Consider the following 135,222-nt stretch of genomic DNA (forward strand, 5'->3'; position numbering starts at 1 on the left):
ATGTATGTATGTATGTGTGTGTGATGGTGTGTGTGTGTGTATGTATGTATGTATGTATTTGGTTAAAATGGGTAGGGTTTAAAAAAAGGCAAAAGCTTGCTCTGGTGCACTGGCCTAAAAGTGGGTCCTTAAAAACTGCTTCAACTTCTAAAATGTATATTATACCTTCATATATTTAAAAATAAGTCCAAAATAGGGTTACCAGTGAAGGGCAAACTGCCTATTCACTGGGGACTATGCAAGGCAGAGGCGTCCACCCCCCTGAGTCCAAGTTAAGCTAGACGTATGTATGTATTTGGTTAAAATGGGTAGGGTTTAAAAAAAGGCAAGAGTTTGCTCTGGTGCACTGGCCTAAAAGTGGGTCCTTAAAAACTGCTAAAACTTCTGAAATGTATGTATGTAAGTATGTATGTGTGTATGTATTTTAAAAGGGGAGGCTTTTTTGTAAAAATCCCTGCCCGCAATACCTTCATATAATTAAAATGAGTCCAAAATAGGGTTACCAGTGAAGGGCCAACTGCCTATTCACTGGGGACTATGCAAGGCAGAGGCGTCCACCCCCCTGAGTCCAAGTTTAAGCTAGACCGCATACCTAACCATACTCTAAAACCCAATGGTAAAATGGATATAAAAAGGACATTAATAATATGTATGTACAATGCATAATACAATGTATAATATGCATGCATGTACCTGCTGGACGCTCGCTCGCCCGCCCGCCCCACACACTGACTGACCTTTGACCCGTGGAAGCTCTTGCTCTTCTTGGCGTCGGAGAGGGCAGAGGTCAGAGAGCTGTTGGGCAGCTTGAGGTGCATGACCGAACAGAGAGGTGGTGGAGCCCTACTGCATTACCATCACCTGCCACCATGCACACACACACACACACACACACACACACACACACACACACACACACACACACACACACGCAAAAGTTGAATCCCGCGGCGGTGGGAATGGGATCATAATCTGCATTGGACTCAACAATTTACTTTGACTGTTCTTAGTGCTGGATTGGAACAGTTGAAGGAAATAAGGAGGAATATATCCATTTGAAACGTGATATGGGCTCCGCCATGACACTAGTCACACAGTAAACAAACTTGCGCGTCACCACGTGTAGTACTACACACACACACACACACACACGCGCCAGATTTCGAGAGAGAAACCAGCAATCAGCTATGGAAAAACAAGCCCAAGCGACGTTACAGACAACACAAGCCCAGAATGACGAAGTCGCTTACAAATTACAAAAAGCAAATTTGCCTGCTTTTTTTATCACATTTGCAGATCGATTTTTTTCTTCTTTTTTTTTCCAATATGCCCCCCCCTTGCCACATGCCCCTGTGCAGCTGCACATAGCGGCGGATGGTAAATCCGGCCCTGCCTATGTCCAGCTTTTAGTGTGTGTACACAAACGTTGTCCTACACAGAACATTAAATCCCCTTTGACAATGAATTGACAATTTTACATCATAGTGTAAACACACATTGCGTAACACAAACATTGATATGTTGTAATGTATAGGAGGATTTTAACTGTCGGTAAGAAGTCGGCGATGATGATGTACGATGATAAGAGCGCCCCTCACTTCACACGGGTGTGATTTTTTTAATTAACGTTTGATTGACATCTTATCTGTCATGTCCGGCACAGTTGGGCCGATCATCGTGCAACTTTGCTCCCTCCCTGACCAAGGAAGAGCCTCTGTCCTGCCCTAATTCGCACGCACGCACGCACACACACACACACACACACACACACACACACACACACACACACACACACACACACACACACACACTGACACACACACACACACACACACACACACACACACACACACACACACACACACACACACACACACACACACACACACACACACACACGTGTATAATGGATTAATTGGCTACACATATGTATTTCTTCGTTAATTAATGGACGGCGACATTTCTTCTCTTTTAGTTCAACCACACACACAGCAGCCCCTCCTCCCTAGCTAGCTGCCTTTCACTCAATGTAGTGTAATGTGAGCGCGAGGCATCTTGGAGCGAGACGCGCAGAGCGCGCGGACACGCTGCTATATTCCTTTCCGAGGCGATTATAATATAGACAACACGCGAGAACACGTTTTTAGACCATTTCTTCTTCCATCTCAAGTCGTGCCACTGCAAAGCCAGGGACTGCAAGGAGAAGAGGGAGATTTCCGAAGATATAGGTATACCTTGAATGAATATGGCGTGTATTGGGGACTTCGACCCGTTCACCGCTGCCATACCTGCCACCAAAGTTGAACTCTCTGTATCTTGTAGGTGAGTACCACCACCACCAACAACAACAACAACAATGTGCCTGCCTGCTATCTTCTGTTTATAACAATAGTCTGACTCTGGGAATATTCATGCATTCGTATTGTGAATAATATGTAGCATGCGGCTTCATGTGAATGGAATGTCAACATCTTTGGTCTGGTTTCGGCTGTTGATTCCGTCCGTGCGCTAAGGGTAGCCTCTTTCGGGATGGACCCTGTATTTTGGACGGCGGTACCGCCGGCTAGGTGAAAGGGTAGAGATTGTACTGAGCGAGTTAACGCTGTCCCAGGGCGGCGCCACTAAAGGAATGTTATGTTATGTGCATAGACTGTGGTTATGTGCCCCTTTTTGTTTGTGCGATAGCTTTGGAGCTTCCACCACTCACTCGTCCTTCCTTCGTGAAATAAAAAATAATAGTAACTGAAAACTGTCAAGGAAGAGAAAGTGAAGAGGGAGGCTGTAGTCAGATAATGTAGTTAGTTAGTTAGTTTCATTTATTGTCCACGTGTGGAAATTTGTCTTCTTTATACTTCTAAGTGCATTTCCCCAGACAGTGTGGTTAGTGCCTGCAGGTACCTAACCTAACCTCGCGTGTGGTACCCTGCAGCAGCAGCAGCAGCAGCGGTATACGTCAAGGGAGACTTATGGGAGTGCTTATATAGCACTTTTACCCAAAGCTAGATTGTGCATTGCATTCACAGTGTGAATGCAATGCACAATCTGTGATTCACACACCGAACCATGCAAGGCACCAACACCAACTGCACATCGGGAGGGGAGCAATTAGAGGTTCAGACAGAGTCTTGATCAAGGACACTTCGACACTAATCTGAGTTCCCAGAAGTTTTATTTTTCGCCGTTCTACCAGCTACTCTACCCCTGCCATCATGCAGCACTTCATTCTCGGCAAGGGGTGAAATTATCTTGTATACAGATTTATTTGATTGTATTGTAGTCGATCTGTATACTCTGTAAAATTAAGAAAGAATAACATGACACAGAGACGGTGACTGCTTAATTAAGTTAATTTAGGACCTTCTAGCAGTTAATTTTGTTTTATTAAACACATTTCTTCCATGTAGACCATGTTTTGTAATGGCATCATCATGCTATTATGCCTATGTATATACAGAGTGAATTTAACAATGATAAATTAATATGATAATACCTTTTATATAATCACCAACATGAATTATGTTTGTTATTTACAGCTAGGTAGAGTAGTGGGGCGAGATGGAAAAGGGGCGACCGTACCTGTTACCGAGAGAGTGTGACTGTAATATTCAACCATATAGGCTACAGGCATTTTCTTTGCTATACTCATGCAATGCAACCCCTCTCAGCCCCCCTCTCAGCTTATAGTCATCAGTCCCTATAGCTCTGGTCCATAGCTCTAATGCGTTGCATTTAGAGCTATGTTACTCTCGCGTCTCGACTTCCGCCGCTCGCATGAATGCAGACCAGCCTGTCGTCTTTAGCGTAAATAAAGAACGTTTTTGCTACTCACCAAAACAAAGGCGGGTTGTGTCATTAGAAAGCTTACTTTCCTTAGTGGGAGCACTCTGAGCCCCCCACCACACGTATAAATGGTACTTTTTGGCCAAAAAAGGATTTTGTTTCCAACAGGAAAAAAATCCTTTAGTTACTCCACTGCGCCTTCTACCGATATTGCCCAGAGAATTGCCTCATAAAGAATATTTTTCCTCCGGTGAAAAAAAATCTCTTTCTGGCCAAAAAGTACCGTTTATAAGTGTGGTGGGGGGCTCAGAGTGCTCCCACTAAGGAAAGTAGACTTTCTAATGAGACAACCCGCCTTTATTTTGGTGAGTAGCAAAAACGTTCAAGACGAGAGGCTGGTCTGCATTCATGCGAGTGGCGGAAGTTGAGAGTAACATAGCTCTAAATGCAATGCATTAGAGCTATGGACCAGAGCTAATCAGTCCCCAAAATCTATTTTTGGCAATAAAATACACAAATAAAAACAGCTCTTGCCTTCTTTTTTTTCACCCCCCTTTTTCCTACCCAATTTTGTGTTATGCCAACTGATCCCGCCCCCACACACACACACACACACACACACAAAACTCACCTGCTACTAGTGAGGAGCCCTAGCACCAGGAGGATGTACTCATTCCGCCCCCCAACGCAACACTCCCGGCTGACAGCCAGGTGCTGCCTGGCCCGCCCCAGCCCATAGGAATATACAGCCAGGTGCTGCCTGGCCCGCCCCAGCCCATAGGAATACGCTTTTGATCCATCTCCCAAACACTGGCCTATTGTGGTTGTAGCCAGATGGATGCATCACAGTGGATCCAATGTTCCAAACCCACAATGGGTGGGAAGGCAGTAAGGCCTGCGCCGCTGCCACCCAAGTGCCTGTCAGAGGTTCATTATTGAGGACATCAGCCTGAATATATGGATATCCAGGTGGATAAATATTTAGCGGGTATATCTATGTGAACACAAATATTCACTGATGTTTTTTTTACCTCCGATATAGACCCTCCTCATTTAGTCAGTAAATCCAGGCTTATTGCCAGACATGTCACCTGAGGTTATTCATGAGGAAGCGAACTGACAGATTGATTAGCTCCAGCCTAAATATAGTGTACATCAATGAGAGGAGATAACCCCAATCAGCTGCTGCCTGGAGCCCTCCCCCTGCGCGCACACACACACACACACACACACACACACACACACACACACACACACACACACACACACACACACACACACACACCGCTATGGGAATGGACTGAGTGAAAGGGTGTGAACATGGCCATCAATATTGCTCCATGTCCCGATCTTAGCAATACATATTACTCTTCATGGCATCAGTCTTGGATTGTGTGTTGCATAGAATATTTGAGGATATGATGGTCTATGGGTGCTTTACTGTATTGGTCTATCATTCTGTATCGGGTGGCTACCTACGTACTAATACAGAAATAGCCTCACATTGCCAAACAATTGAAGATCTCTTCCTATGTTGATATGGGGATTACTACAGCTTCTATGGCCACGGCTTTGGAAAGCAATCATGTGAAGGACTTTGAGTTGTTTCTATAATGCATTTTATATATCAGTGGTTTTCAACCCTTTTCACATCAACGCCCATTATTTATTCTGCATTTGAGCCACCATTTGATGACATTTATCCTCAGACCCAAAACAAAAATATTTAGTTGTCCACAATTCCATGCTGTATTGATGTGGCAGTGGTACCATAGGAGAGACAACAGGCAAACGATCATAAATAACTGAGCGTATTTAACTGGGGGGACCACCTGGAACCCCCTCAAGGACCACTGGTGATCCCTGGACCACTGGTTGAGAACCACTGACATTTACAAATATAATTGGTTGAGCAAAGCATTTAGAGAAGACCGACTTGTGAGTCTAGACCATAGAGTAATGAAAGAATAGAGACTGAAACGGATCGATAGCCCCGCCCCCCGTTATTCAAGTCAGTGGAAGTTGCTCAGTGGCGTTTTGAAGCACCCGGAAGAACCGTCTACTTCCACATTTGACCACCACATTTTGGTGGTCAAATGCGGAAGTGCAAACGAGCGCTCAATGTTAAAGCCCAGCTGCACGGGGTTTCCCGGTCATGAATCCACGGGTCCGCCTGCAATTCACGCTCTAACCACAACGCTGGAGAGCCTCCTTGGGGGCTTGGTCTAGACCGGAAAGAGAGGATTAGATTTGACATTTTTGAGGGGCACTAGCCCCTCAAATGCCCAGCTGTCCGGGTTTGTGTGAACACAAACATTGAAGACAAAAGTGAAGATGGAAAAGTGAGGACGCAATTTTTCTCTTCTTTTTTTGAGGGGCCTCCTATATTATATATATATTTAGCTATTACTGTAAATTTTTGTCTTACACAAACATTAAATTCCCATTGACAATGAATGGAGAATTCTGTCATATGTACATGAGCAAATCGGCTTAGTGTCTATTTTTGTCCTACACAAAGATGAAATTCCCATTGACATTGAATGGGCAATTTTACGTCACGGTAAATACTTTCTTACAAGTACAAGTCCGGAATTCAAAATATACAAAAGTATTGGTATCAAAATGTACTCAAAGTAGAAAGTACTCATTGTGCAGAATGTCCCATTTCACAACTTTTCAAATGTATTTTTCTTTTTTTTAATAGATCTACAGGCCCACGAGCTTACAGTAGATCAGCCGAAAATGGACAAAATCTATAGGGCTAAAGTTTAAAATAATTGCATTGGATTTTAATATTTGCCTCTGAGATGTAGTAGTAGTAGTGTAGTAGAGGTAGTATTAAAAGTACTGAAAATATTGACTCTTGCTATTTCCGTCATGGATTTGTCACAGCAGATAGCTCAACTTCCTTGAGGAAGAGAACAGTTTCACAGGAAGGTATGCTGCTACCTCTATGTCTCTGCGTTATTGTCAGGGAGGTGTCTCTGTGTCGTTTGCGACAGTCAGTTACTCATATTTGATACAGTCTGTTTCTAGTGAAAATGTAACTAATTCAGTAGCAGTAACAATAGTGTTGTTGATTCTTCATATCCATATGAGTGAAGCGGCCTGGATGACATGTTTATTTTTCAAACACAGTTATTATATGAGCCGATCTAAAATCCCCCTATGGGGATTACAATGCAAATAAAAAGTACATGAACCCGTATATTTGCGCCCTCTACCGATATTGACATCAAACTTCGGTGCTCTTGATTGGTCCTCTAATAGTGAAGATTGTCTGCCTTCCCACATAGACGCTTGATGGACAAACGGGTTTAATTCACTTCCTAAGAGGCACTGTCTCAGGTGGTGGAACTATCCAGCAGTGTTGTTTTTTACAGCAAATTTAGATTTTAGTTTTAGTCATAGTCTTTAATTGCGCAAGCACTGTAATTGGCTGTTTATGTCGGTGGCGTCACTCGGCCAATCAGGGACCAAGTATGTATGCCCAGGTAGTTTTCATCACACTGCTATCCATTTTGATCCTCCCATAATAATATCAACGTTTGTATGTCCTTGAGCAAGATATTGAAACTTGCTTGGCTGCCTCTGCTGTCAGTGACAGTGTATGAATGGGTGTGACTGTGAGGAAGGGTGAATGTGACTAGATACTATTAGTAGGAGGGGAAAACCAGCACTAAGGGATACAGATACAGTACATAGTAATTTAGCAGTTAATCAGATAATTTGCCTTTGGGTTACTGCCTTTTTGGAACATGCATGTGTTGGAATTATCTTTTAGTGTCAGAGATTTGTCTGTTCTGTTTGTTGCATCTTGTGATGTTTGAGTTCATTGCCTGAAGGGCTGTCAGATTCTCACGTTACTTCAGGGGCCAATGATGCTATAATCTAAACGCAATGTAAACTAAAATATCTTTGCTTTAGGCAAACTCTGACAGACGTTTCTTCTGTCTATAGACATTTATTTCAAATAATTTGAATATACATTTGAAATAAAAAAGGGTCTTATGTATGTAGGACTTTAAATTGGATTAGACAATGTTTAGCATTTAAAGAGCAAGTACTGTATGGACGTGCTCTAAACTGGAGTCCCAAATGTCAGAAATTTGTAATTCTTAATTAGAATTTGTTCGAGTCATACTTGGCTGACACAATCTGACATAATACATAAAGATCACCAATATTTCCTAGACCTAATTATTTCCAGGCGTTAAAGAAGCCATCCATGTTTGAGGGAGAAAATGACAGATTGGATGCAATGGGTAATAATAAACCTCACACCCGTGTGAAGTGAGGGGCGCTCTTATCATCATCTCATTCCGGCCAATCAGAATTTGCGTCCTCACCTTTGTCTTCAATGTTTGTGTTATGCATTGTTCGTGTGTGTTTACAAGTTTACAAGTATGTTACTGCTGCCAAATTAACATTTTCGCTAGAAACAGACTGTATCAAATATGAGTGACTGACTGTTGTAACGATACTGACAATATCGCTGAGACAGTTTTTTTTATTTTTGGACCACAATGCTTATATGAGACTATTTCAAATGAAACTTCTGTGACCCTGGACCAGGGGATGAGCGAGTGACGTCAGGACTTTGGTACAGATTTCACCGTTTGTCCAGCATCCGCTTAATGCTGACATAATGAAGTGACATTATTCCTATAAAACAAACGTGTGTTGCACTATTGTTTTCTCTCTTTTCTGTCCTCTCGCTTGTTTTCTTTCTTTTGGTCTCGTTTGGTTGGTCTCTTGTTTGTTTACTTAAATGAAAATACTCGCGCTCTGTAATGACGTCACGTCAGTAGCGCTCGGGTCGCGCTGCAAGTGACGTTTGGACAGTTTGACTTGTGACTTGGGTCATTCATTCATGTGGTCGTTGCATTCAGACTGAGACAGATCTCCTCCGATCGGATTTAAATCAGATTTGAAACCACCTCTGGTAGAGCCATATGAAATCTGTTTGATTCTTTTCCCAATTCCATTTTATTTTTTCCCAAATTCAGTTTTTTTAATTTTAATATTTCTGAATTCTGTATTTTGCTTTTTATGCATTTCTTTTTACCGGAAATGGAAATAAACCGGGGGCCCTAGATCACCGATTGCCAATGTTTTGTTTGACAAATATAGTGTCGAACATTTTAAAGTTTCCAAACCAATTTGAAAAACTTAGTGGATAACATTTAAACAAACAGCAAGGGAAAAAAACATGTTTTGATGGATAAATGCAAAAGATTTATTCATATATTGTAACTGCCAAAAACTGTTTGTTTGTTTTAAAGCCACGTCACACACAGCATTTCCTGCCATATCACCATGGTACGATATGATACTATTATCAGCAAGGCATACGATACTATTATTGCCATTATCGATTAATTGAAAACACACACACACACACACACACACACACACACACACACACACACACACACACACACACACACACACACACACACACACACACACACACACACACACAGCACACACACACAGGTACACACACACACAGGCACACACACACACACACACACACACACACACACACACACACACACACACACACACACACACACACACACACACACACACACACACACACACACACACACACACACACACAGGTACACACACAAGCACTAAGCACACCTGCGCGTCACATTAGCTCAGGGCAGGATTGCCGTTTAGCAACAATGCAGCACACTTCGGCCGCCAGGATCACACACCACGGCCCACGGCCAGCCTTCCGGGACCTCACGAAAACACACCCTCCGATCCGCACCAATGTGCACGCCAGACATACCCACATTTAATACATTTACCCCAAAACACACAACTAGCCCTGCCAACATGTTGGGAAGGACACAGCTTAATGTAGGGGTCACCGATTGCTGTGCAACATCCCCCTCATGTTCTCACCACCCATTGCGGCTACACCACACACACCCTACACAATTCTCCACCCGCAACACAGAGACCTTATGGCTTATTGGCTAGCCCGCTCACATGCCGCACAACACAGCAACGCACAGCAACTGACAACGTAAACAACAACGACATGCTTACTGCGTATGTGCACGTTCGCACGTGTGGCTAAAAAGCTCGCTCCTCCGTCTTCACTTGATTTCTGAACAAACCTGACCACTGAATGTTCCATTTTCTCCCGAAAACTGAATTTCAGCCCAGATTAGGGCCAATTCCGCAATATTCCGCGTTTTATTCCAATTCCATTTTTATTGGTCATTTCCGCGATTCCGTTAACACGGATTTCATATGGCTCTAACCTCTGGATGTGACTCAAGTCACATTTGAAAGAATCGGATTCCATGTGACCTGTCTACATTTAGACTTATTTAAGCAAATCGGATTTCTATCTTGAAGTGACACAGATCTGATTCAGGCTACATTCAGGCTGGATTTGGCTGTAAATCAGGCCTTAGAGCATCAATCAAGTGTTTATTTGTTTAATGAAATGTGCCTTTAAGCGAATCGGAGCAGAGAGCATTAAACCAACAGCATCAGGTGGCAGGTACAAATTGGACAGGCTGCATTGAGAGATAACTGGGAGGTCCGCACTGGGGGTTATGGTTAAGTGCCTGCACTAATGAGTTTGGCCTAGTTAAAGCACCAGAAGGCATAGCTTTGACTAGTTACTCCAGAGATAAGAGCTGGTCCATCACTTTCACACAAAAGCCACAGCCAATCTTACCATACCGGCTTCTATGCTTTGGGACTGCTTGTTGACTGATGTAACACATTTTTTCTTATATTAAGCTTTCAAGGGACAGATCTAATTGGTGATTTTTATCATGGTATGGTAAAGGTGATGACTGTTATAATTCCATCAAAACCGTAGAAAGAGGGTTATGTTCAGCATCATTTTCAGTTCACAGAGACAATTATTAGTACTTTATTTTTGCAAATAAATACTTTCAGCTTTTTAATTTAGTCGAACAGGACAGCATAAAGGAAAGGGAAATTGGAAGCTCCTTGCTTGGTGCAGTATTCACTCCAACATGAATGGGGGTGGTATGATGTCGTGACTTGTTCTCAGCTTTGCTAAGCCTCCCCTCTTGCTCTGAGAAAAATATAGCTAATGTAGAGAGAAATGGATTTAGCTGCCTTCTTATTTATTGAAAACCTTCTTTTATTAACAACCACTTTTAACACACCTTGTCGGAAAGGAGTGGCTGGGCTTCAGAAAGGGAAGGTGGGTAGTTGGGTAGGTGTCTCACACTAACATCTCTCACTTATAACATCCATCAAAGGACTTTGTATTGATCACTTTCAGTCAGTCCCAGCCGACTGACCCATTCAATTTGTAAGGAGATTGGGTGGTCTGTGCTGGGCTGTAGACAGTTTGGGCTCCATTAAGCAGTTCAAATAATATTTCTAATCATATTACAGTTTTATGAGCTGGGGGCGTGTGGTATGTCATATTGCAATTTTGGGCATGTTAAGAAGCGCTTTCGACACCCCGTGGATTGCGCAAAACGGCCTTGAATTAGTCATGGGTGTGTTTAAGGAGTGTTTGAGACGTACCCAATCAACATGTCCGTACTATTCTCTTTACCAGTCAGCTGATGTCACATACGGAATGCGCACTTTGGGGATCGTGGTATTACATTTCTTCAGGCTGGCACCATAGAAGACATGACATGACTTAGTCACATTTGGGTTAATTATTCCTATTGCACTGCATGCTGTCACCTTTATGCCTCAAAATAATTTGTTTCTATTGAAAAACACCAGTAAAATAACGTTTATTATATTTTATTTCATTCAAGTCATGATGAAGGAATGAGTTGAATGCTGCTGCTTAATGCTGTGCCTGTGGCCCCGATGGTATATGGTCTTCGCTCTTAGCATTTTATTGAAGAAGACTTGAATCGGGTGTGATACAGCATATGAAAGCAAACTTCCCACGGATTATGGAGATGTTTTTATTTATGTTTTATTTATTATTTTTAAGGTTGAGAAATGAAAGAATTATGGCCGTTTCTAATCTCAACATTTTACAAAAAAAGACGCAAAAAGAGGCTGTTGCCATGTCTCATAGAAACAAGTAAATAGGTCTATAAAAATAAGCGCATATAACAGGGGTCTGTAACCTATTTTAAATTAAGTGCCATGTTTTTTTTTCTAGATAGTAAGTCTGCCATATCCAGATTAATTTTAATGACACCACATTACAATAAAAAAACATTTTGATTGTCCACAAATATAAAGTTCTTCCTTCTTTTTAAATATGTTCTTGCACATTGTTATAATGATCATTATATATCCCCCTGCAGTCAGAGTTCATAGTTTTAATGAATGAATGTGATGCATTGTGAGCTGGTATAGATCTGCTATTTTCAAAAGTAATCTTGGAAAAAATTAATTAAATTTTTGGATTAGCGTCCTTAGTTGGGCAAATGCATTCATCTGGGGATCCTTGACATGGGAATGTGCTGTGTGAGGATCACTGGTTTAAACAACATTAGGAGAAAAGCCCAAATAACCACTTTAGAAACAAGAAAAGCAACCACAACTAGTACAACTAGTCAAATACCAATATTTACAAGCAACTTTACAGAAAAAGAAGCCGCTTATAATAAACAGACATGGCAACACTCCAGCAGCCTCCCAGAGCGGCTCAAGTGTAAAATCAAACAGTGCTTTTTGCGTTTATGAGGTGGTCAGACCCGTGTCTAATCGTTATGCGCTGAGTGTTTTTAGGTCAAGGGACTTAATAGCAAATTGCGCAAAGCGAAAAATAATTAACATATGGACACAACCACAATGCTAAAATATTCAGGAACGCCGTATGCCATATGTGTGTGCGTTCAACACGGGCCGATATGCCTTTCATTATACGATTGTGCGCAGAGCGAGGGCAATTTATGTATTACCCCATTGTAAAACGGATCTTCAAAATGGCACCCCATGTGTCTATCTGGTATATTGAGGCTCTTCATTTGGGCCTTGATTATAACCACATGAACCCTAGTAGATGCTTCCCTATTCTTGAGGCGAACATTCACAGAAAATAGCACATTTACAAGCTCACAACGCATGTATATTGTCACTACAGTACTTCTCTTATTACAGTATACTGTATGTTTTAAGTAAAAAACAAGTTTCCACAGTGAATATATTTACATCATATTGACACCTAAAATGGCACACACACACACGCACGCGCACACACACACACACACACACACACACACACACACACACACACTGTGTGTGAGTGTGTGTATATATATAATTGAGGGGCGCTACCCCCTACAATCTCTGGCTTTCGGAATTATGGCAATTATTTAGACAATTATTAATTACAAGCTACACAACAATCATCGTTATTTGTATGTTGGCTGTATAGTAGGTGTGGAAACAGCAGGGGCTCGGGCTGCTATATCAAGTGCTGCTGTGACTGCAGCTGACCCGGGATCAGATCAGATCAGATCACTGCAGCGCAAATTATGGGGGAACAAAGTTATTCCCCATCAGTTAGCGTGAAAGCTGAGAGAGCACGCACGTACAAAACGCATCAAACCTCCATGGACTCGGTCATGGATTACTTTATTCATCGATGTGAAAACATACAATTTAATGTCATTCCAGTGTGCGGGTGCCTCTTTCTTTTTTATTTAAAATATATATATTTCTTTTATGTCAGCTACACTCAGATCTCAGAACCAATTTCAGGGGTCCATTAAGGTTTGGGTCCATCATTTTGAACCTGTGAAGAGCTCTATGCATGCGTATACTATAATTTATTATCTATAATATGTTACAATATGTGACTTCCTTATTACTAAAGTGATGTTTATGCAATCCAATGTTTCATGTAGGTTAGTTCTTCTAACTTTCACGAGTAGGCCTATGAGCGTGAATGTCCCTTATTAAATAGACAGTCCGGAAATTACTTTAATATTTACAATCTAGTCTTTAAACAGCTAGTCCTTATGTAAGGGATAATGTATGGCTGAGTGGTCATTGTTGATAGATAAATCACTGACATGGTGATTAACCACTGACGCAAAGTGGAGGTGGTTCATATCATATCATATGATTTGATATATGATTTATATGATCACCTAGCCATGCATTATCCCGCTTATTACACGGCTACTTAATACATAAATTGAGCCACAACAAAACAAGGTATTTCCTTGCTTACAAAATTAATGAAAGTATTAAATACGATTCTTTGTTTCTGCAGCAGCAGTTGGAAAACAAGGAAGTGAGTTGATCCAATATAATCCACTTTAGAATCTATTTGTTGCTCAAAGTTTTTCAAAAACATTTTTGAGAGCAATGTTTAGCTGTAAATGACATTGTGTGCGTATTCAGCAGTAAATCAAGCCGGGCGCAGCAGGTGCTCTGAGGCTTTGATTAAAGACAGCGGTCTGTTATAGAGCGGAGCGGTCATTATCCAGAAATAAAACACAGCTGAATTCAACGATTGACCAATCAGAATCAAGTTTTCAACCAAGCTGTGTAATAAAGTTAGTTGATAATTAAAGTTAGTTAATTAAATTCCGAAGACTGTAGGGCTCATCCATTGGTTACAGTCTTCGTAGCTACACGAAAACAAACAGCGAACGACCCCCCCTGGTCGGATCTGTGGCTCTGGACAACCAGATCCATATATGCCGATATGAGCATATCGGGTTTGTTCATGGTTCATGTGACAGCCTGAGTAATAGTGTCATTCCTATACTGTATATGGGCGTATTGGGTTTGTGTAGTGCAGAGTATAGACAATAGAGTATATGTCACATATCCATCACTCTATTACAATGGCCAATGTAAATGTGTCAGTGATGTCTATAGTATAAGGTAGGTTTCAGCCATTGAGCACAAGTAACATTTAATTACTGTTTATAAAGTAAATGTGGAGCATTGACATTGTCAGTTGGATATAGATTGATTGATTGATAATGTTTTTAGACAATAAGTTGCTAACAGTGCAGGGTACATTAAAGCACATTTGGTCCAAAAGGACAGCACCGAAGAAAGACCTTGCGGTCTTGATTCCATTCGAGTCCCATGCATTCATTCACAATAACAATAATAACAATTTAAATATCTCAAAAAACATTAAATCTATGCACAGATTGGAATAGAAATTAATTGGAGGGGGGAGAGTTGTGGGGCAATTAGCCTGGGGTCCACCTATGCTTTCTATGGCATAGGCAGCTCCCGCAATTAGAGTGACATAGAGAGAGAGGAGTGTGTGTGTGTGTGTACGGGTGTGCGTGTGTGCGTCAATTTAACAAAGGTGCAGACGATCAGAAATCAGCAGAGTGATCGACGTTTGCGCTACTCTATGCCGGATTGAAGTGGACTCGGACCCAGACTTTTTTTCTTCTCCCTGGAAATAAAAACTTCTGGGTTTCCGAGGCTATGGGGCAATCATCTTCTCTTCTATTGACCGGATGATAGTGACGAATTCTCAGTCCTTTCTTAAAGGAAACCAGTGATTTGCTAGTTTTGAGGGAAGGGGGCAAGGAATTCCAAACCTGAGTGGCAGTGTTGTGGAAGGTGAATTTACCCAATACCCATATTTGTTCTAAAAGTGGGTGGCACCAGCCGCACCAGATCATTATTCACGCTCCCTCTAGTGTTGTGGCTGTGGGAGTTCTCACCTTTTTTTTAGGTAATCAGTTAAGTAAATGGCATGGAGGGCAGATCTGCCTTTACAATTGGAATTGCTGGAATTGCTTTGGGTTCTCCGTTGGTTAAACCACCCTCGATATGTGAATGCATTTTGGGGTGGATTGGACATTCCGCTGGTGATTTGTGTCATTTGTTGTAAAACAGGCCCCTCCCACTAACTTTGGACGCCGATTACAGTCGAATGATACGGACTATGAAAATTCTGCCTGTGGTGTTTTAATCGGATAGGGCCAGAGAATTTGTGGAGCATTGACATTGTCAGATGGATACCTTAATAAGTGATAAATAAGTGGTGGCATATCTTATTTACATTAATGCCCTATTAGAGAATATTGATTTAATGAAGAGCACTATTGTAATGTTTATTATGCTGATTCTGTCCTAAATGCAAAGCAGTCACATTCATGCAGCTTTCTTTCTTTGCTTCTGAGAATGTCCAGACAAGCCTCATCTCCTCTACTGGCTTTGCAGATCCCTGACCTATTTTACCACTTTCAACCCGGCGTCCCTATTTTACACATCTACAAGCTCACAATGTGCCTGATCACGATGCATTGTGAGCTCGTAGACGGACTATTTTCGGATTATTTGTCATACAATGTAACGTAGGGCTTATGGGGTTAACGTACCGAATCCGAGAGCTGCCGTGTTTAGGTTGGCTGTAATGTAACTGCTGAGATGATTTTAAATTGATTGGGTTGGGTGGGATGGAAGAATATTGTGTTGTGTTTTTATGATGCTGCATGTGATCAGCATAGGGCAGGTGAGACGGCCCTCACCTACTATGAGAATTAGCTTAGCCAGACATTTTATGGGGTTGCAGTAGTTCAGGCAAGGCTCATTCTGTGTCCTTGAGTAAGACACTGTACACCCGCGTAACTGAGAATGTATACGTGTGTGACCTCACTGACCTGTGACCTGAGGAGCAGTCAATTTGCAGATATCCGTGTAGAACGTGCATTGATTTACAATGAGAAACACTCATTTAGGACCAAACATAGTAACTGTGCTTTCCTGCCAAGATCGTTTTACACCATCTGCCCATCATTGCATCCTTTGGTCATGATGAATCCATCTGTAAATAATACATGCACTGATAATATGTTCCGCGTATCTATCAACACATCTCGTCCCGTTTGACGTGGGTACCTCACCATTCTCTAGATTGGAATATAACCAAACAGCTGTTGCCTGTGCTTCAAATTAATCATTTCTCTCACTTTGTCTGACATTCAGCAGTCTCTTTTAATTGCACAATATAATGTATTGATTCTCTCTCTCTCTCTCTCTCTCTCTCTCTCTCTCTCTCTCTCTCCTTTATGGCCTTTTTCCTCCCCCCATTCCTTGTTGGAACGTAACTCTCTCGCCATTTGGTGCTGTGTTTTGTGTTTGTCTTTAGTTCAATGTTTGTTTTGTAAAATTTCATAATGTGTCATTTACGTCATATTGTCTCTTTATTGTTAATGGCGTTTAATGTTTGTGTTTGCACGCTTTGTTTGACATCACCATTACATCACCTAATCAACATGAGTTAGACTTCAATATATTAGTGCCCCTCACTCATTCTTTTGTCCATTCAAATGCTAGACACCTTCTACAATTTCACTCTCCTCCAGTTTGTGTGTGCATGTGCATGTGCGTGTGCATGTGTGTGTGTGTGTGTGTGTGTGTGTGTGTGTGTGTGCGTGTGCGCTGAAGAAAAAGGCTGCACACTCATAGCCACGATGCTGGAAGTTTATTAACAGAAACCAACGTTTTGACCTGTAAGGTCTTCTTCAGGCACCCTTATTGTGGGCCAGAGCCATAGAGTAAGACACAGTTACGACATTTCCGTTCACTTCATTGGGCCAGTCCAATAGTGGCTCTTTTACATAGACTTATTGGCGAAGAGCATTGCGAAGAGTGAATGTCCTGGACTTGAATGATCTTAAATCTCTTTTTTTTAGATTGTTTTTTAGTAATAGTACAACAGGAATATTACAGAGACTTTAGTTGTCACTGTACAATACTTAACAGCTTGTCACTCTCCAGGCTGCATGAACAGCGCTCGAGCGCTCAGTTTTCTGCCCCCTGAATGTTGTAACTCTGTCTTACTCTATGGCTCTGGGGATGGCTAAGGCGATCACACTAATGTTATCTTCAAGCCCGTTTTAGTCCTTCATACTTTATTACTTTTAGCTAGAAGAAACCCACTAACAAACAGCACTACAACGTCCGGCCTACTTAGGACATATCGGCAAAATGATTTTTATTATTTTATTTTTTAGTGGTGCAACCACTGCTACAACCAGCAATGTCCAACAAACATCTATAGTGCAAGAAAGGACAAAAAACAGGAAAAGAAAAGTGCAAGTGAAGTGAAGTGCAATACAGTTCAAGGTCAGCTGTTCAGCAGCCTGACTGCCTGGGGGTAAAAACTGTTACTGAGACGGGTGGTACGAGATTTGATGCTCTGGTAGTGTTTTTTGGAAGGGAGTAGTTTGAACAGGGTATTTGCGGGGTGGCTGGTGTCTTCCATGATGTTATGGGCTTTTTTCTTACAGCGAGTGGTGTAGATGTTATGGAGACTGGGTAATTCTGTAGTGCAGATGATTTTAGCTGCTGTTTTAATGGTCCTCTGCAACCTATTGCAATCCTGAGCGGTCGTGTTACCCTACCACACTGTGATACAGCCAGTTAAGACACTTTCAATTCATACAAGTTCACTAGTCCTTTTGTACTTAAGCCAAAATTTTAAGGCGCCTCGAAGCGGGCAAAAAAGTTATTCAGCTCGTCCGGTAAAGACGCGGAGGTGTCAGTGATATTTCCTGACTTGGGTTTATAGCCCGTAACCGCCTGCAGTTCGCTCCACATTCGCCGCGAGTCACAGCCGCTGTAGTTGAGTTCTAATTGTCTCCACCAGGCCGAAGGCATGTGGGGAGAGTATGTTTTGCACTCCGTCCGTCCGTTTGTGTGTCCGTCCGTCCGTCCGTCCGTGAACAGCTAATCTCGGCCACCGTTAACCCGGTCGATGCCAAATTTTTCACACACACTCCCTGGATGCCAACCATGAACCTCTGCCCCAAACTTTCCAGAACGGCCTGTTATAGCGCCACCAGGAGGCCGCTTTGTGCAAAACAACCCGGTCGATGCCAAATTTTGCACACACACTTCCTGGATGCCAACGATGAACCTCTGCCCCTAACTTTCCAGAACGGCCTGTTATAGCGCCACCAGGAGGCCGCTTTGTGCAAAACAAGTTTTTGCACAGTACACCTACAGATTTTGTCCAAACATCACGCAAATTGGTACACAGTCTCTCTAGAGCCATTCAACGAAACCGGTCTTTCAGATTTCTCACACTCCATCCTGATTGGTTAAGATTGGCTTCCAAAGTTCACAGGAGTGCTGTACAAATCGCCACAACTCCTCAACGCAGCGTCCGATTGCAATGAAACTGTGCACGCATATTCCCACTAGGCTGAGGAAGAAATCCTGGTGGAGACCTGTGCCCAGAAGGGCACTTTTTCTAGTTTACTTTGTACTCTCCTTAGAGGGGGAAAAAAAGTCTCTGCGTGGGAGCTTGGTTGGAGGACATTTTTGCAGCCACTGGTTATTGTCTCCACCAGGCCGAAGGCATGTGGGGAGAGTATGTTTTGCACTCCGTCCGTCCGTGTGTCCGTCCGTCCGTCCGTCCGTGTGTCCGTGAACAGCTAATCTCGGCCACCGTTAACCCGGTCGATGCCATATTTTGCGCACACACTCCCTGGATGCCAACGATGAACCTCTGCCCCAAACTTTCCAGAACGGCCTGTTATAGCGCCACCAGGAGGCCGCTTTGTGCAAAACAAGTTTTTGCACAGTACACCTACAGATGTTGTCCAAACATCACGCAAATTGGTACACAGTCTCTCTAGAGCCATTCAACGAAACGGGTCTTTCAGATTTATCAGACTCCATCCTGATTGGTTAAGATTGGCTTCCAAAGTTCACAGGAGTGCTCAGTTTCAAACAAAATGCTGCAAATCATGAACACATCGCGTGATTTCCGTGAAATTGTGCACCCACATTCCCACTAGGCCGAGGACGAAATGCCACATGAACAATTTCAACTCAGCCTCAAGGTGGCGCTATAACTGGCCGAAAAGTGTTTTTACCTCTAACTGCACGGATCTGTGGATAACCTGGTGGAGACCTGTGCCCGGAAGGGCACTTTTTCTAGTTTGACTCTGTACTGTCTCTTTGCGGCTTTGATAGCCCTTCTCAGTTCATACCTGGATCGCTTGTAGAGTTCGACATCCCCGGATTTGAAAGCGATGGTGCGCTCCCTCAGTTTGATGCGTATGTCATTGTAAATCCATGGCTTCTGGTTGGGATAGGAGCGAACGGAACGTACTGGAATGCAGATATCCACACAGAACTTGACGTAGTCGGCGACAGAATCCGCATATTCATCCAGACTCGTGGCAGAGTCCTTGAAAATGGTCTAATCTGTCGCATCAAGACAGCCCTGGAGTTTGGTAACGTGATCTGTGGACCAGCACTGTACCGATCTCACTGTGGGCTGCTCACACTTCACCTTCTGCTTAAAGGGAGGGAGTAGAAGCACGGCCAGGTGGTCGGATTTCCCAAAGTGAGGGCGCGGTAGCGCTCTATAAGCAGCCTTGATGGTGGAGTAACAGTGATCGAGAGTTTTATTCCCTCTGGTTGGGCATTTGACATGTTGGTAGTACTTTGGTAACACAGTTTTCATGTTACAGTGGTTAAAGTCCCCCGCCACAATTGATACGGCCTCCGGGTGTATAGTCTCCTGTTTGCTAATGACGCCATACAGCTCATCCAACGCCTCGGCTGCCTTGACTTCTGGCGGAATGTAAACAGCCGTTAGCAATACACAGGGGAACTCCCTGGGGAGATAGAATGGTCTGCACCTTACTGTGAGATGTTCTGGTACTGGCGAGCAGTACTGTGAGGCAATAACCACGTCGGTGCACCAAGTGTCATTGATGAGGAAACAAACACCACCTCCCTTTGACTTGCCCGTGACCGTCCTAGAACGGTCAGTGCGGAACACAGAGCGTCCAGGATTACTTTAGATAATTGACACTGTATACATGCTTTAACCTCTTTAAAACCTTTAACACTACTAATACTTTTACATACAAACTATCAATACTATCATACTATCAACGTTCTTAGCGATCCAACACTGTTTCTTCAGGAACAGTACTTTCTATGGTTCTTATTTAAATCTGTGAGCTAAAGAGTGAGTTTTGAATGCATGACTTTGCACTACGTAGGCTCTTTGTGTTTGCATTCGGGTGCTGTGTGAGATTGCACATCTCCATTAGTCACTATCACGTCTGAGGTCTGTATAGCCAGGGAAGGGTTGGTGGGTGTACAAGCATGGCACTATCTCTCTGCGTGGAATACAGTAGTACCATCTGGGGCATGCTGGGATCGGCTCCACATGGGAGCCTGATCCAGACACATCACACTAGCCATCAGCCACCTAAAGACCCTGGCTGCTTGTCAAACAGCACCCTCCACCGTCTCTCTAGCCCATCACACACCGTCTGCGACCGCCGCGCGTCAAAACATCCGCCTCCATTATTTTCAATGAACCTATCGCACACCGGCGGCGTCCGACACGCGCTGACGCCTTGCCTGACGCGCCGATAGAACCAGTTCGGAGCCGGTGTGTGTTGGGCTTCAGTCTCCCTCCAGCTAGCATGAGAATGCAAACCGTCCTCTCTTTCCATAGACCAATTATTTGTTTACAAACATTGAGACTGGTCGCACGACTGTTTCATGTAATAAATTCCCAACAGATCTCCAAACCTATTGTTTTGGGGAGCGCTGGTTTCAGTTCATTCAACCTCCTCTTGTGTGTTGCCTAGTGAGGTGCACCCTAGGAGAAATGTATACTTCATTGCGCAACAGTATTGCACGCAGAGAACACCTGATATACAAGCTCACATCGCAATGCAGATGCGACTGTTGTGAGCATAGAGGTCTGCGTGCGCGACACCATCGTGGGGCAAAGCATAAATTATACTTGATGGGACGCAGGCCGCAGGCGTGCATGCAGCCGTGCACAAAAAGGCTCTGCTGCCGACCGCACGATCGGGCCTAGCCGAACCGGACTCCCAAAACGTATATTCCAAAGTGTGTACACATTGTTTAAGTCAAAGATGCGCAGCATCATGGCTTTCATATGGTAATATGAAAGCAATCCACCACTACCATCACTTCTAATCAATGTTTACAGTCCCTCCCTCCCGGCAATATTATGATCTGGAAAAACAACTGTCTGTCATGGAAGTAGGCAGGAACAGACTTCCTCTTCAAAATAAGAGCTATACTTGTAATGATTAGTCAACCTAGTTTTATTTCTTAAGTGAACTTGCAGGATGTGTAGATATATTTGTAGCGCCCTGAGAGATAACGCTTTGAATGGGTATCTGTCATGAGTGACTGTGTAACGCTGTGTGGTCGTCGATCAATTATCTGACAGCCTCGGGCCCCCTGGAGTCACGGGCTGGGGGGGAAACTACACCCCCTTCCCCCCCGGTACTTCCGGGCCTGACTGGACCATTTATGGATTACCTACTATCCTGATTCATCCACTATCCACAGCTGATCTGTAACCAGTGAATATACAGTCAATAGGCTGTATATCAGTCAATACAGAGCCGAAGAGTTTTCATAATCCTCATGGGGGCCCTCTGAATGCATTTCATGTTAAATGTAAAATATTATAAGATGTTTGTACTCCACAGTCTGACTAGCTCTCTGCTGTGACGTCAATATCAGCGGAGGAGCTAAACCACATATGTTCTGTGTCTTGAACCACTCATTTGCAGAGCTACCAGTAAAGAGAACCACAACATCCAACCCTGTGTGTGTGTGTGTGTTACATGACGGGACGGGTACACAACCGTTACATATAGGCCAATGTCCAAGGTTATTATTATAATTATTATTGAGAGAGAGAGAGAGAGAGAGAGAGAGAGATATAGATACGGAGGGAGGGGGAGAGAGAGAGAGGGAAAGTGAGAGGGGTTGTTTAATATGGGATCGGTGCGGAGTGATTGATTGATTGATTGCGCGGTGGCGGCAGCCGGTCACTCAGGGGAGAGAGAGACGCTGAATCACTTTTTTGTGCACGCAAATCTGCGAGAAATGCCACGATTGCACTGTAGTGTAGTTGGAAACAATTGCTCTCAAAGAAGGGGCATTTTCATCCTGGTGCTCCTTGAACCAGGCGAGTCTCTTTGGTGAATTCTTGATCAGTGTTATTATGTCACGACTCAAGAACAACTACCATGAAATTCTGACACGCTTTGATGTTGTGGACATCTGGCTAGGTGAAAACAAAAGAAACCCGATTAGCATTTGAGTACTTGGGTGGCCGCACCCAACACTTTGGCCCCGTGGCCCCCACAGACTCTACGTGGTTGAGTCAATAGGTTGTTCTTCAGGTTATAAAATAACAAGTGTATATAGTATATTATAGATCAGTCGGTAGAGCTCTCGTCTTTGGACCACAAGTTCATGGGTTCGATCCCGGGCAACACCAACTCAGCATATGAGTAGCACGGTTTGGGTACGGCAAGTTGTGTGGGAAGTACTGGGAGCTGATGGTAAGTCTGGCGCTCCACCTCAGCAATCCATCTCCCAGGGGTCTAGCGCATTGTAATGGGGACAGACTAAATCGTGTTACTGGCTGACACTGACAATAAGCTGCTCCCGACTTACTTGTACTAGTGTTGGTTTTCTATTCTACCACAAAGTTAATTGTTATCCAATTTAGATAGGATGCCTAATAAATAATTCATTCGCTAGTAGGTCCACCAAGTACCACGGGTCCTGGACCTCGAGGACCACCTACTGCATTAGCCCCTGGCTGGTCTCCAACAATCTCAACCTCATCCAAATTCCGGTCCCCATAGAGAATATTCAGTTTTCTGTCCAACCACTAGCTTACATAACATTAGATATACTTTCACACATGATAATATATCTAGCCTGCAGCTAAGCGATTACAGCTGAACTAGCACATTGTAGATTTGGTTAACAGATGCATCCTTGCCTCCGTATACTGGGCAAGTCATACTATAGGCGAATATTCTGCGAAAATAGAACATCTATAAGCTCAGCGCGTGATTTTCAGGGAAGAGATTTGGTGTAGGGGTGAAGAGAGGGTGAACTCCTTGGGGACCCTTGAATGAATGACCCTGAATGTTTGACATAATGTGCATAAAGACAGTAATTTAATGGTCTGTGATGAGTGTCAGGCTCATATACTGCAATTCAATTTACATTTGTTTCTTTATATGAAGTAGTGCAACCACTTGCCTGGCTGGCTGGGTGCCTGGGTATGAGCACGAAAATGGCATTTGGTTGGTTTTAAATTAAGATTCTCAGATAAATAAATAAAAATTCTACTAACCGGTTAATCAACCGTTAAGGTTATCAAAATGTGTAAATTTTTTAAAGATTTGTTTTTAGCTTTTGTGCCTTTTTTGATAGTTACAGACTTGCAGTGAAGACGGACAGGAAAGAGGGAGAACGGGACGGGACTCGAACACTCAACACGCAGTCAGGCCAGAGCCTGTATGTGGCATGAGCCTGGACCGTTAGGCCAGCGGGCGCCCCATCAATTAATAATTAATGACTTAATCGACAATTCCCATCCCTAGTTGGTGGGTGGGGGCATACATTCCCTCCATTTAACTGGATGTGGTACTATGGCATTGAAAACCCCCAACTCCTCCCAGCAGCTTGATTCCTTGATTCTCATGCAGCCCCCTGGCTCTCGAAACACTGTCACATCCGTGTGAATATTTAATGTCATCTCCTCCGATGCTCGTTAACAGCACAAATGTCTCATTGGCGTGGGGCATCTGCTCGACGATGGCACTCCTTCAACGCGCATTTCTGCCTTGTTCTTGCTGAAGCCGCGGGAGAAGTCATGTAAATTTGATGGCGTTCTCTTCAGCACACGGCTGCTGCTGGTGCCCGGGGAGTATGAAAAGTGAAAAATAGGTCCCAACCCATCTGTTTTCTCTGTAATGCTTGAAATATGAATGTGGGCCCTCATTTGGATTTTCACAGGCCGCTTGATGTTAACATACAAATGACTCGCAACAAAAGTGGGTAAATAGTCAGAGTGAATAGGGAATGAAGATAAAGTAAGTGACGTAACCTGACGTTTAATGGAGACTCAGAATAGCACTTCACTGACTTCATACATTCTCTGTGATATGTTAAAGTGCGACTAAACCACTTTTTATATAATTGGTCCTCACTATAATGTTCGTGATAAAATAGCACAATTCATATGAGGGCTGTTTTTTTTTTTACTGCGATACTGATACTGGCTTCCTTATCACATTTCACATCAGGAATAGAAAGCCTGCATTTTCTATTAGCTTGGATTCCCCATCAATGATGTCACTGGTGGCTTATGAACTGCCCATGGCCCTCCTATGAGACACAGACCGAGTAGAAATTAGTCAATATAGGCCGTGTTGGGACCCATGAAAAAGTGCTTAGAAAATGAGTTTCGTTCCCATGTCAAGCGAACTACGCATTCAATGCATTTTTTCATAGATAATACCCTTCTAGACTTTGGGTTAAAAGTTCTACTCATAAAAACCTGCTGTTTTTTTGTATGTATAAATAAGTATGTATATATAAATGTATAAACAGTGTATAACCAAAAAACGAAAATCGTGTGCTGCTGTTTTTGCTTGTAAAATGTGTTTTTGGCAACACAATTTTTTTCTCAAATGTCAAATGCATATACATAACATCTGACATAAGTATTGGTGCCTTTAGTTTACTCATATGTGAATTTATATCATGAAATGTAGCATATTTGTTAAAGAATATGCTTCAACTTAAGTGTTTGCCACACAGTACAATGAAACCTACACAGTAAATTGTGCCAAGAGCTTATGTTTCATACATAGAAAATGTCTCAACCTAATGTGTAATGAAAGGTAGAAAAGAAAATCAGGGCACCTTGGACCAACATGGCAGAAAATCTATCAAAATGTTACCACGCCCCCTAAATTGGAATAATGCAAAGAAATGGACAAGACTAAAAATTAAAGTACTAGAGGTCACAGCATCTGTCATTTGTACATCCAACCCCCCCCCCCCAAGGAAATATATGAAAATACAAAATAGCATACAAATGCATCACAATAAAAACCTTCTGTTGGCTGTGTAAGTAGTCTGTGCTGTTTGCATTTATGCATTGCATTTAAATGGATGTAGGCAGTGTGGCAATTCTTTAACACCTTAATAATTCTTGAACAAAACAAGTAGTAGGCCTACATGGTAACATGTTGGGTTACTCATCCCTATCACTTTCATCAGTCATCATCCCATGTACCTCTTTCTTCTGTTTCCTTTGACACATTTTCACAGTCCTGGCAGTGACATAAATCAGTGCAAGACAGTTTTGCAGACATACATGAACATCTTTCAGTCTCACATTTGCTTTTTTACAATTACAGTGGACTACCTGCAACACACTATCAGGGGCAGGATTTCTAGTCAGCCATGTTACTTTTAACTCCCCATCCTCCATGCCCCATCCACTGCCAATGGGTGAAGGAGCACACATCCTACTAGTCAGAGAACGTCTCATCACTGCTGCTTGGTAGTTTGCCCTTTTGCAATGTTGGTGGAGAGCATCACTTGTTGGGGGAATGGACAGTTCTGGCAAAGCTGATGATGCCGTACAGAATGATTTGTACCTTGCATCCTGAAACAAGTTCTGTGGCCCTTGTCTTTTAGACTGTGGATTGTGTTGAAGGTAGGAGGTGCTTTCAATGTGTAAACTGACTTCGGCAGTGGCTGTCTGTCTGGTCTAGACATTGTTTCAACAACAGAACTTTGTAGCATAATGCCATTTGTATGGTGAGTAGTTCCACAACCTGACAGTGTCTCCTCCCCAAAATCAATGTTATCCCACACCAGTATGGTAGGTGCCTTCTTTGAGAACCCCTTAGGAATTTTGTCTCTGCCCTCTAGAAGTTGTAGTTGAGCTAGGCTAGTGTCTAGACTGACAACTGTGTTCCATGAAGCACAGTGTCCTAATCTATTCAGTAGTGACAGAACATTGGATGAACCTGTTAAATGGCGAACAGTTAGACCAAGACACAGTGACTTAGGCGTCTGCTTCCGACCTTTAGATGCACAATGTATTGACAAACAGATAAAACGTTTAGGTTCACATCTTCAGGAATATCAACATAACAGTCTAGTGTTGGTTCCTCTGTTGCACCTATAATCCAGGAAATTACATTGAATAGTTCAACTGGCACAACAGATTTTGCTTCAGAAACATTCAAATCCTCTGCTGTGGGAGGCCAAGGGCATTTCATACCGGGAGTTTCATTTACAAGTTCAATATCAGTCCTGCACTATACAGTGTCCTTGTGTGCTCTGTAGTTTGTCCAGATGTGTGTTCATTGTCACTTTCAGCTTGGCTTACCTCGGTTGACTCAGTTGTGGTCGTGTCTGATGGATAGCCTGTCTAACAGTGTATCTACTGATAATGTTTCAACAAAAACTAGTTCAGAGATGTTGCGTGTTGCAGCTGGGGGAAATCACGGGCCAACCGCCTTTTCAGTTTATCCTGCCTGCAAAATGAAAATATAGAAAAAGACGGGCACAAATGTATAAATAAAGGGATTTTTTCACAATGAGAAACAAATTAATTTAAACATAGTGTCATAGCCTTTCTTGTGAGCGAATAAATCAATAAAATTGAAACTTTTCAGTATGAAAGAGGTTCTTTTTTGTTACTGAACTGTCAAGGACACAGTTACCAGTAGTCTGAAGCATCAATATCCTCATTCTTCTTAACAATGTCTATGAACTTCTTCCTTAGTTGGTTCATTTTCAGGATGACTCGTTCGCAGAATATGTTGTAGCTGGCAGCAAAGGGTTGTTAATTTCTGAAAACACACACACACACACACACACACACACACACACACACACACACACACACACACACACAGACAAAAAAATACTTAACATGTGCAAAGGTGTCTGCTGTCAACATTGTATCTAAAGACAGCCAAAATACAGAGTATATATATAGTATCACACATTTACAATTCAAAATGTAGGTGAAATTTGTTTTTGTATCTTCTATCCATTATATGGTTATTACAAGAAAGAAATAGGTGAAGGGGGGGGGGGGGGGCAAGGAGATCAAGGCAATAAAAGAAAATGCTCCCTCTCTCTCTGTACGTGTGTGTGTGTGTGTGTGTGTGTGTGTGTGTGTGTGTGTGTTGGGTGGGGGGCTGTAAATAACAGTGACCTGCCCCCTTGACCTCCATGCATTCCTAATAATGTAGTAATTCAATCAGCAGTGTTTCAGTCTCTGTTCTGTAGATAAACACTTTTATCAATGATAAGTATAATATAATATAATAATATATAAATGCACTACATCACAAGACCACCGCCTTTCTATCTGCAAACTTCCTTACCCAAAAAGACATGATATTCAACATATTCAACAGAGTGATCCCACAAAGCCTTGGCCTCAAACACAGCACATCAAAGACCTCTGATCTAATGGGAAAATGATAGGTCTGTATGTAAATACCGGTAGCACAGTTATCGTCATAATCAATATTTCACAGTCCAAAACTGGCATGCATTTTCCAGTCCAATGTTAACGTGTGTGTGTGTGTGTGTGTGTGTGTGTGTGTGTGTGTGTGTGTGTGTGTGTGTGTGTGTGTGTGTGTGTGAGAGAGAGAGAGAGAGAGAGGGAGGGTGGTCGCTTACCTGACAGACACTGTTTCTGCTTGTGAAAGCTTCTTCCGTTTTCCACCAACAGTAATATATTTGTCCACAAATGATGCAGATGGCTGGAAGGACATGGCCAGCAGAAGGGACGTGACTGTCCGAGGCAGCGTTCTCCTTCTTTCCCCTGCACCGTCTGTGTGCAGCGTTTCTCGGCCAAACACAATCGTCTTTTACAAATAAAGCGACAGTAACACGTGGCGTGAAACACAGCGTCCTCGTTAGAGTCCTTTGATTCCCTTTTACGCACTTTTCCCCGCTGTTTTGGTTTATTTTCCCCATCTTGGCTGGTTGAACTGGTGGCCGCCATTGCTCTAATATTATTATGGGAAGGGAATAAAGCTGCTACGCGATTGGTCCACGTGACCAAAACAACACCACTCCCCTTGCACATATTATTACGCCTTGTAAGAAATAGTCCCGTTTTAATTCGCGGATTATAAAATAACTGCAGGGCGGGACGAGTAGAACTTTTTTATTAGTACTTTCTACCTATAAATCTCTTTTATGGAGAAAAAATTGTGTAGTCCCCCTTCCGTGGGAACGGACCTGAACGAAAAGGGACCTCACAATACGACCTAATAGTGAGGACCAATTACATAAAGATAGGTTGAAAAGTGTTGAAGTCGTCCTCTAATGTGAAAGCTGCAATACTGTAGGCAATGGAAATTTGTTATTACATTTATTTTTCTTTGTTTTTCAGAAACCTCCTGGATAGAGACACATTTTCCAAGTCGGACCCGAGTAAGTATGTTTCCTGTCACAGGGTGGCACGTTTTCACACACCATGCCGACATAAATATGCTTGTGGAGTCACGCATGCAACAGTTCTATATGCCCACACACACACGCTACACGATACGCACACGCTGACTCAGACATGAATAATCCCACACCCACTATGCATTTTACACCAGTGGTTCCCAAACTGGGGGTTTTGACAGACACTTCGAACCGTGCAACTGAGAGGAAAATATTAGGGGTGTGGCATGTGCCAATATATCGATATCGCGGTATCACGTGATACTTCCTCCTGCGATATATACTGTATTATTGTATTGTCCTCTCAATATTGTGATATTGGTTAGTTAGTACTAGTAGTAGTAACTAGGGATGCACCGAAAGGGAAATTCTTGGCCCGAAACCGAATATAGGAAATAGTTGGGCAAATTTTTAGCCATTTTCTGCCGATTATTTTCTGCGGACGAATATTCGGTGCATCACTAGTAGTAACCCATTGTTGTGGACAGACACGTTGCAAAGTTGCAGTCAGTGTTTTACTGTTTGAAGGAGGAGATTCATGTACTGGCCAGTTTGTGACAAAAAATCTTGTAAGATTTTGGAAAAAGTACGTCATTCCAGATCTTTGCCTTTTATGGTTACATATTTCTTTCATTTTCAGTTACAGATATCGTGAGATATCGTTGACGAAATATCTTGCAATATATTGAATACCGTGATATTATCGTTATCGAGGGCCTAATATCGCCACAAATATCGTATTGTGAGGTACCCATATCGTCCCACCCCTAGAAAATATACACACCTCTTCACATATCACATGTCACTGGTTTATCTGGGTTTGGTGTATAATACATCTTTGTATCTGTCACTAAGCTTTCGTGTGTCAGAGCCTCAGCCATATTGGGGCGGATCAATTTATTGCCCCTGCTTTGTAAACGGCTGTGTCTAAACTTTGAGTTTCTCACTTGCGGGTCGAAGTCGACAATACTTGTGGGGTGCTAGGTGTGTGATTTTTTGTATCTTTGGATCTTAGTATCTGGGTGCTAGGTGTGTGATATTTTGTATCTTTGGATCTTAGTATCTTACTAACAGCATAGATCAGCAACAGATACATCCACCCACAGTTTCCTTACATAGATTCACTTCTTGCAGTTCTGGTTAAGCCAGAAGTGCAAAAAGTGGTGCATGGAAGAAGAAGACGAGTAAATAGAAAAACAATAAGGGACCATAGAAGCCCTTCAGGCTTGACCCCTTAACCCTGCAATACCCACCGTTGCAACATTACAACCATTTATATTTTAATTAATTAAAGGTATATTCAGTGATTTCACTTAATTCAAATATCACTTCTTTTTTTGTTTTGTTGTGAAACTTTAGAGTGTGCTGACCATATAAAGGAGTTCCTCCCTGTCCCCAGTTAATCCCTGGGGTAAAAAAAACCCTGTAGGTTTCGTTTTTGGCTAGGTGGCCCAGCTGTCATCCAATCAGGATAGAGTGGGGCCTTCCGCCAATCATGATCGAGCGGGGGCGGGCCTTGGTGTGTGCTGTTGGCTGTTGGCCTTTTTCCAAATCACCCAAATCACTCCTTTAATTATTCATTATTATTTTTCTGTTCTTTTTTCACCTAAACATCATCATTCATGTTCATTGTTGTCTCCACCAGGCCGAAGGCATGGGGGGAGAGTATGTTTTGCACTCCGTCCGTTCGTGTGTGCCAAATTTTGCACACACACTCCCTGGATGCCAACGATGAACCTTTGCCCCAAACTTTCCAGAACGGCCTGTTATAGCGCCACCAGGAGGCCGCTTTGTGCAAAACAAGTTTTTGCACAGTACACCTACAGATTTTGTCCAAACATCACGCAAATTGGTACACAGTCTCTCTAGAGCCATTCAACGAAACCGGTCTTTCAGATTTCTCAGACTCCATCCTGATTGGTTAAGATTGGCTTCCAAAGTTCACAGGAGTGCTCAGTTTCAAACAAAATGCTGCAAATCATCAACACATCGCGTGATTTCCGTGAAATTGTGCACCCACATTCCCACTAGGCCGAGGACGAAATGCCACATGAACAATTTCAACTCAGCCTCAAGGTGGCGCTATAACTGGCCGAAAAGTGTTTTTACCTCTAACTGCACGGATCTGTGGATAACTTTGTATGCCAACTCCCTAGAGGCCAAGGAAAAACCTTTGCCTGGAATTTTTCACATCTGCTCATCCTGGTGGAGACCTGTGCCCAGAAGGGCACTTTTTCTAGTTTAGTCTTGCAATGCCATTGGTCATGATATTTGCATATAAATACCCCCCCACAAAAGCAGAAATTCACACCTGTAATGCCTGTAATATATATTTGTTGTGATCATTAGAATGTCTAGATTAGAACATGTACATTCATTATTGTGAAAGATATCCCCCAAATGTACATTATTAATTTATTATTATTTTAATAATTGTTATAAATGTGCATACAATTTGCATACGACTTTTTTTAAAACATAATTTCCTCTGCAAAGTCTAGTAGTACAAAGTAGTAGTAAGGTTGAAAATTTGAAATCTTTTATATATTCTGTCTCATATATAATCTCATCTATTGTGTACACTGAGCTGAAGCCACGCTTGTTTTCCCATATTCGAGGAATATTCAAGTTATGAACATACTTAACCAACAATAAACACTTTCTCTCTCGCACACAAACACACTCTCTGTCTCTCTCTCTCTCTCTCTCTCACACTCTCTCTCAATCACTCTCAAACACACACACACACACACACACACACACACACACACACACACACACACACACACACACACACACACACACACACACACACACACACACACACACACACACACACACACACACACACACACACACACACACACACACACTGTCCATGTGTGAATCATCAGGGTACATTTGCATATGCCAGAGGTTGTATTCGTCACATCATGAATGAGGGAAACCAGGTGATCTGGACTCTGGAGAGAGAGAGAGAGAGAGAGAGAATAAAATGACACTTAAAGTTAGCTAATTCTATTCTAAAAACATTCATCTAATGTATTATAGATTTAGGCCAACTCTCATTCATCCTGGATCACCAGGCCACCCCCTTTACGAGCAGGCTTAGAAAAAAAATCTGACCTTTCAGTTCAGGAAGGGCTTTTCCCCCTCATTCCAGCAGATAAATGACTATGGACACTTTTTTATATTACCGGTGGGTTGTAGGTATACAGTATTCATAGTTCATATTTTTTGAGGGCCGCTAGGCCCCCCTACATCCAGCAGAATTTTACATCATAGTGTCTGAGCAAATAGGCATAGTGTGTATTTTACGTCATGATGATGTACGATGATCTGAGCGCCCTTCACACGGGTTTTTCTAGCTTCATATAGTCTGTTACAATATGTATTATATACAGTACAACACAGGAGTATGTAATTAGGACATCGCTTTAGAGGTTGGCCCAGGCCAGCTGTACGTTGATCCAAGCAGGCACTTGAGCTGCAACCATGTCTGGGCTCTGCTGACAGCACTGGACTCACCGAGTCACACAGCATTAGACTGCCTCAGGAGACACACCACACACACACACACACACACACACACACACACACACACACACACACACACACACCACTTGCGGCCTGATCCAAAAAAAAATATGTAGCATTGCAGCCCCAGATCATGTCCTCACAATTCTGTTTATTTTCTTTTTTAAATAAAGGATACCGGTAATAATAATCAGCCTGTTCAAGGAACAAACATCACAGGATGATCAAAGAACTTAGCTGTAAATGATGGCCGGCTGCTATAGCATAATGCAATGTATTGTCAGTGAAGTAGAGATGAATAAAAATGTGCTTCAGGCAATGTGCATGTCTATCTTTAAATGCACCATGTCTCTGTACGTATAGGGCCCCTGCCCAGGGTCCATATATGGAGCTGGCCTGTTCTCACATCACAATCTGACTCTGGAAAACCTTTACCGCTGTACCATCCAAAGTACACTGACCTACTGTATTACAGCTTGGTATGGAAACTGTACTGTCGCAGAGTGTAAATCACTGCAGAGGGTGGTGAAAACTGCACCGCGTATTATACGCTCTTCATTGCCATCAATTGAGTCCATCTACAAACAGTGCTGCCAGTCTAAGGCCCTTAGCGTCATCAAGGATACCTCCCACCCCAACAACACTGTTCCACCCCTCCCATTCACAGAGGCAAAAGGGCTACAGATGCCTCAAGACCTCAACCACCAGATCCAGAAACAGCTTCTTCCTCTCAGTCATTGTTCTCTTGAACTCTTTAACCAAGAGATAGTCCCCCCCCCCCCCTCAATAATATGAACTCTTCACTGACTGTACATAAACTGTATTTTTCTTACAGCTTTTTATTATTGGCACCTTACGGGTGCTACATTATTATGAATGCTTTTTGTACTGCATTGGATTGATGCCAACAGTGTTAATTTCTTTGTACATCCGATATCCATCCATGCATCCATCCATCCATCCATATTTGGGCATGCCTGACACAGAACTCCATATATAGGAAAATTAGGAATAAAGGGACAGAGAGACACAGATATAGAAATCTACATATATGGGCATAAAAGGGACACAGACAGATGGGTGTAGCGGGTACTCTGACACGGGTACAACGGGTATTGCATAGCCGGGTGTGTTCGAGGCTTACAGAACCCACAGATCTTTAAATAAATACTGTACTTTTTTAAATGTATATGGGAAAAATGCATGGGGAATTATTTCCTGGGCCTGTCATCGTCATGAAAGGGGGCGGGACTGTGGCGCTCTATGTTTACCGTTAGCATTAGCAACCACAAGCTAATCGGGTTGTCATAATTGACAACAGGGGTTCTGTTTTACAACCAACCACTTGGCAGCTGTTTTATGTTTTATGGAAAATGGGTGTTCTTTTTGCTAATTAATTCATAAGCCTTCTGAGAAGAGGAGGCTATGCACATGGTAAATGGTAAATGGTGCATTTATATAGCGCCTTTATCCAAGGCGCTTTACAGAGATTGTGCATTGCATTCACCCATTCACACACACATTCATACACCAATGGTAGCGGAAACCATGCAAGGCACCAACTAGCACATCGGGAGCAATTAGGGGTTCAGTGTCTTGCTCAAGGACACTTCGACAGTAACTCTGGGGGAGCCCGGGTTCGAACTGGCAACCTTACGGTTACCATCCAGGCACTCTACCCCTGAGCCACCGCCGCCCCGCCCACATGGACACTGTAGTGCGGCTGCTTAGCTCCTGAATACACAAGAATCGTTCAGTTTGTGATAAAAGCATGAAATTTGGTACACTTATAGCCAAAGGCATTACCAAAAGATTTGAATGTGGAGGCATCTTGAATTTTCATCACGGCGCTCATGGCAGCCATTTTTCAAAATGGCCGCCAGGCGCCAGCAACAACTGTTTTCTAATGAATGATGGATATAAAATGATATTGCTGACACAATTTGTTGAATTTATTTGCCATACGTACTTGGTAATGTGTTTTTGGGATAATTGAACATTCTCTTATATACTTATAAGTATACCGTTCAGGATTGACGGTACAGCCGGTCGGTGTGGGCTAGCTTTTAGCCTGACGTTGACACCTCCGCGCTTACCGCGCTTCTGGGCTCTCTCACACCGCTTACGGCGCCTCCTCGCCCTGACAATAGAGACTTGCGATGCCGTTGTAGCTGTTCGGCGTAGCAACCCGAGTCGTGTTAATGCTTCCACTGGGACGCTCATATGGGCTTGAATGAGCAATCTACCTATATGCAACAGAGACTGTCTATCATACACATATTTGCAAGCGTTGTCTCTGTATAAAGGACGCATACTGACAAAAGTTACAATAAGCACAATACAATAAGCAACATGAGCTGGAGTAGCCGCTGCAACTCGTGTGCGCCGTCGGTCTGGGCTCAGTGTCCTTTCTCTTATGAGTCTAAAATATCATATTATATCCATCATTCATAAGAAAACAGTTGTTGCTGGTGGCCATCTTGAAAAATGGCGGCCATCTTGAATATGCAAAGACACTTACCTAGTACTATATATGGTAAATTAGTCTAAAATATCATATTATATCCATCATTCATAAGAAAACAGTTGTTGCTGGCGGCCATTTTGAAAAATGGCTGCCATGGGTGCCATGTTGAAAATTCAGGATGCCTCCACATCCAATTATGTTTGGGATGCCTTTGGCTATATGTGTACCAAATTTCATGCTTTTATCACAAACTGAACGATTGTTATGGCTATATGCTGCACTACTGTAAAAAGGCACTCATTACAGATGAGTTTTGTCTTACCTTAAATCTAAAGAGTAAAGAGATAGTTAGAATTTCAACAATTATTATTATAGAAACATACTACAACTAGGGTGACCATCATAGTCCCGCATTTTGCAAAAGTCCTAAAAAGTACTGAAGAACGCAGTTATAAAAGCAACTTCAACATCCAGCAATGTAAGCATATCGTGATTGTAAGCTTTCAGTTGTAAATGTCTTTGTCTGTAGCTGCCCTTGATGTGAAAGAATAAGAGTGGATTGGTCTCAATGGGTGTTTTTATTTTCCTTTGGAATCATGGATTGTACACCGTGAAAACTATGGAAAGAGTGAGAATAAATACATTAAAGGTATATTCAGTGATTTCACTCAAAAAACCTTAGGTTTCGTTTTTGGCTGTGGGACCCAGCCTTTCGTCCAATCAGGATAGAGCAGGGGTACCCAACTGGCGGACCGCGGTCCGCGACCGGACCGCGGACCACCTCTTTGCGGACCACCCAAAAAAAAAAAAAAAAAAAAAAAAAAAAACGTTTTTTTTTTTTTTTTTTTTTTAAGTTAATAATATAAATAACATCAGATGGTACATTTCTCATGTGAAATTGCTGCAAAGGCCCCCAAAATGTCCCCCAAGGGCCCCCAAAATTCTGGCGCGTGCTGTGCGCGCGCAGTGTGGCCTGCCAGGGCTTGGCTTGACCATACTAAACGGGCATAGAGCCCCGCTCTCCGATGGACGCCGTGCATGGGACCGGACCTCGGTCTTATTCAAAAAAAAAATTGTGGACCTTCATCATTTCTAGTTGAGGACCCCTGGGATAGAGAGTCAAAAACGAAACCTAAGGTTTTTTGACCCCCAGGGGCTAACTGGGGACAGGGAGACACTCCTTATATGGTCAGCACACTCTATAGTAGAGAGGATTATCACAACAAAACAAAAAAATAAGTGATATTTGAATTAAGTGAAATCACTGAATATACCTTTAACATTTCAAACATTTCGTAGTTTCATTCAACAATAAAAGCAGTGCATTTGAATAATCACGTTAGTACAATTCAACAATAAAATACTTTATAGTCGATTATAATTCAGTGATTCAGTAAGTAGTACAGGCATTAACATAGAGACCCAGACAGGCACAAAGCAAAGTGAACCAAATCAAAACATCGTAGACCCAAACAAAACAAACAAAGGCAATTAGGCCCAACGTAAATAATAAATGAAAACCCAAAACAAACAATCCTATACCTTGCTCCGGCTATCGAGGGGCTAACAAGTTGTTTGAACGCCACCTGGAACCTTCATACACCGTCACCCATCATTGTATGTCAACACGGCAGGCGGGCACTGTGGAAAGTACAAACTGCTCAGTCAACTGAAGGTACAAATGTACCTTCAGTACCAAATTTACCGCATTAAAGTGTGAGAAGCGTTTCCAAACAAACATACCGTAGTGTTGCTAGTGCTACGTATACGCACACCAGTTAAAAAATTTGATATATTATAGGCTTATAATACAGGTCCAATATGAAATCAAGCTTTTTTATTGCAAATTCATATATTATTATTGTCCCAATGTGGCTTACTGTAAATCGCTCTAAGAGCGTCTGCTAAACGCCTAAATGGTAATTGTAATGTCCAGGCAATGGACACATTGTCCCACAATAGATTTCCTGCTGTCCTGCAAATGAACTGTTTTTATCTGGTCACCCTATACATTATGTGTGTACTGTTAACTGCCATGGCGTCGCTACGTATACGCCGTTGCTACGTGTAGGGCAACACGCCGAGGGGGGCAACGAAATGTACCAAAAAGTGCCAAGCCGACCCTCATAATGAGAATTTTCTCCATGGCCCCGACCGAGTATAATAACAACCAGCAGGTGTGTGTGTCCTCGCAAACAGTGAAAATAGCCGATCTGAATGAGGAAACACAGCACTCTCGTCGGGAGGGGGGCAGCACAAATATCCTATAGGGCAACCAAATGGTCAGCTACGTCCCAGACATGGGGAGAGAGTAGGCTATGTTTTGCACTTTTGTGTGTGTGTGTGTGTGTGTGTGTGTGTGTGTGTGTGTGAGACTGTGTGTGTGACTGTGTGTGTGTGTGTGTGTGCACACGTGCGCTTGCGTCCGTCACCGTTAATGGTGCCAGAGATTAGAGACACACGGACGGAGTGTAAAACATAAAACAAAAGGTACATGAACGCGTGGATCTGCGCCCTCTACCGATATTGACGTCAGACTTCGGTGCTCTATAGTCAAAACGGGTTGAGAGTCACTGCTAGAGCCATAAAAATCTTCTTTTATGGGGGGTCCCTGGCATATCTCTTCAAATGGGGGGTCCGCGGGCTAATGAGTGTCAATTTGGGGGTCCTTTACATGAAAAGCTTTGAGAACCACTGGAATAAAAGGAGTTTGTTTGTGCAAATGTGCAGGTAGGGACAGACGAGCGTCCTCCTGAGCGAAGGGAATACATTCTGCAGCTATTTGTAGGACTCTCATTGATGTGGTGCTTTCTTCCGCACAACACGTCGCAGACACCATGTGTCATCCAGCGACTCATCACAAGATAAAAACCCATACTTGTACATCCACAGCTGAGCTCAGGCAAGTTGCATACACACATTGGAGGCCTTTGCTATGTTTCACCAGTTTCAATTGAAACGGGCCTCCACCCTCAGGGGGACATCTGAGCTCCGACCGACCGCCAGGCGTCAGTCAACCGGACCCAGGGGCGTTACTAGCGCAACGCAGACAACGCGACTGCGTGGGGGCCCAGAGGCAAGGGGGGCACACGGCCGACCACCCATGCCGTCTGTAAAATAAAAGTATAAATACATACAGAGATGCAATGACATTTGAGTTGAACAAAGTTTGGCGGAGCCTGGTGGTGGCTGCTGCTAGCACACACACACATCATAGGCATTAGGCACACACTAGCCTCGGTACCAGGCTTTCATTTTTGTTGGTGCAAAAATTGAAAGCCTGGAGGAACGCATTGGCCACTCTGGTCTAAAAGTGGGAGTCAACCCTTCCGGGTGGGCGTCGCTCCAAATTATGTGACGTAGCGCTGCACTAGGGGGGAGAGGAGGGGCCGGGGGTGACGGACAGATCGATGAGATCCAATCAGGGCGTGCGCAAATCTCAGCCGCGACCCGCCCCTCTAGACCAGAAACCTAACACATGCCCCGCAGCTCTGGTGGAGTGTGTAGGGCTGTAGGCTAATAACGTGAAGGAATTCAGAAGTGTCTGTGGCTAGTGTGCAGTGGGCTTTCCCAGTCTCAAGGCCAGACACAAATCACAACTACAGCTGTACAGTGCCCCACTGTATATAAACCAACACGCAGTTTGGGCTTGTTTTTACAGGCTGCAGCTGTTGCTCTGATTACAATCACGACAGCTACCGTCACAACTGCTGTACAGTGCCCCGCTGCGCTGCCTGTTTATAAGCCAAGTAAAGTCCGTTTGGGCTATGTTTACCGGTGATCGCACGCGATATTGAACAGTCAATACGTGTCAATACGCCTGTATCAACAGAATAATGATGTCATATAGTATATATGGGACCTCATACTTGGTCTGAGATTGTGTCAGACGCCTGCAGATACAGCGAAGGCTGCATGAATAATAATAATAATAATAATAATGGATTGCATTTTTATGGCGCTTTTCTATGAATGCAAATAAAGTCAACAAAATGCCATTTCAGTGCCAACTGATTGCCTTGCCAGTGTCCCCTAGCAAAGAAAATAAAAAATAAAACATCTCTTCCTCAGTGGCACTTGAATGTCAATAGGAAAGACTCCTCAGCATGTCCTCACTCACACACACACAAACACACACACACACACACACACACACACACACACACACACACACACACACACACACACACACACACACACACACACACACACACACACACACACACACACACACTGAAATCCATTTCCGCTTTCCCACCCCCTTTCTTCCTCCCGATAGCTCAGTGCTTCGTCGTCCCTTCCAGCTCCTTGTCAAATATCATGGCAGTGGCAGAGTTGTATAGTGACATTTAATTAGGGGAGTTTCTCCTCTGCTCTTGGACCTCTGAGAGAGAGTACACGGCCTCAGGCCACGTCTCTGGCTTCACTATTAAATACATCTTAATGTCTTCTCTCTCCTTGTCTCTCTGTCTCTGTCCCCCTTTATTTGTCAGCCTGTTTCTCTTTCTCCCTCCGTTTTGCTCTCTCTCTTCCCTCTCCATGATATTCTCAGACTCCCCTTCCTCTGTATTGCTTTGTCCAACGTCTAATTATCTGCTTTATTTCTGTCTCTTCTCTCGGGTCTTTTTCCCACTCTGTCCATCTCTTGCTCACCAACTCCCTCTCTTGTTATTTTTTTCCAACAGTCTGTGTGCTGTACACTCAAGGAATAGCCAACCGGGAGTGGAGAGAGGTGAGTACAGCAGAGAAGCTATGAACGGGGGGTGAGGGGGTGCTGTGGGTGGTGGTGGAGCATTTTAACCACAGCCGTCTGTAAAGAAAACACACATACTGTGTTTTGCCGTACAATCGAATGTCATTTCCTGAAGGTGGTTTATCTTCTATGATGTCACTGAGCATCATGAAGGTACTGAAAGACCCACCCACCTCAGACATCAGCAACATTATGAGAATTACAAAAATATAATTGTCCGGGTGAAAATCACCCGTGTTTAGTGTTCTAGGGTTAAGAATAATTGAACATTTTATCCCAAAATATCAGTAATGAACTCAAATGTGTACATGTAAAATATATATGACTTGTAGAAACTATGTGTTAATGTCTAAACTGCTGGCAACAATAGTGATTATACCCCGGGCCCTAACTGAAAATGTCAAAATTGGGCCCAAGTGTCAATATTTTGTGTGGCACCCTCCTGGGCATGGAGTTCACCAGAGCTTCACAGGTTGCCACTGGACTCATCTTCTGAAATACTCTCTCCTCCACTCTTAGCCATCCCAGGCTACTAAAGTGGGCGGAGGTAAGATGAGACCTGGCGTTTAATTTTAGTAGTAACCACAAGCTTGTTTTGGGAGGTCTGCAGCTTTGTTTTCAATGGCTTCGAGATAGCTCTCTACCATGATACAGTATATGATATATGGTATATGGAATGCATGCTGAATTGGAGCCATTGTTTAATAGTTTCTCCTCTGTCTTGTGCTCTTATGCTCTAGTTTGGCAGAACAGAGGTCATAGACAACACTCTGAACCCAGACTTCGTCCGCAAATTCATTCTCGACTACTTTTTTGAAGAGAGACAGAATCTACGCTTTGATCTGTAAGTAAACAGATGGCCTATGAATGTATGTCTGCTTATGTTCATGTGTGCGTACACTTGTAATTTATCCATTTATCCGTTCGCCTCCTCACAACACGCTAGTAGCGCTATCGTCTACAAACTTTGTACAAACATACCGTAGGTCATGGGTTGGGACATTTAATAGGTCAGCTTTCATGCTTTTAAGTGTAATGTCTTTTAATGTCTCTTCAAACTGAAATTCTGCCTCTGCTTTTGACCAGTAGGAGGGCAGCCTATTATGTACACCAATGAAACCTATACACAGTACAAAATCACATTGGTGACTTGGTGTTTTATTATTATTTGTATTTATTGTTTATTATATTTATATTATATTTATTGTTTTAATCTGTAATATTGATAAGCAAACATTGAACATCACATTTAAACACACCCCACACCTGACAATTGATTACTTAACCAGTCCACTTGTCAGTCAGTTTGCCCTCTTCAGACACAGGCAGATAAAACAGATCTCCATGTGGGACACAGACAGACAGTTAAAACAGGTGCTATGACAAGTTGACAACAGGTATTATTAGGTTCCAAAGTTGCATCGTTCTCTATTAGGCCGGTGGTCGAGGGGCCCGTACTAGAGTTCTCATTTTCTGCCCGAACCCGACCCGGCCCGGCCCGGCCCTACATTTTAGGGCCGGGCCGGGCCCAAAAAATATGCTAATTAGACGGGCCGGGCCGGGCCTCGGGCTCTGTGATTTTCTGTGATTTTTTATTTTTCTTCTTTTTTCAAAAATGTTATTATAATAAAAATAGCAATTCTGTTATTTGTGTAATGTGTAGGCTATATAGCCTACAAGTATGTATTTATTATGAAGAGGGCTGCGCTATGGCGATTCACTTGTGACAGGAGGAAGACGGAGGAGTGGAGGCAGGGGGCTTGGAATGGATTACTGAGAAGTGAACGGTGGGGTGGTTGTTTAATGTTTATACCGCTGGCTGGCCTCTGTTTTGCGGCGCACCAAATGAGCTTCTGCTTCAGTTCATAATGCCTAAATGTTTTATAAATCAATCGGATTATCAAACGATAGACTGCAACATGACAAAAACAGTTGCACTGAGCCATCTCGTTAAACCCAGCTGGCTGCGATGAATAACCTAATCATTAGACCTAATCAACGTCATATAGTCACCAACCGATCCATATAATTCTGTAGTGTATGATCTGACCACGCAATGTTACAGTCCACTGCAGGCTACAGGCTATTTGATTTACAAAATGATTAGTATTATAACCGCCGTCCCTCAGTGCGGCAGCGGCGCACCTCGTTATATGTGCCCGATTTAAAATAACAGAGCTCAGCTGTCTCTAAGCTCTAAGCTCGAGACACGCCATGAGCGGGTGCATGGATATATATGTACAGTAGGCTATGTTTGTTCTTTTGGACACCGAACGGGGACGATACTTGGGGTCTTGGACATAGCTTCACTTCAGAGGAAACGGGGAGCTACTCACCAGTCACCACCACTGGATATGGAATCCATTAGAATGATATGGAAATGGTAGGCTACATTAACAGTCTAACGTGAGCTACATAAATCCTTTATTTCGCCGATAAGTCCATTGAACTCCGTTCTCACTCTCACACAGACACACACTGAAAGAAAAAAAAGAACGCCACTTTATTGCATGGCCAGCGCAGCGTGTGTCTGTGTGTCAGTGGTTCACTGACGGCGCATGCTGCTGCGCTGGCCATGCATTAAAGTGGCGTTCTTTTTTTTCTTTGTCGGGCTTTATAGGGCTTCGGGCCTAACATTATGGTATTTTTTAGGGCCGGGCCGGGCTTCGGGCTGACCCAGTTAGGGCCGGGCCGGGCCGGGCTTCAAATTTCGGGCCCGATGAGAACTCTAGCCCGTACAGGTCTATTTTTTTCACATTGTTGTACTTCGCCCAGCAGATATGGGAGTTTTTTGTCATTGGTCATGTTTTCCAAACCTCCATGTGTGGTTGTAATCTGTGGGAAGTATGTGTCTCTGATGTCTTGGTACAATGGGCAGATGGTTAGGAAGTGTAGCTCGGTTTCCACTTCATTTTGTGTGCAGTGGGTGCATAGTCTGTCTTCTCTCGGGATACAGGTCTGCCTTTGTGTTTTTGCCCGGAGTGCTGAGGGGGCATCTCTCTAGAGTTTCACTGTGTGTGAGTGCCTTGTTATCGAGTGCATCTAGGTCACTTTCTTTTAGGTGGTTGTAGAACTTAAGTGCTCTCTTTTTTATTTTGATTATGAGTGGGTATCGTCCTAATTCTGCCCTGCATGCATTATTTGGTGTTTTTCGCTGGGTACGGAGGATGGATTTGCAGAGTTCTGTGTGTAGGGTCTCGGTTTGGTGTTTATCCCATTTTTCAAGGTCATGGTTTGCTAATGGTCCCCAGATCTCGCAACCATAGAGGGAAATTGGTTCTATCACAGAGTCCAGTATTTTAACCCAGGTTTTAATTGGGATGTCTATTTTGATGTTTCTTTTGATGGCATAGAATGCCATTACATTGCCTTTACAGCTTGGTTGTAGTTCCCTGTGCTGCTGATGTTTAGGCCAAGGTAGGTATAGTTTTTTTTGTTTGTTCCAGTGGGATTGTATTTAGGAAAAATTGGTGGTTTTGGCGGCTGGGCCTTTTTTGAAATATCATGATTTTAGTCTTAGTTAGGTTCACTCAGGGCCCATGTCTGGGAACACACACACCACAGACTCCGCACACGTCAATGAACATGCACGGGCAACAGAGAAGAATATAAATTAATGAAATGAAAATAACACGACGCTCGTGTTTAGAAAACCATCACCATTTAGTAATTATGCACAGAGTGCATTTGTGCATGTTGTGCTGTAACATTGGGTGGATATAGACTCTAATATTAGCTACACAGTACATTTCCATCTATCTTTGAAGGAAGAAAAAAAACAACAACAGATATTGCTATTTTAATGGAATTAGGTGCATGTAGCCTATGGGTAGGGGGCGTGTAGACTCTAATATTCGCTACACAGTATATTTCTATCTATCTTTGAAAAAATAGAGACAGATATTTCCCGTTGCACTAGTTGCATTGTTTTCATAAACATTTTCGTAATCTGCGTATGGCTCTGTCGCGTGGAAGTGTGTCTGTGACCCCGTGCTTAGCAGGTTTCAGGGAGCGCGTTAGTTTCTCCCGAGATGACTGTAGTGAATGTCGGAGATGAGCATAAATGACTGCCGGAGATAATAAAACGTGTTGTGGCCACCGGAGTTTGTTTGACTGTTCTGTGACAGACACAGAACAGCTGCATGCCTGCAGCAGCCTCTTCTACACTACACTTCACTGATATCCAACATGCCACTACTGTGAATAAAGCAATGCCCATTCACTGCACACTGTACAGTACAGCCATATACAATATATATGGAGCTGTCTATGGTGCTGGGTAGGGCTGGACAGGTCAGCTCTGTCAATGGTTCTAAACCACATGAACTGAGAGCTGTCCATGGTGCTGATGGATGGATGGATGGATGGATGGATACTTTATTAAACCCAACGGAAATTGCGTTTTGTCCAACAGCTCCAGTGCAATAGATACAATAGATTACATCTGTGAAAATTTGAATGCAGTAAAAAAAAACGCAACTGAAACAATATAAATACACACACAGATTAGCATTAGTACAGTGGAAAGGTGAGCTGTGGTTCTGAACAACATGGACTGTGAGCTGTCCATGGTGCTGAGTACAGCTAAATTGACTCCACATGAGTATTTTCTTTTCAATCCTCATTTAAAGATTTAATGTTGTATTATATAATCTACAGTAGTAAATACAGGGTGAAATGTTTGTGCTGTTACACAGACAGTTGTGACCATGCAGACCACATTTCGAGATAGAGATGCGTGACAGATAACCCTGCATTTAATCATGTCTGCTAACAAGAATGATGCAGATGAGTTATTCACACATCTGTGTATAATGGTTACACATTATACACTGTGTGTGTGTGTGTGTGTGTGTGTGTGTGTGTGTGTGTGTGTGTGTGTGTGTGTGTGTGTGTGTGTGTGTGTGTGTGTGTGTGTGTGTGTGTGTGTGTCAGTCAGGCGTGGGTGATAGTGCTGCCATCTGCAGTGCAAAGTTGAGTTGAGACTGAAATATTCATGGCCTGTGTTGATGTATATTCTTCTCCCTTCTAAATAAAAGACTAGTTTTTATAGCATGCATTCCGCCAACATTTCCCTTTGAATTCAAATGTTGTAGCTAAATACTGTATGTCTCACTTTGGCTGTGTGTGGGTGCGTGTGTGTGTGCGTGCGTGTGTGTGTTTGTGTTAGACACTTTGACAAACCTTCTACTAAAGTGCATAAAAAGTCTATATTATTTTGTATTAAAAAAAAAAAAGTGGACACCTGTAAAATAATTTGTGCATGTTACTAATTAAGGCTCTGTTCCATTTAGTGTGCAGTGGTTCTCAAACCTTTTAATTTCAAGGACCCCCATAACTCTTGAGAGTGTACACATAAAACCAAATGGACCCGCTATTTGTATACACTCTCAGAGTTACACACCCGTATGGGGCCATTTGGAACCCACTCAAGGACACTTTGAGACCCACTGGACCTGAATTGAACAGAGCCTAACATCGGTAACACCTGTGAAGGATAGGGAAGGGCCATGAGGCCCAAGTTCTTTCCAAAAGCAATGTAGCAATGTCATCAATCCCGCCTCTCATCAAACCCAAGTGGGTTTCTAGTACTCAAGTACCGAAGAAATTAGGTCCCATTTTGGGCCTACATGAGAGTCTGCGAGTGTGAAGGTAAAACATGTGCCACCCTGCTTGAGATGGTGTATCCAGGAGTTTATTTCTGGTTTCGGGGAAGAGAATACAAGTACGTTCTACCTGACTCAGTCCTCGGGTGTTTGTAAAGTCCACCGAGGCTGGCTCAGCGAGGGATTTTCATCGCCAATTACACAGACGACTGGCTCCTGTTGACAAGCAGGGTCGAGGGAGCAGCCAGCTGTAATGTCATGTAACATTCTGTTACATTTGCCATTTTTATGTCTACTTACAAAACACTGTCCACTCTTTTCTGTTATGATGGTTTGTGGAAAAATTCAGTCTTCAAGAAAATGAAAAACACCAGCAAAAAGTAAAAGTACACACACACACACACACACACACACACACACACACACACACACACTGCATAATAATATATATATACGTATGTATGTATGTATGTATGTATGTGTCCCTGTGTCCGTGTCCCTGTGTCCCTGTGTCTGTCCGAGCACGGGAAGCTGCAACATGGTAACTCTGTATTTTCACGACCGTTTCGGACGTGGGAAGGCTCGCCTTCCGTAGCAATTTTCAGTAGCACCTTTCCAGACCGAGACCGTCAGCAGCATAAAACAATAACTGATCTCCTGATCTATGCATCTGATAGCTGAGATCATTAAGATACATAGATAAAAAAACTGAGGTGTGATGATTAAATGATTAAAAGGTGACTGGTTTAAGAGGAGCTGCTGTCAAACGCTGCCGAACGCTCACGCATGCGCCGGCTCACATGTTGTGCCCCCCTCCCCCGCATCAAACAAAAATGTTTGGTCAAACCATGTGACTTCCATTGAAAATGCATTGGGGCGGCCATTAAACACGGACAAGACAGAAGACACGGACAAGACAAATGTTTTTAGGTGTGAGTGAGGCCTAAATAATCTCCACTGAGCCGAGCACATGAATAAACTCCTGAAATATGGATTAGGTTTGTTTTAGCGGTTAGCCTGTCAGTGTCAGCAGGGACACTGCTCGACCCAGGGGGAGGGAGGGGGGCAGACATTAGGTCAAGGAGAGATGGCTTGCTGTTTGTGTTTTATTTTTTTGTGATCCTGAACCCATTCCACTCCTTGGGTTAAATTCGGCCATAGCCACTTGCCCAAATGTGCCAAAATGTCATCACATTTGTGATGACGGCTATGGCCTTTTAAAGCCCAAGGAGGGTTTTTGTGCAAAACTAATGCTTGGAATGGATTCAGAATCATGAAAACCCCCTAGTTTGATCCCTAGTTTGGCCATAGACCCCAGATGGCCTAGTTGGCCTAGATGGCCTAGTTTGGCCATAGCCACTTGCCCAAATATGCCCAAATGTGCTGACCTCATCACATTTGTGATAGCGGATATGGCCATTTTTAGCCCAAGGATTGTTTTTCGTGGCCGGGGGGGGTGAGAGAAAGGAATGGGGAGAGAGAGAGAGAGAAAGAGAGAGTATTATTTGTCTTTTGGGATGGGGATAGTGTGTGCTGTGTTTGCAGTTTGGCTTCACGGGTCCACCTGAATCGAAATCCCCAAATAATACCCAAGACCTGTGTGCATGATTCGGTTTCATGTTGTATTATGAGAAACACTTGAAGTGCTTTGTAACTTGCGTGATGATGATTAGGTTAAACCTATGGGAACAGATTACACTGTACCTGCACAAAGAAATGGGCCCTTTTCAAATCAAGTGCACATAAATGCAAGACAAAAGCTTTTCTTTGTAAATGATTTACATTCCATTTGAAGAGCCATACACCTGTGTCCTGCGTGATATCTCAAAAACTGAGTAAGATGAAATTATTGTTTTAGTTCTGGTCTGTCATTTTGGACCCGTACAAAAAAACCCCTGCTAGTTCATTGTGAGTGGGCGAGCATCAGCGCCTATTACTATCTCCTGGGCTGATGTCCCTAAACCAGTCCATGCTGCCACCATGTCTCCACACACGCACGCATGCACACATGCACACACACGCACACACACACACACACACACACACACACACACACACACACACACACACACACACACACACACACACAGCTTTGTGTTAGTATACTTGTGAAGACACTGGACACGGACACACACACACACACAGCTTTAAGTTGGGTATTATTAGGTTCCAAAGTTGCGTCGTTCTCAAGTAGGGCCGGTGTCCGACGGGCACGACCAGGTCTAGTTTATAGCAATACGAGCACACACACACGCACGCACACACGCAGGCACGCACACACGCACGCATGCATGCACGCACACACGCACGCACACACGCACGCACACAGAATGTATTACAAATGACATCCGTATATTCCGTATATTATACAGCCTATACGTTAAATCCTTCAACTAAACAGGAACCAGCAGGATGTGGTTTTAGGGAACCAGAAGAGCTTCTACAGAGATGACATCATGGCAGCGTTTATAGATCACAGTACTCCAGATAACGCTACGTGATATGACATGATACTTTGATGAATTGAACAATGTGGACCCTGTTGTAAACAAGTGTAATGCTTAATTGGGTCGTCCACTCACAGTTGACAGTCTTTTTTATTGAGTTTGTGCTTAAAATGTACTGTAAATTCTACAAACTGTTAATAAATATTTCAATCAATCAATCAATCAATCAATCAATATGACATGCATGCATTTTCATGTATATTTATTATCTAACCCATTTTAACCTGAGGGACGATTCTACAAATTCTTTCTAATTCTTTTCTGTGTCAGTTGCAAAAAAAACAAATCTTGTCAACTAGTCAAAGACTATATTTACTAGTCCACTAGTTGAATAGTCGACTAGTTGCTCAAAGTCCTATAGTCTGTAAACCCTCTTTTTCAAACATTTTACCATTTTACTCGTCATTATCCTGCAGAAGTCCCTTGACGGGTGCTACACCAGAATCCTGCGTGCAGTACTTAACATCAGCATGACTGTACATGTCACTAACAAGACTCTGTATGAGGGATTACCAAGGGTGAGCCAGAAAATAGCAGCCAGGAGAATGAGACTAGCAGGACACTGCCAAAGGCATCAAGAACTGCCAGCCAGCAAACTGGTGCTGTGTGAACCAACACACGGGCATCGATCACGAGGACGCCCCACGCTAACATACGTGGATGTACTCAAGAGCGATGCAGGAGTGCAAAGTACCAATTAACGAACTGGCCAGATGGAGAACCGAGATGACTGAACATCAACCAGGACGAGCACATCACCAACAAGCGTCTGTACCATAGACTGTAAAGAATATTATGGACAAAGCGTTCCCCGGGTCTAACATGGACGTAAAATGAAGCCTGTTATTCCTGCACTGTAAGTCGCCATCTTTCTAGATCCGTTTTGGCCCAGCTGGCCATTGGCTGGCTCCGTTTGGGCCCAGCTGGCCCATTGGCTGGCCCAGACAACGAGGCGGGACTTCCCCCCTTCTTCTCCGTTGGTTTTTATTTTGACTCGAGTGGGAGGGGAATCCCGATCATAGACTGTAACGGTAGCCACGCCCCTCAGAACATACGCGACTTTATGGTCATTTTTTTAATTAAATGGGACCATAATTTTCCAAAAAGAATATTATGACATTAGAAATGAGACTTTAAACTAGTGACTGGAAGCAGAAAGTATTCATGACCATGTTTATTAAGGTAATACAGTCTAGGTGAAGTTGGGCCCAAATACATGGACTTCTATGGGGCTATGGGTTTTTCTGGGTCCAAAGACAGCGCCACAACAGGCTACGAACTACGATTTCCTTAGTGGCTTCACAAAATATCTGTCTGACTGCCCCCTGGTTAAATATCTGTCTGACTGCCCCCCTGGTCTGTACGGGGCATTACCAAATACCAAGTGTACCAGAAAAGAGACTAGCTGGCCACTAGCTGCCACCGACAACAAGAGGTCCTGGCCCAAAACAAAGCTTGTACTGAGGACGACGTACAGTAGAAGAGAGATGACGTCACTCTGAACAGTTTTCCATATTAGGGACTGCAACAGCCGCCGGCTCCTCTGATTGGCCCACGATGTCTGTGACGTTGCCACATCTGAACCCAATATAAGTGCCAGTGAACACAACAGGATGCCATTCATTCACGAGAAGGATTTGAGGAAATCGTCTTTGATCCCCGGAGGAGCTGTTTGTGAGAAATGTTCTACTGGAAGCTGCGTCTGGACAGAGGACCTAATGGAGACAGACAGGCTGCTGTTGCCGTGGGAGACAAAGTCTACTCATTTGGAGGGTGCCGTGACGTCAGCAAGGATCAGATTGGTGTTCACGTCTTCAACTCAGTGGCTTTATGCTGGACGGAGTTGACCCCAGAGACTACTGGAAGAGGAGAATGTCACCTTGAGGTTCCATCCAAACGCTGGGGACACACTGCTGTGATGATAGATTATATCATCTATATCTGGGGGGGTTATAGTTATGACACATGGGAGTACTACAACATGCTTTATGCATGTGATGTGGACACCCACAGATGGTTCAAACCCAAGGTTTCTGGAACTGCTCCAGAGGCGAGGCGGGACCACTCAGCCTGTGTTTTGGGGAAGGTCATGTACGTCCATGGAGGATTCAACCAGCTGAATAGACACTTTAATGACATCTACAAGCTGGACACAAACACAATGTTCTGGTCTTTAATTAACACCAGAGGAACTCCAGCTCCTGCTTCATCACTCCACTCTGCCACCATCATGGGGACAAAGATGTTTGTATTTGGGGGAGGAGACTCTTCCGGAAACAACATCCTCAGAGTGTTTGACACAGAGACCAACCTCTGGACGAGAACACCTTCTGCACAGCTTGTTCCTGAAGAACGCTGGGGTCATTCAGCCTTCACCTACAATGGAGAGCTGTACATATTTGGTGGTCAAAATTCGAACCAGACTGTCACCGATCTGTGGAAATTTAGTCCAGAGACCCGCTGGAAGAAAGTTGAGCCCAGAGGTAAAGGCCCATGTTCAACATGTAGGATGTGCTGTTGCATGGTGGGAGATCGCATCATCCTCTTTGGATCATCGGACAGACCTGATGAACTGCACGTCTTGGACTTAAATCCTAGTCTTAAGACGTTGTGCAAACTAGCGGTTATTCAGCACAGTCTGAAGCAGTCTGGACTCACACACAACATCAGGTGGGAACTGGCAGCCATGACTAACGGCAACAACAGAAAGTAAGAACATACTGTTCCTGAAGAAACATGGTGGGCTCGAGCATAGAGTATATATGAATAGAGAAGGCACCCAGAGGAAACCCTGAGGCGAAATGGACATAGTGGCCGAATGAAGGTATTGCAGCGCTGGCCCCAAACACATGAACGCGCTGGTCCGTTGACTATCATTGTGCACGTTCACGACGGCAGCACGCTCGTTCGCGTTCGTGCGCGTTCGTGCACGTTCAACGGCAGCGCGTTCATGTGTTTGGGGCCAATCCATCCCAGAATGCTCTCTGTTCCTACCCGGAAAGAGGAGTGAAATCGCCTCATGCGCTTTTGAGCAACTTAATGCAAGTGGATGGAAGGAGAACTCGGATGCCATCTCTATTCATTTATACTAAATGGTAAATGGTAAATGGTGCATTTATATAGCGCCTTTATCCAAGGCGCTTTACAGAGATTGTGCATTACATTCACCCATTCACACACACATTCATACACCGATGGCAGCGGACACCATGCAAGGCACCAACTAGCACATCGGGAGCAATTAGGGGTTCAGTGTCTTGCTCAAGGACACTTCGACAGTAACTCTGGGGGAGCCCGGGTTCGAACTGGCAACCTTACGATTACCATCCAGGCACTCTACCCCTGAGCCACCGCCGCCCCGTCAGGGGATCGAGGAGCTATAAGAACAGCAGACAATGGATATCCAAGCTAATGCATGCCTCTCCTGCCACGCAGGGGAGAGGACAGAACCAGCCAACTCCACCACCACTGGTGGACTTAGCTGCTGTAGCAGACAGTTTGAGGGTCCGACGGAATTAGCTGGTTTCGTCAGAAGCGTGAAGTGAGGGGCGTGCTCATCATCATATCATACATAGCCAATCGAATCATCACATTCCGTGCTACAAACACAGCTACACACAAAGCCGTGCATGGGAGGGGCTAGCGCCCCTCAAAAATATGAATGACGAGTGTCGGGTAAACACAGTAATAGTGTAATTTAATGCTGTAAAAAGAGGACTCTGTTAAATCAGTGCAGAAAGCTCCATTTGAGAGAAGAACACGGTCACTGCCAGAGGACCTGCAGCTCAACCTGATCAACATCACACACAAATACAAAGGAAGACAATGTGAGGTCATTCTTAGAGATGTCCCCATACCAGCCCCATATGCCCTTATTTGGTCATATCGGAACCGGCGGAGCACGGCCAGTCTTTGCACCGATCAGAACCCTGTAATGGTATAGATAGACTGACCGTGGCGGGGAAAGAAAACCAACAAAAAAAAGAGTGTGAGGACGCAACGGTATTTAGTTCAATATAAACGCAACACAAGATATCTGTCTAAACAGCAGAGCGCTCCATCTCCCCCTCCCTCTCTCACTCGCCCTCTTGTAGCATGTGCTGTGGTTCCTACTAGTGTTGTTTTCGTCGACTAAAACTAAGACGAAATTTTTTCGTCGACTACCTTTTTCCACTGAAGAAAACTAAATGTAAACTAAATTAAAACTGTGCTATGGCGACTAAAACTAAGACTAAATATACTGACAATTTCGTCGACAAATAAAAACTAGACTAAAATGTTAGGAAGGGACTAGTGGACAACAGATCCAGTATAAGTCATTTTACACTTGGTTGCATGCTGAAAATAGCCGATCTACAAGCTCACAACGCGTCGCAGCGCGACGTGTTTTCAGCAAGTGTAAAATAAGTCATTATGACGGCAACAAGGCCCGCAAAAATACATTTTAGTCGACTAAATCACCTGTAGATTTAGTCGACTAAAATCGTATGACATTTAGTCGACTAAAACTAGACTAGCACTATTACATTCCAGGTGACTAAAATGTGACTAAGACTAAGTGAAAACTATTCAGGAGACCATGACTAAAACTAAAATAGAAATTTGCTGCCAAAAACAACACTTGTTCCTACTAGTCGCTGGACATGTGCTGTGGTTCCCTACTAGTCCCTGGAAGACATGTGCAAATACAAGAAGGCAGCTCCAAACAGCCGTGCAGTAGCCTACCTACTGACGTTGTGAAAGCTCAAAGCTTAGCCTCCACATGTTGTACTTCTCTGTTGTAGGGCAGAAACCACAAATACATATTTCTCAGATACTTGCATGCATGCACGAGTCATTATATTATCACCACTTTAGCCATATCCAGCCCAAGTGGAGTTAGGAGGTTTTTGGCCTTCTGATGACGTCACTCTGAACAGTTTTCCATATTAGGGACTGCAACAGCCGCCGGCTCCTTTGATTGGCCCACGATGTCTGTGACGTTGCCACCACTGAACCCAATATAAGTGCCAGTGAACACAACAGGATGCCATTCATTCACCGAGAAGGATTTGAGGAAATGGTCTTTGATCCCCGGAGGAGCTGTTTGTGAGAAATGTTCTGCTGGAAGCTGCATCCCAACAGAGGACCTAATGGAGACAGACAGGCTGCTGTTGCCGTGGGAGAGTCTACTCATTTGGAGGGTGCCGTGACGTCAGCAAGGATCAGATTGGTGTTCACGTCTTCAACTCAGTGGCTTTATGCTGGACGGAGTTGACCCCAGAGACTACTGGAAGAGGAGAATGTCACCTTGAGGTTCCATCCAATCGCTGGGGACACACTGCTGTGATGATAGATTATATCATCTATATCTGGGGGGTTCTAGTTATGACACATGGGAGTACTGCAACATGCTTTATGCATTTGATGTGGACACCCAAAGATGGTTCAAGACCAAGGTTTCTGGAACTGCTCCAGAGGCGAGGCGGAACCACTCAGCCTGTGTTTTGGGGAAGGTCATGTTTATCCATGGAGGATACAGCTATGGGACTGGATCCTATAATGACATGTACAAGCTGGACACCACCACAATGGTCTGGGCTTTGATCAACACCAGAGGAACTCCACCTCCTGCTTCATCACTCCACTCTGCCACTATCATCGGGACAAAGATGTTTGTATTTGGGGGAGGAGACTCTTCCGGCAACAACATCCTCAGAGTGTTTGACACAGAGACCAACCTCTGGACGAGAACACCTTCTGCACAGCTTGTTCCTGAAGAACGCTGGGGTCATTCAGCCTTCACCTACAATGGAGAGCTGTACATATTTGGTGGTTACAATCTGACTTTCACCGATCTGTGGAAATTCAGTCCAGAGACTCGCTGGAAGAAAGTTGAGCCCAGAGGTAAAGGCCCATGTTCAACATGTAGGATGTGCTGTTGCATGGTGGGAGATCGCATCATCCTCTTTGGATCATCGGACAGATCTGATGAACTGCACGTCTTGGACTTAAATCCTAGTCTTAAGACGTTGTGCAAACTAGCGGTTATTCAGCACAGTCTGAAGCAGTCTGGACTCCCACACAACATCAGGTGGGAACTGGCAGCCATGAGTAACGGCAGCAACAGAAAGTAAGAACATACTGTTCCTGAAGAAACAGGGTGGGCTCGAGGAGCTATAAGAACAGCAGACAATGGATATCCAAGCTAATACATGCCTCTGTTGCCTGCTCCTCTGCCCCTCTCACACACCAGGCCCACACACACAGTTAATGATGGCTCGTTAAGTGTGTGTGCGTGCACGCGCGCATGCGTGTCCAACTGAACATCTTCAGTTCATAAAAAGTACTTCCCAGTGGCCCCTGATGAAACTACTCCCCAAATCCAAAAGGACATTTTTTTTTCTCCATCCTGAATGGCATAAATATTGTCACTCAAAGTAACTGAAGATCTCCACAAAACCTGGTTATAAAACTGTAACCATCAAAGCACTCAACGTGTAATGTTATATGTGACCATGTGCGTATAACATTGAATATAATACTAACTTAATCAGACCAGTGTGTGTCCAGTGGAAACCTCGTATGAATCTGATCTCAGGTCAGAATGGGTTAAAAATGTACATGATATATATTTACTTATTTATTTATTTTCATTTTCATTGGCAGGGGGGCTGTCGAATAATGGATAAATAATAGACAGAGCCGTCTTATAATGGTCATATCGTGGCGTCCCTAGTAAACACAGTCATGGTGTAATTCATGATGTAAAAAGACGACTCTGTTAAATCAGTGCAGAAACCTCCATTTGGGAGAAGAACATGGTCCCTGCCAGAGAGAGAGAGAGAGAGAGAGAGAGAGAGAGAGAGAGAGAGAACTCAGTGTTCTGGCCTGCAGGGATCTAGGATTTCGGGTTGTGGACCCTTTGATGTCAAAACACGCATGTGCACACGTGCACGTGCACGCGCAAGCGCGCACACATACACACACACACACACACACACACACACACACACACACACACACACACTCCCCAGACAGACACAGCTCTCTCCATAACTCCCTCATTTCCAGTCAGCTCTTCAACTCCCCGGAGCAATCCACAGACAGTACCAGAGAGCACCAACCTCCCTGGAGCACCACAGACCTCCTGGACAAACTACTGAGCCATAAAGTGGCCTCCTCTTCTCTCTTCGTCGGTCTGCAGTCACTCTGCAGCCCACCCTGAAGCCACTCTAGTCCTCACATCTGGCTATTAGAAGCCTTCCCTGGAAGCTGCTCATGCCTGGAATTCCCTTTAAATCTCATCCCCTATAACTGGCAGCTTTCCAGGTCGCCTCTCTGAATATTGAAATGATAACTCTGAATGCTCAGTGAAGCCAGTGGAAAGCCCTGGGTGAAAGTGGCTTCCTAACCACGAATAATTGGATAATATTCACCGAATTCAGTCTTTAAAGGCCCTTTCGGAATCCACTGTATTATACTATAGTATTCAGTCTGTATACTATTCATGGATTTGTTAATTTTCATCAACCTGAATGAACCTCAATTTTCTTCACACTCTTCCCGCTGTGGTTGTGGTTGTGTGTTGTGTTTAACTCTTTTTCTGCCTCCATCTTGTGGTGGCTATTGGTATTCCATGCCACGTGGCACGTGCAGTTAGTCAGCGCGGCCCCTTAACAAGCCGGAACCATCGAAATTGACGCACTTGCACACACACGGAAGCATATCAGCGTTGCACCCAGGGGGGCAGTCAGCCAGATATTTCGTGAAGCCTCATTTGAAATCGGTAGTTCATATAATGGCCTGTTGTGGCGCTGGACTGGACCCAAAAAGCCCCATAGCTCCATAGAGGCCCATGTATTTTGGCCCAACTTCACCTAGACTGTATTACCTTAATAAACATGGTCATGAATACTTTCTTCTTCCAGTCACTAGTTTAAAGTCTCATTTCTAATGTCATAATATTCTTTTTGGAAAATTATGGTCCCATTAATTAAAAAAATGACCATAAAGTCGCGTATGTTCTGAGGGGCGTGGCTACCGTTACAGTCTATGATCGGGATTCCCCTCCCACTCAAGAGTCTTCTCCTCCCACTCGAGTCAAAATAAAAACCAACGGAGAAGAAGGGGGGAAGTCCCACCTCGTTGTCTGGGCAGCCAATGACCAGCTGGTACAAAACGGAGCCAGCCAATGGCCAGCTGGTACCAAAAGATGGCGACTTACATCAGGAATTAGCATATCATTACAGGCTTCATTTTACGTTCATGTTAGACCCGGGGAACGCTTTGTCCATATTTTTTACAGTCTATGGTTGCACCCTTGATCTGTGCAGACATTCAAAAGTGTAGCTTTCCAGCGAAAATCGCCGTTTTTATTCCAAATATGGCACATGTGATTTATGCAAATCCGTAAAAATAATAATTGGGGGGTGAGGGGGTCTGTGGTGAGCCAGGGGTGTGGGTGGAATCCGCTGCTTTTTTTCTGACGGACACACAAACCATTGTACGGATATAACTAAACTTTGCCGTTTCATAGCTTAATTACTGATTCAACCCTCCGTAAGGGAGTGTAACAGACAGTATGGTAACTTGTGATTAAAACACACACCGTTATACTACTCAAACACACACTTCCTCAAAGTTGCAATAATGCTTGCAAACAATCACTTGATTTTGGTCATTTTTTTAACTATTATCTAATAACACACTCATACACGACATACAGTGCAGCCTGTCCCTAATCAGTAACACATTCACAGAAAAAAAAACACAGCTGAGGAGTTAGCGCGTCTTCTTCAGACCAATTCCATAGAGGCTTGATTTGCTGTTCATCATCCTAGCATCAGTCTAACAGTTTCCACAAGGTGTTAGTCACACAACTAGTGGGAACAAAATGATCTTGTCTGCATTTTACAAGTTTTAATGTGAAAGGATATGCTGAGGTTTTGTATGAGCTGAATCGCACATCATACCCCCAATCAATGCTTAGTCAAAGGTTTCATGATTGTAATTTGTATGTGTTGGAGAATTCAGTGTCAGCCTCCTCTGCAAGTCAAATGTAGTTATTTCTATACATTGCAGTACTTTATAGTAAAATTATACATAGTTGCAAACAAACTATGTTATCATTGTTTTACTGCCACTACAGTAATTGGAAGTAAATGTAATTTGCAATGTTTTGGAAGTTATGGTCCCACAACCCATAGAAATGCAATAGTACAGGGCTACTGTAGTAAGTGGCTGTGAAACATGTGTTGTTAGCTTTTTGCTTAATTTGTAATCAGTGATACGGGACATAAAATAAAGTAGAAAGTAAAGTAATGATTATAATAAACAAATAATAAACTGCATTTGTTTGTATAAAAACTTTCATATACAGTACAGTAGCTCATGATAGGAGAGATGTGTGCAAACGGAGTGGTTTGGTAGGAGAAAGCGAACAAAGGCAAAATGTATAAACGGGCGCATGGCTTTCAATTAGTGTGGCAAGATTGTATAGTGAATAATTAGTGTTAATCCATTGTTTAATGAGTTCTGGCATTAATAATAACTCAAAGAAATTTGAACCCCCCCCCCCCCCCCCGTGAATACCGTAATTACTCTTAGTTTTACTCATAGCTGCTTTGCTTTTCATCAGGTTGTCTTTATTGTCTACTTATTGATTATTGCTTATCTTCCCAAATACATGCAGTAAGGATATAATGCAAGACAATACAACAGACCATACAGTAGCAGGACTATGCACACATGGAGAAAAACAGGGAACATTAAGCACACTAATCAATGCTGTGCCTTGTCTGTCTACTATGTCTCCCCAGGTATGATTTGGACTCCAAGAGCGACAATCTTTCTAAACATGTGAGTATCCTCTCTCCTTCCCTTAACGGCCGAGGCGCTACACCAGGCGCGTCAATTTTATATATGTGTGTATTCCCCATTATATATTGAATCATTTTTTATATCCACTTATTTTCAGAATAATGTCGGCAAAAACATTACTGACAAATATCAAAGTAAAAATCTGCTTTGTCAGTCAGGGCTCATTGTCAGAAAACTATTTTGTTTGTACTCAAAACATTTGGAAGATTCAAACACTGCAGAACTATCAATTTGTTCATCGAACCTGGCAAAATGTTAACTGTGCAAGCTGGAATGGTGTCGGAGTAATCAATTTGAAATTCATATATTGCATCTTGCTCCCCCAAACTATTGCTGTTGCTTTTTTCCCATTCTCCTCTCTGCCTGGCAGCTTGAGAACTGCACACTGGGGAAGCTCCCAAGTTCACCCCAGCCATAGACTTGGAGTCTATGGTTGGGGTGATCAAATCACATGAGCATTCTCCACAGGAGTAATTTAATGGCCTACTCATCCTGTCTACCAGCCAGGCCGAGAATGAGTGCATTCCATAAAGTGTAATTGACATTCTCCCCTCCCCCAATAAGCAATAATAAGCAACATGCAGTTCCAAACCAATTGCTTGATTGTGAATGTGATTAAACGGCACGAGGGATGTTTATAAAAGATTCTCTGACTGAATAAAAGTTACATTTATTAGAACAAATTATTTTATTATCATAACTAGCCTACAGGTACATATTAACAAGTGACTATTGCCTACAAAGATCCAGACATATGCATGAATTAAGCAATATCACACGAGGGTGTGGTTTAACGTGATTATTGCCACGACAGTGATGCGGTCAGGAACGAGACGTAGTTGAGTTCCGCAAGCATCACTGATGCTTCCACAACTGGTGGGAACAAAATAATCTTGTCTGCATTTTACAAGTTTTAATGTGAAAGGATATGCTGAGGTTTTCTATGAGCTGATTTAGCTGAATCGCACATCATACGGACATAGATGTCAAGACAAATGTGATGAGGTCAGCACAAATGTGATGAGGTTAGCACATTTTGGGCAAGCTGGCTATGGCTGTTTTTAGCGTAGTGTATGTGTGTGCAAAACTAATGCTTGGAATGGATTCAGACTCATGAATCATGCCTGTTAATGGTAGGGTCACAAGAAACCCCTAAAGAATTGCCCAATACCGACAGCCGGTCAGCAAGTGGATTCATGAATATATAGTAAGGCTGTCAAAAATAACGTGTTAATGGCGTTAATTAATTGCGTTAATTAATTGCGTTAAAATATTTAACGCAATTAACGCATGCGCAGTCTTGACCCGCTTAAATCCCATAATTCCATTCAATGACTCAACCCACCGCGTCGCTCTAGTTCTGCATTGGAAGGCGGGTGGTCTAAACAGTAAACACAACAACATGGAGCAAGAAGAAAAGGTTGGGCCTATGGATGGTTTTGTGTTTGCAAAGAACAAAGATGGAACAATAAATAAGCAAGCAGTCATTTGCACGCATTGCTCTAAGCAGTTGATTTTTCACCGAAGCTGTTCAAGCTTAAAGTACCATATCAACGCTAAACATGCATTTGTTGGGGCAGCTTCGGATGGCTTGCGTCAGACCAACCTGAATGAACACAGGGCACTAAGCAAGTCCACCTCCGATAAATTAACCAACACAATTGCAAAATGGGTTGCAATGGACTGTAGACCGATTAGCATTGTTGAAGACAAGGGCCTCGCTAATGTTTTGAAAGTTGCGACCCTCGACACATCCTACACACCACCAGCAAGAGCCACAATAATGACTAGAGTCCACGAGCTGTATGCAACCGAAAAAAAGAAAAAAGAAGAGGCTACAGCTCAAGCGGAATCTGTCGCCCTGACAGGAGACCACTGGACGTCAGTGAGTAATACAAATTACCTGGGAGTAACTGCACATCAAATCACTGAAGCATGGGAATGGGAGTAACTGCACATCAAATCACTGAAGCATGGGAATGGGAGTAACTGCACATCAAATCACTGAAGCATGGGAATGGGAGTAACTGCACATCAAATCACTGAAGCATCGCTGACAGCGGATTTGTCGGCACGTTAGCCAAGTGTCGCAAAATTGTTGGCCACTTCAAGCACAGCCCAGCAAACGCAGCAGAGCTAACTGAAGAGCAACTGTCACTCGGATCGAAGGAGGAGGCCCTTGTCCAGGACGTATCGACGCGTTGGAATTCCACGTTGGAAATGGTCAAGCGACTCGTCCGCAACAAAGCACCTGTAATCGCAACCCTGGATCAACAGAACCATAAACTCGCTATGCTGACGGACGCAGAATGGGACAAATTCAAGAAACTGGAGACCCTTCTGGAGCCCTGCCGGTAAGCCTGTCTTCACTCATCATAATGTGACCTTTCATTGTAGTCTGAAATTAATTTTATCAAATGAATATTAAACGTTAATCTACTTTTCGGATATGCTTAGATTTCTTTCTTTTTTTAATTTTCCTTTTATTTCTTCTTGCTATTTTTTAACTATTTATTTTAATTGTTTTTCCTTGTGAAATGCAAGGAATTGTTTCTGTTTTATTGGCATATTCGAAATAAACATGACAAACAAACAAACTATTAAATGCAACAACTTGTGTTCAAGTAATTAACGTGTCTTTCCTTTCCTCTCTCCCTCTGTGTGTGTGTGTGTGTGTGTGTGTGTGTGTGTGTGTGTGTGTGTGTGTGTGTGTGTGTGTGTGTGTGTGTGTGTGTGTGTGTGTGTGTGTGTGTGTGTGCGTGCGTGCGTGTGCGTGTGCGTGTGTGTGTTCTGCAGGTATGTCACTGAGCTTCTGGGTGGGGAGACCTACGTTTCCTGCTCTGTGGTACTACCAGCACTCTGCCACTTGCATCGCAAGATGGAAGTCTCTGATGAGGACCCTGCATATATGGTGAAATTTAAAGAGAAGATCAAGGAAGACCTATCCTCCCGCCAAAGAAACATGAACAATGAATGGCTCAAGATTCCAACAGCACTGGATCCACGTTTTAAAGGCTTAAAGAGTGTGCCCAATACGGAGAGAGAAGCGGTGTGGACCACACTTGGAGGCATGCTGCGTGAAGAACCACCCAGAGCATCTCCACACACTGATGAAGATGGGCCACCCAAGAAGAAAATTAGCCTTCTTCTGGAGATGGACTCAGATTCTGATTCAGACGAAGGGATGCAGCCTGACAGAGACATGCACAGGTACAGTGCAGAGCCCCCCATTAGCACGGAGAAATGCCCCTTGCAGTGGTGGGCATCTCATGCAGGAGCTCATGCCAAGCTGGCCCCGCTGGCCCGCAAATATCTAGCCACTCCTGCAACCTCAGTCCCATGTGAGAGGCTCTTCTCGGTTGCAGGTCACATTGTGAACAAGAAAAGGGCAGCCTTACTCTCAGAAAATGTGGACAAGTTGGTGTGCCTGAGCAACTGGCTGAAGCATGAGTAGATAAGAGGGCCACATGCATGTGTAGGCCATGTTGTGATGGCCATGTTCTTTTGGTTTGATAAAAAAAAAAGTTAAAATACTGTACTGTTACAGAAAGAATGTTCCAATGTTTGCCTTAATCTTATTTCTTATTTATATTGATGCTCATGCGTCAAAGTAACGGAGCTCCTCTTTTTTTGTCTGCCTGAGAGCATATAGTTATTTAAGTTAAACTGAAAATGTTATATGGATGAACTACAGTGCCTAGTGTAGGCTAGATTCAGAGACAGTTGATTGAGTACTGTTACAAACCCCCATGCAAACAGTTCAAATTCTGTTCCTCTCTGTGTTAATAAGAAGAATAACATTGTTATTTGTTGATTTGTTAAATAAACAGAATACTAGATAGGTATGTTAACAAATGTATATCGGCTTTCTGTCATTTATCTTTCCATTTCCACAACAATATACAGGAAAACATGGCATATTTTGGACATAGTTCGAATGGTGATTAATCATGATTAAATTAATTTTGAAGCTGTGATTAATCTGATTCGAATTTTTAATCATTTGACAGCCCTAATATATAGACAATATTTTAGGCCAATAAAAAAGACTATATACCAAATTTCCCACCCGTCCACCTCGACTGCCGGACTATACTGTATTTCAGACCATAATAAGCTTCTGATTCAGATTCTGAGTTTTACCTGATCCCCTCGTGGGCCTAACCATTGGATTTCAAGCCCCTGGAACACGTGCGTCCTGGGCCCTTTTTAACACATCCTGGTCTGCGTGTGCGTGCACGCGTGCACACCCACGCTTTCAGTCGCTTCTATCTCCAAATCCCCGTCCCAGGCGGCATTTCTCAACAAAACAAGGCTTATTGCTCGGAGCATAGCGGTCGCCCTAATGGCGCCGGCCTGTGCTTCTCATCGTCCAGTGAGGGATCAACATCCGGTCGAGACAACACATATTGTCTAAGACTATATACCGTACCAAATTTACCACCGGCAAGGTGTTGATGCTCCATAATTACAAGAATCACACCCGTGTGAAGTGTTATATATATATAACATATAAGTGTTAATATATCAGTCTTGTCTGGGTTCAGCTTGAGGTGGTTAGAAGACATCCACTGTGAGATGTCAGCCAGGCATGCAGTGATGCGCTCTTCCACCTGGGTAGCAGAGGGGGGAAGGATTGAAACAGTTGAGTGGCATCGGCATAGTGGCCTTGTGGTTAGAGTGTCCGCCCTGAAACTGTAAAAATGGGACCCAATGCCTCCCTGCTTGGCACTCAGCATCAAAGGGTTGGATTGGGGGTTCAAATCAACTAATCAAATTATTCCTGAGCACGGCGGGGCTGCAGCTCACCGCTCCAAGAGATGGGTCAAATGTGGAGTACAGAGTCAAACGATATACGATATTTGCTACGATATTCTTCGATATTTTAAAATCAATATTTCGATGCAGTTACTATATCGTTACACCCCTACTGCTTTCCCTCCGTCAAAGACCCCCAACCCCATCCTGCCCTTGGGGGGCTCTAACACTGAGCACAACCAACACTGCCAGGGCAGCGATTTACTCTCAGAAGGACTGCATGGGCTGCTTGGCTGCTTCCTGTCATCACTGCGGATGTGGGGGATCTGAGATATGGAATAACAGATCTTTCTCTCTCTCTCTCTCTCTCTCTCTCTCTCTCTCTCTCTCTCTCTCTCTCTCTCTCATCCCGGCTATAAATAACATGAAGCGAATGAATGCATTCGTATACAGTATCTCGACTTGACAGCTACAGCATATAAGTTCCAAGGCATCGTCCTCCCACTCCTCCCACAACAGCAGATGTTTCTCCCTGGCATGCGGTTCCTAATACCCTGTGCCGATACTATACACACGCATGCCTGCAGGGGATCAGAAAGATGATGGGATGAGAGATTGCAGTGGTGAGGTCTAATTAACGTCTGTGTATCCTCATGGGTTCTATGAGGTTAACTGCATGTCCCTTCATGTTTGTTCATGTCTATTGTCGTTTTTTTTCTTATTTTATTCTCATGGATTATTTAAACGCATTTTTGCTCTCCTAGTGTAGTGGAAAGAGATGGAGAAAGATAGCAAACTAGAAAAAGTGCCCTTCTGGGCACAGGTCTCCCTCCACCAGGTTATCCACAGATCCGTGCAGTTAGAGGTAAAAACACTTTTCGGCCAGTTATAGCTGAGGCTGAGTTGAAATTGTTCATGTGGCATTTTGTCCTGGGCCTAGTGGGAATGTGGGTGCACAATTTGACGGAAATCACGCGATGTGTTCATGATTTGCAGCATTTTGTTTGAAACTGAGCACCCCTGTGAACTTTGGAAGCCAATCTTAACCAATCAGGATGGAGTCTGAGAAATCTGAAAGACCGGTTTGGTTGGCTCTAGAGAGACTGTGTACCAATTTGCGTGATGTTTGGACAAAATCTGTAGGTGTACTGTGCAAAAACTTGTTTTGCACAAAGCGGCCTCCTGGTGGCGCTATAACAGGCCGTTCTGGAAAGTTTGGGGCAGAGGTTCATCGTTGGCATCCAGGGAGTGTGTGTACCAATTTGCGTGATGTTTGGACAAAATCTGTAGGTGTACTGTGCAAAAACTTGTTTTGCACAAAGCGGCCTCCTGGTGGCGCTATAACAGGCCGTTCTGGAAAGTTTGGGGCAGAGGTTCATCGTTGGCATCCAGGGAGTGTGTGTGCAAAATATGGCATCGACCGGGTTAACGGTGGCCGAGATTAGCTGTTCACGGACACACGGACGGACACACAAACGGACGGACGGAGTGCAAAACATACTCTCCCCACATGCCTTCGGCCTGGTGGAGACAATAAATAGCCCAATTTTATCCCACAATATATATAGCTTTTTATTTTTTCTTCTTCGTACATCACAAAACATTAAAAAAAAGAAAGGGAAAAAAAGAACACAGCAACGTACAGGCATTAAAGTATTCTATAAAAGGTCTCCATGCCTTAGAGAATCCTTTGGTGGTTCCTCTGACAGATAATTCTATTTTTTTCTAAGCTTAAGATGTACGTCACATCATTAAGCCAGATTGAATGAGAGGATGTTTTTGGAGATTTCCGAGATAGTAATATTCCTCTTCTAGCTAAGAGTGTTGCAAAAGCAATAATCTCTAACTGCTGACTTGTGTACTGTAAGTGTAAAGGCTTTTATGGTGTACCATACTGTAGCTATAGCAGTGGACAGGGTTGTAACTGGGGACAAGACCAATACATATAGGTGTGCTTACATTGAGGTGTGCTTGTGTCTGCTTGTCTGGGGCACAGCGATCGCACTTTGAGTCTGCCTCATGGATACATTTCATTCTTTGATATTCACTGATGCATTTTCCCAGTATGTCCTGCAGAGACTTGTCTTTGTCTGGTTAAAATCACTGCCAGTTTCATCCAACTATTAATGGTTGACATGTGCTATACTGTAACATAGCCTTGATGCTTTAGGGCAGTGGTTTTCAACCAGTGGTCCGGGGACCAACAGTGGTCCTTGAGGGGGTTCCAGGTGGTCCCCAGCTAAATGATGGAGAGTTGGTAACCAAATGGACCCTTATAGATCTTTAACAATTGAGAGTGTGAAATTTAATTCATTTTACGCTCTCAAGAGTTAAATTATTGTTAAACATCTGCATTTGTTTCTTAGTGTTAGTTTTATACGTCATTTCAACTGAGAGATGGAACTAGCGTCACTCAACAGCTCCAATCAGATCAACGTTACCTTATCTGCGCCCCTTTAAAAAGGCGTCCTCTCCTTCCTGTCACTCATCTGTGCTTCGACAGCACCACTCCTCGCCGCAGCTCCAGGCTAGCTGCCGCCGAGTATCACCTCTGGTCAGTAGCCTATGCATGTCAAACTGGGCATCCTTTTCAAAGGTCGAGGTCTTGCCCTGAAAATTCATTTTCAGGGCAAGACCTCGACCTCGCGCGTGCAGACTCGGCCCCCAGCCTGGTACGCTAGTCAAAATATGGCCCTTGAGGAAAATTAATTGAGGAACCCTGGACTAGGTAGTTACTGTAAGTATTTAAGTTTTACAACTAGAAAATTAACTATGAAATATGTATTAATTTGTTTACATGATTCTCCTGCATGTGAGCGACCAGCTCAGTGGCCTTGTATTTAGAGATTCTGGGCTCCATTTTTGTCTCAGACTTTACCCGCAGCGCGGCCCGCAATTCAGCCGCTGCCCGAAAATTACGAATATAGGAGCTTTCTCTGTCCCTTAATGGTATTTTCATCCCGCGTCACCTGCTATCTCTTTTGCCGACACCGGTATTTGCGCCTAGAGGAGTGGTCATGGGCGTGTTGGCACGCTTTCCCCTAAATTGCTATTTTGGTCACATACATTTGGGAAGTCGATAGTGGAGTTTAAAAGCCCCCGTAAGCCGTGCTAAATTAGTTTGGTAGAGCGGCACGCCGCGCACGCCTCAATGGAGATGTCTGCAGGCACAGAGTAGGCTGCCTCATCTCTCCTTATTCTCCTATCTCTTTGTAATTTTCCCATAATCAGCAGAAGTCGAGTGCCTGCCACTTCCTTGTGTCCATTGTGTTTATATAATTGTATAGTCAAAGAAGTTATTTGTGCGCGATTCCATTTCCATTTGCTCTTTCAGTTCATGATCACCCCATAGCAGCAAATGCGGTTTATTGACCAAACTTTCCTTTTCGCTTCATACCGTTCCGTAGAGAGGGCCTACACGCACGATCTATATACCAAATGAAAGCCCTCATTTCGTAGTTTACATAGAACTTTAAAAAAATTAGCAAGATTTGAGCGAGTTGTGACTCAATGAAAAGACGAGTGTTCTTGGCTCTGTGCGTGTGGAGAAAAAAAAAAGGCACGATGGGGACTTCAGGGCAACGGCTATGAAGCAATATAGCACTAACGGGCAACGGATAAGGGATCTATTAAAGGCAATGGCACGTGGACTGGTGATTGGTTAAATTTGGTTTAATTATTGCAACACCTAAACCACACCTATGCATAATATAACGGGTAACGGAGGTGTTTAAGGGATTTAGACAGGTAACCAAAATACCAACTTTAGTGGAGTTAAGTATGCCTGGTTTGCCTGGTGGGTGGTGATGGGTGGTATTCCACCTGAGCTGAAGCCACACCCACAGCTGTTGTTGTATGATAAAGGGGGAGGGGTTAGGGGAGGGTATTGTGATGTCACTATATCATTGTTTATTTCATTGGCACGTTTGACTGTCAAGGTTTCAGCCTCCAGGAAGAAACCCTAAATACAAATACAATCTTTAAGTGGAGCGGTACATTGTAAAGTTGGGAGCTCTTGTTTGGATGGCTTAAACAATAGAGCTAATTAACTTAACGCTAAACCATTCCACATGCATGATTGGATTTGGAGTATAAAATTATTTTAATTAATATTCATATTAATTTAATTATTACTTTCACTTTCCCACTTTGAATTCATGTGGCACAACATCAATGAAGCATCCTCTGTGGAGGTACATCACAAACCTTCGAAAAGTAATTGCATCAACATTCGGTTTTCAATAAGCATACACAATTTAGGCCGTGGCAATTAACCGACAATATCAAAACCAATGTTTATGACCAATAATAGACTTCATAGTGCTCATGTAGGTTAATCAAATAACCAAGAAGCAAATTTGTCTCAACACAAATAAATAAAAATAGATTAACTCATAATTGACTAAAACGATTTAGTCTGATTAGACTTGACCCTTTATTATACTTTGTTGTCTGATGGAGGCATATAAAAAATTACGGAAATTGTTCTACAAGCGAGACATCCCAACGTGTTGTGAGCTTGTAGATCATCTACTTTCACTATTTATTATTTTATTATAATTCATTAATTCATTAATCATAATCGAGGCAAACGTTTGAAATAATTGTGTTATTGAATTTAAGTCATATCGCCCCGTGTCCTAAAACATTCTAATACGTGGTACTCTTGTAACGGCTCACCGAGCCTAGGGTGGTTATGATGGTTATTTCATGGGCCAACACCTGCTGGCGGAATACTGTCGCACAACAATTTGGAAAACGGCACTCCATTCTAACCCTGCGTTAGCCAGCGGAGTCCATTTGCGCATCAGCATGCCATTATCAAGATAATATCCAACCTGATCAATCTTAATGGCATCTGACGTCATCAGCTCTTTGAAACATTTACTTAGGCTCGGATCCCCCTTTTGAGCAACTGACAATGACTGTCGGGTAATGGGCACAATTGTACACGGTATCGGTCCTAGAATAGAATCTGACAGATCAACAGCATCGCCTAATTTGGCAGCTTGTGCACGCGTAATTACGCATGCCGGATACACATTGAGCGTGGGAGAAGACTCACTCACGTCATCAGGCACCCCAGTTAGAGGAATAGAATCCAATACCTCAAGAGGAGGCGTCACCTTCCCACCCGTAAGAATGTAATCCCTTGAATGGGCAACTCAGGACAGACAGCAACAGGGAAAAATCCCGTGACTAATTTAGAGCTGACATGCACTCGGTGCAGTGCCCTTGGAACATATCCCATTTCTATGCCACGTAACACAGTGCTATAGCCACACAAAGTTTGTTCATTAAGTGGCAAAACCCCAGCTAGAATGATAGACTGTGAACCACCTGTGTCGCGCAAAATGCGCACTGGCTGCTGATCATTAGGATCCCCTGTCAGCGACACAAATCCATCAAAAGTGAACGGGGCAAAACATGAGTCAGTAGTGTCACATCATGGAAACGGGTTCCGTTTTAATTAGCCCTATACCCTGTGCGTGACCTGCACCTGACTGCTGCTGTGGTTTACCAATGCGTTTGTAACCATCAGCAATTACATGCCCAAATTTATGGCAAAAATAGCACTCCCTGTCATCCTTACGTGGAGACGATGACTTGGACGTGTTATTATGTGCCGCAGAACCACTTCGAGAATTAGATTTCTCCCCATGTGGACTTGGAAATCCAGTTTTGTGCGTGAGCACGAACTCATCTGCTAGAACTGATGCCCTTGAAAGTGACTCCACCTTCTGTTCATTTAGGTACATTACAATGCGATCAGACACCAAACATCTCTTGAACTCTTCAAGCAAAACCAACTCCCGTATCGCATTGAAATCAGTAGCCTTACATGATTCGCACCATTTATCAAAGAGAGAGCCTTTCTCTCTGGCAAACTCAACAAATGTTTGATTACCTTTTTTGAGATTTCTAAATTTCTGGCGATACGTTTCCGGAACGAGAGCGTACCCGGTCAGAATAGCCGTCTTAACCAAATCATATTGCAGAGAGTCAGGTAGAGAAAGAGCAGCAACAATCTCTTGGGCACTGCCCTGAATTTTGCACTGTAGTAGCAGCGCCCATACATCTTTTGGCCACTTTGCGCAGATGCAATTCTCTCAAATGCAGCAAAATAGCAGTCCACCTCAGACTCCCTGAAGGTTGGCACTAAAGCAATATGCTTAGACACATCAAAAGTGGCAGGATTAGTAATTTGAACACCCGCAGGTGGCATACCTGAGTACGGTGCGGTGCGAGCCCCTCGTTGTGCGTCGATTTCCATCTGCTTTATTCTCACAGTAGTGTTTGCCTCAATCTCCAGTTTCTTTACCTGGAGCTGGTGCTCAAGCTCAGCTTGTCGCATCTGCAAATCCACTCTCATTTGTGCAATACGGACTTCAGCGTCCCCCTTGGATCCATCTGGATCGGGTAGTGGCTCATGACCACACCCATGTTCATGTACCTCATGTGGCTGGATAGGCGCCTCAGCACCGTCCTTCTCACTCTCAGCGTCTGATCGAGTGCCACCATCATCCTGAACATCACCATGTTCTTTGTCTCGAGCGCCATCAGGCTCACTCACGGACATACTCACCGCTCCCTCGCCAGGCAACACCAGCAGGACATTATTAATGACCAAACCAGCCAAAACGTGCGTCTTTAGCTCTTCCTTACTTGCAACCTTCGGTACGGGAATCGAATAGAAAATAGAATAGAATAGAAAGCTATTTTATACAAGTCCTCTTTGCGACAAGCATCCACCTGAATCAACGTTGGGCTGTTTACAAATGCATCAATGTCAAATGGAGGTGCCATCACTCTCTACCTGAGTCTTAAACAAACTTTCCACAACCGTATGCCACTAAAAATAAAATAAATATATATTCACATAACCAGGTTCCGTTACGCTCCACAAGCCCCCATTCTGTAACGGCTCACCGAGCCTAGGGTGGTTATGATGGAAAAAGGCAAGGTGGTAGATGCCAAAAGTTGTTTATTCAATTACTTTTCTGTGGCATACAGAGTGTAACAATAACTGTGCAATAGTGAACAAGGTGAGCAGGCTGACCAGGACCAAAAGCAAAGAAAGCAACAAAATATCCTAACACTGCACCCTATACTGAACCCCTCCCAATACTTTTGATTGATTGATTGATTGAAATATTTATTAACAGTTTGTAGAATTTACAGTACATTTTAAGCACAAACTGACTATCTGACTGGTAAACAAAAGAAAACGCTAACTGACTGACTACTCTGACTAATCTTATGCCTACCATCAAACAAAAGTACAAGTGAAGGTGCCTGCCTAACTAGCTAAGGTGATAACAGTGAGAATACTAATATGGAAAATACTTACTATACTACCTGCTCGTTATTCACAGTTCAATTAAAGCACTTATGACTTTATGTGATAACTCTCTCTTAGGAGGTTTCTTAGTAAATAGATTTGTACTGTACAGGTAGAACACTTTCCCTGCACGGAGGGCGCGCTGTCACTACTCTACTCTAGAGACACAATGACAGACTGACAGCGGCCCGGAACACAGTCTTCAGTGGGACTTTATGTCATCAGGTGGGACGGTGGAAGCGCTGGTTGGACGCGCAGGATTGGGAGTAGGCGGCCAATGGTGGAGCGTAGGGAACGCTCCCCACCAATGGCTGCACAGGACGGATCTGCAGAGAAGAGACAAAAACAGGGCGCGCGCACAGACAAACATAGACATAATAGCGGACCCGCGCCCCGACATCCGTAACACTCTCCACAGGCACATCCGCATGCGGGCACATACTTACACAACATTTAGACAATGTCGCCTGCACATGTGCCCGGGTCCGACGCATGCACACACGCTGCATGCATGAAGTTCTCATGCATGCTCATGCAGCGTGTGTGCATAGGCAACACAAGGAAGAGTGAAAATAAAATCTCCCTTGAGAGATCCCACATGTTAGTGGTTGTCTCACTCTGACTTTGATATCACATGAACACATGGGTCAACTGTCCTACATGTATAGACAAGAAAAAGTGCTCCTCGGAGCACAGGTCTCCGCCAGGTCAGGTAGGTCGGAATCTGTAGAAGTTGAGGGATTAATGTTGAGGAAGTTATTGCACAAAATATGTTGATTTGTGGGAGTGGAGAATATAGTTTTGTGTTTGAGTTCGTTAATTGTATTAACTAGCCCTTGATTCTTGATCTGCTTCTGCCTTTCACTACAATCGGGCAAAGCATTAATCAGAATTCTCTTTTATTTTTTTATTTTTTTCACGATTTTGCAACCCAGTTTTTTTTCACCCAGTGCCAATTATCGAATGTAATCCTGGGCGCTACACTTCCTCTGCCAGCCTGGGGGGGCAGTGGACTGACCTCATGCCTCCTTCTATGCATGAGGAGTCCAAGCTGCTTCTTTTCACCTGACGGGAGAATTTCGTTATTCCGACCAGTTCCTTTCCCCTCCATCAGGCGCCCCAGGGGGAGGTAGTTTTAGAGACCAGGATTACTGCATGTTTTTTTAATCAGAATTCTCAATTTAGAATGTCTTTCTTGTACCTGTGTTGTTAATGATTAATGATTTGAGGCTTTTTGTTCAAAGCGAAACACTCCTGCAAACTTTAGATGCCAATCTTACGCAATCAGGATATTGTGTTTATTTTCAGGATTTGTCACGACTCGAGTTGGCTTTGTACGATGCTTAAAAGGTCTTTAAATAAATACTTTTTGAAATGTCTATGGGAAAAATGCATTGAGAATTATTTCCTGGGCCAGGCGTCGTCATGAAAGGGGCGGGACTGCGACGCACAGTTTTTCAGTGATCACCAATGGTGCTAGAGATTAGCTGTTCACAGACGGACGGACGCACACACCGATGGACGGACAGGGGGCAAAACCTATAGTCTCAGCCATGCATTCAGCCTGGCGGAGACAATAATGACTGTTTCTCTTCTGATATTAATCTTTTTCTCTGTGTCTGTGTGCATGTGTGTGTGCGTATGCGTGCGTGCGTGCGTGCATACGTGTGTGTGTGCATACGTGTGTGTGTGCATACGTGTGTGCGTGTAGGACTTTCTGGGCCAGGCATTCTGCACGCTTGGCGAGATAGTAGGCTCCATGGGCAGCCGCATGGACAAAACCTTACTGTAAGTACCACTCATTTACACGTGCACGCACACACACACACACACACACACACACACACACCAGACAATACACATACTGTACAGTACATGCATCCACACACATACACTAACATTCACATGTGTAACGTCCCTTGTTGTAGTGATGCACTAGCCTGGATCCAGCCCAAAGACCCCGCCCACTCTCTGAGTGGACTGCATCTCTTGGTCTGGTGTTGCACTGTGAACCTATAATTTCTTCGGTACAAAAATGTATTATCCAATGAGAATCGGTGGTGGGGGTGGGTCTAACGAACAACCAATCAGCGCCGAGGCCCGTTTTCAGCGTCATCACACAGCGCAACACACATGAGGAAGGAGGGAAAAATAACAACAATGGCTATTGGTTGAGGGAAATTCTAATCCCCTCCCTCTTGAAATCGCTCAGACAGGAGACAATGTCAGACTGAAGCTTCAAGAAAGCTACAGTCAAGGGCCAAGGGTGGTGGGGGGTTGAATGACGTCTGGCAGTCAGTCGTAGCTCGGAGGCCCCCTTGAGGGTGGAGGCCCGTTTCAATTAGCCCTTCACTAAATCCCACCCCAAAAAGCGATTGTCCAATGCCAATCCAAATAGTTTAACAACGGTTGCTACAGTATGCAGGTCAAGCTTTCTTTGCTGCTAATAACTTGCCTATTGGACAAGGATGGGTTGGGGAGGGACTTAGTGAAGGGCTAATTGAAACTGGTGAAACATACGTAGCAAAGGCCTCCTATGGGCCAAATCTTGTATGGGCGTCCTCCTTGGCACAAAATATTTTCAGATGGATGTCCGTGGACAATTGCATATTTACCTGGGGTTCCTTGAAATGTGAAACATTAAGAATCAAGCCCAAATAAGCAATACGCACGAAATATTACAGCAGAAGAAGAGATCCTGGGCAACCAGGAAGTGGTTTTCGACGAGTCCTTGCTTTTTTCGACGAGTCCTTGTAGCATCAGTGTTTTCCTTCCAGCCCAGGTGTTTTGACACATGAAGGCCAAGGAACTTGAAGCTGTCTGCCTGCTCCACCTCTATCCCTTGATGGTGAGGGGTTCCAGTGTGTGAGATGATATCTATTCTGCTGTCGGACAAGCATTCTCTAACACCATCATGATGTTTAGTGATCGAAACCACTGCTCTTGGCCTTCTGGCAAGCATCAGACGGAGTGTCAGGTGGACATTTCAAAACCTTTTGCCGCGTGAGCTCACAGAGCTCGGTTCTATTCTGGAGCGTTGGCGCTAAGCACAGACCAGAAAGAGAGAAGAAGAAGAGATGGAGAATGATGGAGCACAGTGCAGACTGTGTGTGTGTGTGTGTGTGTGTGTGTGTGTGTGGGGGGGGGGGGGGGGGTATGGGTGTGTGTGTGCTCAGGCTCAGGCATCCTTACTAGATGTCCTAACCACCTAAACTGGCTCCTTTCCAAGCGACGAAGCAGCGACTCTACTCCGAGTCTCTCTCGCGTGACTGAACCTCTCATCCTATCTCTAAGGTGCCAGCCACCCGTCTAAGAAAACTCATTTCGGGCCCACACCTCATAGGTGAGAGTAGGAAGATTGCTCAGTAGACAGAGAGCTTTGCCTTCTGGCTCAGCTCTCTTTATGCCACAACAGTGCGGTACAGCGACTGCAATAATACCGCCCCTGCTGCTCCGATTATCCGGCTGATCTCCTACTCCCCTCACTCATGAACAAGACTTAGCGGGGGGTAGCATACGAATATTTATGTAGTTGGGAAAAAAAGAGTTCATGTAAAACACTTTAAGGGCTGTATTTTGCGTGTCTTAAGTACCAGGTCTTATTACTTAACTTAAGACCTGGAGGCGTGATCAATGACATTTGGCTATTCTGAGTGGCCAAAGAGCATTGACCACAGACCTTTGAGTTTTATATGCTTTGTATTACATTTCATTACCATGGTCAGCATCACATAATCATCATCCTCTGCCATGAATACCAAATGGCTCAGCACTAGATTTGGAATTCTGGTTCATTTGACAGTGATTAATTGAAATTCAGCATGAGCCCTTTTTTTCAGATGGCATGCATGGCGGTCTTTGAAGTGAAACAGAGCGCGACATGAATATGAGCCAAGAGATGTTGTGAGAGTGTACCTGTTTTGTCCGTTTGTCTGTGGCTGTCTCTGACAGAGATGAATTTGACAAACCATCTATCTCATCACCATGGTGTCCAATGATGGGGGAGGATATGTTGGATCTCACATGGTGATAACCGGTATACATACACCATCAGTATGTATGCTATTGATCCTCATACTTCAGCTGGGTAGGAGGGTGATTATATGTGCAGCAGCACAGACCCTAAGGCTATGAAGCAATATAGAACTGGGCATAACGGGCAACGGACATGGGATCTCTTAAAGGCAATGGCACGTGGACCCGTGATTGGTTTAATTATTGTAACGCCCAAACCACACCTATGCATAATTATAACGGGTAGGCATGTAACGATACACTCAACTCACACAGTCACAGACACACACAGCTCACACAGCTCCCCTCTACAGTGCTCTACTACTGAAAGTGACTCTCATTTCTCTCCAAAAGCACTTGAATATGGAATATGACTAAAGCTCACATTTCACATCACACACCATAATGCATCGATTTTTTTTATTTCAATAAATCGATTCATATCGTCGGGATTAATATCGATATATATCGATATACAATATATCTATACATGCCTAATAACGGGTAACTGAGGTGTTTTAGGGATTTAGACAGGTAACCAAAATCCCAACTTTAGACTGCTAACAGTGTAGGCTATTTAGAAAGATCGAACGAAAATGGAGCCCATATAGTCTCTTGAATAGTTTTTATTTAGTTTTAGTCACATTTTAGTCACCTGGAATGTTTTTAGTCTTAGTCTAGTTTTAGTCGACTATTATCATAAGATTTTATGCCGTCGTAATGATTTTACACTTGATGAAAAATAGCCGATCTGCTATTTTCAGCATGCAACCAAGTGTAAAATGACTTATACTGGATCTCTTGTCCAGCTAGTCCCTTCCTAATGTTTTAGTCTAGTTTTTATTTGTTGACGAAATTGTCAATATTAGTCTTAGTTTTAGTCATCTTACCTTAGTTTTCAAAAAAGGTAGTCGCCGAACATTTTTCATCATAGTGTTAGTCGTCGAAATCAACACTGCCTGGCAGAGCCCCCCCCCCCCACACACACACAAGGAGAATGACATACTGTACAATGTACTGTACAGTATGTACATATCTATTGTCTCTGTACCACATACGGGACAGTATCACATGGGTGTGTGTGTGGCTTGAAGCTGGGTTGAATCTGAATGGACCTGATGATGAATGACTCACACACAGGGAAGATGATGTAAGAATCCACTGCCACTTTGTAGTTACATAATCACGTCAGACCCAGACTTATTCACTGTGTGTGTGTGTGTGTGTGTGTGTGTGTGTGTGTGTGTGTGTGTGTGTGTGTGTGTGTGTGTGTGTGTGTGTGTGTGTGTGTGTGTGTGTGTGTGTGTGTGTGTGTGTGTGCGTGCGTGCGTGCGTGCGTGCGTGCGTGCGTGCGTGCGTGCGTGTGCGTGCGTGTGCGTGCGTGCGCAGATGGTTTGTTGCTTTCAAACCAAGCCTAGATAGTCTACATTTATTTACATGAAAAAAGGCAAGGCAATAGTTTTGCAGTTGTATTCAGCAAGTTGGATGCAGATCGCACTAATAAAGACCAAAAGGAGAGAGAGAGAGAGAGAGAGAGAGAGAGAGGATATGAGAAAGAGATGGATGAATAATTGTGTGCATGAAGACGGGAATCGAAAGAGGGGAAAAAAAGGGATAAATTACGGTTGGTTAGATAAAGATGCATCACATTCCACGTATGTGATTAAAACAATTCCTCTGTCATCTCTAGCATGTGATGTCAAACGGGCACTGAAGCATTCACTGTACAGTTCAGTATGTACAGTATGTAGCAGTGCAATCTTCTAGCAGAGTGGTTTTCAACCCTTTTCATATCAAGGCCCATTATTTATTCTGCATTTGAGCCAGGGACCACCGTTTGATGACATTTAGCCTCTCAGACCCCAAACTTTGAATATTTTGTTGTCATTGGATAAGATTTTGTGCTGTATTTCCATGCTGTATTGATGTTGGTACCATAAATAACAGGCAAACGTTGATCAAAATAACAATTCTTCTACATTGAAATGTATTTAAAGGAAGGGCCCCTGGAGATGCTTCATCTCAAGCATCAAGCTTGTGTGAACTACTTTGACTGTGCAATAAAGGCTATTACAATACAATTTAAAAACTCGCTCTCTATCACTGTACTATTTCATTAGTGCTCTCTTTTTGCGTCTCTCTGCCTCTTTTTCTTTCTTTCTTTCTTTCTTTCTTTCTTTCTTTCTTTCCCCTGTTCCTCTGCTCACTATGTGACTTAATTTAAGTGAGTGCTCCCCCAAGCATCAGAGACCCCCCCCCCCCTCCATGTCTGTGGTGGGGGAGTGCTCCCCCAAGCATCAGAGACCCCACTCGGTTCCATGTCTGTGGTCAGAGAGGCTCACTTCAATCTACTATCGATTTTTCCCTGCTATGTTATTGCAGACCCCCCACCCACCCATTGCTGCATACTATTTATAAAAATTGAATTACGCCCTCTCCCACCCTCTCCCTCATTCCCAGCGGTTGTGGCCTTTGGCAGGGTCTATTTTTAGTTGTTCGGCCACACTTGGCGGTCTTTGGCTGAATGATACCCTTTGCCAAACTGAGATGTGAAGAAACGCTGCAGTAGATATTATGTCACGGGAGAAGTAACAGTGTTTTAAGCGCTGCTTGTTCTAGTTTGTTAAGTGTAAGACATTGAGGTGGGAGCGGCAATATGTGACCGGATACAGTGGTTTGTTTGAGACACAAGGGGGCCATGTGATTTTTCAGTTATTTACATATTATGAAACTACAGAATGTAAGCTTGCATGATGTATTTATTGTTCATTGAAATTGGAAATTATTTGAAGAATTTGAACGAAAAAAGTGGAGTACAAGTACAAAATTGCAACACTACAAGTAGGCTGCAATTTATTCCATGAAGTTACTTGTGGTTATATAATACTACGGTTACCCACCCCTGCAAACCCCCACGAGGCCCTCGTGGGGGTTAATCCGGACCGTCCCTGATTGTATCTGTAATTCTGCATGTCGCAGCTGGACATTAAACCAGGACAAAATTACCAAAGGGAAGTATAAAGTAATCTAGAACTCTTAACATTTTAAGGCAGTACATCATCTGAAAAAAGGAAAACCACAATAAAAAAGGTTAGGGAAATGTTGCCTGCATATATGACTTAAGAGCCCTTCACCTGACACAGAACCCATATTCTCCCAAATGGAGATATTCCTTCTAGCAACCTCTCGCATCGCATCACATTACAGGTACTCTCGGGTCACATCCCATCACATCCCATCGTAATTAGAAATATACCGTATGAGTTCTGAATTGAATTGTATGGATGTACTGTAACAACATGGTGATGGTAAAAGCTGTGCACTGTGAGACCTGTACTTGAATTGGACATTTGGAAAATGTTTGAAAACTCTGAAAGTATATCCCTTTTCTTTGTGTTTTCCTAGTGGAATGCCAGGAAAGAAGTGTGGCACCATCGTAGTGAGAGCAGAAGAGCTGAACAACTGCAGGGTAAGGATATGACAAAGTTTAAAGGCAAATTGACAAATAAAGTGACAAATAAATAGTTTATTCCTACACGCCTGGACTCTCACTTATACTTTGCCTACACACTACCACACTTTTAGCACTAAGCACTGAATGTGTGAAAGCAAAGACGAAAGGGAGACAGTTTGGGGGAGACAGATGGAAGGAAAGCTGGGAGGCAGACAGCTTTGAGGGGGACAGATTGTAGGAAAGCTGGGAGGGAGACAGTTTGGGAGAGACGGACAGTAGGAAAGCTGGGAGGGAGACAGTCAGTAGGAAAGCTGGGAGGGGAGACAGCTTGGGGCCAGAAAGGGAGACATTACTGATGGAGACAAATAGTGGATATGCTGAAACGGACACAGTAGTGATAGTGATAGACATCAAGAAATCTGAGGGAGCCAGTTTGGGAGAAACAGACAATAGGAAAGCTGAAAGAGAGACAGTGTAGGGGAGAAAGACTGTAGATAAGATGATGGGTCCTTGACCAGATAAAAAGCTCCAGATGTCGTTCCGGATGAGATAATTGGTACCTTATCTGTCATCTCCAGATGAGAGGGTTGTAATAAACCTTACTGTGTCTCTTGGGAAGAACGCTGCTGTTACTCCTTTTGATACAATATATACGCTGTAATAATGTGTGTGTTTTGGCTGTCATGCAGGAGTCTGTAATGTTGCAGTTTTGTGGCAATAAGCTGGACAAGAAAGACTTCTTTGGAAAATCAGACCCATTCCTTGTCTTTTACCGAAGCAACGAAGATGGCTCGTAAGTTGACAAGAACCCCCCCGACCCTCCTGTGCTTTGTGTAGACAATCTAGACATCACTCCTTAAAGATGGAGTGCAGTTTTGTATTTTTTCCAGTTTTACATGTGTGTTTATAAGTTGATAGTACTTCACTAGACCAATTGGCAGTCAAAGGCCCCAAGGAAAAGAACAGTGATATAGTGACAGTGATATATCAGTGATGTATCACAATATAATCCCTTTATCCCTCATACAACAACAGCTGTGGGTGTGGCTTCAGTTCAGGTGGATCACCACCCATCACCACCCACCAGGCAAACCAGGCATACTTAATGAACTGGTGGGCATGTACACATAAAAATTACATTTTATCAAATACTGTACACTATTTTGAAAAACTTCTTCCTCCTTATATAATAATAATACCTGATGATCATGTTTTAGGGTCGAAAAATCTTTAATACTGTCCAATACTGCATTTTTTATGACAGTCTTCTGCTGTCAAAATATGACTACCCAGTCAAAAAACACGTGTTTAAAATAGACACTCATGCTTTCTTAGGTGTGATTTGGGGTCCTAAAGATGAATGCAAAATCAATATCAACATCTTAATACTGTCCAATACTTAGATAGGGAGGGACGTGAAATTATGACAGGCAGTTTCTGCTGTTAAAATATGACTTCCCAGTTCCCAGTCAAAAAACACTTTGTGTTTGAAATAGACACTCATGCTTTCTAAGGTGTGATTTGGGGTCCTAAAGATGAATGCAAAATCAATATAAACATCTTAATACTGTCCAATACTTAGATAGGGAGGGACGTGAAATTATGACAGGCAGTTTCTGCTGTTAAAATATGACTTCCCAGTTCCCAGTCAAAAAACACTTTGTGTTTGAAATAGACACTCATGCTTTCTAACGTGTGATTTGGGGCCCTAATACAAAATTAATATCAACAATACATCAACATAAATTCAAACGATTAATTCAGGATTTGTATTCCCTCCACACTGCTGCTGGAAAAAAAAGTAAATGCATTTACAGACACTTGAACAAGATCATATTCACTTCACGCTCCAGAAACTGACCATACCCACAGATATACAAGAATAGTGCCTTGGAAGTTACATAACACACTTTCAGCATTACAACATATCATAGTGTGCAGCCATCAACGAAACAAACAGAGGAGCTGGCCGCCAGTCAAAGGGCTGGACGCTGATGAAAGGAGGAAGCAGCTGAAACATGTTAACAAAAGGGTGGAGGAGATGGAGTACACATTGTGTGGTCAGAGAGGTTGGAGTGGGCCTGGTTGGTTGCACTTTACACTTTGTGCGGCGGGAGATGTATTGAACCAGTAAATGTTAGCTACTGTACTGTACGCCACGGGGTACAGCAGCGATAGAGCCTCTGGCACGCACGCACGCGCGCGCGCGCGCACACACACACACACACACACACACACACACACACACACACACACACCATGGTGGTAGCTTCAGCATGAAAAGAAACACAAATGAGTGGTTGTTTTTAGGTCAGAGCTTCAGTTATCTTGCATTATTCTAAATAATAATAGTAAACGGTCCAAACGGTCCTTGTAAATAAACAAATTGAGGCGTTTTGCATGTTGTTATTGTCGGGTAGAAACCTTGTAACTCAATGTTTCTAATAATTATTCTTATTATTCTTTCCATGATTTTTTGTTGTTGTTGTTTGTGGGTCATTTTATATTTAACCAATGAAAAGTATAAACAAGAGCTTATGACTATAGTCGGGGATCCACAGGCCCAAAAGCTCTTGAAAATGGGTTGAACCTGTGATGTCATGCTATACTTTTTTTTTGTGTTTTTTCTATTAATTTGGTCATTAAGGTCCACAGAATGAGAGGCCTGCTCTGCCGGAAACATCGCGAAAAAAAGTTATGGCCATTTTAGTATAATGAAGCCTTTATTTTTTTGCCCATTTTCGCCTATTGTAAAAAACTAGGTTTCTTTTCTTAAAGTGCTCAGTAGGTTGTGTAGGCTGTCAATAAATGATTCCCAGATACACAGAACACATATGTGAACAACACCAAGTCCAGAAATACACTCACAAAGCCTTTCCGAATGATTTATAGACATTTTTGGTATTAAAATTGCACCCGTTTTTTGCATTTTCCCCAATACTTTCATCTTTACTTCAATAGTAATCAACTTTGCCATGGGTTATTATCAGCCAATGTCTCATTCTTTTCATCAATCTTTATAGTCATTCCACAAATATTTTTTTTAAATCAACCCTAAATTAAAGGAACTGTGGTGACTTTATTACCCTTATGCTCAAAATTCCCAGAGCCTTCTTTTCTTCTTGAAAACACCTGTACCCCCACAAAAAAAACGTGTGCCATGGGTCATGACATCAGTCAATGACTTATTCTTTTCAAATATATATCAGCTAATATTTTGATAACTTTAGGCAATACACACATACACATACACATTTTAAGCTGTTTCTGGCCTCTAGCTGTCTCCTCTTCTCTCCTTGTTCTGCACTGAAATTGATTGCACCTGTGCTAATAATCACACCTGCACAGCATGTAAATAAATGAGGGCATTTTGTCACTATATGAAGAGCGGGTTTTCTGGACTCCTTTTCTGGACTGCTGTTTAACACATGGACACAGAAGATACTTTGGGTGGATATAGCACATCCCAGGTAAAGTACCACCTTTTCTCCTTATTGTGTAATTGTTTCTTGACTTTCATGGCAGTAGCTTGAATTCTATGAAAGGGCATGGCAACTATGTTGCATTACCTAGCTAGCTTGGTATGTACTGTGTCTGTCTGTATGTATGTATGTATGTATGTATGTATGTATGTATGTATGTATGTATGCTAGCTGTGTTGACCTTTGCTAGCTGCAGTGTTGCTAGCTGCAATGTTGCTAGCTGCAGTGTTGAATTGCTAGTTTTATAACTGATATATTTAAAACGTTTAAAGTTTAATTGTATGTGTGATGTCTATTATTTGTATACTCTATGGACGCCCTGATTGTCTGAAATAAAGTTTGAATTTAATTTCACCGGCACCCCACACCTGACCCACGACCCCTCTCCTGTGTTTTTCAGCACAACATAGAGAGAGAGAGACGCTGTCCATGGTTCTGAAAGTCACAATAAATCCAACCTATTCTGACACAAGGTTTGCACCACCTGTATGCCAGCTAGCTAGCTAGCATGTGTCCAAGACAAACTTTCAAATGTAATCAGAACACATGCTTAATTGCTATTGTTTTCTTCACAATGCAGTAAAATAAGTGTTATCCTCCCTCCACGCACCCATTATTTATTTTTTTGACTGAAACATGATTTCTTTACTTTCATTTTCTGCTGCAGGACCCGCAGCCTTAAACATGGAGCCCGAGTTCTCAACAAAGCAGCTGAAGGTAAAGCGGCCTGATACCAACTACACTGAGTGCCTAATATGTCAGAAGACAGACAGTAATGCTGGTCCTCTTCAGAAACTGACAGATAAAGGCTATCCTGCACTTCTATATGCTGTAGCCAACAGAAATGATGACGTCTCATTCAGACTTGAAAATGAGTTGGATCCTCAGTGTGCCTTTCTGGAAAGGAATCCTGTATGCCACACAAAGTGTCGCAACAAATACACAAATCGCAAAACAGTTGATCAGAGAAAAAATCAAGATGGCACTTCATCTGAAGCAGGACCCTCCACTGAGCCAGACAGCAGTTCTAAAAAAACACGGTCTTCAGTGCCCCAGCCTTTCAAATACAAGGAAGAATGCTTCATTTGTGGAAGAGCTCGCAGTACCAAGGGGGATAGATCCCTCCTTTTGATTGCGACTTATGATAGACAAAACTCTATCTGGAAAAAAGCAAACCAACTTGAAGATGAGGATATGCTATGCAAGATATGTGGTCCTGATGTAAACACGTGCACCGATATGATTGCTAATGACTTCCGGTATCACAGGGTTTGCATGAGCGTCTACCTGACAAGACGTGTTCATGCACAGGGAAAAACAAGTACTGTCACACTTCCTTATGATGCTGCACTGACCCAACTAATATCTCGCATTGATGAGCCACTTTTCAAAGATGGTGCCATATTCTTTGTTACAGCTTTGAGGGATGAATTTCGTAAATACCTGGCAAACCATGGAGTTGACAATGTTAAATCATACCAATCTTTCTCCTTGGTAGCCCGCCTTAAAGGGCACTATGAAGTAAATGGCAACTGTAAGATAATGGTTGTACCACAGAAAGGATGCTCTAGCCTGGTTTGCTCTGCAGAACTGAGTATTGGCTGCATGCTCACCAAGTTGAAGGTACTAAAGGAGACAGCTCAAGAGGCAGATTATGAAGAAGAAAGTGATGATGAGGTAACACCCGATGATACCATAGTCTCCTCCTACAATACTGCAAAGAGAATACGGATGGAGCTCCAGGCCCAATGTAAGGCAGAAAAGCAGGCAATGAAGGCTGCAAGAGAAGCCAGTGGAAGTCAGCAGATGCCTGGAAGTGAGACTGATTACACGTCAATGCAAATGGAGATATCATACTTGGAGGCATCTCGGAGAGTGAGCAGCAACCTCTACAACCACCTTGCATGGTTGATAACGGATGCATCCCCAGAAGTGGGTGAGGACGGCCGGGTGAAAGTCAGTCCCAAGCAGCATGAACAAGTTCTTAACCTTGCCCAGGATGTCTGCCAAACAGTTGCAGGCATCCCAACACCAAAGCACATTGGGACAGCATTGCACATCCTCAAGGAAACCAGAAGCAAGGCAACTGTCACACTTCTAAACAGATTTGGGAACTGCATCAGCTACCAGGATGCCCAGAGATATATTACAACAATGGCAAAGTCAGTTGATGAGCAGACAGGTCAGGAGGGTTCCTTCATACCAACAAACCTCAAGGTTGGACGATTCACACAATTTGCATTTGATAACCTTGACTTCCAAGAGTACACAAAGGATGGACGAACATTACATGGCACAACACACGTCATATTCCAGTACAAGGATACTAATGAAGACCCCACGCCAAAGGCTAGTTTACCTCTGCTGAAAACCCGCAAAGCATCCCTGGGGCCTTCTCAGCCATTTCAGACCAAGGATAGCCACCTGACTCTCAAAGATCGTCAGAGGAGTCGTTCCCTGGTTGGAGTCGATACAGAGCCTAAGCCCATGTGTCTAGCTGAACCTCTTGACCACCTGAGCATGTTGTGGCATTTGGTTCATATCTGCCCTACTGTGCTCTTGGAGGACCTGAAACCAAGCTGCACTGCTCCAACATGGAGTTCATTCCATGCATTTCTCATCCCAGATGCTACCCCTGCAACTGTGATTGGCTATGGGCCTTTCTTTCCCAAGTCACCAACAAACCCAGATGTGGTTGAAAAGTCAGTTCAATACTGCATGGATGTGTCCAGAGAACAAGGCCAAGAGTTCACCATCATTACATGTGACCAAGCAATTTATGAAGTGGTTCTGGGTCTGCAAAAGAAGAACCCTCATATGTATGGGAAACTTATCTTGCGCATGGGTGGATTTCACATTGCTCAGAATTTCCTAAAAGCAATTGGGCATTTCATGCAGGCAACTGGAATCGAAGACATCATGGTAGAAGCTGATGTTTGTCTCCGTGGAACAGCAAACAAAATCATCAGTGGGAAAGACTACTACGCAATGCTGCGTGCCCACAGTATGGTACATGCAGCCATGTTTGCCCTACACTGGGAAGCATTTTCCAAATGGCTAATCATTGAAGATAAGGACCTGGAGTGGATATCTGCACTTACCATTAATGTCCAGCTACTCCTAGATGCCCTTTCAGAAAAGGATGAGGAGAAGGCATCTTCTGCATGTGCTGATGCAACTGACCAGCTGAAGGAGCTGTCATGTTTGATGACTGAGTTTGATGACACATGTACTTCACCTACCTCAAAGCTCTGGCTACAGTACATGGACATGGTGATGATTCTGAAGCGGTTCATCCATGCTGAGCGTGCAGGCCTGTGGGAGGAACACCTGGCTGAAGTAGAGAGGATGTTACCATACCTTGTAGCTGCTGGCCACTACAAGTATGTATCCTGCCTGCCCCACTACTTGGAAGCCATGAGAAGCCTACCTACACTGGCTCCGGACATCCATAGAGAATTCAAGGATGGGAAGTTTACTGTGCATCAAACTGAAGGTCGTTTTAATGGTGTCTGGACAGACATGGCACTTGAGAAAACATACAACCGTGATGCCAAAACAAAACTCTTCACTGGCATCAGTCAGCAGCCAGAAGCCATGGAGAAATACTTGCGCGCTCTTCCGTGTCTGACAGCGGTTTCAGAGCAGACAAAGGCTATGGTACATCTGGACACCAAACACCATGAAGACTCCAAAAGCCAAGGACAAAAGGACACAGAAACTGTTCTGAAAATAACAGATGTAGTCAAAAACCAGATGATCGATCCCTTCATATGTGAAGAACAGGAGCTGCTTAACATTTCAACTGGCCACAAATCTGCATCTGCAGACTTGGTGTACGCCCGTGAAAAAGGATTGGAGGCACTGGCTGCAGCAAGAAGAACAGACAGTGAGAAAATAGCCCCAATGAAACTTGCCACATTTGCAGCAAAGACAAAAAAGCCAATGTCCATGGCGCTCAAAGCCAAGAAGGTCTACGAGGAAGAGAGTGCTGTTGTCCGAAACCTGTACTTTGTGCAGGACTTGGATGAAGACAAGAAGGTAGAAGTCTTCGGTCATGAGTGGACAAGTTGCCCAGCCTCCCTGTTTGAGCCAGATCCATCCCTTGACCAAGGTTATGCCATGCGAAAAGGGAATAAGGCTGACTACTTGGCTGCAATCAAGACATCCCTTGGCAGTTCATGGTGTGAAGTGGACATATTGCCACCATTTGACAAGCCTGTTGTAATGGTGGTTGATGCCATGGCATTCATCCAGCGTCACCAACATCTTGGTTGCAGCACCTTCCATGAACTGCAAGAAAAATACCTGAAGCAGCTCCTTAGTGGTATCCCAGACAACTGTGACTGCATCCACTTTGTTGGTGATCGATATGATGTCTCTCCAGCTGAAAGTCTGAAAGGCGAGGAACGAGAGAAGAGAATGAAGACTTGCCCCAGCAAGATGAAGGAGTACAAGCCACATGATGCTCTTGCCTTACCTGAATGGAAAGGCTTTGTTCAAAATCCACTGAATAAAGCAAACCTGTTGAACTATATGGGAGAAGCATGGGCTGCTCAGCACAAATCACTTCCTGCTGGATGCACACTTATTCTGGGTGGACTTTTCCGTGATCCTAGTCGCACTGTTCTGTTATCAGCAGATTGTCAGGTTGAGCTTCCAGAACTGTCCTGTGAGAAGCATGAGGAGGCAGATACCAGGATGTTTGCCCACATTGCATATTCAGTAGAACATCTGCACCACGAACGGGCTGTAGTTGTGGCTACTGACACAGATGTGATCATGATGTGCATATATTACATCACACACATGGATGGCCTACAGGAGCTATGGGTAAAGAAGATGGATATCTACCTACCTGCTCATGCAATTGTGGATGCCCTGGCAGTGAAGTATGATGTTGAAGCTTCCGATCTTTCATCCATACTCCTCAGCATCTACATACTGACTGGATGTGACACAGTGAGCTATCTTTACAGAAGAGGAAAAAGACGTGCCTACAAAGCTGCCGTTGATCACCTGAAAGACCTTCTGCCTCTGTGCCAATACGGTGACTCTGGGGAACGTCTGGATGTTACACAAGATGTTGTGACAGCGGCTAGACGATACATGGCTTCACTGTATGAGAGGAGTGACTTCAGTGGTAACTTGGATGGACTGCGAGCCCATCTTTTTGGTAACATCAAAGGAGACATGCGTTGCCTTCCACCTACTGAAGATGCCTTCAAATTACACCTTCTCAGAGCCCTGCATCAGTTGGTTGTATGTAAGAGGGCACACATGTCTCAGCCAACCTACCCTGTGGCAACCAACTTTGGCAGAGAGCTTGTCAATGGTAAGCTGGTGGCAACAATGATGCTGAAGGATGCAAAACCTGCACAATACAAGCGCACCAAATATTGCCACTGCAAGAAAAGCAAGTGTGCCAGAGGATGCTCCTGTGCAAGAGCCGGTGTCAAGTGTGTCATTGCCTGTCTCTGCACTGGGGACCCCAAAAAATGTTCACGAGTTGAACTCACACTCGAAGACAGTGACAGTGAGTGAGTTGATTAGTTAGTTGTTTTCATTTTCCTGTCATGTCATAATCTTTATTTTATTCAGACAATGTTTAATTTCCTTTTTTGAGCTTTTTTGAGCTGGCAATCAAGATCAACAGAGACAATATATATTAGTATTCATAATACAGCTCACTTCACACTAGGTGTGAAATTTAAACTAATATAAAGAATCAGCTGTGCACATCTGTTTATTTTATAATAAAAAAAATACTTGTGTTGTTTTGAATTTGTTGTGTTACACTTAAATTTTGTGGGGGTACAGGTGTTTTCAAGAAGAAAAAGGCTCTGGGAATTTTGAGCATAAGGGTAATAAAGTCACCACAGTTCCTTTAATTTATGGTTGATTTTAATAAAATTAAATTTGTGGAATGACTATAAAGATTGATGAAAAGAATGAGACATTGGCTGATGTCATAACCCATGGCAAAGTTGATTACTATTGAAGTAAAGATGAAAGTTTTGGGGAAAATGCAAAAAACGGGTGGATTTTTGGTACCAAAAATGTCTATAAATCATTTGGAAAGGCTTTGTGAGTGTATTTCTGGACTTGGTGCTGTTCACATATGTGTTCTGTGTATCTGGGAATCATTTATTGACAGCCTACACAACCTACTGAGCACTTTAAGAAAAGAAACCTAGTTTTTTACAATAGGCGAAAATGGGCAAAAATAAAAAAGGCTTTGTTATACTAAAATGGCCATAACTTTTTTTCGCAATGTTTCCGGCAGAGCAGGCCTCTCATTCTGTGGACCTTAATGACCAAATTAATAGAAAAAACACAAAAAAAAAGTATAGCATGACATCACAGGTCCTCTCAAATTTTCGGTGACTGGATCCCCGACTACTACATACTAACTATTTTTTAGAACATACTGTACAAAAGTTCCACCCAACAGCTCTCTGTGTGTGTGTGTGTGTGTGTGTGTGTGTGTGTGTGTGTGTGTGTGTGTGTGTGTGTGTGTGTGTGTGTGCGCGCACGTGCATGTCCACATCGCAGTTACACCATCTGCCACAAGACAGAGGTGGTGAAGAACACTTTGGATCCAGTTTGGCAGGCCTTCAAAATCCCTGTTAGAGCTTTGTGTAATGGAGACTATGACAGGTAAGGCATTACTCACAGTATCAAATATGTCACTGTCAATACTTACACTCACATTTTATATTCAAACCGTGTTTGTCTCCAGATTTACAATGAGCACAACAGTGTGGCAGGAACATTTTGTGTGTCAGGGTCTGCGGCAAAACACAGATGCAAGTTGGAACCCTCTGAGTCAATATTGAAATGTCCGATGCAAGATATGCAAGATACTCACCAGACTCTCTTATCCAGAATGACTTACGATGAGTATTGCGTTAGTTCAAGCGTTCTTATTTTAGCATCGCGACATTCAGTTGGCAGGGATATTATTGTACCTCAGGCAGCGTCGTCCTCTGTAGCGCTTTCTGACACCTCTGCTCCTCAATATGGTGTAATTGTCTCCACCAGGCCGAAGGCATGTGGGGAGAGTATGTTTTGCACTCCGTCCGTCCGTGTGTCCGTGTGTCCGTCCGTCCGTTAGCAGCTAATCTCGGCCACCGTTAACCCGGTCGATGCCAAATTTTCCACACACACTCCCTGGATGCCAACGATGAACCTCTGCCCCAAACTTTCCAGAACGGCCTGTTATAGCGCCACCAGGAGGCCGCTTTGTGCAAAACAAGTTTTTGCACAGTACACCTACAGATTTTGTCCAAACATCACGCAAATTGGTACACAGTCTCTCTAGAGCCATTCAACGAAACGGGTCTTTCAGATTTCTCAGACTCCATCCTGATTGGTTAAGATTGGCTTCCAAAGTTCACAGGAGTGCTCAGTTTCAAACAAAATGCTGCAAATCATGAACACATCGCATGATTTCCTTGAAATTGTGCACCCACATTCCCACTAGGCCGAGGACAAAATGCCACAACTCAACTCAGCCTCAAGGTGGCGCTATAACTGGCCGAAAAGTGTTTTTACCTCTAACTGCACGAATCTGTGGATCACTTTGTATGCCAACTCCCTAGAGGCCAAGGAAAAACCTTTGTCTGGAAGTTTTCACATCTGCTCTTTATAGCGCCACCAGGAGGCCCACATATGTAAAACACATTTTCTATTATTACTCCTTCAGATTTTATCTAAATTTCACGCAAATCGGTACACATGATCTCCATAGTCATGTGATCAACACAGGTTTGTTTGATTTCTCATATTCCATCCTGATTGGCCACGATTGGCTCCTACAGTTTTCAGGAGTAGCAAATGGCCACAACTCCTCACGAGTCAACGCAGCGTCCGATTGCGATGAAACTGTGCACGCATATTCCCACTAGGCTGAGGAAGAATCCTGGTGGAGACCTGTGCCGATTGGCACTTTATCTAGTTAACTATATGTTTTTGTCACCTCTGCTCCTCAATATGGTGGCATTAACTATATGTTTTTGTGTAACATGTAAAACATAAAATAAAGGAGACAACAACCCAAGGCGATGGCACCACAAGCAAACACTAAACTCACTTCAGTAACATGCCAGACAAAAACTCAGTTTTTGCCTAATGTATACTTTGTGGTGGTGCGACGATGTCACTCGACAAAGTTAGCCCGATCTGTGGCTCCGGATCTCTTCCATCCCATGTGCTTGTAAAATCCCCCAATATCAGACGGCCCTTTTAATGTGTGGCGGTGGCCATTTCAGAGCACCCAATCATTCTTCTCCACAGATGAGCGACTAGCCTTTTTTAAGCGCAGATTCTAAATTGGGGGTGATAATTGGGTTTTTAATGGAATCACCCACCCACCCACCCACGCTCTCTCTCTCTCTCTCTCTCTCTCTCTCTCTCTCTCTCTCTCTCTAGGAGTATAAAGGTGGAGGTCTATGACTGGGACAGAGACGGAGGGTGAGGCAGTGTTAATTCCCTTTCTCTCGTTCATAGTCTCGTCTTCTGTCTATAGAGAGTATGCGCATGCATAAAGTGAATGGGAAATCGGGTGGCAAAGTGACTTGGCAAAGTGAGTTTAATGTCGTTTAACGTCGTTTAATGCAATCAGATAGGACTTTTCTGTTTGGATGTATGGGCTATCAAGGCTAGAAAAGTAGTTTTTTGCCACTCAGGAGGCATTCCCGCATAACTTCCGGGTATGATGATGATGTCACACGTATACCCTTACCCTCTATAGGTTCCATGTGCTGGAAAAATTACTCAATTGTTTTACTTAAGTAAAGGTATAAATACTGCAATGTAGAACTACTCTGTTACAACAAGTAAATGTCCGGAATTAAAACATTATTTGAGTAAAAGTACAAAATAATTGGTTTCAAAATGTATTTAAAGTACCAAAAGTAAAAGTATTAATTGTGCAGAATGTCCCATTTAAAGTTTTCAAATGTATAAATATCTTTTGAAAATAGCAGCTCTACAAGACTTGCGACGCATTGTGAGCTTGTAGATTGACTATTTTCAAATGGCCGAAATGTATATAGGGCTGAAGGGCTGATATAATGTGTGTGTGTGTGTGTGTGTGTGTGTGTGTGTGTGTGTGTGTGTGTGTGTGTGTGTGTGTGTGTGTGTGTGTGTGCGTGTGCGTGCGTGCGTGCGTGCGTGCGTGCGTGCGTGCGTGCGTGCGTGCGTGCGTGCGTGTGTGTGTTTGTGTGCGTGTATGCTTGTGTTCGTTCGCTTGTGTCTGTGTTTGCTTTTCCAGTCACGACTTTATCGGACAGTTCAGCACCAGCTACAGAGAGATAGCCAGCTGTCAATCACAGTTCCACGTGTACGAGGTGATGTTCTGACTGTCGCACACACACACACACACACGCACACACACACATCCGCACACACACACACACACACACACACACACATTTGAAATATGTATTTATGTCCGTATAAACAGAAGTACTAGAACACCTTGTACAAAGGACATATACACTCACGCACGCACTCACGCATGCACGCACGCGCACACACACACACACACACACACACACACACACACACACACACACACACACACACAGCTTACAATGGTCTGTGGTGCACTCCATCATACAGACTGACACTGTACAGTATATATTATACAGTATATACAGTACAGTACTGTAACTAGAACATCCTATCATTTCAATCTGAAAACCATTTATTGCAATGCTATTGTGTTGTATTTGGTGGAGTGGCTCTGCTCCTGTGATGCCCCAGATCAGAACAATCTGCTATTATTAGCATTTTTGAAAATGTTCTTTTGAAATGTTTTGCCTATAATGACATATGCCCAAAAGGGATGTCAGATTGAAACTGGGTAATTGTGAATGATACAGTGAGAGTACAGTTTCGCAGAGGGAAATGCAGAAAAAATAAACATGCTGTGTAAATTTGTGATTGAATGACACACGCACGCACAAAGGAAAAACTCTTGCATTTTCCATTTTGTATGTTGAGTTCCCATGATCTACCTTTATCGCCTGGCATCACGCCGTCAATGTGACAAAAATAAAAGAGTAAATAGTCTGGGTTTGGTTACACTATCTTCGACTATTGATCAATGGATTGACCTTGAGGTCTTGCTCTATTCACAGGTGCTAAATCCAAGGAAGAACAGAAAGAAGAAGAAAAAGTACCAAAACTCAGGAACGGTGAGCTATTACTGTAGCTAGCAGCTCCACAATATCTCACAGTTAAATTGACACTGTATTTTGTGTGTACCAATTTAAACACACTCAAGAGTTCTGATACCAGATTATTTTTTATCAACAGTTAATTTTTTCCCTTCCCAATTTAGTCATCCCCATTCCCCCCATGTTTATCGTCCCTGTCACTGAAACCCCTACTTGTTGGTCTTAGCGGAGGAATGTGTTATCCCTCTCTGTCCAATCTGTAATGGCTCTGCGAGAAGATATACAGTAGCGCCGATAAAAGCGCTCCCGACCGTTTCTGAATATCTAGCACCTTGTGCACTCTGTGTGTGTGTGTGTGTGTGTGTGTGTGTGTGTGCGTGCGTGTGCGTGCGTGCGTGCGTACATACGGAGAGAGACAGTTATTTAATAAAAATCTAGATTTATAACGTCCTGTCTCGCTATAGCGCACGTAGGCTATACGCTATCACAAACATTTCGCCCTGTGTAGCCTGGCTATTCCTGTGTGTGTGCGCCGACAAAAATGAAAGCCTGGGTACCGAGGCTACTGTCTGTGTGGCGTGCAAGCAGAGAGAGGGAGAGAGAGAGGCATCCTGTGTCGGTCTCGCTCGCACTTGTATCACGGCATCCTGCATGTGCGTGAAATGTCAACCGTTTAGTGTGAAAGCCACACAGATATATATAACAGGACAGGATTCTAAATCCAACCAAGCAGGTGACATTTCAGATGCAAAATAATATATACTGTAATAGATTGCAATTTAGCAGCCCAATAATACCATTGCAGATTAGGGCATTTACATGTACCGGTAATTCAGGGCAGTAATTCATTTCAAGGACCCAGCCAGCTTTCTATGCATTAGGCCACAAACCTCCATAACTCCGTACATCATGACGTAAATTCTCCATTGATTGTCAATGGGAATTTAATGTTTGTTTAAGACAAAAATCTACACTAATAGCTGAATATAGGAGGGGCTGGCGCCCCTAAAAAAAGGAAGACACATACACTGCAGTGCATGTCAATGCATGACAATAATACATATCAATGTGTCTCACAGGTCACACTTCTGTCCTGCTTAGTGGATACAGAGCTTTCCTTTCTAGACTACATCAAAGGCGGGTAAGTTAGTTCAGCATGAGCTGTATGTCTGTCTGTTCTTCTCTGGTACAGTGCAAATTTAATTAGATTTCATTGACCTTTACTTGAATCCATTAATTTTATTTAAATTTTATCAAGCACTTTATCACATTTTCGATATGAACTTTCACGATAGCATGCAGCAACCCCACCGGTGCTACAGTATCTACTCATGTACAGTTATGTGTTCCCTTCCATCAGTGGTAACTAAGTACATTTACTCAAGTACTACTCAAGTAGTATTTTGAGGTACTTTACTTGAGTATAAGACTTTTACTTTTACTCTACTACAATTATTTGAAAACTCGAGTTTCTTTGGAGATTTTAATTTTGAATAGAAAACATACATATACCACTTCAAACCTACAATATACATTTAGGCCATTTGATAATTGCAGATCTACAAGCTCACAATGTGTCGCGATATGTTGCCACGTTGTGAGCAGAGTAGATCTGTTACGTATGTTCTAAACTAAAGATTTTGTACACATTTGAACTTGTGTACTTTTACCTGAGTACATTTTCAATCCGGGGCATTCCACTCATTTTCAACATTTACTATGTCATCTTACCTTAGAGCTGGAAATAATAAATAAAAAGTCCCACCATTCTGTGTTTGTTTGAAAAAAAAAAAGTTTAACAAAAATAATTAACATGGTGAATCACATCTTGATGACATCATCCAGATGTGATTCACCATGTTAATGATTTTTTCAGACCTCCAGTTGTAGGAAACCCAGGGGTCCTGGGAAGCAGTACTGTACTCAGTACTGTACTGTAACATCGTTGAAGTAGGACTCAAAATGTCCCTGTGGGACCCATCTAAAAGACCACCATATCATGTTTACATCATGTCTACTGTAGCTCTGATATTGATACAGAGGATTATCATGTTTACATCATGTCTACTGTAGCTCTGATATTGGCAGGATGTCAGCTGACATTAACCCTGCAGTTTAATTGTCATGCCACCGCCCGCTGTGTGCACTGTAATTTATCTTGATTGATAATTCCATGCATGTCTCTCTCTCTCTCTCTCTCTCTCTCTCTCTGTCGCTCTTTCTCTCTCACACACACACACACACACACATGCATGCACACACGCACGCACGCATGTGCACACCGAAACACACACACACACACACACACACACACACACACACACACACACACTCCCCACTGCTTTTGTGCTTGATTTTGTCTTGCAGGACTCAGATTAATTTCACAGTGGCAATTGATTTCACAGCATCAAATGGTGAGTGACTTGAGCAGCAATTTCTGCCCTTGTGTCTGACATTATGTTTAGAGTGAATTACACCAGCGCAGAAGCTTTCGTGATTTAATTACAAGAATGTCCTTGATGAGCAATCTATATATGTTTCTCATCAATCTCAATTTTGTCTGATTGTTGAATGTTTTTGTTATCATAAAGTCAGTAACACAATTTATGTACAGCTGTTGTCTTTCGTTGCCTATACGCTTGTGAGAACATTAATGTAATGCCTCACTTATTATGTCTCTTATTATGTTTGTTCTGCAGTTGATTCACATTCATTTGCCTAAAGACATTCGCCGTGGACTATTAACATACTGTATATACTCAGCACACTGCATTCTATGTAGGTGTATACACTGTTATGAAAGACCCATACGCTGATGTGGCAATCGGTGACCTATGAATACGGTTTCGACGGAAGCAACAGATGTACCTATTTGAAATAGTCTCGCACACACACAGGGCCCTCCTGCGGGCCCTGTCGCTTAAGCTCCAGTAAATTCCATTGTTAATCCGGCCTAGCTGTCACCCAGGCGGATATGTTGATTTGACCCCCCATTCCAAAGTGCCAGCGCTCGCCCAGCAGTCTGCCGTCAGGATGCGTGCACGAGACCAAGTCGCTTCTCGCCCTCAGGGCGTCTTACTGATTGTATATCTAAGTCCCTGAGGGAGAAAAATGTAGCAGAGCCGAACGCCAAGATAGTCCCATCATTGTTGGTAATCGGGCCTATGACTGTTATGTCGTCTGCGAACTCAATGGCCAGGCTGGAGCTGTGCGTGGCCATGCTTCTGGGGGATCAGAAGAACACAGCCCTGGGTCCTGTGTTATAGGTCAGTGGAGCTGGGCTGTTGGAGCCTGTCCTCACCACCTGGCACTGACCAGACAGACAGTCACATGGCGCTGCACAGGCTGCACTCGACTATAGGTTCCTGAGCTTGGTGGTAATTGTTCATTTGGAACCCCATTAACTACATGGGCAAGAGCTACTCTTACAGGCGTATGCGTATTTACGCCAAATTATTTTGGGGGGGTCGCCAGATTATTTAGTTTTTTGCAACTGAATGGCTGGGGACTATGGGGTTGAATGCTGAGCTGTAATACTCACACACAGGAGTTCCTCTGCTCAATGCAGGTGGGTGAGGCAATTTTTGTAGTTTGCAGTTATAGTACAGCTTCTGAGAGAACTGTCACCATTCGAGATGAGTAATGACTGTAATCTTCTATCATTTCTGTGAAATATCTCTGTGAGGCCGGAGGCTAGCCGTCATCTATAAGTGTTTGCCCTCAGCTGATCTTGTAAACCAGTGGTTTTCAACTTATTTCATATCAAGGCCCCTCATTTATTCAGCATTTGAGCCACGGACCACCATTTGATGACATTTAGTCACACAATTCCATGCTGTATTGATGTGGTATACCATTATGAGAACAGGCAAACGTTGATCAAAATAAAAATTCTTCTACACTCTCTAATTGTGTAGACTTCTTGTAAATTAACTAATGCAGATGTTTTGCAACAATTTTACTCTTGAGAGTGTATAAATGATATTTTTTTACTCTCAAGAGTTAAAGATCTATAAGGTACATTTTGTTTACAAGCTCTCCATCATTTAGCTGGGGACCACCTGGAACCACCTCAAGGACCACTGGTGGTCCCCGGACCACTGGTTGAGAACCACTGTTGTAAACCGCTGGACTGATTTGATCAGTGCCACATGTTCTTCTTCAGCAAAAAAAAAATATATATAATATAAAATAAATAATATATTGTCCCCATGACAGGCAACCCATCACAACCCACGTCACTGCATTACATGAGCCCGTACCAGCTGAATGCGTATGCCATGGCTCTGAGGGCCGTGGGCGAGATAATCCAGGACTATGACAGCGACAAGATGTTCCCAGCTCTGGGCTTTGGTGCCAAACTACCGCCTGACGGACGCGTGTCACATGAGTTCGCCTTGGTGAGGAGATGCCTGTTTTTTGTTGTTGTTCTCTGTGTCGTCCATCCTATCTATCTATGAATCGATATATCGATCTATCTGTCCACTGTCTCACTGGACTGAGCAGATACGAGACATTCAAAATTCTTTATATATTTTATATATCGCCTTTATCCAAGGCGCTTTACATAGATTGTGCATTACATTCACCCATTCACTCACACATTCATACATTCAACGATGGCAGAGGAAACCATGCAAGGCACATCGGGAGCAATTAGGGGTTCAGAGTCTTGCTCAAGGACACTTCGACACTAACTCTGGGGGAGCTCGGGTTCGAACTGGGAGCCTTGCGGTTGCCATCCGGCCACTCTACCCCTGAGCCACTGCCGCCACTTATAACAGCGCCCCGCTTCTGTGGCCAACAAAGTGCCTCTCGGCCTCTCGCCTACAACAACTGCGGACTAGACCTAAATACATAACTCTACTGCATATATTCAGTAAGCCATGTGAGATACCACAGAGCGAGCTAAAGCGAGCGAGTTTCCACGTCGAGCATTGTAAAGTTCGCTTGAGCCGACCGTTGGAGTTGCGACCTGATAAAGGACAGAATAGTAAATCATGTTCTGGCGAGAGAGCGTTTGCCTCGACAGCCACTCAAAGTGGCTACTGGCCAATGACAGTGATCCTTCCCAACCCGGATGGGTTTTTGGAGCACGCAGCAGAGCAGCAGTGTTGTTGATTTACATTTGATTTATTTACATATTTATAAATTTAGTCTTACTTACATAACATCTTATGATATTTAGTCGACTACAACTAGACTAACACTAAAACATTCCAGGTGACTAACATGTGACTAAAACTAAATGAAAACTATTCAAGAGTATATGACTAAAACAAAATAATTGCTGTCAAAATCAACACTGCGCAGCAGATACCCTTCTCCTTCCCCTTGCTACTATTTATCAACTACGTATTCTGCCACCCACTTCCCCTGGCTAGTTATCCATCCATCCGTATGCCAGCATCCATCCACCACGGTTGGATGTTCAGTATCTTCCATACATCCAACCAGTTCTGTTATACTGTCGGAGAATCCTTTTATTTCCTTGATTGGCCTAATCATCAGTCCATCCATCATTTATGGCTCAATCCAACTGGCCATCTTCATACACTAATGACTCATACATTATGCAAACCTGGCTAGTCCAGCTGCCCAGTTCCACATATCTACTGAAGGTCAGAGCCTTGTTTTATATTGTTTTAGTAGGTAGGTAGGTCTGTGTGTCTGTGCGTGCGTGCGCCTGGATGCGTGTGTGTGTGTGTGTGTGTGTGTGTGTGTGTGTGTGTGTGTGTGTGTGTGTGTGTGTGTGTGTGTGTGTGTGACAGTTTTCTGAAAAACCTGTCAGTGGTTCTCAAACTATTTCATGACAAGGACCCCCAGAATTATATGTAATTGGCCACCGACCCCCATCTGAAAATATGTTGTTCCAGGGACCTCCCAGAAGCCAAGATTTGAGTCAAAAACGTTATATATTCAAAGAGTTGCGCCACATTTTCACGATAAAAGAAAATAGCAGTTATACAACTCGTAGCACGGCACTCGGTGCCGCGCTATGAGCTTGTAGATCTGATATTTTTCAATAGCTAAAGTATAACATAATTCTTGAAACACCAAAAAGGGTTCCCGCCCAAAACCATGTTGTCTTGTTGCTGTCGTGTCCCATCCACCCACAGCCCTGTCCCCCAGCTCCATACCTCTCCCTGTGTCCAGATGTTATGCCGTAGGCACTGGCTGTAAGCGCTCCAGCTGCTCTGCATCGGGTAACAGCCTCCCCAGAGGGTCCTCCAAAGAGACAAGCTGCATATGCACTAAGCTAAGCATTAAGCTTTTAACGGAGTCAGCTCCCACAGTGTAAAGGCCATCTAATCTACAGTACAGTTGCAGCCACGCAGCACTAGAGTGAGGAGTGTGTGCGAAAGAATGTGTGCTACTGTACTTGAGGAAGAGAGGGCACAGTCTGCTGTGAAAGGTTTCTGAAAACAGGCCGTGTGTGCGCGCGTGTGTCTGTATTTGTCTGAGCGTCCGTCTGTGTGTGTGTGCGTGCGTGCATGTGTGTAGCTGAGCCGTTCTCCTTGGAACGCATGCACATACATACACACATACATAAACAAACACACACACACACACACACACACACACAGACTCACTTGGAGCCATTTGAGACGATGTCTTCTTGAGTCCTTTGTGGGGTAATTATAATGGATAAAAGCATCTGGGAGCCTCAAATGAGATGTTTGTGTCCACGCTGTGTTAGCTTCTGTCTTGAAAGTATAGCTCAGGCAGACAAGCACTCATCTTGATAAGAAGAAGCATTCCCCGGACTGCATGAATAGAAATGTGTGTGTAAAAGTCAAAGAATGGACATGTTATGTTACAGCTGAAGGCAATAGCAGTAATTGTGGGTGTGTTAAGTTTCATTTAGGTGTTAGGTGCCAGGCTGCCAGCATGAAGTTAACTGTGCAGCAGCTGTCTGTGCTGGCATACAGTAACACCTGAATCAAACAGATCCACAATCAATATTGTTACCTTAAGCTGTTGAAGCTGTTCACAATCAAAATGTCAAAATGTCTGCATTGGTGAATAAGATTCACCAATTCACCCTTTGTCAAGTCCCGCCTGTGGTTCTGCCCCTCTTCGCACCCATTGGTTGCTGTTTCATGGTTGGACATGTCTCTCCATCCACTACCAAAGGTGTTTTTCAGTTGCTTCGTATTGATATTCTGTGCATTCAATTCTTATTTTAAACTTGGTGTCAGGAAAAAAAGGAACATCACAGGTGCAGCATGGTGACTGCATGGGCATATCATGTTTGTTTTTATTTTTGTCCAAAAATGATGTTTTAGCTAATTCAACATAAACAAGGCAGAATCAGGGCGGAACAAGGCAGAAAGAGCCTGCTGGTTAGTCAGTCAGGGACCAATCAGAAGGCTGACAAATGGTGAATTCAATAGCCTGAAATCTCAACCTACAGACCCTTTAATGCCCTTTTGGCATTAAAATGCCTATAGCTACTGGGGATTTCTGGTGATGCTTCTATGCTCACATATTCTGGTATTCTGGAGTTCTCTTTTTGTACTAATAATATTTAATGTTTGTGTGTATTTCCTTACTTTTGTATTGAGGCATGTTTGCACTGTTATTAAGTTGTGTATTGTAATATGAGATATTTGATTACTGAAAAGAAAAATAAGCTATAGGTCGCATCCGCCATCGCCGTGATTGGCTGAGACACAGCTCCTGTTTTACTAGGATACGGAAATGAAATACTCTCAATATACCATTTCAGCTCATCTTTAAAAACAACAAAATAGTAAATGAATTGTGTTTCATTTCAGTGAAAAGATCTGTCTGGGTATTTAGTTATGTACACTGATTTCCCTTTTTTCTTTTGTTTTACCTAATGCCTGGCCAAATTAACTTTTCCAGCGCAGTATAGTGCAAATGCTCGCATGGTGAACATTGGTTGTGCTCTTCATTTTAGAATGGGAATCCCCAGAACCCGTACTGCAGTGGGATCGAGGGGGTGATGGAGGCTTATTACCAGAGTCTGAAGTCTGTACGTCTCTATGGACCCACGCACTTCTCTCCTGTCATCAACCATGTAGCCAGGTAGATATCACTTCTCTCCTGTCATCAACCATGTAGCCAGGTAGATATCACTTCTCTCCTGTCATCAACCATGTAGCCAGGTAGATATCACTTCTCTCCTGTCATCAACCATGTAGCCAGGTAGATATCACTTCTCTCCTGTCATCAACCATGTAGCCAGGTAGATATCACTTCTCTCCTGTCATCAACCATGTAGCCAGGTAGATATCACTTCTCTCCTGTCATCGACCATGTAGCCAGGTAGATATCACTTCTCTCCTGTCATCAACCATGTAGCCAGGTAGATATCACTTCTCTCCTGTCATCGACCATGTAGCCAGGTAGATATCACTTCTCTCCTGTCATCAACCATGTAGCCAGGTAGATATCACTTCTCTCCTGTCATCAACCATGTAGCCAGGTAGATATCACTTCTCTCCTGTCATCAACCATGTAGCCAGGTAGATATCACTTCTCTCCTGTCATCAACCATGTAGCCAGGTAGATATCACTTCTCTCCTGTCATCAACCATGTAGCCAGGTAGATATCACTTCTCTCCTGTCATCGACCATGTAGCCAGGTAGATATCACTTCTCTCCTGTCATCGACCATGTATCCAGGTAGATATGCCATAAAACTGACATGAGACTAAACATGCACACTTAACCCATTAAAACCGAAAAGCATCTATAGATTTTAGCATGTATATTTTATACAGTATATTACAGTATTTATAATGGCTGAGAGGCATGGTGAGGTTACCTTGTATTTTATAATGTCTAAGAGGCGTGGTGAGGTTGTGTGTGTGTGTGTGTGTGTGTGTGTGTGTGTGTGTGTGTGTGTGTGTGTGTTAGGCTGCGCAACAGAGACACGCACCACTCAAAAGCTCCCTATAGGAGTGGTACGTTGCACCACTCAAAAATGTGTTAAACAACACTACACAGAGGTGTAATAAATTCACAGTAGAAAAACACCAGACCAATCCCACCCGTAACACTCTAGCAGATCAATAGGGTCTCATTAGATAGCACCCAGCCATGTGACCGAGCTATACGCCGACCCCCACGAGCCCACAGGCAATGAGACGGAGATTGAAATAAATGTGCTAATAGCTCTGCAGCCCCCGAGGAGGAATCGATACAAACTCTGGTCCGTGTGGACTCACACAGTAGACTACAATCACCACCACCCCCCTTGGGGGGAGGGCGATCATTGATGTCTTTGTGTATGACCCAAAGTCTGCCACGCTGATTGATGTGCTCGCCTTGAGGTGCTGCTGCCTGATCCGAGAGTAGGGAAAAAAATAGGACGAAGTTCCCACGCTCGGTGAAAGAAATAGCAACACACAAAACAACAGTTAAATGTCACACCTTCCTCCCACTGTTATTTGCAGAGAAATGAAAAAGACGACTCGTTGAGTGTGAGATTAGAAGAAATTCACAGCAGTGCCTCAGCATTATGAGAAAAAGTTAGACCCTGGATATGATTAGAGTGATACATTTCTGTCTCCCAGACAGACACTGTGATTGCAATCTCAGTGGAATGATGACCTGCCAACATCAGTAGTCTCAGTCTGTACACCCTTTTATACGTTATGTAATGTTGCTAAAGCGTGGATAGTTCGTGTATATTACAGTATTGTACACTTCTACAGGGTAACTCTGCTATATTGTCACATCACAGGTGTGTGCCCAGTGGTTTTGACATTTATCATCTCAGGCCCAAAACTAAATAATAATTTGTTGTTGTTGGATAAGATTTTGTTCACAATTCCATGCTGAATTGATGTTGATACCATTAAGAGAGATAACAATTATTTTACATTCTCTAATTGTGTGTAGACTTCTTGTAAATTAAGTAATGCAGTCGATGCAGAATAATGTAAATCTTGATAGCGTCAAATTAAACCAAATCGACACATACGGGTCCATTTGGTTTCATTTTATGCTGAGTTAAAGATCTATATGGGTCCATTTGGTTACCAACTCTCCATCATTTAGTCCTCAAGGACCACTGGTTGAAAACCAATGTCATAGAAGTAAGAAACGGAAGAAGAAAGGGGAGCAAAAGGGGGGAAAGGAAATCAAACAAGAAACAACTACATATTTACATGGTGTAATGTCAGTGTATGACGACCACATAATCCACATAACTTTCTTATGACCACCGTGCTCCGATTTATGGCGCGTTACCAGCTTAAATCAACATTGTATTGTAATCAACAGGTCCGACGGGGTCACACCATAGAGCAATAATAAAAGGATAGAGACCGAACCGGAGCGTTATCAGGGTGACACTGATGTCACCCTGATGAAGGTGCTTGTCCTTCATCAGGGTGACACTGATGTCACCCTGATGAAAGTGCTTGTCCTTCATCAGACACTGATGAAGGCTGGATAGCTGAAACGTCTGCCCTGTGATGTGGAGAATGAATCCTGCGTAAATGCATTCTTGGTGTGTTCACGTATGGAACATAGCGTTCACGTATGGAGCATAGCGTGTGTTCACGACTCACGTATGGCCCATAGTGCAGCTCAAATGCTGCAATACCCCTTTCGGCCACCATGTCTTTTTTTGCTTCAATGCTTCCTCTCGTGACGTCTCTATTATTTTTAACTCTATGGTACCTATCTACGCATAATCCACATAACAGACTGACATTGGTGTAATGTACGTAGGTACGTAGGTCCACGAGGAAAAGAAAAGTCACATGTCTGTATTATCCACAGAGGTCCAAGGAAGAGCTAAAAAAAGTTAAGTCCAGCCCACACTGCCTGTCATCAGGCTACGGAACAAGGCTTATATCTCGTTCAGCAGTCTGACGGCAGCCGGGTGAAAACTGCTCCAGAATCCAGTGGTGCTGCTCTTGATACTACAGTAGGGGCCCTTGCCCAGCCGTGGTCGTTGTAGGTATAGGCGCTGAACCGCTTGAGACTTGGGAGGTGCTTGTCCTTGATGATGACTACACATCAGTTTTTGTACAGTCCCTGGAGTCCGGGGAGCTTGCCTAGCTGCCATGATGTGCTCTACTGATGCCATAACGCATGCTGTCAGAACGCCTTTAACTGAGCTATTGTAGTACAGCCTGAAGATGTGTCCTACTCCAAACTTGTTTAGGTGGCGGAGCCAGTACAGTCGCTTTTAGGCCTTTTTTGTCACGTGTGTGGTGTGCGTGTCTCCCATTTGAGCTCCTCCTCGATGAGGAGGGCCGCATGATCTATCCGCTGCCTCCTGCCACGATCAGCTCCTTGCTCTTGTCGACGTGAGGCAGGTATAGCGTGGAGCAGATGTGTTCCCTCACCAGCATCTCAAAGCTGACTATCGGTGTGAGAGCGGCAGGTCTCCAGTCGTTCAGGCATGTCACTTTGGCCTTTTTGGGGGATGGGCACAATGCTAGACATTTTATTTTACTTACTAAATTGATTAACATCTTCTTTCAGGCAGTGCGTATTTGTTTTTACTTGATTTATAATTTTATTTTCCCTATTTTATAACATAATTTCGTTTTTCCTCATAAATGCTGCGTTCCATAAAATCTTAACAACAAGCACTTTCTGACACCCCTTATCACACTTCAAATCCTTTCTGTCTTTCTCACTTGCTTGACTGCCACCCACGCTGTCCAAAATAGCTCCATTATTGTACACTAATTTCTTTAGTGTTATTATTTAAGCACATTATAGTAGCTCGGGCCGTAATGCTTCAGTTGCTCACAGAAAATGACCTGCCACTAGGACACAGGACAGAGACAGTGGGGGGCTGTAGCATGCCACTAGGACACAGGACAGAGACAAGTGGGGGCCATGTAGCATGCCACTAGGACACAGGACAGAGACAAGTGGGGGCCATGTAGCATGCCACTAGGACACAGGACAGAGACAGTGGGGGGCTGTAGCATGCCACTAGGACACAGGACAGAGACAGTGGGGGCTGTAGCATGCCACTAGGACATAGGACAGAGACAGTGGGGGCTGTAGCATGCCACTAGGACACAGGACAGAGACAGTGGGGGGCTGTAGCATGCCACTAGGACACAGGACAGAGACAGTGGGGGCTGTAGCATGCCACTAGGACACAGGACAGAGACAGTGGTGACTGTAGCATGCCACTAGGACACAGGACAGAGACAGTGGGGGCTGTAGCATGCCACTAGGACACAGGACAGAGACAGTGGGGGGCTGTAGCATGCCACTAGGACATAGGACAGAGACAGTGGGGGCTGTAGCATGCCACTAGGACACAGGACAGAGACAGTGGGGGGCTGTAGCATGCCACTAGGACACAGGACAGAGACAGTGGGGGGCTGTAGCATGCCACTAGGACATAGGACAGAGACAGTGGGGGGCTGTAGCATGCCACTAGGACACAGGACAGAGACAGTGGGGGGCTGTAGCATGCCACTAGGACACAGGACAGAGACAGTGGGGGGCTGTAGCATGCCACTAGGACATAGGACAGAGACAGTGGGGGCTGTAGCATGCCACTAGGACACAGGACAGAGACAGTGGGGGCCATGTAGCATGCCACTAGGACACAGGACAGAGACAGTGGGGGCTGTAGCATGCCACTAGGACACAGGACAGAGACAGTGGGGGCTGTAGCATGCCACTAGGACACAGGACAGAGACAGTGGGGGCTGTAGCATGCCACTAGGACACAGGACAGAGACAGTGGGGGCTGTAGCATGCCACTAGGACACAGGACAGAGACAGTGGGGGCTGTAGCATGCCACTAGGACACAGGACAGAGACAGTGGGGGCTGTAGCATGCCACTTGGACACAGGACAGAGACAGTGGGGGCTGTAGCATGCCACTAGGACACAGGACAGAGACAAGTGGGGGCCATGTAGCATGCCACTAGGACACAGGACAGAGACAGTGGGGGCTGTAGCATGCCACTAGGACACAGGACAGAGACAGTGGGGGCTGTAGCATGCCACTAGGACACAGGACAGAGACAGTGGGGGCTGCAGCATGCCACTAGGACACAGGACAGAGACAAGTGGGGGCCATGTAGCATGCCACTAGGACACAGGACAGAGACAAGTGGGGGCCATGTAGCATGCCACTAGGACACAGGACAGAGACAGTGGGGGGCTGTAGCATGCCACTAGGACACAGGACAGAGACAGTGGGGGCTGTAGCATGCCACTTGGACACAGGACAGAGACAGTGGGGGCTGTAGCATGCCACTAGGACACAGGACAGAGACAAGTGGGGGCCATGTAGCATGCCACTAGGACACAGGACAGAGACAAGTGGGGGCCATGTAGCATGCCACTAGGACACAGGACAGAGACAGTGGGGGGCTGTAGCATGCCACTAGGACACAGGACAGAGACAGTGGGGGCTGTAGCATGCCACTAGGACATAGGACAGAGACAGTGGGGGCTGTAGCATGCCACTAGGACACAGGACAGAGACAGTGGGGGGCTGTAGCATGCCACTAGGACATAGGACAGAGACAGTGGGGGCTGTAGCATGCCACTAGGACACAGGACAGAGACAGTGGGGGGCTGTAGCATGCCACTAGGACATAGGACAGAGACAGTGGGGGCTGTAGCATGCCACTAGGACACAGGACAGAGACAGTGGGGGGCTGTAGCATGCCACTAGGACATAGGACAGAGACAGTGGGGGCTGTAGCATGCCACTAGGACACAGGACAGAGACAGTGGGGGGCTGTAGCATGCCACTAGGACACAGGACAGAGACAGTGGGGGGCTGTAGCATGCCACTAGGACATAGGACAGAGACAGTGGGGGCTGTAGCATGCCACTAGGACACAGGACAGAGACAGTGGGGGCCATGTAGCATGCCACTAGGACACAGGACAGAGACAGTGGGGGCTGTAGCATGCCACTAGGACACAGGACAGAGACAGTGGGGGCTGTAGCATGCCACTAGGACACAGGACAGAGACAGTGGGGGCTGTAGCATGCCACTAGGACACAGGACAGAGACAGTGGGGGCTGTAGCATGCCACTAGGACACAGGACAGAGACAGTGGGGGCTGTAGCATGCCACTAGGACACAGGACAGAGACAGTGGGGGCTGTAGCATGCCACTAGGACACAGGACAGAGACAGTGGGGGGCTGTAGCATGCCACTAGGACACAGGACAGAGACAGTGGGGGGCTGTAGCATGCCACTAGGACATAGGACAGAGACAGTGGGGGCTGTAGCATGCCACTAGGACACAGGACAGAGACAGTGGGGGCCATGTAGCATGCCACTAGGACACAGGACAGAGACAGTGGGGGCTGTAGCATGCCACTAGGACACAGGACAGAGACAGTGGGGGCTGTAGCATGCCACTAGGACACAGGACAGAGACAGTGGGGGCTGTAGCATGCCACTAGGACACAGGACAGAGACAGTGGGGGCTGTAGCATGCCACTAGGACACAGGACAGAGACAGTGGGGGGCTGTAGCATGCCACTAGGACACAGGACAGAGACAGTGGGGGGCTGTAGCATGCCACTAGGACACAGGACAGAGACAAGTGGGGGCCATGTAGCATGCCACTAGGACACAGGACAGAGACAGTGGGGGCTGTAGCATGCCACTAGGACACAGGACAGAGACAGTGGGGGCTGTAGCATGCCACTAGGACACAGGACAGAGACAGTGGGGGCTGCAGCATGCCACTAGGACACAGGACAGAGACAAGTGGGGGCCATGTAGCATGCCACTAGGACACAGGACAGAGACAAGTGGGGGCCATGTAGCATGCCACTAGGACACAGGACAGAGACAGTGGGGGGCTGTAGCATGCCACTAGGACACAGGACAGAGACAGTGGGGGCTGTAGCATGCCACTTGGACACAGGACAGAGACAGTGGGGGCTGTAGCATGCCACTAGGACACAGGACAGAGACAAGTGGGGGCCATGTAGCATGCCACTAGGACACAGGACAGAGACAAGTGGGGGCCATGTAGCATGCCACTAGGACACAGGACAGAGACAGTGGGGGGCTGTAGCATGCCACTAGGACACAGGACAGAGACAGTGGGGGCTGTAGCATGCCACTAGGACATAGGACAGAGACAGTGGGGGCTGTAGCATGCCACTAGGACACAGGACAGAGACAGTGGGGGGCTGTAGCATGCCACTAGGACATAGGACAGAGACAGTGGGGGCTGTAGCATGCCACTAGGACACAGGACAGAGACAGTGGGGGGCTGTAGCATGCCACTAGGACATAGGACAGAGACAGTGGGGGCTGTAGCATGCCACTAGGACACAGGACAGAGACAGTGGGGGGCTGTAGCATGCCACTAGGACATAGGACAGAGACAGTGGGGGCTGTAGCATGCCACTAGGACACAGGACAGAGACAGTGGGGGGCTGTAGCATGCCACTAGGACACAGGACAGAGACAGTGGGGGGCTGTAGCATGCCACTAGGACATAGGACAGAGACAGTGGGGGCTGTAGCATGCCACTAGGACACAGGACAGAGACAGTGGGGGCCATGTAGCATGCCACTAGGACACAGGACAGAGACAGTGGGGGCTGTAGCATGCCACTAGGACACAGGACAGAGACAGTGGGGGCTGTAGCATGCCACTAGGACACAGGACAGAGACAGTGGGGGCTGTAGCATGCCACTAGGACACAGGACAGAGACAGTGGGGGCTGTAGCATGCCACTAGGACACAGGACAGAGACAGTGGGGGCTGTAGCATGCCACTAGGACACAGGACAGAGACAGTGGGGGCTGTAGCATGCCACTAGGACACAGGACAGAGACAGTGGGGGGCTGTAGCATGCCACTAGGACACAGGACAGAGACAGTGGGGGGCTGTAGCATGCCACTAGGACATAGGACAGAGACAGTGGGGGCTGTAGCATGCCACTAGGACACAGGACAGAGACAGTGGGGGCCATGTAGCATGCCACTAGGACACAGGACAGAGACAGTGGGGGCTGTAGCATGCCACTAGGACACAGGACAGAGACAGTGGGGGCTGTAGCATGCCACTAGGACACAGGACAGAGACAGTGGGGGCTGTAGCATGCCACTAGGACACAGGACAGAGACAGTGGGGGCTGTAGCATGCCACTAGGACACAGGACAGAGACAGTGGGGGCTGTAGCATGCCACTAGGACACAGGACAGAGACAGTGGGGGCTGTAGCATGCCACTTGGACACAGGACAGAGACAGTGGGGGCTGTAGCATGCCACTAGGACACAGGACAGAGACAAGTGTCCACCTGGACAACAAGAAGAAGAAGGATAAAAGCCGGTGAAAGCCGGAAGACACATCTCATCAACCATGACCCTCAACACAGGTGCACCACAAGGCTGCGTACTGAGTCCACTACTGTACTCTCTGTACACACATGACTGTGTAGCCACCCAGGAATCAAATTCGATTGTGAAGTTTGCAGATGACACGGCTGTGATTGGCCTGATTTCTGAGGGGAATGAGTCCCCCTACCTGGAGGAGGTGGAGAGACTGACTCACTGGTGTCAGGATAACAGTCTCCTCCTGAACACCAGCAAAACAAAGGAGATGATAGTGGACTTCAGGTTAAAGGGCAACAAGAACTACGCCCCCCTTAACATCAGTGGGACCACGGTGGAAAGGGTAACCTGTTTTAAATATCTAGGTGTACACCTGACTGAAGACCTGTCATGGTCAACCCAGACGAACGCTGTGGTGAAGAAGTCACGGCAGAGGCTGTACCATCTCAGACGCCTGAGATCTTTTGGAGTGTCTCCTCTTGCACTACACAACTTCTACACCTGCACCATAGAGAGCGTCCTGTCAGGAAACATCACAGCGTGGTATGGGAACTGTACGGTGCGAGACCAGCAAGCCCTGCAGAGGGTCGTCAGGATGGCGGGGAGGATCACAGGAGGCAGCTTCCCAGCCCTCCAGGAGATCTATACCAAGCGCTGCAGAACAAAGACCAAGCGGATCATGGAGGACAGTACCCACCCGGCTCATGGTCTGTTTGAGCTGCTGAAGTCCGGGGGAAGATACAGGATACACAAGGCTGTCCTGGAAAGACTGAGGAAAAGTTTCTTCCCCCAGGCCATTAGGATTTTAAATGATGACATGGACCTTGGGAGACGGGTAGTTTGAGTGCACGTTCGCACATACAACCCCCCCCCCCCCTCTCCCTTCACATGGACATGACATAATACCTCTATGGACATTATTTATTATTGTAGTCTAACTACATTTTATTATAGTCTGCTTTTTTAGGGTTGGAAGTGTTTTAAATGGTTTTTAGTTTTAGTTTTAGTCCTCTTGTCCTGTTTTACTGTTCACTGTTCTGTGGGGCTGACCTACATACATTTCACTGCATTTTAAAGATACTACTTTTTTAATATGTATGTGACAAATAAAGATTGATTGATTGATTGATTGAAGTGGGGGCTGTAGCATGCCACTAGGACACAGGTCAGGTTGCCTGGAGGAGGTTGTCTGTTGCAACATGATTCCAGATTACAACACTGATGATGTGTCCAAGTTTGTGCATCAGTAGATGTCCAGTCTTTGTATTCTGACACCTGTGAAATTAATTTAAAATATATAACATATTTTGTCTACTTCTATCACATGTATCTAAATAATATATTAGCATACCTTTGATATTTCTACATGTACAGTAGATTTGAACCATAGAAATATATAGTTGCCTGGCTTTTGAAATTACATAATGGCAGCCAAGCCTATGAACTTTTAACAAAAATCGAATGGCTGATGATGATGATGATAAGAGCACCCCTCACTTCACACGGGTGTGATCTTTGAATAGCCAAAGTACATTTTGAGAACTAATGTGCTGCTAAAAATCTAAAATGACACTTTGATGCTTCCCAGGTATACTGGGTCAGCCCTTGACCTTTCAACCTTAACCTCTCACCATATTGTCCATGTCAGGTATGCGTCATCAGTGACGGACGGCTCCCAATACTTCATCCTCCTCATCATCTCAGACGGCGTCATCACAGACATGGCACAGACCAAGGAGTCCATCGTCAACGTAGGAAATGCTTGTTACATTTGCTTTCACTTTCTTCCAATTCTCTCTCTCTCGCTCTCTCTCTCTCTCTCTCTCTCTCTCTCTCTCTCTCTCTCTCTCTCTCTCTATCTATATCTGCCACTTATGCTGACGACTTAACGCCTTAATGACTCTCTGTTTTAATTGGAGTGATCAAAGCTATTGCATCTAATGATATTTATGTGTGGATGCCGCTGTGAGTTGGACTAGCGTGAAATCACCAACATGGCCAACACACCAACCCCCCCTCCCCCATTTCATCTGAAATACTGTCCAATCATTTTAAATGTAAAAAGTGATCGTGTACTATAGCCCGAGGAGACTCACCCTTCGCATCTCTTCACTTTGTGCCTAATGACACAGTTTATGAAATGTAAAACGAAAAGTCATTTATTTCCCTTCCACCACCTACTGTCGTATTTCTGTCCCCTCTCGGCTGTGGATCTAATAAAAATTATATTACAAGGCAGTGGAAGAAGGCCGCAGCTCAGGGCACGAGGGAAATTTGAATCATTTATTATAAAACCGGCAACAACAACTATGGGTAGATTTAAACACGGGGCTGCTATGCAGACACTGTTACTGTACTGTAGAAGTGTGGGGCTGCTTCCAGAACTAGTTAGAACTAGATAAAGTGCCCCTCGGGCACAGGTCTCCACCAGGGCAGGTCAGGTTGTGGCCTCCTGGTGGCGCTATAATAGGCCAATGTGAAAAAGGTGCCATTTCTTCTTACGCCTTGGATGGCAATTGTATGATTTGAGGCATTTTGTTCCCCAGAAGCAAAGATTTGAGTCAAAAACGTTTGCTGTGAAAGCATATATTCAAAGATTTGTGCCACATTTTCACGTTCTTTAAAAAAATAGCAGATCTACAAGCTTGTAGCGCGGCACTCGGTGCCGCACTATCAACTTGTAGATCTGATATTTTTCAACAGCTAAAGTTTTAAATGATGGTTAAAGTGGCTAAACGCTATGTAGTGACACAGATGCGTTCCCGTCCTAAATGCGTTAAGTTGTGGTAACGTGTTGGGTTAGCTCTCTGTACTGTACGTCCTCCTGCCGTAGGTTAGATAAGGAGGACAGTGAGTATAGGCCTCATGCCTCCCCAGTGGATCTTCCATGGCATTCATTCTTTCCCCTCTCTTTTAAAGGCTGCCTCCCTGCCTATGTCGATTATAATTGTTGGGGTTGGACCAGCAGAATTTGATGGTATGTGAAGTGTGTGCTGCATGCACAGCATGCGTGTGCTTGTGTGCTTGTGTGTGTGTGTGTGTGTGTGTGTGTGTGTGTGTGTGTGTGTGTGTGTGTGTGTGTGTGTGTGTGTGTGTGTGTGTGTGTGTGTGTGTGTGTGTGTGTGTGTGTGTGTGTGTGTGTGTGTGTGTGTGTGTGTGTGTGTGTGTGTGTGTGTGTGTGTGCGCGCGCGTGCGTGCGCGTGCGTGCGCAAATATGCATCCGCCTCCATTTATAAATATGTTTGGGCATGAGCACGTGTGTTTGTGTGGGTTTATGTACATACGTGCACATGTGTGCACACAAGTGCGAGCATGTGTTTGTGTGCAAACAGTACATGTATTTGCATCTGGTAATCCCACAACTTCCCTCTCTGAGTCTGCTATCTCTTCTCACACATGGCTAGGTTCTTCTTCTATCCTTCTTTCCTTGACCCCTCTTCCATTATGCTTCCTTCCATTGTTGTGACCTCCCACGCCTGCCCTTGAATGTGTTGACTGAATAGGAACAATTCTCCAATTGTGAATCCATTCTGTTATGGGGACGAAGACCACACTCTTTAAGTAATTAGCCTGTTAAAGGCAGGCCCCATGCAGTGTTCATCATGCATGCCTACAGGACCAATGTGCACGCTTGCATGCTGCCGTTCCGCACATACACCCCACTAGCATACACTACACACACTCTAGCGTGTTTTCCCTCTGCCCATCACTGCTCGCTTGCCTGCCTGCCTGTCCAATAGCATGCCGGTTTACAACCCAGCTTGCCTTGCCTGTCCAATAGCATGCCGGCTTACAACCCTTCTTCACGCTTGGCGACATCCTGCGTGTTCGTTCACATCAATGGCTTTGACAACATTGCACAGAAATGTGGAAATGTAATGCTCACTCGACGCTCCCTCTCTCTCTCTCTCTCTCTCTCTCTCTCTCTCTACCACCCCCTTCAAATAGCATGCAAGCTTCAGCGATTCTAAGCTTTAATCATATGGCCTGTTAACCTTGTGTCATGTTTACGCAGTGACAGAGTTGTTGTGTGTGTGTGTTTGTGTGTTTGTGTGTGTGTGTGTGTGTGTGTGTGTGTGCGTGCGTGCGTGCGTGCGTGCGTGCGTGTGTGTGGGCAGTGTTGATTTTGACAGCAAATTTTGATTTTAGTTTTAGTCAGTCTTTTGAATAGTTTTAGTCACATTTTAGTCACCTGGAATGTTTTAGTCAACTAAATATCATAAGATTTTAGTCGACTAAATCTACAGTTGATTTTGTCAACGCGTTGTGAGCTTGATAATGATCTTAAATTAGCTTAAAATTATCTCTTGTCCACTAGTCCACTAGTCCCTCCCTAATATTTTAGTCTAGTTTTTATTTGTTGACAAAATTGTCCGTATATTTAGTCTTAGTTTTAGTCATCATCAGCTTGCCTTTAGTTTCCATTTAGTTTTCGTCCGTGAAAAAAGGTAGTCGACGAAAAAAATCGTCATAGTATTAGTATTAGTCGACGTACTCAACACTGCTGTGAGTGTGTGCTCTATATGACCCATGACTCTTTCTGTCTCTCTCCCTCAGAGATGATTGAGCTGGACGGCGACGAGGAGAGGATCTCGTCCCAGGGGCGATATGCAGAGCGGGACATCGTTCAGGTAAATAGGCCCAGGGGCGATATGCAGAGCGGGACATCGTTCAGGTAAATAGGCCCAGGGGCGATATGCAGAGCGGGACATCGTTCAGGTAAATAGGCCCAGGGGCGATATGCAGAGCGGGACATCGTTCAGGTAAATAGGCCCAGGGGCGATACGCGGAGCGGGACATCGTTCAGGTAAATAGGCCCAGGGGCGATACGCGGAGCGGGACATCGTTCAGGTAAATAGGCCCAGGGGCGATACGCAGAGCGGGACATCGTTCAGGTAAATAGGCCCAGGGGCGATATGCAGAGCGGGACATCGTTCAGGTAAATAGGCCCAGGGGCGATATGCAGAGCGGGACATCGTTCAGGTAAATAGGCCCAGGGGCGATATGCAGAGCGGGACATCGTTCAGGTAAATAGGCCCAGGGAAGATATACGTGGAGAGGGTAAAAAGCAGTGGTGGAAAATAACCAAGTACATTTACTTAAGTATGTGCTTAAAGGGGAATACCACTAATTTTCAACATTTACTATGACATTAATATACCTTAGAGCTGTTGTGTGGAAAAAGTCCCCCCATTCTGTGTTGAAAATGAGCATTTCCAATTTCCAATACTTGTACTTGTACTACAATTATTTGAAAACTTTAGTTACTAGTTACTTTGATTATTATTACAAAACATACATTAGCCACTTCAGCCCTATATACAGGGCTGCACATAAGTGGTGCGCCACCGCGCATGCGTCGTCAAAATTCTAAATGCGCTTTTTTGATTGATTGATTGAAATATTTATTAACAGTTTGTAGAATTTACAGTACATTTTAAGCACAAACTCAATACAAAGACTGTCAACTGTGAGTGGACGACCCAATTAAGCATTACACTTGTTTACAACAGGGTCCACATTGTTCAATTCATCAAAACATTTAAAGACATACAACCATTTAGAGACATACAAATAGACATTTCTATGTAGCTAAAGAACAGAACAGGAATTCATCATATGGGAAGCAAAAAAGGGAAAATATACAAGCACTGGGAAAATATACAATATACAGTGAGGGAAATGGGGTGGGGGGGATTCAGATTTTACAGAGGCCAGTTTCGAATTGCAGCCATCCGTAGGTGCCCTTTGAGAGCGGTTTTGAAGGAGTCAAGGGATTCACATGTCTTAATGACTGTTGGTAGGGCGTTCCACATTTTGGTGGCATAGGAGCGAAAAGAATTTAGTCCCTTGTTTGTGCCGAATCTGGGTTGTACATGGTTTGTTGCACTCCCTCTGGTGTTGTGGGTGTGGACTTCGTTTACATTAAGGAAGTATTTAGACAGGTACATGGGTATCTTGGTGGTGTATCGAATCTTGTGGACCAGACCCATTGCAAGATGCTGTACTCTGTCGACGACCCTAAGCCATCCCAGCCTGTCAAAGTGGGCAGGGGTGAGGTGGGTTCGGGGGGTGAGGCCAAGTAGGAGCCTGACCAGTTTGTTTTGGGAGGTCTGGAGCCTTGTTTTAAGGGCCTTTGAGGTGCTGTGGTACCAAGAGGTGGATGCATAGTCAAAGAAACCTTGTACGAGGGCTCCTGTTAAGGTCTTCAAGGTGTTTTTGCTGACCAGTGAGGAGATCCTGTAAAGGAATCTTGTTCTTTGATTGACTTTTTTGATTACGTTGGTGGCCATTTTATCACCGGAAAGATTAGCCTCCAGGATGGAACCTAGGTAGGTAATTTGATCTTTTCGTGTGATAATATTGTCACCCACTCTAACCAAGAAGCCATCTGCCTTGCTGAGTTTACTATTTGATCCGAAGAGGATGGATTCAGTTTTTCCCAGGTGTAAGGATAGTTTGTTATCAGCGAGCCAGGTGCAGATTCTACCGAGTTCAGAGCTGAGGGTCTTTTCAACCTGCAGTTTGTTCCTGTCCGAGACCAGCAGTGCTGAGTCATCTGCGAACAGGAACAAGTTGCAGTCACAAGCTGAAGTCATGTCGTTAACATAAATTAGGAACAGTAAAGGCCCTAGTATGCTTCCTTGTGGGACACCACAGCTCACTGGGAGGGGAGGGGACAGTGTTCCGTTCACCTCCACCATCTGTTCTCTCCCCTCCAGGTAGGATTGCATCCAGCTCACTGATGTGCTATCAAAACCAATAGCTTTAAGCTTGTTAACCAGTATGGAGTGGTTCACGGTGTCAAAAGCCTTTTGGAGGTCCAGCATGACCATGCCGCAGTATTTTCCAGCATCCACCTCGTGTTTGATGTGATCGCTCAAATAGAGGAGGCATGTGTCAGTGGAGTGGGATGTTCTGAAACCAGATTGGAACTCGTACAGCAATTTATTTGTGGCAAGATACTTTTCAACCTGTTCATAGACTATTTTTTCCATCACTTTCGAGATGGAGCTTAGAATAGAAATAGGGCGGTAGTTGCCGGGTTCTAATTTACTCCCTTTTTTGTACAAGGGGGTTACTTTGGCCAGTTTAAAATCTTGGGGGACCTGTCCCTGTTTGATGGAGAGGTTAACTATGTGGGTGATGACTGGAGCTATGGAAAAGGCTGAGTCTCTGAGAAATTTGGAGGGGATATTGTCATGGCCAGTGGCCTTGTGGGGTTGGAGGGCACTCAGTTTTTTAAGTACCTCCTCGGTTGTTACCATTGCCATTTTAAAATCATCTTTACAAACACCAAGGTTTTTGTAGAAGGCTTTGATGTGCTCTACACCAAAACACCCAGAGTGGGAGGGCAGTTTGCTAACCAGCTTTGTTGCAATGTTTGTAAAGAAGATGTTCAAGTGGTTGGCTACATCGAGTTTGTCAGTGATGAGGGTGTTATTCGATTTGATGTTTATGTTAGTAAACCTGGTTTTTAGTTTCCGACCACAGCCTAGTTGGTTGTTTAGTAACTTCCATAGCTCCCGAGGATTGTTTTTGATTTCCTCGGCTTTATCATTGATAAAGTTACATTTGGCTGATTTGGTCATGGCAATTACACCGTTTCTTAGCTTGTTACACTGGGCTTTTAGGTTGTGCAGTTTGGTTTGGTGATCACTGTCGAAGCGCTTGCACTTGGCTAGTTTGGACTTGCATTTAAGAAGTCAATCAAGCGCCGGGAAGCGCTTCTGCGTACCAACAGCCGGGGCCGCCTAGAATGATTATTATGGCCAGAATACTAGTAAATTCTGTGGCGAGAGCATTTTCCACCGAATGCCACTCAAAGTGGCTACTGGCCAATCACAGCACGTCTTGCACAAGTGCATTGGCCATTGTGGCCAATCACGTCCTTACTCAAAAGGGGGAGGATTCCATGCTGCTTTCTGCTGGGAGCCTGGGAGGAGGCGGAGGGCGGTTGACAGGAAAACCTGACACAAATAGTTTTGTCTTCTCCGTTTCAGATAGCAAACTACTGTAGTCCCCGGTGTAAAAGGGCATGCTTTGGATGCTTTGCACTCTTCCCATTTGCAGCTGTGCTTGTGTTTGTTTTCCGGCTACTGGAGCAGCATGGTTGCTCGTGTGCGATGCCGTCTCAGAACCCGAATCCGAGGCAGAAACCATATTAGCGTCTCTCACAGCCTAGGCACCGGCCACCGACTTTTTACGGGTACTAATGTATTTTATAATAAAAACAACTTAATACTTCCTAAGGATAATATGAGCATCAAAGCAATATTTAGATTTTTTATTATTTTGTATTTAAATAACCAATCTACTAGCTCACAACGTGTCGCAACACGTTGTGAGCTAGTAGATTGGTTTTTGCACAGTACACATGAGCATTTGCGCCTGTCGTAGACATGCGCAGAGCAAGTTCAGTCAGGGAACCTCAGTCAGCGCGCCGGCTGTTAATTGGGCCACCGCAGCATCACGCTCTCATCCACATGATTCACTCAGCCAATCACACACTCACCCCATCTCATACCGGCTACTTGAACCAGAGGTTTGCATTCCTCTGCCTTCTTGCTTGCTTACTGCTGCTGTATCAGCGTGCTGCTGTCATACAACCGGCGCTCAATTCTGCTTGCTTACTGCTGCTGTATCAGCGTGCTGCTGTCATACAACCTGCGCTCAATTCTGCTGCTGCTATACTGTATACCCGTGCTGCTGTATACAAGTGCTCACCCACCTCCACCCCAGCTACCACCTGTCGTTTTGGATCTACTGTTTAGGTACGGGGGATTCAGAGTCCCTATGGTTGGGACTGATGCGCTTGACCTGAGTACCTAAAAAGCAGATCCAATACATCGCCAAACCATAATAAATATATTGCATTGATTATCTTATATTCAATAAATATATATATATTACATCCTCCTTGAGTTGTCTGACTGAACTACAGATTTTGTCCAAACATCACGCAAATTGGTACACAGTCTCTCTAGAGCCATTCAACGAAACCGGTCTTTCAGATTTCTCAGACTCCATCCTGATTTACTTTTGTTGCCCTTTTATCCAACCACCAAATGAAGGCAAGCTGCAATGTCCTACATTCCTATCCTGGTGGAGACCTGTGCCCAGAAGGGCACATTTCATCCCTCTTTTATCCATCCGGCGAGACGGGTCGCCGCATTTTAGGAGCACCAAGAAACTCCTCCAGGGGCTCCTCTGAGTACTAGTCCAAAAGAGTTGTGTGCAGCCCTGCCTATATACATTTCTGCCATTTGAAAATAGCTGATCTACAAGCTCACAATGCGTCACGATGCGACACATATTTTCAAAAAGATTTTATACATTTGAAAACTTGAAATGAGACATTCTGCATAATGAGTACATTTGGAATTGTGGACTTTTTTTTGAGTATTTCTAAATTACAGTATTGATACTTTTCCTTAACCCATTCTGACCGGGCACCCATTTTGGTGTCGGCATCATGCCGTGCTTTAGCTATTGAAAAATAGCAGATCTACAAGCTCATATCGCGCCACCGAGTGGCGCGATACGAGCTTGTAGGTCTGCTATTTTTTTGAAAAATCGAAGAGCGACTGACATTTTTAGAATCTGATCTCAGGTCAGAATGGGTTCATCAGACCAGTGTGTGTCCGGCGGAAACCTTGTATGAATCTGATCTCAGGTCAGAATGGGTTAAGTAAAACAATTGAGTACTTTTTCCACCACTGGGTACAAGGCACAGTGGCACAGTTGGGCTGATGACAGTGTGGTTGCTCAGTCAGCAGAATGCTACGTCTGCAGAGAACACAGCAGTGTGATTAATGAGGAGAAAAGGTCACATTCAAGGACTACGTACCGTCTGTTGCACTGTTAAAACCCTGAGTGTTCATTACATTTTCTGCCCCTTTCTCTCTCCCTTATTATCTTTTCCCTGTTTGTCCCTGCTGTCTTCTTTCTATCTCCGCATTCTCTTTCCCGCAACTCCTTTCCTGTTCTCCAATCCAGAGGGAGTTCAGCAAACCACGTGCAACCCAGATTCGGCCCAAACAAGGGATTCAATTAATTTAGCTTCCTATGCCACTAAAATGTGGAACGCCCTACCAACAGCCATTTAGACATGTGAATCCCTTGACTCCTTCAAAACCGCTCTCAAACTACGGACGGCTGCAAATCGAAACTTGCCCCCGTAAATAAAGTCTGAGTCCCCCACCCCTTTCTCCCCATAGTGTACATGTTTTTCCCATTTTTACCTATTTCTTTATCTGATGATTTCTTGTTTTTTATAGAAGTGTATATTTGTATGTCTCTAAATGTTCTGATGAATTGAAAATGGTGGACCCTGTTGTAAACTGTGTAATGTAACTCCTCTCCTCCCCCCCACCCCCCCAGTTCGTACCGTTCAGGGATTACGTCGACCGGCGGGGTAATCACATCCTGAGCATGGCCCGTCTGGCCAAGGAGGTCCTGGCCGAGATCCCTGACCAGTTCCTGTCCTACATGAGGACCAGGGGGATCAAACCAGGCCTGTTGCCACCTCCCTACACCGCCTACACCCCCGCCGTGCACCCCCTCCTCACCAGACGGGTAAGCCGTATCTGAACGCCAACACGTCCTGTCCTCCCCGTGTGGCCGTACTCTGCTCTGCTACTTCTTCCTTCTCTTTGCCTAGTGGATCTGGGAGGAGCAGAACCTTTGACTCGCTCTCTCTCTCTCCACGTTCCACCTCGTCGTCGAAGGTGTGGGTTACGTAATGAAGTGGACACTCTTGACTGAAGTGGCTGCTTGGCTGGTTTATGGAGGTGGGACCGGGACGTCCTCTCAAAGGTCAGCCAGCGGTCCAAGTTCAACCAAATGGACCCGTGGTTAGAAGCAATGTAAAAAACCTTACTTGAGAGACTGTACATCAGTCGTTTCTACTTCAGTCTTCTTCTCTGCCCCAGGTCACACTCTCTCTCTCTCTCTCTCTCTCTCTAAATGTTTACAAACTTGAGGACTGAAATGAGCATTTCTTTCTGGCATTTTTGTGCCGGCTCGATGGGAATGGGAAGCTGTCAGAATCTAAAAATGTTTTTTGGTGACTGGTGGTTGAGCTTGTAAAGAAGAGGTCATTTCCACCGGAAGCCTCATCATCCTTCCTAATGGCGTGTGCAGTGTGTTGTTGTTGTTGTTATTTCTAAATGGAGCATGATAGTTTTTTATAAAGCATGCACTCTTGTCCTGCACTCAGGGCTGTGTCATCAACCCCCCCCCCCCCCCCCAACACCCCCCATCCACACACACCTTGCATTAAACCCAGACCACGCCCCTCCTAACTAAAACCATAACTGTATCCCCACCATGTACGAACCATTTCCTGGTCATTTTCTGCTCTCCCAAACGGGACTTGGGAGAGCAGCAGTCTTGTCGGATCATTATTATTACAGCAGGGACTCCACCAGCCTTATATTCTCTTTTTAACACAGTATACCGTTGGTCTCCACCAGAGGTTCTGGAACACAGATCTCCAAGCCCATGAGTCAAAAGCACCAAGTTTCTAGTCTCTACACCACCAATGACTGTGTGTTGTGTTGTTTTCTTGGCATTGATTTAATAATGCTGTTTCAAGCAGTGTTGATTTTGATAGTACATTTTTATTGTTTATTTATTATTATTTATTATTACATAGTCTTTTGAATAGTTTTCATTTAGTTTTCGTCACATTTTAGTCACCTGGAATGTTAGTTCCAGGTGACTAGTTAGTTAGTCTAGTTTTAGTCGACTAAATATCAGATTTTAGTCGACTAACTACAATTGATTTAGTCGACTAAAATGTATTCTGGCGGGCCTTAATGCCGTCGTAATTACTGATTTTACACTTTCTGTAAATAGCCGATCTTCAAGCTCACAACGCGTCGATCTTGTAGATCTGCTATTTTCAGCATGTAACCAAGTGTAAAATGTTATCTTTGTTGGCCAAATTGTAAGACTGGTAAATATATTTAGTCTTAGTTTTCATTTAGTTTCCATTTAGTTTTCGTCAGTGGAAAAAGGTAGTCGACAAAAAGGTTTTCTCATAGTTTTTTAGTCGACGAAATCAACACTGGTTTCAAGAAGCATTTCATTTAGCTTAGTTGAGTCTCTACCTCTCACTCCATGTGTCAGAGTTGCCATTATATTGTTGGAACTGACGACATGTCAGTGGCGTGTTATTTCATTTCTCACAACATGACATTCACGTATTCTCGCATTATACAAAATAGTGCCCAACTATTATGTGGAGATTCTGGAGAAATATAGTACTTTGTGCTAACCTAAAAAAAGGTTAACCATGGGACTGAGGAAGAATGGCTGGTCTTATAACCTTTTTGTAAATGCATATGAGTCACTTCAGATCAATGTGAAATCATTGCTATGTTGAATTTCTTTTCCATGCACTGTTTTATTTCTTTGTCCCAGTAGTCCTGTAATTGTAGCTTAATGGACGTGAAATTAGCAATTTAATTAGCATATACTGTATACAGTACTGTAGCTTCTTTCCATTTCCTTTCTTGTTTTTACAGTTGAAGTTGTAGTACCCAAACTAAGCACTGTCACTTTTAGCCAATAAGTTCCAGGGTGAGACACTGAATGCAACTGACCCCTGTGGACGCGAACATGTACAAAACACAAACTGTACAACAAGATGTAACATTACATTATACATCAAACAAAGCACAAACCGTTTCATTTTAAGAACAGATATGACCACTGTAACCTGACAGCCCCGTACTTTTCTACTCATTGTACAATGCATCTGTGAGCTACAAAACCACAGCAGTATTTTATACTGTCAAGTAGCCAATGCAAGGGAACGTTTACATTTTTTTTTTATGTACGCCTCAAAAGTATATTCTATTTATTGGTGTTGCTTAATTGAGGTGAAGAAACAAAAGCCTTTCTTACACATTTATACACTGTATACAGTTATTTGCATTTTATGGGTGTCTTTGTACATGTATACATGTTGTAATGCTGCTTACCTTTGGCCATATTTAGCGTGCCATTACTTGTCTTTTTATGAGAGGGCCTGTAATCATATTTAAATCATGACTAACAGGCCTTATACATGTTTATATCTGAGTTAATCATATTTAAATCATGAACGACAGGCCTGAACTTTATTTAATTACAATAAATAGTGGATCATGGTAAATTCAGGGGTGAAAACACAGCTATTACGTTATAATGTTATGATGGGTTTGTATAGGAATGTGTAAAGTGAATATCAAATATCTAAATTATACTGAATCAAGCAACTTAAAAACTGTTGGGTTTCTGGTACAGATGGTTTGCACAGTGTAGCACGGGTTTGACCACTGGATGGTAGTAGCAGATCAAACTAGTTTGTGGCGGATCAAATTGGATCATTCTGCTTGTCAGGATGAAGTGAAGTCAACTTCAGGGACTTTGTGCTCTGCTGAAAAAAGACTGCTTAATTTATTTATCACAACAAGATGTCAACCCCATCTCACACCCACGCGCTTGTACGGTGTATACATTCTGTATAATATGAAACATGCATGAAACTTATATAACAAAGAGAAGCTGGGGGATGGGGAGACAGTGTTTGGCAGTAAAGAGAGTATTTTTTAGGCAAACAGAACATTCATTTTTTATGAAATACCCCCACACTCACTATTAAAAATCCAAGTCATACTCGTGTGCTCATTATGGTGTATAATATTATGGCGACACATGAACTAATCTCTGGCGTGTGTGGATTCGCCCTCAGGGAGAAATAAATAAATGCTCATCGCAGAGAAAGCCTGTGAAGTTGCGCACGAGGAAAGGGGTTCATACTGTATATATACAGTAGACAGATATTTTGTCACATGTAATTGCAATGTGGCTTGTAACAGCCATCCCCACTTGTTCGCTGTAGTGTAGGAGTAACTATTTGTAGTGGAGGGAACTACGAGGCGAGGGTGTGTGTTGGCATGTTGTAGCGTATAGGGCATAGCAGTGACGTCCATTTTGTTGTGCCACAGATGGAAACCCCATTCATCTTTCCATAGAGATTTCCGAATATATTTGTATGAATTATTTTAAGACTGGAACCAAGCCATCTGCAGCATTTGATTCTATATCCAAAAATACTTGAATATTAAATTATATTATACACTATATTCAATGAATATCTTCTTCTTTTTTTTGCAGTTTTCAAATATCTTTTGGTTCCAGGCTAAAATAATTCTCTATACATCCTCTATACATTTTCATCTCACCATTTTGTAACCTAGTGCCAATTGCCTAAGCTGTAATCCTGGGCGCTACTCTCCCTCTACCAACCTGGGGAGAGCCCCGAACTGAGCTCCTGCAATGCTTCCTTCAATGCATGAGGAGTGAGCAGGCCGCTTCTTATCACCTGACAGGGGGAGTTTCCCTGGTAGGACTTAACGTGTGGAAGGAACACGTTATTCCAACCAGTTCCTTTCTCCTCCCTGATCTCTATGGGAAAAAAATATGTTTCTTTTTATCTGTGGAAATCAAATCAAATCAAATCAAACTTTATTTATAGAGCACGTTTTAAAACAACCAAGGTTGACCAAAGTGCTGTACATCAGTGGCAAAACAGAGAACAGGCAAGAGAACACAGAATATAAATGAGAAACACAATAACAAATGACAAAAATATAAGCATGAAAGCATAAAATGGACTCAGTGGAAAGACCACATAATGGCCGCCACTGCTATGCTCTATAGACAAATCCATGGAGCAGTGCCCTGTAGGCCAGGTGTAGGCAATCAGTGCTGCTTTGTAAAGCTGCACTTAACCACGGCTATGGACGCGCCCAGGGCACCCCTCCATGGATTTGTCTATAAATGGATGGAGAGCGAGTGCATTTTCCGGCAGCGGCATCAACCGCGGAGTCGCTGCCAATTAACGACAACAGGCAGTTGGAATCAGTCCAACACACTAACCCAGACCCTAACCCTAACCTCACAGGGAAGACACGGGTGATTTTCAACCGGCAGCGCATGTCACTGCAGTTGCGGCGTCGGCCACCAAATGGACCGGCACTGTCGCGGAACGGAGCGTCATAATCCCCCCCCACCTTCCCCGGCGGATGCCACCCCTCCCCCCGGCAGCACCATGGCTGATTGGCCGGTGCCGGAGAATGCACTCGCTCCTCCTGGATAAATGCAGTGTTGATTTTGACAGCACATTTTGATTTTAGTTTTAGTCAGTCATAGTCTTTGGAATGAAACTTAGTCTAGTTTTAGTTGACTAAATATCATATGATTTTAGTCGACTAAATCTACAGTTGGTTTTTGTCGACACCTTGATGGTGTCGTAATGCCTGATTTTACACTTGGTTGCATGCTGAAAATAGCTGATCTACAAGCTCACAATGCGTCGCAGCGCAACGTGTTGTGAGCTTGTATATCAGCTATTTTGAGCCTGCAACCAAATACACAATGACTTGTCTGTCTGTCTGTCAGACATTTTAGTCTAGTTTTTATTTGTTATTTGTTAATATATTTAGTCTCAGTTTTAGTCATCGTAGCTTAGTTTTTATATAGTTTTCGTCAGTGAAAAAAGGTAGTCGACAAACATTTTTCGTCATAGTTTTGTCGACGAAATCAATACTGGATAAATGAGCACCTTGGCACGCCCACATTGTCATCACCAGTTGCAATATACGTGATTTTGCTCATGATGATGAATATCCTACTTGTTATTTTTAAATATATATAGATACCATATATATAAATATAGCATGCATCATGTTTGCATGTATCGTTTATTCTAAATGAACGATGCACCAGTGGAAACAAATTGTACTGTATGACATTATTGTGTATTTCTTTCAGAGTACTAGGAAAGGTCATTTCTGCCTTAAAACTATTTTACAGATCAATCTCAGAATTGTGCAATGCCTTGGAATTATTATTATTATTATTATTATATTTTGTAACTACTACATTCCCACAAAATCATATATTTCATGCATATCTTACAAATTACAGTATACAAAACATTGTCCCAAATCTATATTTTACAAATGTATATTTTGGTCCCTATAAATGTGTATTCAGCTTTATCAGACTATTACATCCTTCAGTTTTCACAATAAAATAAGAAATATTTAGGTTGTTATTTGTATTTTTTGAAACACGAGTTATAATTTACAGTATACACTACAGTGTGAGGAGTGGCTCCATTGGTTGAAATAATGTGAGCTCCCAGCTACACAGAACAAGCTGCCGAGCCAGCCAGACGGGATTAATGCCTCATAGTCACCATCCTAGTTCTTCAAAGAAAGCTTCCTGCCCTTGAGGTCAGTGGCTCCAAGACACATTTCAATATGGGGCTTAATAATATTATATGGAGCAGAAGAATATTGTTTTATAACAATATTCCTTTATAAAAAAATGTTATTTTGACTGGTATAGTGTTAAATCATAATTTGTTTTGGTTTGGTTTATTTTGTTTCCAAATTCCCCCATCTTTTTATAGTCCCCAACCCTATACTGTTTGGTCTGGGGAGGGTGAATCAAACTGCAGGATTCTCCACAGTGGTGGGCACACTGGGCAGACAACCTTACCCCTGTTGGAATGAATAGTGTCGTACTTTGCTTTAGTGGAAGCTGGTACACCAGTCATTTTAATTACCTCATTTCAAATCAATTTGTTTTCTAAGCCAACACTTTGGATATCAAAACAGTAATGCTGCCAGCCCGGTCTCACCCAAACACAGTGAAATAGCACGGATTGGCAATTCCGTACAAACACGCCTAGAAAACCTAAAAATCCGCACATATTATACACTACTACTGTTTTGACCGGAGGCGTGGCTTTCACTAGTATGTACGGAATTGCCAATCTGTGCTATTTCACCTTGTTTTTGTGAGACCTGGTTGATGCTACAGTAGCAACTCTGACAGATACTCATAAGAGCATTCCTAAAACTGCCACTAAAGTACAGAGTAAACGTTAATGTCTAAAACTTGCATTTAAACTGTGTAACTTTGTAATTATCACAATTACAGTACCACTATTTAGCTCATGCTACAATGACTCGCAAGTAAGGCAAAATTGGCATGTTTTTCACTTATCAAAAATATCAGCATTTGAGTGTTGAGTGGACCGTCAATAAACTAAAGCAAAGCTAGTGATCAGTCAGTGTGATTGGAAGGTTGTGTCATTTTGACTTCGTTTGGAATTGATTGTTTTAGCAAAGTACTCTTAAATACATTTATTTTTGGTGATACCTGTATTGCACTCTGAGGTTTGTCACAGGTCAGCACAGGTTTTTACTGTGTGGGAAGTCACAAAGATTGACTGTTGATGACTATTTCTGCAACAAATGTCAATTCTTAAATAAATATTCATATCAAAGCAATTCTGCCCTGTCTTTATTTGTCCTCCATACTGGGGTTGGTCGCTTCAAATCGTCCATGAAGGAGTGGCAGACCAGCATGCCAGTGTGGCGAGCCTGAGCAGACTGCCTGCCGACCACATAATCGCCACCTGTCCTCTGTACAGACCTCCTTCAAAGGCTGGCCTCTTCCATGTGGGACCAGAGACAAGAGCGTGGCTCTGCGACACTGAGCTGGACATATGACGATGATACACGAAAGAAGAAGTAGAGACTGACACGAAACGGGGAGATAGATGATAGATGTAGACACTGAAATCAAAGCCCCCATGTTTGTGTCAAATAAAAAGCTAAATCTGATGAGGCAGGGGTAGAAATTAATGCAGTTGGGTTTTCACCCGTGTGTGTGTGTACTGTGTGTGTGTGTGTGTGTGTGTGTGTGTGTGTGTGTGTGTGTACTGTGTGTGTGTACTGTGTGTGTGTGTGTGTGTGTGTGTGTGTGTGTGTGTGTGTGTGTGTGTGTGTGCGTGCCTGCGTGTGTGTACCTGTCCATGTCTAATCTTGAAAACTACTAGGCCAATTAGTGTCACATTTCTTTTACATCATGCCAGCAGGCCCATGCGTGCGTGCATGCTCATCATGCCAGCAGGCCCAGGAACTCATGTTTGTCCAGAAGGAACAGAGGGTTTTTAAGTGTCCTCCCCAACATTGTCAAGAACCCACCATCCCTCCAGGCTATAGGATAGGCTACATGTATGTCTGTCTCTCTGTCTCTGTCTCTGTCTCTCTCTCTCTCTCTCTCTCTCTCTCTCTCTCCACGGTCAAGGCAAATGGCCGCCCATCCTGGAGCCGGGGTCTGCTTGACGTTTCTACCAGCTTTGTCATTGCCAATGTCGCAGAACGTTTTTACCCAGTGTGGGACAATGTCTGGTCTTTGCTCTATACGTAATGCATGTACTGTATGTAGTCTTGAGACAACTTGTGATTTGGATTTGGCACTATAATGAAAATTTAATTGCCCACAGATTTGTCTCCATATACAGCCTGGCATTCTGGTTGGATAATTGACATATCCTTTATCATATGCCTTCCCCCCCCATTGCCCCCGTGCATGGTCATACACAACAAACAACCCCCAAACAGTGTCAAGGCATGCCCCAGACAGACGGAGGGAGGCACTAATTCACGCTCTACTGAGCACACTTTCCTAGCCACAGGTCTAGAACATGTGCATGTGTGCAATGTGGCAACCGTCATTAGTCGCACTGTGTGACGTGAGAACTACTGATTTAGAAGGCATTTGTAGAATCGGTCTTAATGGGTTTATTTCTGCTTCCGTCTATTCCCCTCAGAAACAGCAGGGAAGGAGCAACGCTAGCAAGAACATGCAGGGCTACTTTGGAGGCGTGTGGATTCGGAAACACTATTCTTAGAGAGATGTGGCTAAATATAGCTGCGCCTCGCTTGCTATTTTTTGCGCTTGACCCATGAGGCCTCCCTGGCATGTTGTAATATTTTCTTAGACCGTTACGTAATACAGATATCCTATGGGATATGATATGGACAGTGGAGAGAGAGAGAAATATGAAGGATAAAGTATTCCATTACCCAAGACAAAATGCAAATCCATTTAGCCTGAGTAATATTCATGGGATGAGAGACAGAAAGGCTGACATTTTTCTAAAAGGTTTTGGCTATGGGGATGTGAAGGGATTTGTATTCAGCAGTGTATAAAAGTGTCACATTTGCATAATGTAGAAGCAGCTTGGACTCCTCATGCATAGAAGGAGGCATGAGGTCAGTCCGCTGTCCCCCCAGGTTGGCGGTAATAGCGCCCAGAACTCATTGCATGGTAATTACTTGCGCAAGCAGAGCGAGCAAGTAATAGTTTCGCCCGCTCGTATGCAACGTCCCAGCCAACCCGCCACTTTTGATGCGTAAGCACCGTCCCATCAAATTGTGCCTGATTTGCTGGGACCAGATTACATGGTGTGTATATGTATAACTAGCTCTCAATGATGACGTAAGAAATATGTGGATTAAAGGACCCAATGCCAGAGTGTAATTGGTTTTCGATGGTGACGTAATGACGATATGTTTTAGTGTTGGGAGGATTAAAGGTAATGCTCCTATGTATACATGTATGTAATCTGGCACCACTGCCGTATCAGGCACAATTTGCTGGGACGGTGCATACGTATCAAAAGTGACAGTTTATAACGGTCGAAAGTACTTGCGCGCTCTGCTTGCGCACTAGTTGGCCATTTATGGCCTACTAGTGTGCAACAAGCAAGTATGCACTCGACAGAGTGCAGTTCTAGTTTTATTTTGTTTCCGAGCTTATTTTACGAGAATTAAGGCGGATCACCTTGAATGAATGCCTACGCAACATAACATTGATGATGAAAGTGCTGACTTGTACTTACTGAAATATCTTATAATAATATAATAATTGTCCTGGGAGAGTCGACTTTTATTTTCCAAAGACGAGCGTAACACAGATGATATCACTGAAACGTGTACAACTCCACTAAGAATGCATTGAAAATATTTTATTTTATTTTATTTTATTTTATTTTATTTTATTTTATTTTATTTTATTTTAAATTTGTGTTCAACCTTCATGCTCCACATAGGATAAACCCCTACAGATTGTATACTTGCACAAAAATTAGCTAAAATGCAATGCATTCTGCTAAAAATGCTTTAAAAATATTTCAACTCTGGATGCCCAAATAAAACTGCACGTGAACACGTGGCTCAAAACAGATGTTCACAAAATAATTCTTAGCGGGCACGGCCCATAACAAGAGTTCTAAGGCCAGCATAGGTCTGATACCAGGCGACTTGAAAGGCCCATAAAAGAAGAGAAAAACGAGCACTCTCAGTCTAAATAATGCAGTTCACCCGGTGCACGGCTCACCAAGAATCACTGTAATAGAGAAACAGCCAGCACTCTGAAGTCCTTCTGGTACATTTATTTCATTGTACAGCGCGGTCAGACAAAACACAGACTCGTTTCAGTGTCAAGCCTTCCTCAGCGTGTAGGCTTGAGTTGAAAGGCCCACTGCTATACGCTGAGGCCATAGTTCAGAATACTGATGAAACATTCTCCTTGCGTTCATAAAACCTTTGTAACTTGTTGTCTTGCTGTCTGGGTCGATCTGCCGCTTGCCCACATAAGAATAGCTACTTGACCTTGCTGTATGAGCCTGCTGCTTGCTTACCGACGGATAGCTGCTTAAGTACTACACAGTCTACTAAACTACTAAATAAGACAAATTATCACAGTCATTTACTTAAAAGATAACTGAACTAAGATGAATACTTTATGAATAATGAATCAATAAATCAATAACCTAAAAGGAATATATAATTTAATTTCCGTTATTTCGATATTATAATCATAAGTGAGGTCATGTTTACAACTATTGACTGGACTGTCCTCTGGACTCCTCGGTAGGAATTCTTAAACAAAATGCCTCTCTTCCACCGTTGCGATATTACATTATAGATGCCAGTGAGTGAGGACTGAGGGGCACGGTAGAATTCAATATTCGTCTAAATAGCATTTAAAGGACACGCAGAGTGGACAGAAGGCAGGGTCAGCTGAGTGAGGCATATCCAAGTTACCCACATGAAAGTGCCGTCCCGCTTGCTAATGCATACTGCAAGCATGCACGCACACACACACACACACACACACACACACACACACACTGACACATACATACATGCAAGACAAGGAAAGTTTATTTGTACTGTATACTGTAGCACATTTTAACAACAAGGCAATGCAATGGGATTTACATAAAACTACATAAAAAAGTGAAACAAAACACTTTATTCAGGACACAGAGCAACAAACACTATAAAAGGACATTTGAATACCATGCAAACTAAAGTTAAAAAAAAGTTAAAAAAAAGAAATAAATGAGTAAAATTGCATCACGGAAGAATAAAGAATCAACTCAATAAAACGCAGCGGCAAACAGAAAGGTTTTTAGATGCATGTGCTGTATGCAGTGGCAGCCTTAGATATGTTTCAATAGTTTCAATTGAAACAGGCCTCGAGCCTCTAGGCTTGAGCCTAAGCCTTCCAATCAGCCTTGTCAATTGTTCGGCCTCATCCTGTACGTCCACTTACCACTAGTTGGCAGCAGCTAATAATCACTGCAGGTACTCGACCTGTCATGTCACGTTGACCTGTGTTGTTTGGTTGTAATTGTTCCCACTTTCCAGTGTGTGCACTCACTGCACTAGCAGCGCTTGACAGTTGTGATTGCATCATTGTATAGCATATGCTGCCTCCTAGTTATACTGTACCTTACGGGATTTTCAAGACATAGTCAAATAATTGTTTAGTCAAGCTTCTTTTGTGTATTTTTCTACTTGGCTGAGCTGTATGCTGTTCATGCTTTGAAGTCCGATAATACACACTGACACACCAAAAAAAAGGGGGGTTTTCTTCTTCTTCCATGTAAAAACAAGTAAATAATGCAGATCTTGCAATGCACATACTGTAGACTTGCCGTGGCTCCAGAGTCCAGTGTAGACTTAGCTCCAATTTGTGGATCTCGGACTTCATGTGACCATCTTATACAGAATCAGAATCCCACTACCAGAATCAGATTAGGGTCGACGTGGTGTCTGGTTGCTAGGGCCCAGTTTACCAGCACTCCATTTGCCTCGACACTTAAATTCCACAGACAGATTAAAGTACTCTGCCTTGTCTGGGCTTATTATCCCGCCCTCAATGTCTTCACATATTTGTACAGTTAAAGGAGTTAATATAAAATACCATTATTCGGGCAAATTTCAGCCACCTCTTTTGCCCATTAGGACCACTATACGCATCGTCATCAAACAGCGACGCGCACCTATGGTAACATCATTCTACAGGCCACAGGTTTCTGCGTTACACCTTCTTTTTTCGGACTACAGTCAACAATCAGATTAACTTTATAGAGGGTATGGCATGCATAAAGTGAATGGCAGATTGAGTGGCAAAGTGAGTGGTAAAGTGATGTGATGTATGTATGTGCTGTCAAGGCCAGAAAGTAGTTTTTGCTGCATAACTTCCAGGTATGATGATGTCACATGCATACCCTCTATTGTCATAAAATGTTACCGTACGTAGCAGGTAGGTATGTATTTACTATTTACATGAGGTAAAACTAAAAACTTGGGTTGCCCGCTGGCCTAGTGGTCCAGGTGCATGCCACATACTGTAGGCGCTGGCCTGACAGTGTGTCACGTGTTTGAGTCCCATTAACCTTTGCTGCATTTCTCTCCCCTTCTCTCTCTCCCTGTCTATCTACACTCAGCTAAAAAAAAAGAACTTGTAGGGGGTGAAGTTCATGAGGTACAGCACTGAAGCCACAGAGAGTCATCAGTCATATATTGTCTAATTGATAATGTATGTGACGGCCCGGCCCCGCCTGGGCCTTTTGTCAGGATTCTGTGTTTGAGTGATTACCGCCTATTAAACCAGTTTCTATCACAGTGCTGGATTGTAGGGTGGAGCCAGAGGCAATCAGAGGAAGGGGAGACACCTGGCCAGTGTCTCCTCAAACACTATCAAAGACCTGATCTGTTCATGCTCTGTGCATGTCTCCTCATTCCTCCTCATCCTCAGGCCTGACTCAGGTCACATTCTCACCTAATACTTCGGTAGACTCATGCGTATGGGCGGAGATTTTGGGATTCTTGCATATTTAATTTGCTGCGGTTTGCCTTCACACTGTCATCCGTAGCAATTGGAAACGCAGCAGGGGGGACCTTTATCAATGTGTTCCATTCATAAACCTAGCCTACAACACAGCCTACAACACAGTGAAATCTATGGTGATAAAATTATACTCATAACGTGCATGTGTCGTGCCGTCTGGGACTGGACCCCCCAGCTCTCTCGCTCTCTCACTATACACATGCAGCCACGCATGGGCATGGAGGCACAGCGCTGAGCACACTGATATAACAGACTGTCAGCAGCGCAAAATGTTTACAAGTTTATCGAGATGAAAGTCCCTGCTCCCCAGTCCCCACACCAGCGCCGTATCCGGCACTTCACAGATGGGGGGGACGAATCCGAACCGGCCCACATGCACGGGCGCGAAGCGCCCGTGCATGTGGGGCGATTCGCACGGGCGCGAAGCGCCCGTGCGGAAAAAAATCGGGTATTTGCGGTTATAAAGTCGTTATTTTCGGGTAAAAACGGGTCTGCACAGCAGAAATAGCCTAGTGCAAATCTTACCTTTTTGATGAGCCTGCCCGAGACATACACGGCTTTAACCAGCACTGGGCATAACATATAAACAACTTCCTGAATCCTATCCAAGTTCCCCCATAGAAATACATTGAAATCTCCACTATAGCAGAATCACACGCACTCGCACAACACTGACAGCGAGTCAGCGGCGGCCGCATGGTCCAAGTGCCTGCCCAATTTGAGGCTTTTTTATTCCCCGTGGCCGGCGGCCCAAAACGGTTCGCGGCCCCGAGTGGGCCGCTCCGCGGCCCGCCGGGGACGTGTCCCCGGGGACCCCCGTGGTTCCTACGGCCCTGCCCCACACAGTGACAGCACTCCATGTTTACGGCACAGACAGACAGAATATTCTTTAGCAATTGATTAATGTCCTCATTTCGATCAGGGCTTCAGTCTCCTCATTCGACCACGTCTAGTATCCACGGTAACGGGACATCTTTGCGCTGCGTAATATATGCCTTCTCCGTCTGAACTGTGTTCAGCTCCTCACCCGCCACATTGTTTGCTTCATTTCCTTTATTTACTGCGGATTGCATTCACACCTTCACCGAATCGTAATCAAGTGCGATTGGAAGTGAAGCAAAACCCCCGTTTTTGCTCGGAGTAAAATGCGGTTCTTTGATACGCATTAGGATTCGAATGAGCCTTCACACCTGCCAAACCAAGTGCACTTTCTGAAAATGCGCAGCAGGATTAGTTTTAATCGCAGCAAAGCTCTCTGGTGTGAATGTGACCTCAGACTCCTAATTTGAGCAACGTTCGACCCCATTTACTTCCATCATAAAATGAAAGTATATATGGAGAAAAACTAACCTGACACTGCCAGATGAGGGCGGTATTGGGTAACCATGTTCCCCAACACAGCACTCATCTGGGATCTCTCAGGGAGTTGAGCTGACAAAAATCTGTTCCATACCGAACCAATCAGCGTGAGCTAAGGGCGGGATATGTGCGAAACCGGATGTGAAGCTATATAGACACGTCAATATGATTGGTTGTGTTTGCACGCCCACACGGTGATAGTCCCATCCAATCATCTACCAAGTATCTTGAAAAAAAGGAACAGCCCCGTCATCGAATTTGCTTCCGCGATCCCAGATCCCAATAAGCTGTGAAACAAATTTGTGTAGCAAGCTTCTTGGATCTGGCAGCGTCAGGTTAGAGAAAAACAGCCATTAAAGAACTTCCGTAACCTACTGGCAGGGTGCGGCATACAAAGCTTGTCGCTGTAAGCACACTTAAAGTGTCAGAAAATGTCTAGTCCAGGCGTCTTTTATGGGTTTTTAGACAGCTGGTGGATGGAAATGATAGTATGTGACTTTGAATGCAAGTTGAAGCCACGTACTAGCGTCATTTCCATCCACCAGCTGTCTAAAAACCAGGAACAGACACACGCACAGACACAGCAACCTTGTTATAGATGTGTAGTCTCTTTCAAAGCCAAAAAAAAAACAATGTTTTAAAACTTACATCTGTAACATACCAAATTATAAAGTTGTTATTTTATTTTTATTTTTTTGATTGATCGATTGTGATGTCTAAGCATATGCTGTGGGCGAAATGAGACGAACAAGTGAGCGATAAATGATTTATAGTCAATTTGCCGTTGTGGGTCTCTGAAATATTGAGAGTAAGCTCAGCCATGAAATGCAATGTAAATGGATCTATTTATAGAGTCCAAGGAAGCCATGTGGAACAGGCTTCTTGGAGGTTGCCTTGTTCATGTAGCTTTTAGAGGAATAATTACAGAGGAGACACACACACATACACACACGCACTCCAAAAGCCATATTTGCATGTAAAGTCACTTTCATCAAGGCCATTAAAGTTTCACTAAATGCAGTAGGACGGAGGAAGAAGAAAAGTGGAGATCGAGGCATCACTCAACTCCTACTGTATGTGCCCATCTAACCTTCCCACTAAACACTTGTCTGGTACAAATATGTTATTAAATAGGAAGAAGAGAGGTGACACCTAAGCTATGCATTTTCTGTTTTCAAAACCTTGGTGGATGGTACATTATTTTGCCATGCATTTAAGCGAGGTAATTCATGATCAGGCGGAATGGTCCGTGGTGAGTCATGGCTCTCAAGTCCAACGGTGTGCCTCCATCGTTGTAACAATTGTTTGTTTGCCTTAAGGCCTAAGCCCATTCTTGAGACCTGCAGGGGGCTGATTCTACAAAAATGTCTTCTAAATCTGTTTTCTGAAAAAACCTTTGTTTCTATATCAGTGTTTCACAATTTTTCAAAAATAGCAGATATACAAGCTCGTAGCTTGTAGGGCATGTAGATCTGCTATTTTTCAACAGCTAGCTAAAGATCTGCTATTTTTCAACAGCTAAAGTTTTAAATAATGGTTAAAGTGGTCAAACACTATAAGGTGACACAGATGGCAACAACAGAAGGCAAGTGTTCCGTCTCTGGGGGGCGAGCGTTCCGCGGAAACAATGGGGGCGTGTGTGTTTTTAGGCGACCGTTCCACTTACCCACTGGAATACTGACAAATAAAACGTTATGCATCATCTGAAGCATAGTAATGTCATGACAATCGTTGTATTTAAGTATGCACACAGCATTCTGGTGTAGCACCCATCTAGAGACTACTGCAGGGTTGGCTTCAGGGTCCAGCATTCACTGCCGTATAGGAGAAGTGAGAACAGACTCTACCGTTGCATAGAAGAAGCTGAGTTTGGTTTGACGGGGGAGGTCGGAGTTCCATACACTGGTTCAGTCACTCAGTGCCCTCCTCCATGCAAGTGCCTTCCTTTGCTCCGTTGAGCTGACCCATGAGCCCACTGAAAGACAAACGACCATCAAGAAGGTTTATGCGTCACTATGCATTTTACATGCAGGTACAACAAGCAGTTGTGTGTGAGGTCCTTAAAAATACTGCGCAACATCGACATTAACAACAGCAAAAAATAAATACAGATAAGAAAAGCCCACATGAATCATTTCTATAGCACTGTAGGTGTTCATTCATGCTGTACTGGAGTGCCACCTTGTGGCTCTCCACTTGCAGTCAAGAGCCATCAAACCATGTTCTTCCATATGGTCTTATTTTGAAATCTTAATATGAAGTATAATCGTAGTTATTTGTTTTTATGGATGCTAGTTATTAGTTATGTATGCATGTGGGTTACTGAATATGCGAACGGAACTGAGTATATTATGTCTAAATTATCAGACAGTGGCTTTGTGGTTAGAGTGTCTGCCCTGAAACTGGGAGGTTGGGGTTCGATCCCTGGCCAGATCCAATGCCTCCCTGCTTGGAACTCAGCAACAATGGGTTGGACTCTGGGGTCAAATCAACTAATCAAATAAAAGTGGAACAAAAATAATTTCAGATGGGGGTCGGCAGCCAAATACAGATAATTCTGGGGGCCCTTGACATGAAAAAGGTTGAGCACCACTGACATAGGGTTTTCAGAAAACTGTTAAAATGGGATAATGGGTTTAAACCACTTCAGCCCTTTATACTTTGGCCATTTGAAAATAAATATGTCTCGTGTCCCTCGTCCTTTGCTAAAGTGAAGAATAGATATCTGCTGTATCTAATCTAATAATTATGTCTCGTGTCTTGGTGAACCAGAGGGACAGGTATCTGCTGTGTCTGCCCACATGATGTCTGCATGGGGAGAACGCCACTATCTGCAGCTGGCAATTGGAAAGACAAATAGAGCCGAAAACGGTACGTTCATTCCCTAATTTCACGTATAGTTCCACTGGACAGGAGAGTTGTGTCATTGTCATTATCAGCAGAATGAAGGTGCTGCCCTGGGAAAGGGACCAGATGGTGTTAAGAAACTACCAGTGGTGGAAAAAGTACTCAATTGTTTTACTTAATAAGTAAAAGTATCAATACTTCAATGTGGAACTTACAGTATACTCCATTACAAGTAAAAGTCCAGAATTCAAAATGTACTTGAGTAAAACATATTGGCATGTACTTAAAGTACCAAAAGCAGAAAGTACTCACTATATGCAGAATGTCCCATTTCAAGTTTTCGAGTGAATAATTTTTTTTGGAAAATAGCCGATCTACAAGCTCACGAATCGCGACACATTGTGAGCTTGTAGATCGGATATTTTCAAATGGCCGAAAATAGAGCTGAAGTGGTTAATGTGTGTTTTGTCTGAGAAAGGAGAGAGGCCGCTACAGCTCGTAGTCACGATGCCATCAAAACTTTTATTTTTCCAACGTTTTGGCAACAAGTTGCCTTCTTCAGGGAATGGAATGTGTGTTTTGTAACAATAATCAAAATCAAAAAGTAACTATAGTAACTATAAAGTTTTCAAATAAATGTAGTGGAG

The 135,222-nt window shown here is 43.9% G+C and overlaps 1 protein-coding gene across 1 annotated transcript; it reads left to right on the forward strand.

Moving 5' to 3' along the window:
- Positions 1 to 2,239: 2,239 nt before the first annotated feature.
- LOC310857041 (copine-8-like) lies at positions 2,240 to 117,895 on the forward strand (the record flags this gene model as incomplete). The annotated part of the gene is made up of 20 exons (XM_083762637.1): positions 2,240 to 2,322; positions 28,985 to 29,025; positions 39,733 to 39,779; positions 40,541 to 40,644; positions 57,714 to 57,753; positions 71,586 to 71,662; positions 77,294 to 77,357; positions 78,032 to 78,135; positions 87,380 to 87,484; positions 89,258 to 89,299; positions 90,102 to 90,177; positions 90,973 to 91,029; positions 92,091 to 92,152; positions 93,379 to 93,425; positions 95,230 to 95,411; positions 98,939 to 99,066; positions 108,951 to 109,053; positions 110,222 to 110,279; positions 111,860 to 111,933; positions 117,686 to 117,895. 20 exons carry the CDS (start codon positions 2,240 to 2,242, stop codon positions 117,893 to 117,895), a joined length of 1,704 nt encoding a protein of 567 aa, XP_083618763.1.
- Positions 117,896 to 135,222: the final 17,327 nt, after the last annotated feature.

The sequence above is a fragment of the Protomyctophum parallelum genome, assembly GCF_964188405.1.
Source record: "Protomyctophum parallelum genome assembly, chromosome: 4".
NCBI lineage: Eukaryota > Metazoa > Chordata > Actinopteri > Myctophiformes > Myctophidae > Protomyctophum > Protomyctophum parallelum.